The following is a 144,179-nucleotide window of genomic DNA, read 5'->3' on the forward strand; positions in this document are numbered from 1 at the left end:
AGATTCCCAAATTTGTTTTGAAAAATTTGTTTTGGGTGAAGTTTAGCTTGAAGATGAAAATGTGTTTGGACATACGTTTTCAAAACATATTTCCCAAATTTATTTTCGAAAAACATGTGTATTATTAGGGATTTGTCCCAAAATCAGCTATTGAGCTGGTTTTGGGATTTGAGATTTTGGATTTTGCCAAAATATAGGTAAAATTTATGGCCAAACATGTGTTTGCCAAATAAAACTCAAGTTTATTTTGGCAAAATCTATGGCCAAACGAGTCCTTAAAGTTTTGGAAAGTTGAAGATTTAGTGATTTGGAGCCGAAACGAGCAACCCACTACGAGATAACGCCTTAACTAGGATGTGAGACCGAGAATCTATACTTTTGTGGGACCAATGGGCTCCACTCGAGCTTTTTTCGTCAACAATGGGGGGCCACTGGTTTTGTTTTTTAAGGGGGTTTTAATGGGGAGGGGGGAGCTTCTGGTTTGGTGGGGAAGGAGACTGGACGGATTTTTATGTGGATATAACGCGTTTTATTAAGACGTTATACTGTAGCGTCTTAATAAAAAGCGTTATACCTTCCCGCTCTTTTCATGTTCAAATATAGCGCCTTTTAAAAGGGTGCTATATTTAACTGAACAAACGATCGTTAAAGTATAGCGCATTTTAAAAGGGCGTTATATATATATTATGGTTACCAGTTATTTTTTCTACATATTATGATTCTTTGAGTCTAAAAGAATGACATTTTGATTCCGGACTCCAACAATGGTCAGATACCGAAAGGAAAAAATTACATACAATGTACACTACACAGTAAATAAAGCTTAAAAAAAATTAATTTATCCAAAGTCGTTACACACATGTTTAGATACCGGGGAAAGAAAATAGACCCAATTAGATACAGCAGCAATCACAAAATCTGAAAAGAAATCTCCTTTGATAGATTCAAAGATCTAGAGTACATATACAGTGAAACTGGACTATTCCCCCATATCTGGCTAAATCTATCTCGGTCATATACTTGTGTTGACTCATTAAGTACTAGTTTTGGTTCAGATTTTTTTTTTGGGGGGGGTCGGATTTGGGTTGGCTTTATATTTTTGGGGATGTAATGGAAGAAAATAACTCAGCAGTAATTCATACAGCTATAAATGCAGTGCAAGCATTAGGAAGGGGATTTGATGTGAATTATGATACAAGATTGCTATATTGTAAGGGGGTAGGTGAGAGATCTTTGTTTATATGATAACGTAGTGCTGCCTAATATTTCTAGGGATATTAAGAATTTTCAGGAGCCTGGTGGTCGAGATGGTTCTAGTGTTTGCAATTATAATGAGGTATGTCTGCTCACCAAATGGCTGTTTTTAGTGTTTGAATGTATTAAGTTAGATAATTGTTGGTTTTACTGTTTTGTTATGTCAATCAATTAATGCTTTCTGCTAGTTTCTTTTCGTTCCATTTTATGTGACATTGTTTGATTGAAAGAAGTCTAGGGTGTATCGGAAACAACCTCTCTATCCTTGTAAGATAGGGGTGAGTGTACTGAGCATAGTGAGAGAGAATGCGAGACAGTGAGATTGAGTACTCTCAGAGTGTGAGTACATGAGTTCATCATCGAGATGCATTGCATTTGACATGCGTACTTGTGATACATGAATAGAGGTGCATTTTCTTCTGCTACCCAGTTTGGAGGCATTTATGGTTTTACCTGTATCTTGATATGTAGACATAGAAAAGTACTTTCCTCGTGCTATCTCAAATTGAAACATCTTACTACTCGTTGAAAGAGGTTTTGGGAAAAATCACAGTTTTCAAACTTACTCGTATTTTGGTATTTTCGGTAAAAGATTTGGATTTTCACTGAGATACTTGAAAAGAAATGCCTATTTTTTTTATGGAACTGTGAGCGAACTGAGCATTTTATTTCTGAGATATCTCTTTTGTTACTTGTACTATGTTGTTATGAACTGTTGTAGAATATTGGTGTTGGACCTGACCTTTGTATTAGCTCGTCACCAACATCTTACTACTTGTTGAAAGAGGTTTTGGAAAAAATCACAGTTTTCAAACTTACTCGTATTTTGGTATTTTCGGTAAAAGATTTGGATTTTCACTGAGATACTTGAAAAGAAATGCCTATTTTTTTTATGGAACTGTGAGCGAACTGAGCATTTTATTTCTGAGATATCTCTTTTGTTACTTGTACTAGGCTGTTATGAACTGTTGTAGAATATTGGTGTTGGACCTGACCTTTGTATTAGCTCGTCACCACTTTCAACCTAAGGTTAGGTTTGTTACTTATTGAGTACATGGGGTCGGTTATACTCATACTACACTTCTGCACCTTGCGTGCATATGTTGGCTGCTGATGTTGCTGTGTTCGATGGGAGCTGGATTTGAAGATGTACCTGTGTCCCGGTTGTAGCTGCCTCTTGTTCGTGGTAGCCTTAGATCTATAAAACTCTATTTATGTACTTTTCAAACAGACGATGTATTTATTTCATTTTAGTTTTGTGAATTCTATTCTTAGAAGCTCATGATTTGTACTACTAGTTCTTAGGAAATGTATACGATTCAGTAAATTACTTTCGTTTAATTGTCTTGTTAATATCATTGGAATTGGATAGTTACCAGTTGGTTTACCTAGCGGGTTGGGTTAGGTGCCATTACGACTAGCAGATTTTGGGTCGTGATAACTTTTTTTTTTCTTGATGAATTTCGTAGACTGTAGCTTGATATTAAATTAAATCTCCTCTAATTATTTTTCTAATTTTTGTTCATATTATAAGTTCAGTTGCTACTAAGAATTATGAGTATCACATCCCATAGCTTGGAATTTAACTTTGGTTCTTAAGGCGTAATTTTGTGATAATTACTTGTTGCCCAAATGTTTAAAGTAGAATAAGAAAATCATGGTGCGTGAATACTCATCAACAAAGGCTCACTATCGGAGGAAGAAATACTTCAGTTGTTGCCTTAAGACTTCAGAGTTGTTAACCTAATAAGATATTATAAACATTCAAGTCATGTTGGAAAGAAAATCATGATGAATATTTGGTACATTTGGACATGGTGGAAAAAATAAAGAGAGAAGCTAGAAAAATACAATAAGTATATTAAAAGAATCGAAACTCAATATATAAATGAATATATGGTTGTCAGTATTTTTACGAAGCAGATGACTAATATATGAGGAAGAAGTGCAGTAAATGAAAGGGGTTTAACAGGTTATTAATGGGTTTTAAAAAAAAATATTTTTTAATTTGGTGGCTTTCTGTTAGGTTAAGGGTATTTTTAAAAAGTTTGTCTAATGGTATATGTCCCGATAGTATAAATGGAGGATAGTTGTAAACAATATGCCAAAGTAGAGGGGAATATTCGACCCTTTTTCCTTTTATAAATGGTAGTGATGCCAAATTTAGGAGTGACAAATGGACCATTTGGGTCGAGTTTAGGTGGGTCAAAATGGACTAACTTAATAAATGGATCATTACCCAACCCAGTCCAAAATTTATTTGGGTTAAGATAGATTGAGTCAAGATGGTTAAACTATGGGTCATAATCCAACCCGTCTAACTTGACCCAACTTTCTTTTCTTATTTCTTAAGACATTCTCAATCAATTTTTTTCCAAATAAGTCTTCAAAGTGTAATACTTATATATATTATGCAATATGTACATGTGCTGTGTACTTCTTTGTACCAGGGGAGTATCATCAAATATTAAATATATAATAACTCTAGTTTTCTTTATGTCATTGTATGTCCAGAATTTTGTTCAATTTTTTGAATGTATAAATTTTAGTTTTAATGGCTATTAGTAAAAGGAAAGAAAAACAAAAGTTTACTGCTATTACTTAAAAGTTGTTTGAAAAATCATACTCTCTCCGTTCATTTTTACTTGTCCATTATACTAAAATTATATTTTCACTTTTACTTGTCCATTATACTAAATCAAGATAAAGACAATTTTTTCTGTTTTATCCTTATCATTAACTACTCATCCCCAAATTATTTTTCAGGACTTTTGAAAATACTATCATTATTATAGATAAAATTGTAAAATACATTTTTTTTAAAAGAAGTGTAAAGTCAAAAGTGGACAACTTAAAAGTGAACGGAAGGAGTAACACTTTACTCATCCGTTCCAGAATAAAATATTTATAACTAAAACCACGTACTCAAAAAATAAAAAAATAAAATAAAAAAAGACAAAAGGAAAAGGATGAAATGCAAATCGAGAAAAAGAAAAAGAAAGATGAATTGGGAAACAAACCTGACCAAAACTAAAAGAAAAAGTTATAGACGAGTTGTTAGACCTTTACTCAAAGTTTTGTTCTTTTACGCTTTACTATTTCATATTACTGTTGTCTTTTAGAATACTTGGATTGCTTCTTTCAACAATTATTACATTTAAAGAAAAGGTGATACAATTTACAAAGGAAAAGTTGCAGAAATTGTGAATTTGCTCGATGTTGTAGTCACGAGTTATGTTTCGGCTGTTTCGCGGGTCAACTTAGGCTAGTGGCTTAATGGTGGGTCAACTTGGGCATTGCCCATCTTAGCCCATCAATAAAATAGTTCTTGCCCAACCCATTACGGGTTGGACAGGTTGGACGGGTCAAATGAGTTTGTGCTCAAATTACCACCCCCAACAACAATAAACGTTTCCAAGAAAATTTTGAAATTCTCCAATTTCATTTTAAACAGGTAACCACCAAGAAACAAGCTTAAAACTTTTATCTTATACCTCATGCGTCACATATTGATTTTTACCTGAAAAATACTTCCTATGTCCCTTTATGTGGCGGAGCTTGAATTTCAAGAGTCGATTTCTTAATTTTGACTGTGAATTGAGACATAAAATCTTTAAGTTTTTGAAAATAAAATATATACATTTGAAAACTAGTTAAAAGTATTATAAGTCACAATAATTAACAATTCAAAATATCTAAAAGATATAAAAAAAATTACAGTCAAATATAAACTTGTTTGACTCTCGAAATTCAAACTCCGCCACATAAATTGGGACGAAGGGAGTAATATATTAAGGCATTAATGGGAAGAACTTCACATTTTCATTCAATGTATATATCTTAGATTTTGGTTATGGACAATACTATATAACTATTTACATCTATGGACAATACCTAGTCGCTAGTGAATTAAGGAAGTTACAATGTACGATTTGGAGAAATATGTATCGTAAATAGTAATTTGCCAATATTACAATCCTATATTTTAAGGGGTTGTTTGTTTGAATGGATAAGATAATCTAATGACCCGACTTGTCGCTCTAATAATTAGCATCTCGTTCAGCGACTTAAGGTCCCAAGCAACTTTGTGATGTGTATTATGACTTGCGCGTATGGTCGAGTTTGGTTTTCGGACAATTTAACAATTCTTATTTAAGAAGCTTAAAAGAAAAGAGTTGACCAGAGAGTTGACTTTTGAGCAAACGACTCTGAAATAGAATGTCGATGGTTCCAATAACTCCGTATGGTGATTTTGGACTTAGGAGTGTGTCCGGATATTTATTTGAAAGTCCGTAGTTGATTTCCCTTGAAATGGCGAAAGTTGAAATTGGAAGGTTTGGAAGTTTGACCGGGACTTGAGTTTGGTGATATCGGAGTCAGAATGTGATTCTGGAAATTGAAATTGGTATGTTATGTCATTTATCACTTGTGTGCAAATATTGAGGTCAATAGGTTTCGGCATCGATCGTAGAAGTTGGATTTTCCTTAGTTTTAATAGGCTTGAATTGGAGTGCGATTCGTATTTTTGATGTTGTTTGATGTGATTTGAGGGCCCGACTAAGTTCGTATCGTGTTGTAGGACTTGTTGGTATATTCGGACGGGGTCCCGAGTGGCTCGAATGAGTTCCGGGGTGAGTTTTGAGCGAGTCTGGGCATTTCGGCACTTTGACGATGTTACGGGACAGTTGAAGTGTAAAGGGAACATTTTAGAGTGCAGAAGTGCGGCCGCAAACTCCTAAAGTGCTGTAGCAGTAGGAATTGTACGGACCGCACTTGAAATTGTACGGTCCGCATAATTCTTCTCGCGGCCACAAAAAGGTGATTTCGGAGATTTAATGGTCCAATTTCGGAAGCTTATATCTTTTACTGTACAAGGAATTTGGAGATGATTCAAAAACGAAAGTTGTAGCCCTTTGAATCTAGTTTCCATAGAGGTATACCTTTAACCAATTGGACATTTGTAGAGAAAGTTATTATCAATTTACTGAAATAAAGTAGTGCAGAGCTGCTGAAGTGCGGCCGCACAATTTGGAGTGCGACCGCAACACCTGGGATGTGCGACCGCACAAGAAAATGTGCGGTCAGCACAATGGGGATCAGATTTTGTACTATATATCATTTTTGGACTTTGAGAGCTCAGTTTATGGTGATTTTTCGTGGGAGTTTCAAGAAAATCACCGAGGTAAGTGATTCTAACTCGAATTTGGTTAATATACATGAATATATCATTGTTTTCATCATTTAATTAGTATTTTGAGATGGAAATTTGGGAAAAATTGTAGAAATTTTATAAAACAAAAATTTAAGATTTGGAGGTCGATTCGTTATCGGAATTTGGTAAATTTGGTATGGTTGAATTCGTATCGGAATGAGTGTTCGGATTTCGTGAAAAATCTGTCGAGTTCAGAGAGGCAGGCCCCGCGTTGACTTTTTAATGTGAAATTTTAAGTTGACATTTTATTATCCGAAATTATTTTCGATGAATTTTAATGAAGTTATACAATTAATTTGGTTAGATTTGAACTGTCTGGAGGTCAATTCATTTGCCAAAACTTCAGACTAAATATGCTTAAGTTTTTTTAGTTCATTTGCTAAAATTTCAGACTAAATTATTTAGTTCATTTGCTAAAATTTCAGACTATACATGCTTAAGTGTTTTAGTTCATTTGCTAAAATTTCGGACTAAATATGCTTAAATTTTTTAGTTCATTTGCTAAAACTTCAGACTAAACATGCTTAAGCTTGTTTTGCAGTATATAATTTTCTAATGAGCTTTTGCTAATGCATGCTGAAGTTATTTAGTTCATTTGCTAAAATTTCATACCAAAACATGCTGAAGTTTTGTCCTGCAGTCTACAGTTTTGTCATGAGTTTTATCCGAAACTTAAGTCTAAACAAGCTGAAGTTATTTAGTTCATTTGTTAAAACTTCAGTCTAAACACGCTTAAGTTTTTGTCTTGCAGTATGTAATTTTCTAATGAGTTTTTTCTAATGCATACTGAAGTTATTTAGTTTATTTGCTAAAATTTCATACAACACATGCTAAAGTTTTGTCGTGCGGTCTACAGTTTTATCAATAGTCTTTTATTAAAGAAGGGCAATTTAAAACGCTTTTAACAAAAAAAATTAGTGCGGATGCAAACGGAAAAACAAAACGGGTATAAGTTAAAAAGGGGCGCAAAAATAGGGCGTCACATGCAATGTTTTCGAATTTGAGGTCCCAAGGGTATGGCCTCCTGTACAGTCCAGACTTCCAGGCTAACAACGTAAGGAACCTGTTTGCCCACATCTGCAGTCCAGCATGATGGGGCAAAAGCTCTATGTTAGCCAATAACAAGTATGCTGATTTCCGAATTTGAAAATAGTGCTTTTTGTGAATGCTAATTTATTTATATTGATTGAGGAAATTATTCGTTTCTTCCTGAAAGTTTGTCAGACTCAAACTTACCTCCAAATAAGCTATCAATCGTAAATCAAATTAGTTCCAGTTTTACAACCGGTTTGATGGCTATCCGATAAAAGCTTAGAATATTTTTGAATTCAAGGATCAGGGGCTTAATGAAAGTCATCCATTTTTAACTGTTAATGTTTCCCTCGCAATTAGAGGTGCTGTTTGAATGTTGTAGTAAAGGTGTCGGTGGGGCATAAGCCTGTGACTGGTGAGTGTCCTGAAACTTTTATAGGTGATGACCGCTCTGGTGTGTACACAGTGACAGGAGCACAGCTTGGGGTGTGGGACTTTGGGTCAAGAAATGTGTTGTATATGAAGCTTCTATATTTGCAAGGCTACCAGGATGCACTATATGAAGATCACTACAAGTTTATTCTTCATATTGACTAGTATTGGGAATGACTAAAGCTATGGAAAGCTTGTGAAAGACTTCCCCTATCGTCTCACTAACCGACCTTACCACAATTATTTTGAGGTCATATCTAGTATTCAGAGTTTGTCTCAATTTGACAGCGCTCGCGTATCCTGCACTGAAATAGTGCTCGTAGAGAACCAACTAGTTCTGGGTCGAGTGGAGGTCATGAATTGGGCTTTTAAGAATCAACAGATTTAGATAAATCGTAGAGGGACATGAGGAAAATATACATTTTTACAAAATACTACCATGTCAACTTCGGCAGAACTGTTACATATTTGCATTTTAAAAGTTAGTTGTAACTACAGTGTTGTATACGTATTTCCTAATAATCACTTTTTCATAGTAAAATGATGCTTGAGATACTTAGAGATATCCTTTTCTGGATTGTAAGAAGGATTCGCCTTTTCCTAATCAACTCTCCGATTGGAAAAGGAAGGCAGTTATAAAATTTACACAGGTCAGTTATTTGGTTTGGTCCTTAACGTCAAATGTTTCAACTTAATCCTCAACGGACAAGATTTAATCCACTTTAGCCCAACACTTTACCGGTTCCTAGCAAGTAATTAACTAGAAACATGTGCATTGCATAATATAGTTGAGGGTAAAATCAAGGAGTTGGAACCGCTGTGCATAATGTTTCAATCTGTCACTTGAAAGTTAAAAAAGAAAAACTGTTGACGACAATAGACAAAATTTGGAGAAAGGAAATACTGCTTGAATCAGAAGGGACAACAACAACAAACTCAGTATAATTTCACATGTAGGTCTGTGGAAGGTAGTGAGTACATATACATTACCCTTACAACTAATGTAGAGAGGTTGTTTTCAGTAGACCCGCGGCAGGAGGAAAGATTAAATTTTCATGAGAAAAGGAGTTGAAATTTTTAAAAAAAAACATCAAATGAAATTGTTCTTAAGCATACTTCAACACAAATTTTAGCTTGGCCGGCATGAGAGAAAAGTGCAGCAAATAGTGCACACACAATTTGTCTTTGTACCACAGTAACCTCCTGGCTGCATCCATTGAAACAATCTACAGTTAGCGCCATCAGTTCTTGTAGCACATCCCCAAATAGCATGAAGGAAATTTGGCAGAAATTGACATTGGCACACTTAATGTCAACTTGACCAAATTTGGCAGAAATTCTTCATCGAACCATGAAGGAAATCTACTCCCCAAATAGCTGTCCACTTCAAAGGTTTTCAAGTTAGGATGCGGTTGAAGACCATCCAAAACATACTCATCATTGTTTTCACATCCTTCTGGTTCACGATGAGACCATAAATATGCCAGCTCGTAGATATTTGGTTTCTCCTGTAGGTATGCTCTTCCAGCTTCTTCTCTATTACGGACCAATTGCAGACAATTGATCGTCAATTTATCTCTAAGGTTTTTCAAATGACCTAATTCTTCTATTCGGCGACCTTTCTCTAAACCCACGTTGAAATACTGTAGCGTTTGGAGACAAGTCAATTGCCCCATATTAAGTGGCATCTGAAAGTGCACCTTACTATTAGACCATATTTCCCACAAATTCGGTGGAGTCCAAGAATATGATTTGTAATATAGGTGTCTCAAACTTATCATATTTCCCATCTCATCTGGAAGATCCTCGAGTAAAGAGCAGTCATTGACTCTAAGCGTTTGCAAATTGTAGAGCTTGCAAATGGAGTTGGGCAAGGCTTTGATCTTAGTGTGGGAGAGATCGAGATATCTCAAGCAGATTAGCTTGCCGATTGAGGCTGACAACTCCTTGATGCCTGACTGGGATAAATTTAAAACTCTCAAGAACTGAAATCTCAATAGCATATCTTCAGCCATATCCCTGCTTTTCCAGAACAATGTGCATAAACGTCCAGGCTCATTGATCTTATCTATTTGATCACTTGGTGACCCCCATCCAAAATATCGAACTTGAGAAAGATTTTCTCTTCCAATCCTCTTCGAATCAAATAGTTTAGATTTCAAAATATCTCCAGCCAAATCATGCATCTTACAGCGTGTTATATCGTTGTGCTCATCTAGCTTAACATCTTGCAGCAGGGAATTTTGCAACAAAAGTTGAAAAAACCTGTTCCTGATATCTTCCATCACAGAGGTCTCTTGACATGGGTGAAGATATCCTTCTGCCATCCAGAGTTGGATTAGTTGGTCCTTTTCAAACGCAAAATCTTTTGGAAACATTGCAAAGTAAGCAAAACATTTTTTCAGATGCGGAAATGGTAGATAATCATAGCTGACTTTTAGGATTTTCTTTATCCTATTTTCCCCAGTATCATCTTCACCTGCAACAAGGGGGTTGCCATTAAGAATTGTCTGCCATTCACGTTTCTCCTTATTGCGTAATAGGCCTCCCAACACACTTGCTGCCAATGGTAGACCCTGACACATTTCAACAATCTTGTTGCCCATGCTCACTAATTCCTCTGTGACCTCCCCATCAACAAATGCTCTTTGTTTGAAAATGGACCAACAATGATCTGCTGCTAATTTTCCCAACGTATGAAGATCTACTGCTACTGAGGATGCCACTCGCTCCGAACGAGTAGTCACAAGAATGCAGTTTCCTCTGGATGTGTTTATTCCTTTCAAGGTGTCCAAGAAATCGTGCCACAATGTAGTTTCAACACGCCACAAATCATCCAGGACAACCAAAAACCTTTTTCCGCCCAATTCATCTCGGATCTTCTTGACTATTATATCCCTGCTTTGGACCACATGTTTCCTTTCTGTCAATTATTCGAGCATCAATTCAAGAAAGCTCTTAGTTTCTAACATTTCAGGTAGACACAACCAAACTCTCTTTTCAAAATGTTGCTTGATCTGTTCATCGTTGAAAATTATCTTAGCCACAGCTGTTTTCCCTGAGCCTCCAAGACCCACTATGGGAATGGTGCACAGAACAACATCCTCTCTCATGTTCAACATCTTCTCCTTTATGCCAGCAACATCCTTGTCTCTACCAACAACATCAGAAGCAATTACCACAGAATCTGTTTCTCGAATTGGTAGTATTTGCCGAGAAGGACCTTTTAAAGGTTGGAGACTAAGGGTATTGGCTAACTGATTGATAGCACTCAACTCTTCGTTGATGTTTTTGATTTTTCGAGACATTTTGCTCTTAAAAGCTGCATGAGAAAAGAAACCACTGACCTTTCTCATTGGGTTGTTTCGGATCTTCATCACTTCTGCTTTGACAGATTCATATCTGAATTTGTCAAACACATTTTCAGCATCTTCAGCAACTTTCTCAAGCATCTTGAGCCATTCTTCCACAGTTTGATCCTCAACTTGTCGTCTTTCAGCATCATGAATGAAAGCTTTGATCATGGTTACAGTTTTGTTCAGCATTATGAGATCTTTCTTGCAGTTCCTTAAACTTTTGACTTCCTCAATAGTGAGAGAAAGCAGCTTCTCAAGCAAAACTTTAACAGTAGCACCAATTACAGGGTCGGCCATTTTTGCTTTGCTCCTTCACAAAGTCTTCTTCCTCTTCACGAAAGTCTTCCCAAAGTTCTTGCCAAGTCTTCTTTTGCTGGAGTAGTTGTTTGTGGAGCATTAAGACAATAATTCAAACGGTAAAAGATTCCTTTTGCTCATTACAGCTAATCATCCTTTAAATAAATAATGCTTTAAATTAAGCTCCTCGTTCTTCACAGAAGAATAAAAATGGACAGGAGGAGTTGAATCATACTTCATATATTTTATATAATAAAGAGTAATGACTAAAGATGGATTGGATAAAATAAGTGTCACACTCTTATCCAATTTTATCATGACTTGTTCATGTTTACCAATACAAATTCAAAATTGCCCAATTTCTTTTATACCTTTTCCTTTTGAACATTCTTTAAGACGCTCCAACTGGTAAAAAGTGGAGCTATTACTCCTTAAAATGATATGAGCAACTGGAACCTAAAAACAAGCGAATGAAGTAGTAAAATTTTTGTATCTAGGCTTTGCCAAAGTCATTAATTAGCATTCAACTAAAGGCCTTAATCCTTCCTGAAAACTCTTTTTCATAAAAGGAAGAAGAAGAAAAAGCTCACTGATACAAGAAACTTAAATTCAAAATACACCTAAATCAATGGTTTGAAAATAATCAAGTTGATTATCAAATTAACCTAAATCCATTTCCTTTTCCTTTTCACATACCCCAAAAACTGCACTCATCACCGTCGCCTTTTCATCACAGGAATCAAAGATCAGCTCATCGAATCAATCAAAGAGTGAAATGTCGTTTTGCAGTGTGAGTACACTTTTATTCATCACTTAATTATGTCTTGGACACTCAGAATTCTAAAAGCACAACTGATTATCATGTGCAAAAAAACCCAATCACTCATTCGATTCGACCCATTTTGGAGCCTAAATTTTGGGGTTAACATTAGCATATGTGAATTTTAGATTAAACAAATCAACTCAAAAATTAACTTTTTCCCTTTCCTCCAATCTAGAAATGTGCAGGTTGGGAATTGGAATTACACACGTAAAGATCATGACTTGTGGATCCGGAACAGAAGCTCTAGCTAGATTTGAGCCTCGTAGTGTTTGGACTTAAATAATGCAAATGGCAGGCTTGGTTTCTTTTTGTTTAGTGTTCACAAACAAAAGCCTAAATAAATTTCAAAATGAAAAACAGAATAGTACATTAAAGAAGCTATCAATTATGCAATGATACAACACATAAGTGCTACAAGTTTAAAGTGTTTGCAGGAGACAGAAATTCTGTTTATTAAGAAGAGGCAGGTGTAGCATGTACACTGTGCAGAACTGGACTCAAATCTTAGTCCAGGATTTTCCACATACAAAGAAATAATGTCGCTGATCCAGCTTCAGCCAAGTGCAAATGAGTTTAAGAAATACAATTTCCCTTGCCAATCATGACACCAAAACACATCTAAGAGAAGTCTTTTTCAGTCTACCCTTTTGACAATGATACATTTGTGGTTGGGGCTGTGGCAACAATTGTTGTCAAAATTATTGGAAATTTTGATCCTAGCAAATTCAAGCACATTTTCAATCCCAACATCAGTGTCAATGATAAGATGGGAAACATCTCTTACATTTCTCGGGTTTCGTCTAATTTTGGCAGTAATTTTGAGGATTTCATTCGTTGCCATCATGAGTGGGCTGTTCAATGTGCTGATTACTGATGATCACTTCAATGCCTTTGATTCTTCCATGCATTTTCAAGTCACTTCACGTTCCCTTATTCACTAAGTCATGTTATGGAAATATCATTGTTGACTATAGAATATGGATTCGGCCAATTAAACGTATGCTCTATTGGTGAGTATAAGCACTTTACTTTTATAGGAATTATAAGAGATTTGCACGTCAGAAGAAAATATAAAGTATTTATTGTACTTTGTACTTTATTTTTATATTGTATAATATATATAGGCATGAGATAAGTTTATACTGATCATTCATACAAACGATTTCAAGTTGTTTTGGATTGAAGCTTAATTATCGTTGTTATTGTTGGAGTATATAAGCATCCGGTAGAATAGTTTTTGTTTGTTGGATTAATTTGATATGATTCACATATATATTGGTCTAATAAAGTTAATGGCAAATATGTCTCAACCACACACTGTAAATTTAAAGCTAAAGTCAGTAGCTTTTTATCTTATCACTAGTTTCTGGACACGTACGTTGCACATGTATCTTAATAGATCAGTATGCAATTCTTATCCCATGTCAATGAGTTCAAAATCCATTGTCAAGCTCAAAACGATGAATTATATATGAGCGTATTCGACTAACATTTTATTTAATTGGTCTATGTTATAGTTTATAGGATAATAAGATGGTTAGAAATCCTTTATTTGTTTTAACCTAATCGCTAATTGGACTTCGGAAAAAACTTTCTTTAGCAATATACTATTTGTTCTACACACACATTCCAAATCCTTCCCGATACCTCCCAAGGAAAATCTCGTATTTGGATCCCAAATTGACGGATTAGTATGGGCTTATCCATGCGAACCGAATTGTCTCACGACGTTGTGAACACAACTCATGTATCGCTTTAATGGGCGAACAACTCAACCCGTGGAACATACTACAGTCCCAGGTGGTAAAGAGCCGACATTGAGGTGACAAATCTTCCCATCGATATGAGCTCTCTCCGGAACCAAAAGTTAAAATTTTGGTAGATACAGATCCCGTAAAAACTTTGTTCGAGGAATGGGCCAGATCGGGTCATTTGAGATAAATTCGAAATTGTTCGAATTGTGTATCATCAATTATCAACATTGATAAGCAACCCAAAACAGGAACGGCGTTCCGCAGAATATATGACTCATGCTCCTTTAGGTTCTTTAAATTCCATGGGTGGTGTAGCTACCGAGACAAATGCCCTAAGTTATGTCTCTCCTAGAAGTTGGTTAGCTAAAATTCTCTCAATTCCCGGGCGATTGCATCAAAAAATTGAATTTAACCTTCTAAAAACCATTTTGGGTTTTGAATTGATCCGAAAACAGACTTTTTTGATAATTGAATATATAATGATTAGTTGTTCAACTTGCACATTCACTTAGGTATGTATATTGTAAATAAAATTAACTTTGACTTTATCATTGGTATGATTATAAAGGATGTTCTTTTGTATGTTCTATCATGACGTTTCAATTAATTTGTCATGATCAAATTTCTTGTTGTAGGCATTTATAACGCTTTTGAAAATATAACATATAATTATCAGCGTGAGAAAATACATTATACAAATACAAGTCATGAACACGGAATTCTTATTGTAAACATTGATATTGCTTTTGAAAATATAATATACAATTATCTATGTGAGAGAACATGTTATAAAATACAAGCTAACACTATGAATGCATACGATCGAAAGTTTCCGTATTTGTACACTGTATTTGTCATTTGTGTGAAGAAAAAAAAAAGGAAAAATGAATCAAATCCTCCCATCAGCTAGTGTGTGATGTTATCCATCAGTTTTTCCTACTTATGTAAGCTTTTCGCTTAAAATTTTTATTAATATTTAGGAGCAATTCAACTATTACGTAAAATATTTATCGAGTTTCAAAAAGTTAATTAACCAATTAACTTTGTAATTGTCAGTTCTCCTCTTTCTTAATCTCTTTATTTTTTTATTGTGTTATTAGCAAATCCACAATGATTTAATTCCCCTTCTAAGCAATTTATTTTGCTGATATTGCTTTATCTTTCACATGCATAGTCATCACATACTCTGTAACACTTCTCAAATCTATAAAAGTTTCAAAACACGCTAAATATAGAATTTTTTTTTTAAATCTTACCTTGAGTGCATAAAAAAATTATACTTCTATTACGGATTTAAATCCTTGTGATTGACTTTGAAGTGGTGATGTGATGCCAAAATGCTTTACTTTTAGCACATTACTCGTCCTATATTTTGTTGGTCTAATGAGTTATTGTGCGACATTTGAGTTAAATTGTATTTTTTTATGTGTAGGAACATCGGAAGGAATCATCAAATGAAAATTACACAAAAAGAGGACAAAAATACAAGAAAAGAGCACAAAAGCATCAAGTATCCAAACCGTGCTACAGACTAGGCTTTGCGAGATCTATAGCCAGGTTGACCGCGCTATAGACCAGGCTTCGCGAGGTCTATAGCACGGTAATTAAAAGTCGGGGGTTAAAAGACCCAAACCCGAAATTGGACTGAGGGATTGACATAAATAATCCTCAAATCTCAAATGAGTTATTCTAGGGTTGGACATGATTTTGGAGAAGAAATAGGCTGCCAAGCACTGTGGAGCAAGAATCAAACGATTTTTTCCTTTATTTATCTCTTTACTTTGTAATTTTATGTCTTTAAATATTATATTGATGGTTGTTGTATTTATGAGTAGCTAAACTCTTTAATCTAAGGTTTGATAGAACCTATTGGAGGATGATTTTCTACTGCATTTAATATAGATTTGCCTGTGATTTTTTTCTACTTGTTCAACTATATTTTTATTGTTGTTAATTGAAGAGCTCTCAATTAACTGCGCCTATTTAGTGTGTATATTGCTCGAGAGAGAGTGCATATTTAGGTAGTTGTTGAACAACACCACTCCTAACGTAGTTGAGAGATCAATACAGAGGGTTTAAAGGCGGGAGTAGAGATAACGAAGCCTTGGTGCGATCGTCGTGAGCGATAAATTAGTGTCAGCTAGCGTAGTTCGAGAGAATACGTCTAATAAATTGTAGTAGTTACTCGAGAGAGAGCTACAACACTTAAAGTACTCACGATCGGTAGAAAATATTTAGGCGAATTTATAGGAGATATAGCGGGGAAGATTCCGACAATAGGGGAAATCATAACCTTAGACTTTTCCAAATCTTGTCTACAATATTTGCCTTGTTAGTTATAAATTATTACATTTTTAATTACTTTAATCTTAGTTAGTAAACTCTCAAATTATTTTATAATATTTCTGAATGTTCATTACTTGAATTCGTGCAAAAGTATTAGTTGTAATTAACACGTTATTTCCCTGTGGGATTCGACTCCAGACTTGTAAATTTGATTATATTTGCAACGACCGCTAGACCTCTTAGGAGGCATAGTTTGGCGTGATCAAGTTACTTCTCTATTTATAAATAAGTGAGTATACCATTAGGGGAATATTAATAATTTTAATATTATTAATTATTAAAAGTGGGTACCATTAATTATTAGTTAAGTTAAAAAGAAAGAAAGAACAAAAAGACAAAATAACAAAAAAGGTGGGGAAGAAGCCTAAAGCCCTTGAAAAGCGAAAGGCTTAAAGCATTAAGCCTTGGACCGGGGGAGGGGGGAGGGGGGGATTCCAAAGAAACCAACGCAACAGACTTCTGCGGATATGAAACAAAAGCACGTCCCAGTGAAATATTCACGCAAGCAACGGAATATTCTAGGTTTCTTTACAAACCACTAGTTCTTGAACTCAAGTATATACAATCTCCTATTCTCAATTATGCTACAGTATAAGAATTGGATAGTTAATTCCCTTCTTCCTCTGTATCAACAGTAAGTTCAATGTTTAGGTGTGAAACTTTAAAATTAATTAAGATGCCCTGACTGTTGTAGAATCGATTGGTTGACGGGTATAAATTAGACCGGAGCCTACGTATTGGCTCGAGGAGTTTTGAGGTGAGTTGACATAAGTAAAGTAGTTTAGCTCACAAAAGCACGCATACAAGGTGTTTGATGAATTGCTTAAAAGAGCTAATATATACTTAATTGGAGCGAGTGAATACCTATTAACTTAAAATCATTCTAGCTAAAGTTTAGACGATTTATTATGATATATATGCATAAATCTTCAGACTTTTGTATTATTCTTATATGCCATTTTTATGTTAAAAATTCATGAAGAAGCAAGATCTTTAGAAATACTTTTGAATGTTTATTTAATTCTTATGCCATGCTTTACATTTAAGGATATCAATATGAGTATGTATAAGATATTCCAAAAACGATTTAGACTTGAAAAGTCACAAAACGAAGTTTTAGATAGAAATTTTTTTTGGGAGTATCCTCTATTCTAAGAAGGGGTCATCATCGAGGCCGAGGGTCCTGACCAAGGTGTTGACTTCCTGAAACTACTTGTGCCAAAGTAGAGAGCACACGAGCTGAGGGTCTCGTTGCTGAGAATTTACTTAGCCAGGCTAAGGTATGATACATGAGCGCTGAGAACCATGAAGCGAGTAACACCTCTTGGATTTGGCTTATTCGATCAGGTTGGGATCGAACATGTGCCGATCACACGGTGACTAAGACATGAATAAATCAGGATAGTTAAAACTCCCGAAGTATAAAGTAAAGTATTTTTTTTTATAAGAAATAAAAAGAAAGAATTTCTTTTTGAATATTCATAAACTGTTATTATGCAATTATTTTAGAATTGTTCTTGGAAGCTTTCTGTTTTCCATGCATCTGGAATCTTTGCTCGTAATATATATTTTATTAGAGCTTCGTCCCCTATCGTTGAGACTCACTGAGTACAATGGATGGTACTTACGTTCTCTTTTGAAAACCTACGTTGGTCTGCAGTACAATGTAGGAACCGATTTTGCAGTCAAGCAGGCTACAGGTTAGGACTTCCCTCACTTCTAGTGCTATTGGTGAGTTTCGCTTTTGTTCGTGTAATATTCTTTGGAGTCGTCATTATTTAGCTATTTCTTTGTTTACTCGGAGAACTTGCCAGGAAATCTCATGTCCTGAGCAGTGCGTCAGTTTATCAGTAGAGGCTTCATAGACACAGTCGGTGGGTTAAGATTCAAGTATTTTTGATAATAACTTTGTAGTATTTTAGTAGTTACTACGAATAAAGTTTTGGAGTTGGTTTATTTTATATATTCAAATTAATTAAAAGTATTTGGTTAAAATATTATCTTGTTGCATATAAAATTTGCGGTTATAATAGTTTTGATAAGCACAAATGGTTCGCTCGGTCAAATTTAGCAACCGGGTGTCGGTCATGGCTTATTCAGAAAATGGGTCGTGACATACTCACAACCTCTTAAAGGTTATAATACTTGCAACGACCGCTAGACCTCTTAGAATGCATAAGTGGGCATGATCAAATTTTGGCGTCATTGCCGGGGAAAGCAACAATGTTACTAATTACAGCTATAAGAATTTGTAGGATTCTTAGTTTAGTCAATTTTCTCAATTTTTATTCATTACATTGAAATTCTAGCCTTTGTGGTTTAGTGTATTATAGGTGTATGCCTAGAAACTCTTCAAGAACTGGTGAATTGTTTGAAGCATTACCAGATCCTGAGAAAACTTTCAAGGCATTAAATCGTGCAAACAAGAAAGACAAACAACATCATCACCCAAGAGAACAAATTGAACCAAACATGGGTGACGCTTTGGATAATCAAAACAATCGAAATAATGTGAATGGCCTGAATAATCAGGGTGTGGCACCTCTTGTTCCAGAAGCATCTTTGTATGATGGGGCACAACCCACTGCTGAAAATTTGGCAACTGCAATTGCAGTCCCTAAGATACAAGCGGAATCATTTCAAATCACAAACAACATGCTACATCTGCTGCAAAATAAGGGACTGTTCTCCGAGTCTTACATTGAAGATCCACAACAACATCTGAAAAATTTTCTATCAATTTATGTCACGCAAAGGCAACCAAATGTGACACCGGAAGCAATAAGACTATTGTTGTTTCCATTCTCAGTGACAGTAGAAGCTCAAACTTGGCTTAATTCGCTTCCCATAAATTCCATTACAACTTGGGAGGAATTAGTCAAGCAATTTTTGAATAAGTTTTACCCGCACAATAAGACTGCCAAGCAGGTTGATGAGATATTGTGCTTCAGGCAGAGACCAGGTGAAACATTACAAGAAATATGGAAGAAATTCAAAGGTATACTGGTTAAGTGTCCACATCATGGCATTCCAGATCAGATGTTGGGACAATAGCTTTACATGGGATTGGCGAACAGCTTGAAGGCCAATGTTGATGCTTCAGCAGGTGGAGCATTTTTAAGCAAGTCATTTAGAGAGTGTAAGGTCCTGCTAGATAAAATGGCTCAAAACTCGAGATGGATAACAAGAGATTCCACAATCACCCCTATATTTCACTCAGTAGCATTGGACCCGAACAATTCCATAGCCAAAAATATGGCCACTCTGATGACGCAAATGAGTATCCTCACCAAGAAGATTGATGAATCAGGCCAGAAGCAGGTACACATAGTTGACACGACTAATGGGGGATTATGTACACCATGCATTAACCAACCATACGTGTGTTCGTGGAGTGGTGAAAGTGATAACCAGAACTATCAAGAGAATATGAACTATGTGGGAAACTATGGAGGACAAAGACAAGGTGGTCAGAATTGGGGGCAGAAAAATCAGCAGTATAGACCAACACAACAACAGTATAATAATACCAACAATCCTGGAGCTATGCGACCACAGGGTCAAGTAGCACCTTACCAAAGGCAACAAGGATACAACCAGCAAAATTAACAGCTAACTTATCAACAATCTCAACAACAGCAGATAGTGAGGCATGATGATGTGTTATCTGAAATTAAAGGAATGCTGCAACAACTCATTGGGGCCAACAGGAAAATGGAAGAAAAGGTCCACCAAATGCAAGAAAATGTAGTACCACACGATTTGGCTATCAAGGGCATTGAGATTCAACTAGGGCAATTATCCATGTACCTTAACAATCGTCCTCAAGGGACGTTACCTGCGGACAAACATGTCAATCCAAAAGCGCAGGGTTCGAAGTCGCTTATGGTGGTGAGCTTGAGAAATGGTAGAGATCTTGATTTAGAGCAAGAAATTGCTTGTGAGAGACGGTCAACTAAAACACTTGTGTCAGTGCCAATTGAGTTAGATGAGTCAACCGGGCTAACAGAAGTAAGAGTGCAACTAGCCCACAAGGAAATAAACAAGGAAAAAGTAGTTGCGGAGGAGACTGAGAAAATGCAAGAGAAGGTTTTAGAAAAGGTGCCTAAGCAGGATCTAACTCAAGCCACAGAAAATAAGCAACCTCCTACACCCTTCCCGTAGAGGTTGGCCAAATATCAGAAGTATGAACAGTACAAAAAATTCATGGAAATGTGTAACGACCCGGCCGGTCGTTTCGAGAGTTATAGCCCTGTTTTCCCCATTTCTACTTTTTTTTGTGTTATTCAGCTATATTATGTTATATCGGGTTAGTTGGTTTGTGTCCGGGAGAAACTCGGAGTGAAATGAGACACTTAGTCTCATAATTGAAAAATTGAATTAGAAAAGTGGACCGGATATGGACCTATGTGTAAACGATCTCGGATTCAAATTCTGATAATTTCAATAGCTCCGTATGGTGATTTTGGACTTAGGAGCGTGTCCGAAATATTATTTGGAGGTCCGTAGAGGAATTAGGCTTGAAATGCCGAAAGTTTAATTTTTGAGAAGTTTGACCGGGGGTTGACTTTTTGATATCGGGATCGGAATCCGATTCAGAAAATTGGAATACCTCTGTTATGTCATTTATGACTTGTGTGCAAAATTTGAGGTCAATCGGACGTGATTTGATAGGTTCCGGAGTCTTTTGTAGAAATTAGAAATTTCAAAGTTCATTAGGCTTGAATTGCGGTGTAATTCATGGTTTTAGCGTTGTTTGAGGTGATTTGAGGGTTCGACTAAGTCTGTATGATATTTTAGGACTTGTTGGTATATTTGGTTGAGGTCCCGAGGGGCTCGGGTGAGTTTCGGATGGTCAACAGGTTGGATTTTGGACTTGCAACTCTGCTGGAATTTTTCTGATACACCATCTGGTTTCCTTCATCGCGTTCGCGAGTGGAGCCTCGCGTTCGCGAAGAGGAACTGAGAGGCTGGCAATATTTGCTCTTCGCGTTCGCGAAGAGAAGCACGCGTTCGCGAAGGGTGGGCTGGGTGTGCATCGCGAACGCGAGAGGTGTTACGTGTTCGTGAAGAAGAGAGGAAGTAGCCGAAGACCCCAGGCAATTGGTCTACGCATTCGCGAAGAGGGGTGTCACGTTCGCATAGTGAGAGGGAACGAAGCATCGCATTCGCAATGGGTTGAATGCGTTTGCATAGAAGGCATTGAGGCAGAGGCATTTTGTGCTTCACGAATGCGAGGGTGATGTCGCGTTCGCGAAAGAGGAATTTGGACGGGAGTTATTTTGTGCTTCGCGAACGCGAGACACTGACCGCGTTCGCGAAGAAGAAAAGTCTGGGAAGTGAGTTTAAGTTCTGAAAATGGGACAGTTTTTGACGATTTGGAGCTCGGATTTGAGGCGATTTTGGGTGATTTTCAGAGGAAACAATGGGGTAAGTGTTCTTAACTCAATATTGGTTAAATTATCCGAAACCGTGGTTGTTTTTATCATTTAATTGGTGAATTGAGTTGGGAAAATTTGAAAACCGTCTTGGTTTAAATTGAAGATTTGAGGGTCGAGTTGGGGTCGGATTTTGGTAAAATTGTATGGTTAGACTCGTGGTTGAATGGGCTTCCGGATTTTATAACTTTTGTCGAGTTCCGAGGCATGGGCCCCACAAGCGATTTTTGAGCTAATTTTCGGATTTTTATGGAAAATCATTATTTTCTTATGGGATTAATTCCAATGAATTTTATTGACTGAAACGAATTATTTATGACCAGATTCGAGGCATTTGGAGACCAATTCACGAGGAAAGGACATTGCAGAGTAAGAATTTTTCGGCTTGAGGTAAGTAACGATTGTTGTAAATCTAGTCCTGAGGGTATGAAACCCCGGATTTTGTATCATTCTATTATTTTTAGTGACGCACATGCTAGGTGACGGCCGTGTGGGCGTGCATTGTTGGGGATTTGTCACTTGGTCCATCCCGTAGCAACTGTAAAGTTGTATACCTTGTTGAAACCATATGATACTTATATGTTTTAGAAAGAATTTCTGTAAATTGGGCTGAATGCCATGTTTGGGCCTTGCGCCATTGCTGTTTGGACCCTTAGGCACTGTTTCTTACCATCCTCTCATTGTTTTCGATTGAAAATCTATACTCAGTCATGTTTATACTTGTTCACCACATAACTCAGTTTTGTGACTCTATTTTGATGCATATAAATGTTTTGGGCCGAATGCCCTATTTTACTGAAATGCCCGAGTGGCGTGAGATTTATGACTGAGTGAGGACGAAGGCCTGATTTGTGAGGATGGGTGTGGATCGGGGCTGCCCGCCTGCAGCATACTTTATTATTATGGCACGTGAGTTGTCCGTGCGGCACGTGAGTTGTCCGTGCAGCACGTGAGTTGTCCGTGCAGATTATAGCGCTTGGGCTAAAGGAGCCCCTCTGGAGTGTGTACACACCCCCAGTAAGCGCAGGTACCTACTTAGTGCGAGTGCTGAGTGCTGAGTAACTGGGAGGCATGAGTGATTGTGAGGTATGCCCAAGTGGCTAGAGTGATTGTGAGGTATGCCCGAGTGGCACGAGTGACTGTAAGGTTTGCCCGAGGGGCTGTATATGAGTGATGTTTTGCCCGAGGGGCTGTTTACGATTTCATCATTTTTGCTCACCTTTGCATTAAGCCTTTGTTTGAAAAACTGTTGGAAAAATATCTTTAAATGATTTTTTTACTGGAACCGGGTTTAAACGAGATGATTTGATTCAAACACTGATTTTTAAAGCATGTTGTACTTTACTGAGATTTCACGATATGGACATTATATGCTTTATTGCTCGTCACTACTGCTCAGTCTTTATTTATTGTTGTTACTTACTGAGTTGGCGAACTCACGTTACTCCCTGCACCTTGTGTGCAGATTCAGGTGTAGTTGGACACGGTAGAGGTTATTGAGTGTTCTGGTTGCAGATTTTCTTGGAGACAACAAGGTAGTTGTTTGGCGATCGCAGCCCCTGCTCTTCTCCCTCTTATCTTCCTCTAGTTGTATTCACTTACTTTCCAGGCTGAGTTAGTCTTGATATTGTTAGACAGTTTGTAGTAGATGCCCATGACTAGTGACACCCCGATGTCAGGCTTTTTTTTTCCGCACTTCTATTTTTTTTTCTTTGATTTGAACTCCTTAAATGAAGATTTTATGTTAAATAGTATTGAAATTATCTTTGAAAGGAAATATCGGTTTGTTTGGAAATGAGTCAGCTTGCCTAGTTCCACGATAGGCGTCATCACGATAGATTAGGTTTTGGGTCATGATAAAATGCTGAAGCAAATTCAGGTAAACATTTCTCTAATTGATTCTTTGAGGGAGATGCCTGGTTATACAAAAATGATGAAGGACTTGATGTCTCGCAAGTTTGACTTCCAAGACTTGGCAAATGTAACATTGACACAGACTTGTAGTGATGTTGTGTCAAGACTTATAGCTGAGAAGTTATCCGACCCTGGAAGCTTCACAATTTCATGCACCATAGGTAGCTATGCATTTGCCAAAGCATTGTGTGATTTGGGAGCAAGTATAAATCTGATGCCATTGTCTATCTATAAAAAGTTAGGCATTGGAAGAGCAAGGCCCACATCCATGTTACTGCAACTAGTTGACCGAACGGTGAAAAGGCCATCAGGTATACTTGACGATGTACTTGTGCAAGTTGAAAAATTCGTGTTTTCAGCAGATTTTGTCATTTTGGACTGCAAGGTTGATAATGAGATTCCCTTAATTTTGGGAAAGCCGTTCTTATCCACATGGAGAGCTCTGATTGATTGTGAAACGAGGGAGCTGAAAATGAGGCTCAATAATGAAGAAATAACATTTAATGTGCAAAAGTGTATACGGCAACCTAGTGAGTTTGCAAATTGCTCTTTGTTAGACACGGTGGATGTAATCATGGAGGAAGATGATGAGGCACTTAATGCAAAAGACCCTCTAACAGCCTGCCTTATGAACTTAGAAAATGTAAATGGTGAGGACTTGGTGGAATGGGTGTTGGCTCTTCAAGGGCAAGGGTACTGGAAAAGAGAGCTCAAATTCGAGCCTTTACACTCGAAAGAAAGAAAGAACTCTCTAGCCAAGCCATCGATCGAAGCACCACCACAATTGGAGCTAAAACCGCTACCAGCTCACCTCAGGTATGCTTTCTTGGGACCTAATTCGACTTTACATGTTATTATCTCATCCGGTTTATTAGATGTGCAGGTAGAACAACTTTTACAGGTGTTGAAAGAGTGCAAGAATGCAATTGGTTGGACCATTACAGACATTAAGGATATCAGCCCGGCCTTCTACATGCATAAAATTATACTGGAAGATGGGCACAAACATTCCAGAGAACATCAAAGAAAGTTGAACCCTAACATGAAGGAAGTTGTAAAGAAGGAAGTTATCAAGTGGTTAGATGCGGGAATTATTTTTCCCGTCTCAGATAGCAACTGGGTTAGCCTAGTTCAGTGTGTGCCTAAGAAAGGTGGGATGACTGTTCTGCAAAATGAGAACAATGAATTAATATCAACAAGAATAGTCATGGGATGGCGAATTTGCATGGACTACAGAAGATTGAACAAGGCCACCCGAAAAGATCATTTCCCCTTGTCGTTCATTGATCAGATGCTAGATAGACTGGCGTGGAGGTCCCATTTTTGCTTCTTGGATGGATACTCGGGGTACAACCAGATATCTATTGCCCTAGAGGATAAAGAAAAAACGTCATTCACCTATCCATATGAAATTTATGCTTTTCGGAGAATGTCGTTTGGCCTATGCAATGCACCCGCCACATTCCAAAGGTGCATGATGGCCAACTTCACAGATATGGCAGAGGATATAATGGAGGTTTTCATGGATGATTTCTCAATGGTGGGAAATTCTTTTGATTATTGCTTTAAAATCTGAAAAGAGTGTTGCGGAGATGTATGAAGACTAATCTGGTGTTGAACTGGGAAAAATGCCATTTTATGGTACATGAAGGTATAGTCTTGGGACACCTAGTGTCAAGTAAGGGCATTGAGGTGGACCGTGCCAAGATTGATGTAATAGAGAAGCTGCCACCACCCACTTCCGTCGAGGCAATAAGAAGTTTCCTTGGTCACGCCGGTTTTTATAGGCGGTTTATAAAAGATTTTTCCAAAATTGCTAACCCTTTGTGTAAATTTCTTGAAAACAATCACCTTTTTGTGTTTTCTGATGACTACAGGGTACCTTTCGAAGGATTGAAGAAGAGGCTAGTGTCTGCACCTATCATAGTTGCACCCGATTAGGAGCAACCATTTGAGCTGATGTGTGATGCAAGTGACCATGTTGTGGGAGCAGTACTTGGACAAAGAAAAGATAAAATCATGCATCCAATCTACTATACAAGTAGAACATTGAATGGCGCCCAACTGAATTACACAGTGACAGAAAATAGATGCTAACATTGGTGTTCGCATTTGACAAATTCTGGTCCTACTTGATATGCTCGAAGGTAATTGTTTATACTGACCATGCTGCTCTCAGGTAACTATATGATAAAAATGAAGCAAAGTCGCACCTAATTCGATGGGTTCTACTGCTGCAAGAGTTTGACTTGGAAATTCGTGACCGAAAAGGAACGGAAAACCAAGTTGCCGATCACTTGTCCAACTTGAAGGAGCTAAAATGAAGGTTGAGATGGAAGATATCATGGAGACTTTCCCCGATGAACAACTGTTAGCCACGAGACTTGTGGAAGAGCCATAGTATGCCGACATTGCAAACTACCTGGCAAGCGATATTGTTCCCTATGAATTGTCTTCTGTGCAGAAAAAAAAGTTCTTTCGTGATTGTCGCATGTATTTCTGGGATGAACCATATTTATTTCAGATTTGTATTGATAACATAATCCGGAGATATATTCCCGAGATAGAACAAGCTTCTGTTTTGTAGGCATGCCATGCTTTGCCTTATGGAGGTCATTTCAGAGGAGTAAGGACAACTGCTAAAGTTTTAGAGTCAGGCTTCTATTGGCCGATGTTGTTTAAAGATGCACACTTTTGGGTAAAGAGCTGTGATGAGTGTCAAAGGACAGGAAATATTTCCCGTCGACATGAGATGCCCATGAACCCAATCCAAGAAGTGGAAGTATTTGATGTATGGGGACATTATGGGACCATTTGTTAGCTCATACAACAACAAATATATACTAGTAGCAGTGGACTATGTCTTGAAATGGGTAGAAGCTGTAGCACTCCCAAAAAATGTGTGATGATCCAAAGGGTTATCTTTAAATTTAATAATTAATTATATGTTCTAGGACCTCAAAAAGCACTATTTATCATTCCTCGACTTGCATGCGCAGTCCGTATAATTTTTCGGAAAGTTTTTGTGTGAAAAATGGATTAAAATGTGAAATAGAGCTTTAAAACTCAACTGAGTTGACTTTGGTCAACATTTTGAGCAAACGGACTCGGATCAGTATTTTGACAGTTCCGGTAGGTCTGTATTGTGATTTGGAACTTGGGCGTATGCCCGGAATCGAATTCCGAGGTCTTAGCCCGAGATATGGACTTTTGATGAAAAATTAAAAGTTTGAAAGCTTAATGATTTTTAAGAATTTACTGATGTTGGATTTATTGACACCGGGTCCGTATTTTGGTTTTGGAGCCCAGTATGGGTCCACTATAATATTTATGACTTGTCTGCCAAATTTGTTGAGAAACGGAGTTGATTTGACGTGATTCAGACGTCCGGTTGTGAAAATATAAGTTTTAAAGTTTTCTTAAAAATTTCATTCGATTTGGTGTTTAATTCGTAGTTCTAGATGTTATTTTGGCGATTTGATCGCGCGAACAAGTTCGTATTATGTTTTAGGACTTGTGTGTATGTTTGGTTTGAAGTCCCGAGGGCTCGGGTGAGTTTCGGGTAGGCTACGGGATGATTTTGAACTTAGAAAATCTGGTTTTTGAGCTTCTACTGTCATCTGGTGTATTGTGCTTCGCGATCGCGAAGAGGAAATTGTGAGCCGTGAGTTTTACCCTTCACGTTTGCGAAGATAGACATGCGAACGCGGAAGGTTAGCTTCCAGTGCACTGCGAACGCGGGGACCAAGTTGTGATCGCGTAGAAGGAATGAGGCAGAAGCTGAAGCACTGAATTTGTGCTACGCGATCGCATAAGCCTGTACGCGATCGCGTAATGTTGAGAAAATGTTCTCTGCGATCGCATGGCCATTTACGCAATCGCGTAGAGTTAAACGAACCTGGGCAAAAGTTGTTCTACGCAATCACGAACGAATTTCCGCGATCGCGATGAGTAAAAATCTGGACGAACAGAACTTAAGTTCTAGAAATAGGCTTTCGTCCCATGTTCAACCATTTTTCATTTTTGAGCTCGGGTAAGGCGATTCTTGGGCGATTTTTACGGGAAAATATTGGGATAAATATTCCTTATCCTATATTGATTATATTTCATGATTCCATTCTCATTTATATCATGAATCTGTAAAATTTTGGGAGAAAAATCAGATTTTTATAAAATCTTCCAAAAACAAAAATTTAAGATTTGAAGGTTCATTTGACATCGGAATTTGATAATTTTTATATGGTTGGACTCGTCTCGAAATGGGTGTTTGGATTTCGTAATTTTTTCCAAGATTTGAGACGTGGGCCCCACTGTCAATTTTTAAAGTGAATTTCGGATTTTATCCGAAAAATTAGTAAATTCATATGGAATTAATTCCTATAATTCGTATTGGGTATCTCAAATTGTTTGTGAATAGATTTAACGCTTTTGGGGACAAATTCAAAAGGAAAAGTTGTGGTCGAGTAATTGATTAAAATTGCAAAGGGAGGTAAGTGTCGTGGTTAACCTTGAATTGAGGGAATAGAACCCTTAAATTATTTGTTATGTGAAATGCATGCGAACGACGTATAGGCGAGGTGACGAGTGTCTATACATCGTCAAATTAATTGTTTGCATAATTATTTGAAAATCATAAATTATTCTAAGACACGGATTAATTATTATAATAATTGTTTCTCCTATTCTTTGTCAAATATTAATTGTTGAATTCCTGCAATAATTGTTACATGCTTATTTGATTTATGTGTCTTAATTGTTACTTGACATTTAGCATATTAAATATTAAACTGCCTATTTTCTCCCTGATTTCCAAAATAAATTGCTACTTTTCATTATCTGTTTCATAAATAAATCATAATTATTGTATGCTTATTGTCTTATAATTTCATATTAATTGTTGTATTTATTGGGGTAATTTTTTTAATAAGAATTGGTAAATGAATATATTGGGGGATCGGGTTGCACAACGCAACAAACTTATTAAAAGTCCATATTGGGAGATCGGGTTGCACGCCACAACAGACTTGTTTAAAAGTCCATATTGGGAGATCGGGTTGTACGTTGCAACAAACTTTTTCAAAAGTCTATATAGACTTGACTAAAATGAATATATTGGAGAACTGAATATGAATATATTGTGGAAGCGTGTTGCACGCTACAACGGAAATTGATGGAAATAATAATTGGTTATGACTGCTGAATTGGCTTCAACTGTTAAAATGAGTTACCTGATTTATTTATATTATTGTTGTTATTACTATTATTGCGTACAGGTTAATGTAAGTGACCTGCCTTATCCTCGCCACTACTTCGTCGAGGTTAGGCTCGGCACTTACCAGTACATGGGGTCGGTTGTACTAATACTACACTCTGCACTTCTTGTGCAGATTTCGGAGTTGGTCCCAGCGACGTACCATAGACTTTCTCAGGTTTCAGTTATTCAGAGGACAGCGTACGCAGTTCTGAAGTCCCCGTCTACTTTACTTTAGTTGTGTGTTTGTTTTCAGACAGCTTTATTTTATTCAGACCTTTATTTGTATTATTCTAGAAGCGCGTGCACTTGTGACACCAAATTCTGGGATGGAATTTAGACATCGTTATTATTATGGATTATTCACTATATTTCAAACTTACTTCCGTATTTGTTTCTTTGTTATTAATTAATTAAAAATTATTTTAAAATGGTTAGTATTATTCTAACGTTGGCTTGCCTAGCAAGTGAAATGTTAGGCGCCATCACAGTCTCGAAGGTGGAAATTTCGGGTCGTGACAAAATGATGCAAAGGGAGTTATTGGCTTTCTAAGAAAAAATATCTTCACCCGATTTGGAACTCCAAGAGCGATCATTAGTGATGTAGGAAATCACTTCTGCAACCGAGCCTTCGCAAAGTTGCTGGAAAAATATAGCGTACGCCATAAGGTTGCCACTCCGTATCACCCACAAACAAGTGGTCAAGTTGAGGTGTCAAACAGAGAAATCAAGAATGTTTTGACCAAAACTGTAAATGCTACTCGGACTGATTAGGCAAAAAAATTGGATGATGTACTATGGGCCTACCGCACTGCATTTAAAACTCTGATTGGTATGTCACTGTACAAATTGGTGTTCGAAAAGGTGTGTCACTTACCGGTGGAGCTAGAGCAAAGAGCTTTTGGGGAATTAAGACAATTAAATCTTGACATGGAGGCCGCTGGTATGAGTAGAGTCACAGAACTTCATGAACTCGATGAGTTCTGTTACCATGCTTTTGAAAGCACCAGGCTGTACAAGGAAAGGATAAAGATCATGCATGACAAGCATATTCAAGAGAGGATTTTCAAACCCGAAGATGTCGTGTTGTTGTATAATTCAAGATTGAAAGTATTTTCGGGTAAGCTAAAATCTAGATGGTCGTGACCATTTAGAGTGGTGCAAGTACTCTTAAGTGGAGCTGTAGAAATTGAATCCGAGGATAGAACGAACAGGTTTAGAGTTAATGGGCAAAGGTTGAAACATTACCTTGGCATGAATGAGGAAAATATTGTATCGGTGATTCATTTGCAGGAGCCTCAATTGTTGAGTGAACCTTAAGTTTGATCGCATGCGTCGTACTGCGACGTTAAATCAGGCGCTCATTGAGAGGCAACCCAATTCGTAGTTTATTTTAGCTTAACTATAAATTTTCGTTTGTTTTATGCACTAACAAGTTTTTAATTAAATCTTGGTGTCTGAACAGGTAATGGAGGACGATGGAAAGTTATGGCGCTTGGAGTTGTTCATGAAATGAAATAAAAATTACATGCGTACGCTCCAAACAACGTTGCGTACCTCGCGACACCCAGTTTAATGCACAACGCACCTGGAAGCAAACCTCGCATCGGTAACATTTCACCTTGCGGCACAGCTTGTATCGCCTGCTGTTCAGCGTGATTTCCAACTCACATCGCCCAGTTTTCAGCGCATTATAGAGCTCGCCCAACGAGGGTTATAGCGAGACCAATCTCGCGGCAGCCTCGCGTCGCAAGGAAAATAGCGAGCAAATCCTGTTGTTAAGCCTCGCGTCTCCTTCTTCGCAGCTCGCTAAGGAGCTCACGTCGCCAGGTAAGTTTCTCGTGTCGCCGGGTTCTCAGTATGCGTTAGAGATAGCCTCGCATGGTCCTTTGCTCGCTGAAATCCTCGCCAGCCATGTTTCTTACTCGCTATTGGTTTCATTGGCCATTCCTCATTTTTGCTGTAAAACTCAGCTTCAAAGATCGCCATGAACCTCACATCCTATTGTCCAGTGCCCGCTTGGGAGCTTGCCCAGCAAGATATGGCGTTAGCCTCGCGTCACACGGGTAATCGAAAGGTACAGCTCGCATTAGCTTCGCGTCGCGCGGGTTATCACGATGTCCAGTTCGAGTTTGCTTTGCGTCGTACGAGTTATCGCGAGGTAAGTTTTCTTTGATTTTCAATACCTCGCATCAGACCTCACCCAGCCAGAAAATCAGCTCGCTATGGACCTCGCATAGCATGGGTTGTAGCGAGGTCTACCTCACAGCAGCCCTCGCGTCGCCAGCGTTTCCGCGCGATAAGAAGCTCGCGTCGCCTGCTTCTAAGATCGCTAAGTATTTTGCCTCGCCAGGTAACGTGCTTTAATATTTTTTAAACTTAGTTTTCTAACTTGTTTATATTAAAACATCACTTTGCTTTCTAACCTCTTTCTGTTAAAACACTATACAAACACACATACCTCACTCTACAGAATACACTGCTCGTCCCTTTTCCCTTCCCCTCACACACAAATTTCATTGAAGACCTTGCTCATTATCTCTTTCAATCACTTGGGACCTTATTTGAAGAACACTTCAATCCTCCTAAGCATCTAAGGTATGTTTCTAACTCTCTACTCTATCCAAAATTCGAATTTAGTTAAAGAAATGCAATTCCACCATTTTTGTGTATATCTTCAAAGTAACACTATGCTTGCTCGCCCTAATCCCATAAACCCCATATGATTGGTATTGTTGTTGTGTAAAAGGGTGATAATATGAAATCCCCAAGCTGATTTAGGGAGGGTGGGCAATCCCTCATATCTACAATTAATTTGACAACACTAGTGCACGCTAAGTGTTTGTCAAAATGCCTCAAAGGCATTCTTGGCCCAAATGGAGTTCTACTCTTCGGGATTGTAATGACTAATATTTTGTTGCATTTCAATACTCCAAATTGCAAGTTTAGGCGGGCTAAACAGTAGCAATATGCATAGCAATTGTGGTAAACATCATTTTGCGATTGTTTTATTCTCATGCTAAAATAAATAGGTGAAGTCTGAGTAGCCTCAAAATGGTTGAACATCATGTAGTGAACTCTTAAGTGTGGGGCCATAAGACCATGTTTTGAATTGATTCATATGTTTTATCACTGAGGAACAATCACTTATGTAGGTACGACTATGCCTCCTAAAAAAGATGATGGTAAAGGCAAGGGCAAGGCTATTGTTCCGACGAAGGCCAAGGCTTCTTCCAGACCTCCACAGAAAAAGAGAAAAGGTGGGGAGGACACTTCAAGCCAAATTGAAGGGTTGCAAGCAGTTGCAGCTATAGCAGCCACACGCTCACAACCTGAGGGACAACAAGAATTTGGACTGAAGAGCATACCTCAATTTTCCAAGGCTTGGTACAAGCTTTGTCGGCCGAGACAAATACATCCCGAGTCATCTATTCATGAGCGGCACCTACAAGCTAAGTAACACTCAATTTGGAAAGGTATTCATGACCTTGGCTTAAGCTATGTGTTCAGAAACACCGGGGATATAAATGTCAACCTTGTTCGGGAATTTTGTGCCGGTTTTGATCCTAATGATCTTGAGAAGCTGGTGCCTATTAGAGGTAGGTTGATCGATTTTTTGGCAACAGCTATATGTAAGTTTTTGGGAGCTCCGGATGTTCCACAACAACCCTTGGAGAACTTCATCACTCGTCCTACATATCCGGCATTGAGACACACTCTCTGTGGTGTCAATTCTATGGCTGCTTGGGTTCGTGACAAGAAGACCCAATGCCATAAGAAAATTTCCTAAGAAAAAAAAATGAAGCCGGAAGCTCAGGTATGGCTGAAATTGATCAACACACGACTATTACCATGCAATCATGAGACTCTTATAAGTCGTGAAAGGATATGCGTGTTGTACTTCCTCATGACTAGCCAGAAAGTGAATGTGGGCCACTTAATACGCTACCAGATGTCCGAGGTGAGAAAAAGAAAGTGCATTGACAGATTGTCCTTTGCCAACATGTTGACTCAGTACCTACGCAAAGAGGAGGTGGAGGAGGAGCGAGATTTTGATAAAGTCATTCCACCACCCCTTAGACTATTGTACATCACAAGAATACGGGTGAAAAAGGAGAATGACATAGCCACAATGATAGGTGCTGAGCACAATGCTCGAGATGACAGCTTTATGGCACATCTATATGGGATGATAGACTTACAGCTCAGGATTAGGGGAAGACCGGCCACTACTGAGGAGAGGGCCACTTTGGAGGAGCGTTATCCGCTAAAGCCTCATGTGCAACAGCTAGTTAGGCTTGGCGATGGGCAGCGACTCCTAGATGATGAGGATGTCAACACACCAATATGTTCTGAGGCAAGCCAGAGCAGTCCGACGAGGATGATGATGATGATGCCGAGGGAGAAGAGGATGAGGACTGGACATGTGAAGATGGAGCCTTCGATGATAAGGGCGAAGACGATGTCTGATTAGGGAGTTTTTCCAACCACCTTACATGTTTTATTTTGTTTATGAATTTATATATGCATTGAGGATAACACATGATCTAAGTGTGGGGTGGAAGGTATTCCCCGTCATTTGTAAATATTAGATAAACTAATTAGTTTGTGTGTTTAATGTTTATGTTATTTTCATATTTACCCTTATTTAATATTTTAAAAAAAATTAATAATAATTAAAAAGAATTAAATGACTGGACATTTCCTGAAGATGGATCTCTTAGGCAGTTTTCTTGAGGGACATAAGTCTAACATATATATATATATATATATATATATATATATATATATATATATATATATATATATATTATTGTAGATGATTGTAGATAGTAATAATCCCTCGTAGTTTTTCTTTGTGCATCGGTTCTTTTCCACGGGATGTAGTTGAACCGGGCAGTAGTTTTTATTTTCTCTTTAGATTATAATAGAATTTAGGGAATAAAAGAAAAGAAAAAAATGATAAGAAATGCTAGGCGCCTTTGACTAATTTTATAGTAGCATATTTAGGCTCTACCATATGTAGTACCTTTCCTATGGTTTGAAAATATTTATTATGCCTTGTTGAGTAATAACATGTTTATTGATACCTATATTTCATTTTCTTGGCTTGTGTCACTTTGTGTTTGATGCTTAATATTTTGTGGCTATGTGAATACTTGCAATTGTTTGAGAATAGGAATGGAGCCGTCCTTAGTGAGTCATGTGCCATGTGTGGTGAGAAATTATATAGTCACTGTCATTGCATTAGAGTCTAGAACTTACCCGGCATGTGAATTAAAGAGAAATTGTAGGTTTTGCTCGGTTTGAAAAATGACATTAGGTTTTCTTTGATTTGTTTGAACTTAATTCTTATCACAATAAAATATTATCCCTAGTCAACCCTTTTGAGCCTATAAACTTTTATTTGGCAACTACATTACAAGCCTATACCCCTTTGTTCTTAATTATCATTGTTTTGATCCTTTTACCTCTTAAAGTACTTTAATTGTAAAATGAGCAGTAAAAGAAGTAAGGATGAAACTTGGGTGGCTTTTGAGTGAAATCAATGTCACGACCCAATTTAGGATTATTGACCGACACTTAGGAGCAAGTGCCCCAAGTAAGCCTCATTGGTATTTTACAGAAAAACGGACAGAGTTTTTCCTGTTTTTGGGCTATCCAAAAAATTTTCCTTTCTCAAAATCAACAACCAACCATCCTAATATCAAACCAATAACCGACAACTTATCAATTAACCAAAACAAATCTCCACCATTACTAATCAACCCACTAACAATCAGAAATACTAATTTATCTCCAATTTCGATAAGATAGTGCAATACTCATCATAAGTCTATAATAACGAAAGGATACTCATGGCGCTAAAAGAATGACTATAGAGCGACTCTAAGAGTTCAAAGAAAAGACCATAACAATAAATAAAATCTCCACTCACGCGAACAAGTGCGAGGCTCACTAAGAACTATCAACATGTGTGCTCTAATTAACAAAATCCTCGCTCTCGTCAATTGTTGTCTCTATAAAAAAGAATTAGCGGGGAATGAGTCGCTAGCTCAGTGAGTATTAACACTTAACCACAACTGTTTTTAATGGGGACAAGTCAGAAAACATGCTAGTATATCAAACAGAAAATAACATGAGAATGCCCTTTCAAAAACAATAAATTATTTTCAGTCTCGTCATATTTTTCTTGTAGTATAATGCAATTAACAATTCAATAATAAGCTCGGTAACCACTGTATAATATCAATATTCATATTTGGGAGGTTTCAATGAACGGATTATGTAATCGGTATAACTGTGGACTTCTTCGCAAGAAGTCAAATATAACAATAGTCCTTATTCGAGGAAAATCGGTAACGGTATGCTAGTTCTACCTTCCCACTAGCGAGGGCTATAATGGTAATCGGTAATTACAAGGTGCACCAGGTCTAACGAACCCGCCGTTAGCTACGGGATCCTTCAATGTCTACTTCCATTATACTTGTCTCTGTAATCCGTATATACTTGTAAAAAATATTTTAAAACAATATAGGGCATTTCGGTTCTTATCAAATCATATAATTTTATTTCGATAACAGTAAATTCAAGTAACGGTAAAACAAATCTAGTGACAACGGCAATATTTAAAACAACGGTAATCATCTCAAATAACTATTTCGGTATCATATCGAGTAAAAAACTTGTCCCACATGCAACTCAAAATAATCGGTAACATATTTATATTAAAAATCATGTGTAAATCATGCAAGTTATGAAAACACAAATTGCAGTAAGATTACTACTTACAGTACTCGTGCTGAAATATCAAATGCTTCACCTCGAGCAATTCATACAAATTCCTCCAATCAATCTATAATTATATAATACCGATCTCATGTTAATTGCCTCATTTAGGCTAAATCCATCACTAATTTAGAATACCCAATCCTCCGAGTTTTATATTTTATCATCAATTCGCCGAATTATATTTACCCATTCTATGAGTAATTTAAATTAGTCCAAAATCTTTTAAATAAAAAGGTATTTATATGGTTTATTCCCCGTACTGTTCAATTTCCTTAACCGTGTGCATAAATTGAAACTGAAATAACATTACTGTCCATAATATTCCTTCTTAATTGGTACTTATCTTTTATGCTCAATACTAGACTTACCACATTCAAACCCAATTCGATATTGTTATTGCAATACAGTTAAACACCAAAACTCAATCCTTGTACCCTAACTTAATTTACACCTAACAAAGATCATATATAATGAGACTAGTTTAAGTACAAATACATAAATACCCTTCTTTTTCCAAGTGAATTTATCCTACCTTTGACCAACTTTCAATTGCCTAATTTGCCCAGAATAACTTTTATTGGTATTAAATTTCTTATACCTTGTGAAACCCTTTAAATATATAAACTGAGACAAAAGAATTACCAGAAGAAAAGAACCCGGATGAGAAATTCGAGTATTACCCGAAAGAACCAGTGCGTATTTAAAATTTCTCAAGGTTTGGTTCCAGCTTTTTCTTCTTCTTCTTCTTCTCCTTTTGAAATTTTTTTTTCGGCGTTTCTGAAGCTTCTGCTTCGGTGTAGCAGCTAACCCCCCTTTTGCCCTTTCTTTTCTTTTGGCAAATGGGCTTCGGCCCTTTTGCTTTACTCTTTTTTTTCTTTTTTTTGATTTGTTTTTTTATAGTTAGTTTCTTATTATTATTATTATTATTATTATTATTATTATTATTATTATTATTATTATTATTATTATTATGCTAATGACCAATACACCCTTATAAAAAAAATATGGTATTACATTCTCCCCACCTTATGAAATTCGGTCCCCGAATTTAACTAAAGTACGTACCTGTAGAGTGAAACAAATGGGGGTACTTGACTCGCATAGCATCTACTATTTCCCAAGTAGCTTCTTCAACGGTATGATTTCGCCATAAGACTTTTACGAACTCAATTTTCTTTGACCGTAATTTTCTTACTTGCCTATCAACAATAGCCATCGGCTCCTCCTCGTAAGACAACTTCTCATTAATCAGTATAGTAGGTACTTCAAGTACTTGAGATGAGTCTGATATACATTTTCTTAGCATTGAGACGTGAAACACTGGATGAATAAAAGACAACTCAGAAGGAAGTGCCAAACGATAAGCCACAACTCTCACTCGGTCTAGTATCTCATACGGTCCTATAAACCTGGGGCTCAACTTGCCTCTTTTCCCAAACCGCATCACATCTTTCATAGGGGAGACTCGTAGGAACACTTTGTCCTCAATTGTGAACGCTAAATCTCTTCTTCTCTTATCAGCATAAGAATTTTGTCTGCTTTGAGCTGCAAGCAATCTCTGTCTGATCAACTAGACCTTGTCCATAGCTTCTTGTACTAGGTCAGGTCCCAATAAGTTAGTCTCACCAGCTTCAAACCATCCGATTGGAGAACGACATTTTCTACCATATAATGCTTCGTACGGTGCTATTTGAATACTGGACTGGAAGCTATTGTTGTAAGCAAATTCAGCTAAAGGTAGATAAGCGTCCCAACTACCTCCAAACTCAAGAATGCAAGCTCTCAACATATCCTCCAAGATCTGTATAGTACGTTCAGACTACCCATCTGTTTGTGGATGAAATGCAGTACTAAGATCTACTCGTGTACCCAATGCTTCTTGAAAAGATTTCCAAAAGCGTGAGCTAAATTGTGATCCTCTATCAGAGATGATGGATATTGGAACTCTATGAAGTCGGACAATTTCGTTCATAAATATCTGTGCATATCTTACTCCACTATATGTAGTCTTCACTGGCAAAATATGTGCTGATTTCGTCAATCGATCTACAATCACCCATATAGAGTCATAACCTCTAAGGGTTCGTGGTAGCCCGGTGACAAAATCCATAGTAATTCTTTCCCATTTCCACTCTGGAATCTTAATTTGTTGTAACAGTCTTGCGGGTCGCTGATGCTCAGCCTTGACCTGCTGACAAGTCAAACAACTAGAAACAAAGTTAGCAACATCTCTCTTCATACCTTCCCACCAATAGAATTGCTTTAGGTCATGATACATTTTTGTGGATCCAGGATGTATAGTGTATATAGAGTTGTGGGCTTCTTCAAGAATAGCATGTCTCAACCCATCTATGTCTGCTACACATAGCATGTCACCCATTCGAAGCACACCATCACTTTCAACAATCATATCCTTGCTTTTACCAGCTAAGGCCTCATCTCTGTATTTGCATAATCGCTCATCCTCATATTGGGTGGCCTTAATGCGCTCAACTAATGAAGACTTAACTTGAGCACAAGCCAACAATGCCTCTGAATTTCCGATACTAAATCTGATACCTATATCTTCTACTCTCTGAATATCTTTGGTCAAAAGTCTCTTTGCAGGAGCTATATAACTAAACTCCCCATAGATTTTCTGCTCAATGCATCAGCCACCACATTAGATTTTCCAGGATGTTACAAAATAGAACATTCATAGTCTTTGAGTAGTTCCATCCACCGACGCTGCCGAAGATTCAGATCTCTCTGCTGAAAGATATACTTCAGACTTTTATGGTCAGTATAAATCTCACAAGTCCATATAGGTAATGCCTCCAAATTTTTAGAGCAAATACCACTGCAGCCATCTCCAAATCATGTGTAGGATATTTTTGCTTGTGCGTTTTAAATTGTCTCAAAGCATAAGCTATAGCGCGACATTTTGCATGAGAACACATCCTAATCTCACCCTCGAGGCGTCACAGAATACTGTAAATCCTCCAGAACCTGATGGTAAGGCTAATATTGGTGCAGTTGTCAAACATGTTTTGAGTTTTTGAAAGCTCTGTTCACATTCCTCCGTCCACTGAAACTTGCATTTTTCTGTGTTAGCTTGGTCAGCGGTGCTGCTATTCTGGAGAAATCCTATACAAAACGCATGTAATAGCCTGCCAAACCTAAAAAGCTACGAATCTCTATAGGAGAAGTAGGTCTGGGCCATTTCTGCATAACTTCTGTCTTCTTAGGATCTACCATAATTCCATCTTTGGATATAACATGCCCCAGAAATGCTACTGAGTCTAGCCAAAATTCATACTTTGAGAACTTAGCATAAAGTCGATGTTCTCGCAATGTCTGCAACACAATCCTAAGATGATTCTCGTGTTCTCCTTGGCTACGAGAATATACCAGGATATCATCAATAAATACTATTATAAATCTTTCCAAAAACGGCTTGAATACCCTATTCATTAAATCCATGAATACAGCTGGAGCATTAGTCAGTCCGAAAGGCATCACAAGAAACTCATAGTACCCGTATCGAGTTCTGAAAGCAGTCTTAGAAATATCTTCATCTTTGATTCTAAGTTGATGATAACCAGAACGGAGGTCAATCTTTGAAAAGTGGGCAGCTCCTTGTAACTGATCAAACATGTCATCTATACGAGGCAAAGGATATTTATTGCGTATTGTTATCTTGTTCAACTCCCTGTAGTCAATGCATATTCTCAGGGATCCATCTTTCTTCTTTACGAACAGTACTGGTGCACCCCATGGAGATATACTCGGTCTGATAAAAACCTTATCTAACAAATCATGCAGTTGTTGTTTTAGATCCTTCAACTCTGCTGGTGCAATCCGATATGGCGGTATTGATATGGGTTGTGTGTCAGGTGGCAAATCAATACCAAAATCTATTTCTCGTACTGGAGGCAATCCTGGTAATTCCTCAGGAAATACATCAAAAAATTCTCTTACTACTGGTACATTTTCTATACTAATTGTTTCCTTTCTTGTGTCATTTACAGTAGCTATGAGACCCTAGCAACCTTTCTAGCAGTCGTTGAGCCTTCATAAAAGATACAAATTTGCAATTCTCTTGAACCTGACCCCTTTTTAGAATAAAACTGGGTTCGTTTGGTATCTCAATGTCACGACCCAAAATCTAACCATGGTCGTGATGGCGCCTATCGTGTTACAAGGCAAGCCTATTTTCCAAAATATTACTACTAAATCTATTATAAGAATTAAATAAAACAATACTAATATTTGAATTTATCATAAACTAAATCAACTCTAAATATAATATAGAAAATACGAAAACGAGCCCCAAACATCGGGGTGTTACTAAGTCATGAGCGTCTAAAACTATGAACTAAGATAGATAAACTGTCTAACTGTCCAAAAAAAGAAATGACAAGAGGAGTAACAAGGTCCTGCGGACGCTAACAGCTACCTTGCAGTCTTCAAAGATAGCCGGCCTGAACTCAACTACCGCCGCCTTCTAACTCACCTGGATCGGCACATAAAGTGTAGGGTGTAGTATGAGTACAACCGACTCAGTAGTAACAGAAATAACTAAGGAACTGAGTAGTAGTGACGAGCTAAGTAGAACAATTCGATTATTTCTTTATCACAATTTAAAATAAACAGAAATAAACAGGTAAATTCCATCAATTCAATAAATCCTACAAAGAAATTAACGGGTAAAATGCAGCAACAATAAAAGCAATGAATCCTCACAGCAATGTCACTCTATCACTCAGCACTCGGCTCTCGGCACTCATATTCAACACTCAACACTCAATAGGTACTTGCACTCACTGGGGGTGTGTACAGACTCCGGAGGGGCTCCCAAAACCCAAGCGCTAAGCACGGACAGCTCACGTGCCATAATATCAATACCTGGATCCGCACGGTCAGCTCACGTGCTACGCGGACAATTCACGCGCTATGGTATCAATACCTGGACCTGCACTATCAGCTCACGTGCTACGCAGACAGCTCATGCGCTATGGCATTAATATCCTCACAACCAGGCCCTCGGCCTCACTCAGTCATGTACCTCTCTAGCCTCACAATGCACCACCAATAAGGAGACACAACCGACATCAAGTATCACAGCATATCAGCAAAATAATAGAGACTGAGGTAAACATGTACAATAATTTCTATGAGTGAGTACAAATAATGTGAGCATGAATAAAGCCTAAGCATGATCTCTAACATGAAGGCAGACAAGTTCAACAATAAGTAACTACATAAATAAAGATGATGGCTATGAGGCCTCACGGGACGGACCAAGTCTCAATCCCTCGCGGTGCAAACCCACACTCCCATCACCTAGCGTGGGTATTACCTCCAAACAATCACGTGATATCGAATCTCCGGGTTTATACCCTCAAAGCCAGAGTTAAAACTGTTACTTACCTTAACAGCGTAAAATCCTACTTCGAGATGCCCTCGTCTCTGGACTCAGTCTCCAAAAGCTTCAAATCTAACCATAATCAGATTAATACCATCAACATAGGCTAACGAATCGAATTCCACAATAAAAACTATAAAATATGCCAAAAATCCGAAAACCGACCAAAATCTTGCCCCCGGGCCCATGTCTCAGAACCAGTCAACAATGGCAGAATCAAAACCCTCATCCTCTCCCGAGTCTAACCATATAAAATTTATTAAAATCGGACTCTGTTTGGTCCCTCAAATCCCTACCTAAAACTCTCCAAAACTCAAGCCCCAACTCCTTCAATTTCACTTTGAAATCATCAATCAAATCCCAAAAACGAAGATGGATTCATGAAATATAACCAAAACCGAGTAGAGAACACGTACCCAATCCCTATGATGAACATTTTCTCCAAAATCGCCTCAATCCGAGCTCCCCAACTCAAAATATGACCTAATGAACAAACCCTTGTTTTATATATTTTTCTGCCAGTTATTCTGTCTCGTTTCTCATGCCAAACGATCTCGAAACTCATTTTTATGCCTTTACTGGATTCCTTGTGAAATCCTAGTCAATTTAGGCTTTTGAATATTTGTGCAGATTTTTAAATACGCCGTCAGTGGCAATTTCGTAATTAATCTAAAAAAAATCTGGCAACCTAATTCTTAGTAAAATGACCATAAAATCCTCATACGATGTCCAAATTCGACGATTCTTTTTACTACAGGTTTGTGATTATGATACGGATCTAATTTTTCAATCAAAAAGGAAATCAGAGCTCATTTGTTCAATATGATATCATTTATGCTTGAAGAAACGGCATCGAAACATAAGAAAAACGAGCGCAACACAACCCAAACCATCCGAAACTCACCCGAGGCCCTCGGGAGCTCAACCAATAATTCCAAAAAGTCATATATCACTACCCGAACTTAGTCGAACCTTCGGAACCCCCAAAACAACACCAAATCAACCTCGGATTCAAGCCTAAGAACTTCTAAGCTTCCAACTTTCGCCAATTCAAGCCTAATTCTACCACGGACCTCGAAATTACATTCCGGACACACTCCTAAGTCTAAAATCACCCAACGAATCTAATCGAATCATAAAAATCCAAATCCGAATTCGTTTACTCATAAGTCAACTTTTGGTTGACTTTTCTAACTTAGCTTTCTAACTAAGAGACTAAGTGTTTATTTCACTCCAAAACTACTCCGAACCCAAACCTACCAAATCGATACAACTCAACACAGCTGAACAACACATAAATAAGCATAGATGGGGGAAATGGGACTATAACTCTCAGAACGAACGACCGGGTCATTACACTCAAACTTGACTATCTTTGCATGACAATCGACGATAGTATAGCATAAAAATAACCAATCCATTCCCATCAGCATGTCAAAGTCAATCATATCAAGTACAATAAGGTCAGCTAGAGTATCTCTACCCTCAACCCGAATCTGACAAGCACAATACACGTATTCAGCTAATAGAGACTCTCCAACAGGAGTAGCAACTAGAAAAGGGTCATTCAATAGCTCAGGTTGTCTACTAAACCTCAAAGCAAAGTATGAGGACACATAGGAGTGAGTAGATCCCGGATCAATCAACGCAAGTGCATCAAATGAACAGACAGAAAGAATACCTGTAACCATAGCATTCGAGGCCTGAGCATCCTGTCAAGTAAATGCAAAAACTCTCGCCTGACCTCTACCAGCATTCCCTTATCCTTGATTCACAGTAGCACGATCTCTAGCACCTCGACCTCTATTTCTTGTACCTGTATCACCTGAAGTATTACGAGTAGTCTGAGTAGGTGCAGCTGACTGAATAGAAGCCTGGTTGAAATTTCTCGGAGGCTGAGGGCAATCCCTTAAGTGATGTCCCAATTGGCCATACCGAAAGCACTCTCCAGTTAGAACATGACATTGGCCCAAATGTGATCTACCACAGGTCTGGCAGACTGGAGTAGTGGCATATATCTGCCCAGAATTATGATGTCCAGAAGATTATGGTCCCCTATTACCCTGTCTGTAATGTGGTCTGTATGTGGACTGTGAAGACAAGTGTGTCCCTGTCTGAGAACCCTGTTGTTGTTGTCCTTGATTTCCTGCTCTTCGATTTTCACTAAAACCGCCACTGAAAGACCCTATTGTCTTGGCCTTCTTACGTAAATCACTAGCTGCACGCTCCTCACGTCCCTTGGTTTCAATCTTTCTAGCAAGTTCGACTGCATCAGAGTAGGATAAAGTCTTCATCTGTGGGGCTACTGCAGTGTATAGACGACCAACCAATCCATTAACAAATCTTTGAACTCGAGATTCTTCGGTAGGCACTAAGTAAGGAGCATATCTAACCAGCTTACAAAACTTGGTGCTATATGTTGACACATCCATATCTGGAGTCTGAACTAATCTCTCAAAGTCTCTAGCATATTTTTGCATCAGGCTGTCCGGAAGAAAATGATTCATGAACAATTTAGTGAATTCGTCCCATGTCAGTGGTGCTGCTCATGCTGACCTTCCTAGCAATACAGTTTCATACCATGTGTTGGCCATATCCTCTAGTTTGTATGATGCGAGCTCTACGGCTCTCTCACTAGAACATCCTAGAGCACGTAATGCCTTAAGTGTCCCATCCAAGAAACTTTGAGGATCTGCTGAATTATCAGAACCTCTGAATTTTGGTGATTTCAATTTCAAGAACTCTTGTAGGGATACTTCCTTATTCCCGAAAGTCTGAGTCTGTGCAGGTGCTTGTGTCTGTAAAGTATCTTGAGGAGCTGAACTTCCACCCTGAGTAGGCACCAATGCCTCTAACATATTCAATAACCTTTCCATTGCGTCTGCAGGTAAGGAAACAATAGGCACAACAGTTGGCACTGGTGGTGGAGCGTCCTGAACTCCCTGCCCTTGCACTTGATCTGGCATAGCAGCTTGGGGTTGACCCATGTTCCCAACTTCAGGTTGAGGGACAGCCTGTCTTCTAGTTTGATGAACGCCAACTTGACCGCCACCCCGGGTAGCACCACGTCTAGCAGATGAGGGTGTGCGTGTCCTAGACATCTGCGAAAGAAAGATTCCAAAGTCAATCTCAAGTTATCTCAACGCACGATCAAAGAATGAAAGAAGGGAAAACATTCCCAGATGTTCAGCAGCCTCAATATCATAAGTATGGGTGCCTACAAACCCATGAACAAGACTCTACTAAACATTGCTCCATGACTCGGGACTTAAAGCCTAAGCTCTGATACCAACTTTATCACGGCCCAATTTAGGATCATGACCGGCACTTAGGAGCAAGTACCCCCAAGTAAGCCTCATCGGTATTTTACAGAAAAACGGACAGAGTTTCCCCTGTTTTTGGGCTATCCAAAAAAAATTCCTGTCGCAAAATCAACAACCAACCATCTTAATATCAAACCAACAACCGACAACTTATCAATTAACCAAAACAAGTCTCCACCATTACTAATCAACCCACTAACAACCAGAAATACTAATTTATCTCCAATTTCGATAAGAAAGTGCAATACCCATCATAAGTCTATAATAACGAAAGGATACTCATGACGCTAAAAGAATAACTATGGAGCGACTCTAAGAGTTCAAAGAAAAGACCATAACAATAAATAAAATCTCCGCCCACGCGAACAAGTGCGAGGCTCACCAAGAACTATCAACATGTGCGCTCTAATTAACAAAATCCTCGCTCTCGTCAACTGCTGTTGCTGTAAAAAACAAAATTAGCGGGGAATGAGTTGCTAGCTCGGTGAGTAATAACACTTAATCACAACCATTTTTAATGGGGACAAGTCAGAAAACATGCTAGTATATCAAACAAAAAATAACATGAGAATGCCCTTTCAGAAACAATAAATAATTTTCAGTCTCATCATGTTTTTCTTGTAGTATAATGCAATTAACAATTCAATAATAAGCTCGGTAACCATTGTATAATATCAATATTCATATTTGGGAGGTTTCAATGTCTAATCTGAAACTAGTTTCAGTTGCTAAAAATATAGTTCCCTTAATCTCATCAGTTGCTATACTAGTTTCGGCGGTGTCAGTATTTTTGTGCTCATTTTTTCTTTCTTTATGATTTTCTTTATTTTTCAGTTTATAGCATTCAGAGATATTGTGACCTTTCTTATGACAATAGCGACACTCTAAATTATTGTATCTGGAATTGGAGTCAGATTTGCCCCTAACAAACAAGCCAACTCCCGCTTGAGTTCCACTAGCTTCCCCAGTAATATCACTATCTATTTGTTTTTTTGATTTTAAGATAGATTTAATATCCTTATAAGAGATATTATCCTTTGTATAAAGCATAGTATCTCTTATATGCTTAAAAGATGGGGGTAGAGAACAAAGCAGTAACACGGCTTGATCCTCATCTTTAATTTCAGCATCTATATTACTCAAATTCATAAGAATGGAATCAAATGTGTCAAGATGAGAGAGAATAGAGGTATCTTCACCCATACGAATTGTATAAAGCTTCTGCTTCAGGTAAAGTCTATTTTCCACCGTCCTCTTCATATATAAGATTTTTAATTTTTTCCACGTGCCTTTGGCTGTGGTTTCTACAGAAACTTCACGTAAAACCTCATTTGAGAGATTTAAAATGATACCTGCTTTTGCCATTTTGTCTATGACGGCAAACTCCCCATCCGTTATTTTATCCGGCTTCTTCTCCTTTCCTTGCAATTCCAACTCTAAGCCATCCTGAATTAGGATAGCTTCCATCTTTAATTGCCACATTCCGAAGTTTGCACTTCGGTCAAATTTCTCAACATAGGTCTTTGTTAGAGTCATTTTGGCTATTGAAACTAACCCGGTTAGATCCAGCTTTGATACCAATTTGTTAGGATCGGAAACCTGGGTAGTGCGGAATATAGCCAAACAACGGTATAATGGCAATAACAAAGACAATGGAAGTTGATAACAACGATAATTAAACTAGATAAAGAAGACACAAATTTAATATGGTTTGGTCAAAGTGACCTACGTCCACAAGCGGAGAGCAGCAATTTACTATAACAATAAGAGTACAAAAGAGAGTACAAATTTAGAGTAAATATTCTAATTAATCCCAAATATCCTAAGAGAATAACCTCACAAGATCACTCCAAAGAAAGGGTTCACACAAGTGCTTCCCAACACTAATTCTCATATAAAACACTCTTAATAAAGGAAGAAAGGAAGAAACAAGAATTGAAGACAAGTCTTGTTGGTGTGTCTAAAATGAACTAATTGCCTTCCCTTTTATAGACAAAAAAGTCTTGGCCTCTTAGGTGTAAAAGAAGAGATACAACTTGTGCAAATGATGTTCACCACATAATGCAATATTTTTGGGTCCCAAAGAATATTGCCAACAAAGTCTACACTTTGCAAATATGTTTATGCTTATGTGAGATGGACTCCATTAGCCAAAATATTGGTCATAATTACAATGTTAAACAATTTTACTTGTAGGTTAGAGGGTAATTTAGTCATTCCGTTTTTAAAGGATATTTTAGTGAACTAATTTCACATAAAAGTGTTATGCTTGTAATATAGTATGATATGATGATATGATATGTTCCTTAATTAATTATGATGTGTATATGAAGGTAACAACTATCCATCTGGCATCTCCAAGTGTGGTGTCATGGAAGAATGGAGAGAGTGAGTTTGTAGTAGGGACGAAAGCTTCAGTTATGGTTCTTCCTAAAGATGCATCTGGAAATAATATCTCTTCAGCAAGCTGAGTGCAATTGAAGGGCTTAACTCTTACCATTTACGTTGTCTGTTTCAATTTTCAATGGTTCCGTCACAACTCACAACTATGCTCAATTTCACCAATAACAGATGGGATATAAATGGTTATCTCGAAATAGAGTTTGTTGTAGCTATAGCTGGAAGTCTTTTACTTCATGTAAAATGAGAAAGACATGTAATAGTTTTAGAATAAAATTATTTAGGTTGCTTAATAATTAGTCACTCTTTTTGAAATTGAATTAAAAAATAATTAAATATCTATATATTTTTAAATAAACTATTGTAAAAAAAGAGGAAAAATATATTTAAAAAATTTTGGTCAGTTTTGTTCTATTTTTCGTGGAATTATCTCGATTTGAATTCTATAATATGATATACTAGATTATAATTCTATAAGATTAATATTGTACTAGTAAGAAAAGAAAAGAAAAGAGAAGGGGAAAAGGAGGAATAAAAAAGGGAAGCAAATGATAGAGAAGAATCCTTCTCCTTGTAAAGCTTTAACTTTATTTATTCAGTTTGCATTACGTGATGAAATTTGACCCCAAATTTTCTGCCTGTAAGTTACAAGCCGCCCCAAATTTTATTTATTTACCCACCCTTGTTGTAGTAGTGTTAAATTATTACTATGTTATTTTGATGAATGATGGTGTCTCGTAAATGCCCCATCAGTAAGGAGAAGTTGAAGAAACTCTTCGACACGTTCGACGCTAACAAAGATGGGTATCTCTGCCTGACGGAGCTGGTGGCGTGGATCACCGCTGTAGAACCCGAATTGAATCACAATATTAAAAGGATTCCGGACATCCTGTCGGAATACCTCCGCCATTTCCACTATGCTGTATTTGGTTCCCGAGGTTTATTCTATGTGGGCTTCAACCTAATTTATGAGCACCGAAAACGTGACCTTGTCGAGTCTCTAGCCTTTTAATTAAGACTTTACTTCCACCCCAAATTAATCTTTATATTTGGGGTAGTGTTTAAAGAGGGTCGGTCTATCACCCACTAAGACAATAGAGAAGAAGAAGAAAACGACACACCAAGTTCAGGCAAGTATTTGCGAGACTCCAATCTTAAATAATCTTTCACCCTAGCTTGAATTGTTTTTTGTTTGTTAAAAATTTTGATCTTTTTATGAAATTTTTATGGGGGAGGAAGGATCGGCATTGTTGGGCAGGTGAACAATTACAGAAGCACAGATGGGATGATGTTGCAGGACTGAATGAAGCAAGAGGCTTTTACAGGAAGCAGTGGTACTCCCACTGTGGATGCCTCAATATTTCCAGGTACTGCAGATAGTTGATTCTGAATATAAGCATACTAAAGAACGATTAGTGTGTGTTTGGTAAAACGGAAGTTATATTTCAGGAAAATATCTTTCATCATTTTCTGGTGTTCCCAAAGTGTGGAAATGGTGTCATTTTCTTTATAACTATGTTAACTTTAACTTCATATTAATCACTCCAAATAATACTTGCACATTATTATTTAATCTTACTACTTACAATTTTTTATCAAAATACTCCCACTTACACTTGTTAGGTATCTGTTTTCCGAAAAATGTTTTCGTCGGAGGAAAATGACTTCCGTCATATCAAACACACGTCATTTATTCTTTTCTTTTGCCTTGTAACAAACTGTTCATCAGAGGTAGATAGATATGCTCCTCGCACATAATTAAGAAAATAAGCTAGGAATAGTTTTTCCTGTTGAAACCTGAATTATCTCATATATTTGTCTTCAAATAACGAGGATACAATTTGATCCAATGGAAGTTGCAATTTGTTGCTGATATATAAGTTTTTGAGCTGCAGCTATGCACAGGTTGTAACTACATGGCACATTAATAAAAGAGTAATGAATACTTATTATGAAACTTCTACATAGTTCACATATTCAATGTTACTTGCAGGGTATCAGGAGACCTTGGAGAGGAGTTCTTATGTTTGGTCCTCCTGGCACAGGGAAAACACTCTTGGCCAAAGCTGTTGCTACAGAGTGTGGGACAACATTTCTGAATGTTTCTTGTTCTTCGTTGTGTGCAAAATGGTACGGTGAGAGTGAACGATTGGTACGGTGCTTGTTTGATCTTGCCCGTGCTCGTGCTCCAAGTACAATTTTCATTGATGAGATTGATTCTCTTTGCAGTGCCAGAGGGTAAGCAATCTGTTCTTTCTAAAGTGATTTCATATACATGTGACAGCTGAGGATATTTCTCATTGTCTTGCTGTCGTGTAAGGTTTGTTTTCGTCACCATATGTGATAAAACTTCTAGGCATAGATGTGTGTTTCGGGTCTACCATATGTGATAAAACTTCTCATTGTGACTTCTAGAAACTAGATTTCAATCATCTAATAGGACTTGATTGGTGATGTACCGTATAGTATTAATTTCATGACCAGTTTGATTTTTTTTTTTTACCGAGTAAATATGTGACGCGCCTCTACTTGTCCAAAGCTTTGCATAGGAACTTCAGAGAGAAGAGAAGGTTAAAACAAATTTGAAAACCTAGAAGAATACCTAGCAGGAAGGAAATTAGAGGCTGTATGTTTTATCAAAACTGAATCATACTTTAGTTTCACTGGAGCAGCTTAGTCTGCACTGAACTGATAATGCCATCCATATGCATGTATATGTTTTTCGACCACAGAGATTTTTATCAAGCTAACAATTAATGCGTCTGAGCAGTGCAATTGGAGGTCGCCGTGACTTTAAACTGATATTTTCTAGATCATATCTATAGCATGTTAGTTATTATCTTATCAGGTCACAAATTAATGTTTTATCAAAAAGATTTATGATATTTATATTATAAGTAGCTTGATTATTGTGAAATAATTTTTATAACATTGATGCATAAACTTTAAACTCTAAATATTTCATCCTGCTCCTCTTTCCTTCACCTACCTCTTGTGTTTGCATACATCTCGCACTAACATTTATGCATGTGCTCAACAATCAACATTAATTTGAGCATAATTAAGTTCTTGCCTGTGTTAAACTTATAATTTCTTAGTTCTAATTCTAGTGGTAAGACTTCATCAACTCTGAACCTATTTCTTAGGGCTTCTGGAGAGCATGAAGTATCCCGAAGAGTGAAGTCTGAACTTCTACTTCAGATAGGTGGGTTAAACAACTCCACTAATAATACTGCAGGCAAACCGGTGACAGTTTTGACAGCAACAAATTTCCCCTGGGCTCTTGATGAGGCACTAAGGTTAAATTTACTCAACTTCCTAGTCAATATTTGCTTTTGTTACTCTGATTTGCGTTCTGTTCCAGTTCTGAATCTTGTCTAATTGGTGATTTACTGTACTACTGTAGGAGGCGGCTAGAAAAAGGGATTTACATCCCGCTTCCTGATTTTAAGAGCCGTAAGGAGCTGATAAAGATAAACTTAAAATCAATCATGGTAAGCTCTTGTCTTATTACTACTGTGCTTCGTTTTCTTGTAAGAAGAAGTTCATTTGCTTTATTATCATCATATGTATCTACTCAAAGAATAGATTCGATGATCAAAGTCAATAAAAGGGAATGACTTTGATCACACTGGAAATTTTTGACTTACAAAGAAAATGTGCATATACATAATATTTGAACTAGCTAGTAAGTAAGCTATACTATGTTGCTGCATATTATAGTTCAGTGATTATTAAGATCACAGGAACAAAATATTATGAGGTATAAAAGGAAAAAAAATGTCAAAAAAGAAGAAATTAATAATAAGAGACCTTTTGGTTATATCTCAACAGAATTTTTAAGTTACTAGAAAGATAAGGAAGGGTGATGATGGAAATATATATGAAGTTTATACATAAACTTTTGTTACATCGTGACTTGAAAACAAACTCAAATATTTTCTCTGCTCATGAGATATGCCGGACAACTGCTAATCATCTAAGGCAAATCCAGGATTTAGAGTTAGTGGGTCCAATTGAGCGTGATAACATATTATGTGTAAATTTTAATTGTTTTCGCATTGCATACAAATTTTGAGCAGAAAGTAATGTGTCCAGTTGAATCATAGACCTCGCCGTAAATTTGCTTCCGGTTATTATTGCTCCTTGAGATTTTACAGAAAATTTTGTTGATACTAATAATCTGCAACATGAATGCCAGTTAGCTCCTGGCCTGGATATTGACCAAGTGGCACGAAGAACAGAAGGTTACAGTGGAGACGATCTAACAAATATCTGCAGAGATGCTTCTTTAAATGGGATGAGACGTAAGATAGCAGGAAAAAACCCAGATGAGATTAAGAACATATCCGAGGCTGAGATTTTGGAAATTCCAGTTATGATGGATGACTTCCTAGAAGCTATAGATAAAATACAACCTACAGTTTCAGCAGGGGACGTTGAACGACATGAGAAATGGTTTTCAGAATTTCGTTCAACGTAGAAAATCAGGTAACTTATAAAATGAATAACTTAAATTGTTAATGTAAATACAGTACCTCTTTTTTTGGTCTTGACATATACAATTATGTGTGACGCTGATCAGATGCCATAGTTGTTATCCTTTCTGTTTAGTTCTCTATCTATTTTGATATTGTCGATTGCCACTTTGTGTAGTGAAAGGTTCACCTTTGGCTTGGGTTATAACACTGCGCATGAATTGACACTCTCTTTTATGTGCTTCATGTTTTCATCTCAAATTTATTTATCCTGACCTAATTTTGCTCTGTTTTTGGTAGTTCAAGCCTCAAAGTGAAGCTGATTCATACAACTGTAATCCAAATGTCTATAACAACGAAATGAATCCATTTTTGGGTATATTTACCACACATATCTTAGTCCAGGATTTTCCACATGTACAAAAAATTAGATATTTGCAAATTGACTGAAGAAATTATTTTTGTTAGGGGCAAATCACTATTTTTGGCAAATTGTACAGAAGCAGTCAATTGGTCTGGACAATTGGATTGATCAGAATTGAAGATCTTTGATTCAGTCAGTATAATGCCCAACCTTGTGAGGAAGTGTCTCCCTTCTACTCTTTTTTATTGTATTTTGTTCTCATTATAATTGGATTCTTATCAGGTTACTTACTATTAAGTATTAACCAGGTCAATTGGGAAGAGCAATCTTATACTAAGTTTCTTACAAACAGTTGAACCCTTTTTGTCAATCTCAGGCTTAAAATTAAGGTTGAAAGATAAAAACAGGATAAACAGATAATAAATAATAAGCATCGAATCATCTCTAGAAAAATATTTGAATTAAATCAGGATACTTTTATTTGATAATGAATCAAAAGAATAGTTAATTATTACAGAAGCAAAGAGGGGCATTCCCCTGTACGTAAGAAGCTATATGAACCTGCTCTCATTGAACTAAACAGATTAGGGAAAAAATCAATGCTATTGAATTGAATGCAGAAAACTGGCTTAGACGAAGAGTAAATGCCTAATAACAGAAGATATGTCTCCAACTCGTGCATGAATCCTGAAATGACGCCTTGTTACTGCTGCTGATGTTTCTTCTCCAACCTTCAATTCTGGGAATACGAATCCTTTCTTGCTGAACAACGTATCCATCAGGTTCTCCAAAGCCTCAGGTGTCAATCGAAATCCATCCCAATGTAAATACGAAGCCCTATCAGAACATACAGCTACCCCTTCCTCTCCGCACTTCTTCTGCACGTCAAAGTTGAATGGAGCGTTGCCACTGCCACAACATGCCTTCATCAAATTATTCGTCTTGAATCCCAGAAACGCGTGGTTTTTAAGAACAGCGATGAATGCTTTGTAGTAATCTGCATATATGATGTGAACATCAGGATATTTCAAACGCAGCTCCAGAATTGCTTGCCATAGGTGATCATTGTGAAGCTTTGAAAACATATTAAGTCCCCTGTGGCATCTGTTTTTTCCAATTGAATCGCCCTCGGGAAACAGAGTCCTAAAACTAGGAAAGCAGCCCATGGGTAGAATTCCAGAAATCATGAGAGTTTTGGCTCCAGCTTCATTGATGAGTCTTTCTATTGAATTCTTAATTGTCTCCACCACTTCAGGCGCGAGATGGGACGCCTCTGAAATAGATTTTCCATGTAAGAAGGCATGCTTGTAGTCGTTGATGCCGGGTTGATCCATAAAGATGAGCGCCTTCGGAATAACCTTATTGTTTCTGCCGCAGTCATGAAAAGAGAAGCAATCTTCATAGAAGAACTTCATGAAGGTAGAAATCTGAGAAAGGTCATGTGACTGTGGAGGCGGTGGGATGCCATTCTTGAGGAAGAAAAAGGGTTTCATGATGGTTGCTCCGGGCGTCGCAAAACTGAGACCAGACTCGAAGAACTCGGTACCTCGTTGGGTGTATGGTTGTGGAGAAGGCAAACTGAGTGTTGCAGCAACATGATCAGCTGCTGATGAAGAAGAATCTCCGAAACTGTATATGGAATTAAAGGGACAAACGGCTTCTTTCGCAAGAGAAAAAGACGAAACAACAACCAGACAGGAAAAGAGTAATACCAAGACAACCAAATGATGGCTGATGCAAACGGAGGCCGCCATACAATCAAAGAGAAACTAATGAGAGAATTAAGCTACGTAGTAACTAGTATAATTAGGTTTGAAGGCGTGAACTCTAGTTTATGGTACATACTGTATTTATAGAGGTTGTGAGCTTGTTGTTTAAGCAAAGTTATTGGCGTTTCCTAAGTTGATTAGAATTAGAGTTTTTAGTTTCCATTTAGGAATTTATTGAATTATTGACCAAGACTATTTTCCTTTTTCTTTCTTTTATCCCAAGCTTCATAAACCAAGGGGCACTCCCCAATTTACTATTTCCATAACTTTTTAAGAAAACGGAATTCGCTTTTCCTTTTTTACAAACTAAGTTTGAGGAAATAAATGGGATATAGTTTTTCGGGAGCAAAACTTTGGGTCTTTATAAATATATATTTTTGTGAGAGAAAGAAACTTGAACAAACAAGAAAATTATGATATTTTAGATAGTTAAAACTCAATGACCCATGAGGGTTCTCTTGGTGGCTACTCCACCACGTGTCTATATATAGAGGTCACATCCCTCATTTGAGGGGAGAAGAAATCACAAGGCTGAAAGTACAACAATCAAGTAAGCGGAAGAAAAGGCTAAAGATGCTTTGAAGAATAGTATCAAGGTCTTCATCCACATCTGCAATCTTCGTATGTGGTCAAATCCCAAAGGCGAACGCAAATCATAAGCGGGCGGCTTCAAATCTTCCGTTCGTGATAACCCAACAACAAATCCTGGTTCGTGACGACCTTCAAATTGTTCGTGACGACCTTCAAATTGTTCGTGACGCACTACAAATCTGAAATCCGTCAAGTTCAAGATCAAGCTCTCAAGCTCTTGAACCATCGTTCGTGAGGAGAAGAATCAGAGGACTACATCTCTTTAGATTCGAGATATTCTAGAGATTGTAACCCCATCACTTGAAATCAAATACTACGATTGTTGCAATATTTTTCGGTCTTGATTTTGTTTTCTTGATGCAAATTTATTGTCTACAAATTCTGACGCGTCCGGTGGGACAATCTCTACTTCTCATCTCTTCTCTTCGAAGTTCAAGAACACCAAGATTGCCTCAATGAAAATCAACCCTATATCTGACTCCAAAAGCGGATTGGAAGTTACCATGGAGATTGTTAGCCAAATCAAAAGAAGTAAAGCCGAAATAATAGGACAACAAGTACTTGAAGTGCCGTCCACAACTCATATTATTGGTTCATTTCTCCAAAAGAAGTAGGATCATCTTCGTACATGCTAATTAACTTCTTTTTCCCCTTTTCATTGCCTTATCTTAGTACACCTCTTCACAATATGATTAAAAAACGATTTCACCAATATGATAAATCAGGAAAGGTTCACGTAAAAGACAATTTTGAACTAGGATTACTTTAAAAGATTCAACGCGACACGCACAACGATAGCTAAAAGAATATATTCCAATTATTGTCTATGTTTTCTCCTTAGCAGGTCATTTATATCATAAAAACAACGAATAACTTGTATGAAAAGCTTTATCCAGACTACGTCGATACTCAATACAATGGCACCTCCAAAAAGGGAAAGCTGAACTCCAAATTTTTCCACTCTTTTCCTAGAAGATGGCGAGTCCACACTCGAGCACATTAAATTTTCATAGCAGAGCGTAGAGTAGACTACTAAAATGACTGGAATAAGTTGCAATTCTTCCCTCTTTCTGCCTTTGAATGGTATTAACACTGCGAGTTCAGTAAGTTTAGAACTATCAACTATGCAATGATACAGCACATAAGTGCTACAAGTTTAAAGTGTTTGCTGGAGACAGAAATTCTGTTTATTAAGAAGAGGCAGGTGTAGCATGTACACTGTGCAGAACTGGCCTCAAATCTTAGTCCAGGATTTTCCACATACAAAGAAATAATGTCACTGATCCAGCTTCAGCCAAGTGCAAATCAAAAAAAGAAAAGGGCAGCCTGATGCACAAAGCATTCTGCATTCGGGCAGAGTCCCGGGAAGGGCCGCACCCTATAAGAAATGCAATTTCCCTTCCCAATCATGACACTGAGTCACATCTATGAGAAGTCTTTTCCAGTCTACCATTTTGACATAGTACATGCTGTTGTTTCAACCATGAATCTGCAACACAGGAAATGGTAAAAAGTCATTTTTGGAAAACGGAAAATGGAGAAGCAGCTCATTACAAGTCACCATTAAAAGGAGGAGAAATTTTAGGAGAAAGCAAAACCTGTTAAGATAAACAGATACTGCCAATGAGGTACTCTTTGCTATAAGATTCATGACATAGCAGTCTTTTGTAACTTTCTTTATTGAAATCCTTCAATCACGAAGGTTATAATGAAAGGAGCAGTTATCCTGTGCAGTGCAAATACCGAGAAGTGTGTCATACATAAAAATAAAGTCTACTGTCTAAAGCATGAAAATAAAACCAGCATTGCAGAGACATAAAAAATTATTATTTTTGAGTATAAAACTTATATAGATTCCTACAACATATGAGATTAGGATTGTTCCTTGAGAGTTTTCAATTTGCTACAAACAGTAAAAGAGATAAAGGTAAGTAGGATGATTTCTCCTTCTCTTATGCAAAAGAAACTGATTATACCAGTTGTGACAAGCCAATGTTATCCCAATCAAATACTTCTTTATAGTTGATGAGAATGAGCACTTGTCTTTATCCAAGAACCATTCCACTTAAATAACTTCCACTATACTTTGTAATGAAGAGTATAATATTCATGGATCAAGTGATAAAACTCTTTTTTGAAGGATAATCATGCAAAACAAACAAAACTTTTGAATCGTTTGGGATAGATTGCCATGGACTAACTTTATAGAGGTAAGTAAGCAACAAAAACAAAGTAAAGGAGATTAATTTAGATGGAGCTTACATGGAGATCTTGGTCCAATAAGCAGAGTAGGTGATGTTGGACATATTTTCATATATTTTGACACTAATTTACCTGCATTTTTACCGCTTTTTGATTATATTTGATATTGAATATGTCCAACTTAGTTTGATTATGGAGTTTTATACTTATTTTGGGTGTTAATAAATAATGTAGGTACATTAACTAGAGATTGTGGAACAAAAATAACGAAATTGGAGAAAATTATTTGTTGGAGCATTCAAACGAGTTCATACTAATTGGAAGGGGAGTTGTCTTATGTTAATGGGTTAAATAAAGATCAATTAGAATGCAATGAGATGAAATGCATGAAGGGAAATTAAAGAAAGAGAGACAAAGACACTACCCGGAAAGGAAAAGTTAGGCAAAAGCCACTTTGGAGGAAGAGTAAATTGGCAGCACACTAACAACGAATTGGAAATGTTCCGGGCGACGCGAGATTGTTACCTAGCGTTTGAGCTCGCGAGGCACGGCCTGTCGCGAGATGCTTCGCTCGTTTTGCGTGGCCACGCGTGGTCTGGATTTCAAGCCTATTTCGTCTCCTTTTTTGGTTTTGGATTTGATTATTTCGTCTAGACCTTTTTTCCTACACCTATAAATAGTCTTTAAACACCATTTTTAGGGAGAATTCGACGAAGGGAGAGCGCAGAGCCGCCGTGGAGGCCGGAATTCATCAGATTCCATCTTTCTTTCATCAAACTTAGTAAACTTTACATTTTTTTGGATGAATTGTTGTTTTGATACCATGTCTATGTGAAGCTAAACTTCGCATTCTAGGATTGTGGTTGTCATGAATATTGAAGTTTATTAATTACATTACCGTTAATTCGAGTTATCATCTTTGGTTATTTCTCTAATTCTGTGCATAATTGCTTAATTATTTGGCCAGCAGTTGAGTTCCATTTAGTATCTATGCTATGCTTGGGAAAGCCGTGTTTAGATTAGAGTAGAATTAAAGAGAGCTTGTTTCTGAACCGTGGCACGGGAAAAGATTTCGCGGTTAGGAGAGGAATATACCTAACAGTCTTGCTTAGTTGAATACCGTATTATATTCGTTCATGATAGATTCAAGATCATAGGAATATAGGGTTGATATATTATGGATAGACAGATAGTATTATGGGAACATGCTATTTATATAAACGATCTAGTCAACTATCAATCATAGATAATGTGGATTAACATGTGTAATTACGAACCTAATAGGATTGACAAACCAACCACAACACTGAAATCTTCATCTCATTTGATTAAAATCCAACCACAATCGCTTGCTCCTAATTAATTTAGTTAATTACGTGTTAAAATTTCGCAATAGTAGTTATAATCGGAAAACCAAACTTTTGATTATCTTGGACAGTTAATTGACTTTAGTTTTCTTAGTTAACGATTAATCTAAGTCTTTGTGGGTTTAACATCCGACTTTCGAGTCACTTTACTACTTGACGGCCACGTATACTTGTGTATACTTGGGAAATCAACAAATTTTTGGCGCCATTGTTGGGGACTTAGTTCTTGATTGTTTCTCTAAGTTAAGCTTTTAATTGATTTTTGTTCAAGTTTTTAATTTTTCTGTTTAGTTATTTTCTAGATTAGACTTTTACTTTTATCTTTACAGGTTTTGCTTATTTTTTCCTTTTGTAAATATTTTTATTTTTATTACAATTTGATTTTTCTATTAGTGTGTTCATAATTCTCTCAACATGACATTTGGAGATGAAATATCCGGAAGTAAGGTTATTGATGAAGATACTTGGTTGACGGAAGACTTTTATGGCCCGTCTTTTTGGGCTTGTCGTGACCTGAACGCTAGGATGTCTGAATTTGAATATGGGAATAAGGGTTGGTATTGGGACGGATATTCACGATTAAGAGAATATGTGGAACGACGTTATCTTCTAACAAAATTGGTGAATTATTGGTCCAAGGAGAGAGTTGATCTTGCACAAAAAATTGACAAGTTTGGCTTGGCTTTGCACAGCTTGGATGCAGATTTGAGTGCAAAGGTTGATGCGTGCAACTCCCAACAATTTAATGATGATTTGTGTGAAGCTGAAAAGAATCTTCTAGACCAAATTGAGGAGTTAAAACGAAAATACCAATCATTAGACCATATTTCCCGTGATGGTACCAATATTGAGAAGGGTGCTCTAGAGTCATGTGAGAGAGTAGATAACATAACTTTTGCAGACTCTAGTATATGTAAATATGAGAATGTAAATGGTAGTACAATTCATGAGTTAGGGCGCATTAGACACCATTCCAATCATTTTTCCAGAATATGTTTAGATAGTAAGATAATAATCGAGTCATCTGAGCCTATGAGGGAGTCAAAGGGTGAGGATGAGACTGCCTATATTCTTGAATTTGTTGTGCCAAAAAACAAAAATTACATTCTCCATCTAAAGGCAAAGAAGTGCAGAGTGAAAAATTTATTACTTGGCCCGGTTATTTTTGTAGCCCCACCACTAGAGCATAGCCGCATACTGGTTCAATGTGGAGGAAAAAGTGGTTCACATCGTGCCGCAACCTTAAATTAGGCGCTTGTTGGGAGGCAACTCAACTTTACTGCTTTCTTTTATTTTTGTTGATTTTGTTTTTATTATATTATTTTTTTAGTACTTTTTTTTTTTAGGATTATGAGCATAGGAAGTACCCGCAATGCCATTGGAATAGTGCAAAAACGAGATAGATGGTGAGAACTAAGTGTGAGGTACCCGCACAAAGTACTATCCTTTGAAAAAGTCTGAGCACCCCGTGAGTTGTTGTTGCTCCGGCCTTTGGCCTTTCAGGGAGTTTCTTGTCAACCCTTGTTATTGTTTTGCTTTATTTGTGCATTGAAGACACTGCACTCCTTTAAATATGGGGTGGAAGAATTTCTCTAGATAATTAGTAGTAGTATGTTAGTAAAAATGTTAACTTCTTATTTTGATTTTAGCTTCTTATTTTTTATTTTCATAGTTGTGTAGTATTTTAGTAGCTTAAATAAAGAAAAATCGAAAAAAATAAATTTAAAAAAATTGAACTTTTTCCGACGATGGATCTCCTAGACAGTTTTCTTGAGGGATTAAAGTCTAAACAAAAATTCAAAAATATGTCTTTTAGTTTTCTTTAGGTTGTAATAATCTATCGTGATTTTTCTTTGTGCCTCGGGTTTTTTTCATGGGATGTAGTTTGAACCGGGTAATAGTTTTTTCTTTTCTTTTATTTTTTTTAGAGTAGGTCTTAGGAAAAAATGGAGGAAAGATGAGATTCCTATGCGCCCTTGACTTGTTTGATAGTAGCATATTAGGTTTTGGTATGTGTAGTATCTTCCCTATGTTTGAAAATTGATCATGATGTCTTTATAAATTGGATAGCATGTTTTGTGACGCCTATGTCTCATTTTCTTGACTTGTGTTCACTTTGTGCTTAATGCTTAATATCTTGTGGCTCTGTGAATACTTGTATTAGTTTGAGAGTCGGAATGAGACCGTCCTTAGTGAGTCATGTGCCATGTGTGAAGTGAGATTTTTGTGTAGTCCATGTCTCTAGAACTTGCCCGGTATATGAGTCGAAGCGAAATTTTAGGCAATGCCCGGTTTAAAAAATAATTTTAGGTTGTCTTTGTTCTTTTTGAGCTTAATCCATATCACAAATAAAATCTCTCCCTAGTTAACCATTTTGAGCCTATAGACTTTTATTTGGCACCCACGTTACAAGCATATTCTCGTTTGTTCTTAATTGATATTGGTTTGATTCTTTTACCTCTTAAAGCACTTTAATTGTAAAATGAGCGCTAAAAGAAGTAAGAAGAAAATTTGGGTGGCTTTCGAGTGGAACCAATGAAAGGAAAAAATGTGCACTTGTTTTGTAAAAGAATACACCATTATCGAAAATTGTAAAGGAAAAAAATCTGGAAAAAAAAAAAGAAGAAAAAATATAGATGAATAAGTTGACATATTGTTCCTGCTAGTGGGTATGAATTAAAGTAGCGCCTAAAGAAAGAGGGAACGTTGTTAGGGATAATTTTAGTTGTGAAATTAAAATTTGGATTGAAGAATTTGTGCCTACAGTTGATTATGTGATGTGTTAAAGTTCTTAGGAGGAATAGCCATTATTCCTAAATATATCCTTCCCGTCTCTTAGCCCACATTATAATCATGAAAAAGTCCTAATTAATTTTAGACCGAGTGAGCTTATATTAGTAGAGATTTACATTAAGGGCAAACATATGGTACTAATTGCATGCATGTGACTTCTTTTGTGAGAGTGAGCGATATATATATATATATATATATATATATATATATATATATATATATATATATATATATATATATATATATATATATATATGAGTCCTTAAAATATATCTGAGAATTTGATTTGAATGTGTGGATTCAACTTACTCTTTTGTTCTTGTTGTGAAGGCACATAGTTTCATGAGGGATAAGTAACATTATTAGACTTCTCTACGACGTTGAGTGTTCAAGCCATGAGAGCATTGTGACATTAAGTCAGTTTTGGAGGTTAGGATTGTTATAAGCTAGTTGTCTTTGTAGTGAATATTTCTAAAGAATGGCATAAATAAAGAGAAGTATAAGAGATTGCATATGCTAAAGTTTAGTTGTTGCTATCAACCATGGACATAAGGATAGTGTGCTTTGAATAGTAGGAGCTTAATTTTGTTTCATCTATTATAGTTGTGGTTTGTTCGAGAACGAACAAAGGTTTAAGTGTGGGGTGGGTCCAAAATAATAAAAAAATATTATTTTTCTACTAAACTAATTAGTAGTAGTAGGCACCAACCACCCGGGTTAATTTCACTGATGGTCATTGAACTATCTTCCAATTTCACTAAAGTCATTCAACTATTTTTTGTCACTTAAAAGTAACAAAACTTTATCATTGTCACTTAAAAATCATTTTCCCTCAAACCTCTACCATAAATATGACATGGCATAAAATTTAATAAGAAAAATCCAAAAATAAATGTCACATAAGTTTAAATAGGTAATACCCACTTTAGATCCATGTCTCCCTTAATATGATTTGACCCAAAATCCTTTTCCAAAAAAAAAATAAATAAATAAAACTTCACATTAGTTTAAAATGATTATCCTATACTACAAAGTTTTTGTCTTTTCTATTTCATAATGCACATTCATAATTATTCTATACTAAAATAATCTATGCTAGAAAATTCTTATTTTGTTTGTATGCCCTATCTGGGTCATTTTATAACTCTACTGAAGCTAAAATGTTCTATATCCCAACATCTTCTGTCTGTAATTGCATGTCTATTGACAATTTTTATTATGCACTTTAATTGCATGTGTTGCTTACTAAGCATGTTATTTGTATGCTAGTGTTGCTTAATAAGAAACATTTTGAAATTAATGGAATGGTAGTTTGTGAAAATAGATTCTTATTAGCCTTATTATTCTTGTCTGCTTAAGTGACAATGATAAAGTTTAGTTATTTTTAAGTGACAAAAAATAGTTGAATGACTTTAGTGAAATTGAAAAATAGTTAAATGACCATCAGTGAAATTAACCTCCAACCACCCATATCCTTTATTATCTTCACCATAGCACCTGAACAGATAGACTAAATACTGAGATTCTTCTTTTGTACAGGTTGGGAGAGAGGAGGGTCAGACATTAATACAACAAAAGAAATGAGGAAAATAGGTGAAGTTCAAATATTGTGAGAATGCAATAAACACCCCTATCATCTATGTAATTGTATGGACTGAAGCTCGGGCAAAGAAAAATGAAAGGATCCTTAGTAAACAGGGAGGGTCATATTATCGGAAATCATCAAATGATAAACTGAAAAAGTAAATAATTTATCTGGTCCAAATGCCAATACTCATTTATAAGCTATAAAATGCTACACGAATTATCTGTGCATAAAATAACTTAAAAAACAAGCTAATTTCCTATTACAAGGAATAAAAGCAGTTGCCTAAAAGAAAAGAGAAAAGATAGAAAAGAAGACCAACTAGCCAAAAACAAAAGGAGGTTTTTATTTTGCAACAAGCAGTTGAAGTATCACATGAGGACATATTCATCAAGAGACGAGATTGTTCCTTTCATTTGAGAGATTCTGTAATATTTACCAAATAATTAGACAACTCACCACAGATTCTGTAACTTGTAGCATGATATTTGATCTAGTCACCTATGAGAAAGAACATAAATTTTCATAATTAAATTTAACCACAACTTTAAAGAAATATAAATATTCTTTGTTTGATGAAGAATTTGAAGAACAACAATTGGTTCGAACCGGTTCAACAGTTTCAAGAGGAAGAAAACTGAAGGGAAAGCACAGATCCAATTCACTGATAATTTTGCATTTTGCTTAATGTCAACTAATTACAAGAAAAATGATTGATTTCTTTTTTTTTTAAAAACATTGATAAGGAAGAAAAAGGATTGAATTAATGTAACACTGGTCTGAGAATGTAGACATTCCTGGTTTGATGAAAGAGTTAGAACAACAACAATTGGTTTCAAGTGAGAGAGCAAAATGCTGAAAGGAAAGCACAAATGCAATTCACTAATAACTTTTGCATTTTTCTTGATGTCAAATAATTGCAAGAAAAAGGATTAAACTAATATAAAAAAAATTCTGGAATTCTTCAGTAATATAGTAAACATGTAGTATCGGTTTGGGGAATGAATAGTTTGGAAAACAATAAAAGAGCGAAGGAGAATGGTGAGAGGAACAATTGAAAAAGAAGAAACAAAAAAAATTGACTCAGAAACAGAAAGAAAAACATAAACTTACGTAAGTTCTAAATGGTCCTCTAACTAAAGACAATTTTCGTGTATTAGTTTGGGGATTGAAAAGTTTGGAAAAACTAAAGGTGAATGGAGGAGAGAAGAAAACAAATTGACTCAGAAACTGAAAGTGAAATAGAGACTTACTTAAGTTCTGAATTCTTTACCCCATGTAAATTTCTGGAATATGGGAAATCTTGGACCACTGGGAGTTTGGGCCACTCCGATTGGTGCAACTTTCTTGTAATTGTGGGCATGCATAAATTTCCAGGCGCCGTAATTTGGTGAGGCGTTGCATATCATCTCCGGATGGCAGATGCTGTAGTTTTTTGCAGTCTGATAAATATAACGCTTCCAAAGAAACAAGGTTGACGAGCCGACCCGACAGAGCTTCTAACAATGGACAATTAATGATCTCCAGTCCCCGTAATTTGGGCATGACACCTGAGAAGTCGACATGTTGTAGCCGTTCGCAGCTGTGAAACGCTAAACTTTCAAGAGAAGTAAGGTTGTCAAGGTTCTGAGGAAGGGACTCGATTCCAAAATTAAATATTACCATCCTTGTTAGGGCAGAGAGTTGCATAAGCTGATAGGGCAGAGAAACCCAGTTCACACGTCCGTACACTGTCAATGTACGAAGGGACGATAGGCGCTGAATGCCGTTAAACATCAATTGGAATGCCTCGAAATCTGAGCAAGGACCAATTACCAATTTCCTTAACCTAGTGAGATGGTGAAGCCCCCCTGCGGATACACTATTCAATTTGGGACATTCTAATATATTAAAATATGAAAGTAAAGGCATTTCCCGCAAAGGCAAGGAAACTAAGTCGCCACAGTCGTTGACCCGCAAAAATTCCAGAGACCGACAATGCTCTAGCATTCCACTTGGTAAACTGGTCAATCTATCACAACTGTAAAATATAAGACTTTGGAGGGAAGTCAAATGATTCTCTCCACTGGGAACAGGAACGGAGCTGAAATTGGTGCACTCACCAATCTCTAAGCTCTTAAGAGAATGGAGATTGTACAAACTTTGTGGCAATTCACGAAACTTTTCGCAACTTGAGACAGATAGATGCTGAAGAGAAAAACTGTTGTTGTGTAACATCTCATCTGGAAGACAAGTGAGCTCTTTCACATCACCGACAGCAAGCTTTACGAGAGATGTCAAGTTGCTGCACAAGTTCAACAATGGCATTTCACTGTCAACTCCGTGAATGCTTAATTCACGTAGGATTTCAAATTGATTTGGAGTACTTTTTAACCGCTGACAGTTGCTAATGCTCAACTTCTCAAGCGCAGGAAACATTCTTACTCTAACTCCGTCTCTACCACCATCTCTTGTTGGCATCAATTCCACTCCCTTCCACTCAATGAGGCTATGCATATAATACAATACCAGTTCTTTGAGTAACGGGAACACTTGGATATTGGCGTTATTGCTGCTCGATCCATTATTGTTAACCTCAACACCATAAAATGTAGGCCCAATGCATTCCAGCTGATCGAACTCTGCCAGCTCGAGATGCCGAAGGAATTTAAGTTGGCCAAGCGATGGAATTTCTTTGCACTTTTTGCAATCACTTAATTTCAACTTGACCAAATTTGGTAGAAATTCTTCATTGAACCATGAAGGAAATCTACTTCCCAAATAGCTCCTCACTTCAAAGGTTTTCAAGTTAGGATGCGGTTGAAGACCATCCAAAACATACTCATCATTGTTTTCACATCCTTCTGGTTCACGATGAGACCATAAATATGCCAACTTGTAGATATTTGGTTTCTTCTGTAGGTATGCTCTTCCAGCTTCTTCTTTATTACGGACCAATTGCAGACCCTTGATCGTCAATTTATCTCTAAGGTTTTTCAAATGACCTAATTCTTCTATTCGACGACCTTTCTCTACACCCACGTTGAAATGCTGTAGCGTTTGAAGACAAGTCAATTTCCCCATGTTAAGTATCTGACAATGAGAGTCGTAATATATGTGTCGCAAACTTATCATGTGTTCCATCTCATCTGGAAACCCCTTGAGGCCATTGCAGTAATTGACTCTAAGTGTTTGCAAATTGTAGAGCTTGCAAATGGAGTTGGGTAAGGCGTCGATACTAGTCCTAGAGAGATCAAGATATCTCAAGTATATTAGCTTGCCGATTGAGGCTGACAACTCCTTGATGCCTGACTGGGACAAATTTAAAACTCTCAAGAACTGAAAGCTCAATAGCATATCTTCAGACATATCACTGCTTTTCCAGAACAACGTGCATAAACGTCCAGGCTCATTAATCTTCTCTATTTGATCTCTTGGTGAGTTCCATCCAAAGTATCGAACTTGAGAAAGATTATCTCCACCATCAAATAGTTTAGATTTTAAAATATCTTCAGCCAAATCATGCACAAGATCATGCATCTTACAGTGTGTTATATTGTTGTGCTCATCTAGCTTAACATCTTGCAGCAAGGAATTTTCCAACAAAAGTTCAAAAAACTTGTTACCAACGTCTTCCATCACAGTGGTCTTTTGACATGGATGAAGATATCCTTCTGCCATCCAGAATTGGATTAGTTGGTCCTTTTCAAACTCAAAATCTTTTGGAAACATTGCAAAGTAGGCAAAACACTTTTTCAGATGCGGAGATGGTAGATAAAAATAGCTGAGTTTTAGTATTTTCTTCAAGCTACTTTCCCCACTATCATCTTCACCTGCAACAAGGGGATTGCCCTCAAGAATTGCCTGCCATTCATGTTTTTCTTTGTTGCGTAAGAGGCCTCCCAACACACTTGCTGCCAATGGTAGACCTTTACACATTTCAACAATCCTGTTGCCCATGCTCACTAATTCCTCAGGAACCATCCCATCAACAAATGCTCTTTGTTTAAAAATGGACCAACAATGATCATTTGTTAAATTTTTCAACTTATGAGGATCTGCTGCTACTGAGGATGCCACCTGATCCCTACGAGTAGTCACAAGAATGCAGTTTCCTCTGAATGTATTTATTCCTCTCAGAGTGTCCTCAAACTCATGCCACAATGTAGGGTCGACATGCCACAAATCATCCAGGACAAGCAAATACTTCTTCCCTCCCAATTCATCTTGTAGCTTCTTGACTATTATATCCCTGCTTCGGACCTCAAGTTTCCTTTCTGTCAATGATTCGAGCATCAATTCAAGAAAGCTCTTAGTTTCTAACATTTCAGGTAGACACAACCAAACTCTCTTTTCAAAATGTTGCTTGATCTGTTCATCATTGAAAATTATCTTAGCGACAGTTGTTTTCCCTGAGCCTCCCATACCGACTATGGGAATGGTGCACAGAACAACATCCTCACTCATGTTCAACATCTTCTCCTTTATTTCAGCAACATCCTTGTCTCTACCAACAACTTCAGAAGCAACTACCACAGAATCTGTTTCTCGAACTGGTAATATTTGCCGGGAAGGACCTCTTGGGGTTTGGAGACCGAGGTCTTTGGCTAACTTATTGATAGCACTCAACTCTTCATTGACGTTGTTGATTTTTCGAGACATTTTAAACTTTAAAACTGTATTAGAAACGAAGTTACGGACATGTTTCATCGGTTTGTTCGGGATCTTCATAACTTCTGCTTTGAGAGATTCATATCTGAATTCGTCAAACACATTTTCAGCATCTTCAGCAACTTTCTCAAGCATCTTGAGCCATTCTTCCACAGACTGATCCTCAACTTGTCTTCTTTCAGCATCATGAATGAAAGCTTGTATCATCGTTACAGTTTTTTTCAGCATTTTGAGATCTTTCTTGCAGTTCCTTAAACTTTTGACTTCCTCAATAGTGAGAGAAAGCAGCTTCTCAAGAAAAACTTGAACAGTAGCACCAATTACAGGATCCGTCATTGTTGCTTTGGTCTTTCACAAAGTTTTCTTCCTCTACACCAAATTCTTCACAAAGTTATTCTGAAGTCTGCTTTGCTAGTTGCTTGTAAACCACTCAAATAAAGATACTCCAATATAATTCATAGACAATAATTCAAACAGTATTTTTATAAAGGGAAAAGGGGCAAATATAACTATTTAGTATATTGTTTATAGGTACCATCCCTTCTACTATCGGGACATATCTATCCTTACCGTTAACCAAACTTTTTAAAAATACTCTTCACCTAACGGAAAGCCACCAAATTAATAAAATAATTATTTAAAAAAACTTATTAACCATAACCCGTTAAACCCATCATTTAAAAATTCAAAACCTAAATTTCTGCGACGTCTCAGTACATTTTATTTATTTAGAGAGAGACCCAGAATGATGGTGAAGTAGAATTAATAAGAACTTATATTTTTGGTTATTAGTTGTTCATGTAATACGTATATATATTATGTAATATGTACATGTGCTGTGTACTTTTTTGTACCATGGAGTATCATCAAATATTAAATACTTTTTAAACTTGTGATCTTAAAAATTTAAGGGGTAAAAGTTTTGTGGGGCCATGATATTTGTGTGGTTATAAAAGTTTCTCATTAAGGATAAAATGAGTAAAATAAACAGTTTAAAGTTGAGTTATTTTCAAATTTAGAAATATATTATTTATTTTGGAATAGACTAAAAAGAAAAGCACTTCATCTAATTTGAAACTAGGGAATATATAACAACTCTAGTTTTCTTTGTCATTTTATGTTCAAAATTTTGTTCAATTTTTCGAATGTATAAATTTTATTTTTAATGGCTATTAGTAAAAGGAAAGAAAAACAAAAGTTTACTGATACTACTTAATAGTTGTTTGAAAAATCATACTCACTCCGTTCATTTTTACTTGTCCACTATATTAAAATTATATTTTCACTTTTACTTGTCCATTATACTAAATCAAGATAAAGATAATTTTTTTCCTGTTTTACCCTTATCATTAACTACTCATCCCCAAATTATTTTTCAAGACTTTTGGAAATGCTATCATTACTATAAATAAAATTGTAAAATTCATACTTCATTTATTTATTTTTAAAGGAAGTATAAAGGCAAAAGTGGACAACTTAAAGTGAACGGATGGAGTAACACTTTACTCATCCGTTCCCGAATAAAAAATTTATAACCAAAACCACCTACTCAAAACATAAAAAAAGACAAAAGGAAAAGGATGAAATGCAAATCGAGAAAAAGAAAAAGAAAGATGAATTGGGAAACAAACCTGACCAAAACTAAAAGAAAAAGTTATAGACGAGTTGTTAGACCTTTACTCAAAGTTTTGTTCTTTTACGCTTTACTATTTCATATTACTGTTGTCTTTTAGAATACTTGATTGCTTCATTCAACAATTATTACTTTTAAAGAATATGTGATACTGTTATAAATATATTATATTATGGATGTTCATTTAGTAATCCGTTGTAAATAAGCTTCCTGAAGAAGCTTATTCATATGAGACTCCGCCGTAAATATGTTTATCTATTTAATACTCTATTGGAAATAAGCCTCTTGAAGAAGCTTATCCTTTCGGTACTCCGTTATGGATAAATATTACCCATGGTAGAAGATTATCTATATCTGGTACAGTAGCAGCTTACACAGCAGCTTAGAGTAGCAGCTTACACAGCAGCTTACAAGCAGCTTACACAGTAGCTTGCAGTAGCAACTTACACAGCAGCTGAAATTCATCTTGATGCGATGGGTCTGGCACACACCATCATGGACAAAAATCAAGCATCAAACCAAGACCGTGCCAAAGCAATGATATTCCTACAACATCACCTTGATGAAGGCCTGAAAATGGAATATCTCACTATTAAAGATCCAGTCATACTGTGGAATAATTTGAAAGATAGATATGACCACCTGAAGATGGTCGTTTTTTCACAAGCACGTTATGATTGGACTCATCTAAGGCCACAAGATTTTAAATCTATCAGTGAGTATAATTCTGCTATGTTCAGAATTATTTCTCAATTGAAACTATGTGGTGAAAATATTACTGATCATGATATGTTGGAGAAAACTTTCACCACTTTTCATGCCTCGAATATGCTCCTGCAGCAGCAATATCGAGAGATGGGATTCAAAAAGTATTCTGAACTTATCTCACATCTTCTTGTAGCCGAGCAATATAATGGGCTATTAATGAAAAACCATGAAAACCGACCTACTGGTTCTTGTCCATTCCCTGAAGTGAATGAAACGAAATTTCACCAAGCTAAGCGTGGAAGAGGACGTGGCCCCAGTCATGGTCATGGCCGTGATCGGGGTAGAAACTCTAATCATGGTAATAATAATGCACCAAAGAACCCTCCTCACCACCAACAGTGGAAAAGGAAGGAACAAAAGCATAAAGCGGTGCAAGCAGCAAATCCAGAAAATGCATGCTATAGATGTGGAGAAAAAGGGCATTGGTCACGTACCTGTCGTACGCCAAAGCACCTGGTTGAGCTTTATCAAGCCTCCCTGAAGAAGACAGAGAAAAATACTGAAGCAAATTTTATTTCTGAAGATAATTTAGACTTCATGCATTTGGATGTAGCTGATTACTTTGCATTCCCGGAAGGAGAAACAAGTCATGTGATCGGTGATTAATCTGTAGAGATGTAAATATTTTAATTTTTGTTGTTTGTAGTAGATGGTATGGTTATGTAATTGTTGCACATAAATAAAAGTTATGCTTTGATAATGATGTTTACTATCATATTTATTTTGTTTATGTCATTTTGAAGAATATGGATAATCCTCAAATTATGTTTGGATCAAAGACCAATCATGAAGATATTTGTGTAATTGATAGTGGAACAACTCATGCCATATTCAAAGATCAGAAATATTTTTCTTATTTGCATAAGAAAAATCAAATGTTTCTACAATTTCTGGTAATATAAGTTTGATTGAAGGCCCCGGAAGAGCTACTGTATTTCTGTCTAAGGGAACAAAACTTATAATAGACAATGCATTATTCTCCTCCAAGTCCCGAAGAAACTTATTGAGTTTTATAGATATCCGCCGAAATGGGTATCATGTTGAGACAATAAATAAAATGAACATGGAATATCTTTGTATTACAAAGAATATTTTTGGCCAGAAATGCATTGTAGAAAAGTTACCAACTTTATCTTATAGCTTATACTATTCAAAGATTAGTACAGTTGAAGCACACTCTATCATAACCAGAAGTTTACTAATTCAAATATTTTTGTGCTTTGGCATGGCCGTTTGGGCCATCCTGGATCAATAATGATGAGACGAATTATTGAAAATTCGATTGGGCATCCATTAAAGAACTTGAAGATTCTTACAAATAATGAATTTTCTTGTGATTCTTGTTATCAAGGCAAAATGATCACTAGACCATCACCAATGAAGGTTGGCATTGAATCCCCTGCCTTTTTAGAACGTATACATGGAGATATATGTGGACCTATTCACCCACCAAGTGGGTTGTTTAGATATTTTATGGTCCTAATAGATGCATCTTCAAGATGGTCTCATGTGTGCTTACTATCATCTCGCAACCTAGCATTTGCAAAGTTATTAGCCCAAATAATTCGATTAAGGGCACAATTCCCAGATTATCCTATAAAGGCTATTTGCCTTGATAATGCTGGAGAATTCTCATCTCAAGCTTTTGATGATTATTGTCTATCAGTTGGGATAAATTTTGAATATCCTGTAGCTTATGTTCATACTCAAAATGGCCTTGCAGAGTCATTGATTAAACGCCTGCAATTGATAGCAAGACCAATACATATGAAAATAAAATTACCCACTACTGTTTGGGGCCATGCTATCTTGCATGCAGCATCATTTATCCGTCTCAGACCGACACATTATAATAAATATTCTCCGTCACAATTAGTTTTTGGTCATGAATCAAATATTGCCCATCTACGAATTTTTGGACGTGTTGTATATGTGCCAGTAGAACCACCACATCGCAGTAAGATGGGCCCGCAGAGAAGGTTAGGAATATATGTTGGGTTTGAATCACCCTCTATTATTCGCTATCTTGAATCATTGACGGGAGATTTATTTACTGCCCGATTTGCAGATTGTCGGTTTGATGAAACAAATTTCCCACAATTAGGGGGAGAAAAAAAGGAAATCAAAAGAGAAATTGTGTGAAATATTTCATCATTATCTCATTTTGATCCACGTACCCCTATATGTAATCAGGAGGTCCAGAAGATCATCCATTTACAAAATATAGCAAATCAAATGTCAGACGCGTTTATTGATTTAAAAAGATAACCAAGTCACATACCCTGCAGAGAATGTGCCTATACGAATTGATGTCCCAGCAGGACTATCTACTAGCATAAGAACTAGTGAACTTAAAGCACGCCTGAAGCGTGGTAGGCCTTTGGGTTCTAAGGATCGAAATCCTCGAAAAAGAAAATCGACAAATGATCAAAACGATACTACAAAAGGATCTCTTGAAGAGACCCAAGATCTGATTAGTTCTGAGATTCCTGAAGAAATCACTGAACCCGAGACTCAAGTGAGCGAGGAACTTTTAATAAGTTCTACTGGTGATGGAATTAATTTAAATCGATCTGAAATAGTGGTGGATAATATTTCTGCTTATAGTGTTGCACTTAACATTATGCAAATAGTGAGGATTTTGAACCCCTATCTGTCGAAGAATGTCGGCAAAGATCTAATTGGCCAAAATGGCAAGAGTCAATTCAATCGGAATTAAAGTCACTTTCTAAAAGAGAGGTCTTTGGACCAGTAGTCCAAACATCTGCTGGTATAAAGCCAGTTGGTCATAAATGGGTTTTTGTGCGAAAAAGGAATGATAAAAATGAAGTTGAAAGATACAAGGCTCGCCTTGTTGCACAAGGATTCTCACAACGACATGGAGTCGATTATGAAGAAACATATTCACCTGTTATGGATGCCATAACATTTCGATATCTCATCAGTTTAGCCTTACGTGAAAGGCTTGAAATACATCTAATGGATTTGGTTACAGTTTATCTGTACGTGTCACTTGATAATGAAATTTACATGAAAATCCCTAAAGGATTTAAAATGCCTGAAGCATATTCAAAATCTTGGGAAATGTACTCAATCAGATTACAAAGATCTTTGTACGGTTTAAAACAATCTGGGCACATGTGGTATAATCGCCTCAGTGAATATTTGCTGAAAGAGAGTTACATAAATGTTGTTATTTGTTCATGTATTTTTATAAAGAAAATGGCATCCGAATTTGTTATACGTGTTGTTTATGTGGATGACATAAATCTTGTTGGAACTCCAGAAGAGCTCCAAAAGGCAATTGAATATCTTAAGAAAGAATTTGAGATGAAAGATCTTGGAAAGACAAAACTTTATCTTGGTCTGCAAATTGAACATTTAGCAGACGGGATCTTTATCCATCAATCTGCCTATACAGAAATGGTCTTAAAACGCTTTTACATGGACAAAGCGCACCCATTGAGTACAGCAATGGTTGTTCGATCACTTGAAGTGAATAAAGATTTGTTCCGACATTCAGAAGAGGATGATGAACTCCTTGGTCCCAAAGTACCCTATCTCAGTGCAATTGGTGCACTAATGTATCTTGCTAATGCTACAAGGCCTGACATAGCATTTTCTATTAATTTACTATCAAGATATAGTTCTTCTCCTACACGGAGACATTGTAACGGGATTAAGCATACATTGCGATATTTAAAGGGAACTCTTGATATGGTTTTGTTTTATGCTAAGAAAGATAGTGCAGATCTTGTTGGTTATGCAGATGCAGGTTATTTATCTGATCCCCATAAAGCTAGATCTCAAATCGGGTAAATGTTTACATGTGGAGGTACTATCATATCATGGCGCTCCACAAAGCAATCTATTCTTGTTACTTCTTCAAATCATGCTGAAATAATAGCTATTCATGAAGCAAGTAGGAAATGCGTATGGTTGAGATCAATGATTCATTTTATTCGAGAAAAATGTGATTTGGAATGTGAGAAAAACTCACAAATTTATACGAAGACAATGCTGCATGCATAGTTCAATTGAGGAGAGGATTTATAAAAGGAGATAGAACGAAACACATTTCACCAAAATTATTTTACACACACGATCTTCAGAAAAATGGTGGCATTGATGTACAACAAATCCGTTCTAGTGACAATCTGACAGATTTATTCATAAAATCTTTACCAACTTCAACTTTTGAGAAGATGGTATACAAGATTGGAATGCGGAGACTAAAATATTTGAAACAAGGTTTTCATCAGAGGGGAGTAAAATATGCGATGTACTCTTTTTTCCTTACTAAGGTTTTTTTTTCACATGGTTTTCCTTATAAGGTTTTTAATGAGGCAGCTAGCAATGCGTATTACTAAATATGTGTACTCTTTTTCCTTCATTAGGATTTTTTTCCACAGGATATTTTTCTAGTAATATTTTAATGAGGCACATTATCTTTTAATGAATATCCAAGGGGGTGTTATAAATATATTATATTATGGATATTCATTGAGTACTCCGTTGTAAATAAGCTTCCTGAAGAAGTTTATCCATATAAGACTCCACCGTAAATATGTTTATCTATTTAGTAGTCTATTGGAAATAAGCCTCCTGAAGAAGCTTATACTTTCGGTACTCCGTTATGGATAAATATTACCCATAGTAGAAGATTATCTATATCTGGTACAGTAGCAGCTTACACAACAGCTTAGAGTAGCAGCTTACAAGCAGATTACACAACAGCTTACAAGCAGCTTACACAACAGCTTGCAGTAGCAGCTTACACAACAACTTCCTTTCTTCTATAAATAGAGGAATTTTCAGTTCATTATGTACAGAAGTTTGAAGTTTGAACAATATATTAGTTTCTCTCTATACTTGTCTTTACTTTGCAGTCTTTATTTTATAACAGATACAATTTACAAAGGAAAAGTTGCAGAAATTGTGAATTTGCTCGTTAAATAGGATGTTGTAGTCACGGGTTATGTTTCGGCTGTGTCACGGGTCAACTTGGGCTAGTGGCTTAATGGTGGGTCAACTTTGGCATTGCCCATCTTAGCTCATCAATAAAATAATTCTTGCCCAACCCATTAAATTTTGGACGGGTCGGACGGGTCGAATGAGTTTGTGCTCAAATTGCCACCCCCAACGACAATAAACGTTTACAAGAAAATTTCGAAATTCTCCAATTTCATTTTAAATAGGTAACCACCAAGAAAAAAGCTTAAAACTTTTATCTTATAGTCTTATACCTCATGCGTCACATATTGATTTTTACCTGAAAAATACTCCCTATGTCCCTTTATGTGGTGGAGCTTGAATTTCAAAATTCAATTTCTTAATTTTGACGGTGAATTGAGACATAAAATCTTTAAATTTTTTAAAACAAAATATATACATTTGAAAACTAGCTAAACGTATGATAAGTCACAATAATTAACAACTCAAAATATCTAAAAGACATAAAAAAAAATTACAGTCAAATATAAACTTGTTTGACTCTCGAAATTCAAACTCCGCCACATAAATTGGGACGGAGGGAGTAATATATTGAGGCATTAATGGGAAGAACTTCACATTTTCATTCAATGTGTATATCTTAGATTTTGGTTTTGGACAATACTATATAACTATTTACATCTATATTCATTACCTAGTCGCTAGTGAATTAAGGAAGATACAATGCACAATTTGGAGAAATATGGAGCGTAAATAGTAATTTGCCAATATTACAATCCTATATTTTAAGGGGTTGTTTGTTTGAAGGGATAAGATAATAATCCCCAGATAAAATGTGAGATTATGCTATACTATATTTTGTTGGGATTTTAAGCTTGTGTAGCTTAAAGAGGGTGAATGAGAAATGGAGGAAAAATAAAATATTTGAGTTTTCTATGGGAAAGGGACATTGTCCCATATCGGAGGAAGAAAAGGCTTTTGATGGGTATATATATAATTGCTCTTCTTCTAGCTCTTAAAGAGTTAAGAAAAAGGCAAGCCTCGCGCCGTCGTCGTCGTCGCTCGGTTCAGGTTCGGCTTCGGCTTCGGATTTGGTCAACGATTGATTGATTAATCTTTTTGGACAATATTTCTTTCAATTATTTAATTAATTAATTAAATAATTAATGAAAAATTCAATCCGGAATAACCCATGACCCGTGACCCGATTCGGTCAGGCCCGATTTCTTTCCCGAATTATTTTAAATATATTTTTCCCGCAATATTTCAAACACCCTCTTTCCAACAGCCATGGCTATTTCTGAAAGGTTACAAACCTTTTCAGAAACAATGCCAGCAATTCTATAAATAGAGTTTGAATCCCAGAATCTTTCTTTACGAAATTTTCTGAGCTTCTTCTTCTTCTTCTTCTTCTTCTTCTTATGCACAAAAATTTCAGTGTGTTTTACAGCCTTCAAGTGGCTCGCTGTTCACCGGCATTTTGGTACCAACACTCCGGTGAGTTAAATCGTTCTATTCTGAGAGGATATATTCCAACACCTCGGGTACTTGAGGGGAATAATTTCCTTAAGGACACACTGTGTATTCAGTGGGCTCTATTTATTTTTATACTATTTTTCCAGAATTTATTTCGTTAAACAAGTATTACTAACTTTCTGTTTAGTTTTTCCAGAGAGTTTAATTATTTATTACAGCAATACAGAATTATAAAATTCTTAAGGAAATTAATTTTTTTTTATATTCTGTATTTTGTTTGTGGAGATTAAAACCTGTGTGGTTTTCTACTCCTTCTGAATTTTACTATTCTGATTTGAAGATATAAAAACTTCATCAGAGTATTGAAATTCGTAAAACGATTTGAAGAACATAAAAACTTTATCGTTTTTCTGTGAAACATATATAAAAACTTCGGTTTTATTTATTATACATACTGTTTTTGTTAATAACAGTATTGTTTACTATTCTGATTTTGCCATTAATTGAACTCTTCTGTTGTTTATAGTGAGAAATGGCAATTGATAACGGAAATTCTTCTGCGACTATTGAGGCAACGATGATAGCCTCGTCAAGCCGGACTGCTGTTCCACCGGCAGAGAAACCGAGAAAATTTTCCGGAGCCAACTTCAAAGGATGGCAGCAAAGGGTGTTCTTCTGGCTTACCACACTTGGTATGCATAAATTCACTAGTGAAGAACCTCCAGTGCCTACTGCGGACATGCCGGACAACGAGAAATTCATGATTGTTGAAGCGTGGAAGCAGGCAGATTTTCTTTGCAAAGGCTATATCTTAAGCGCTTTAGAGGATGACTTGTACAATGTGTACAGTGTGATGAATACTTCGAAAGAATTATGGGACGCACTTGAGAAGAAGTACAAGACTGAAGATGCATGCTTGAAGAAGTTCGTGGTTGCCAAGTTTCTTGACTATAAAATGATAGATAGTAAAACTGTTGGAACCCAAGTTCAGGAGCTTCAACTTATTTTTCATGACCTTATTGCTGAAGGTATGATCGTGAATGAAGCATTTCAAGTGGCTGTAATGATTAAAAAATTGCCTCATTCGTGAAGAGATTTCAAGAACTATCTTAAGCACAAGCACAAAGAAATGAAGTTGGAAGATCTTGTGATTCGTCTCAAGATTGAGGAAGACAACAAAACAACCGAGAAGAATACTCGTGGAAATTCAACGATTATGGGAGCTAATATCGTTGAGGAGACTGCTCCAAAAAGTAAGAAGAGAAAGAGGTCTTCTGGACAGACTAAGAAGCAGAACAAAAAGAAATTCAAGGGCAGCTGCTACAATTGTGGAAAAATAGGTCACAAAGTCCCTGATTGTCGTCTCCCAAAAAAGTATAAGAAGAAGGGACATGCCAACATAGTGGAGAAGAATGATGACATTGATGATCTGTGTGCAATGCTTTCAGAATGCAACCTAACTGGAAATCCGAAGGAGTGGTGGATTGACTCTGGAGTCACTCGACATGTTTGTGCTATCAAGGAAGCATTTGCGACTTACTCTACTGTTGGTCCCGAAGAAGAGCTTTCCATGGAAAATACTGCAATAGCCAAGATTGAAGGTTATGGGAAGATATTCCTGAAGATGACTTCCGGCAAGGTGTTAACGCTCAACAACGTTCTTCATATTCCTACTATTAGGAAGAATTTAGTTTCTACTTCTTTGCTTGTTAATAATGGATTCAAATGTGTATTTGTTTCTGATAAAGTTGTTGTAAGCAAGAATGAAATGTATGTTGGAAAGGGCTACCTCACAGAGGGCCTCTTCAAACTAAATGTAATGGTTGTTAACAGTATGAATAAAATTGCAGCTTCTTCTTATTTATTGGAGTCAAATAATTTATGGCATATTCGTTTAGGACATGTCAATTACAAAACCTTGAGGGAGTTAATTAATTTAGAAGTGTTGCCTAAATTCGAGTGTAATAAATCAAAATGTCAAATATGTATTGAGTCTAAGTTTGTAAAACATCCTTATAAGTCTATTGAAAGGAATTCAAATCCTTCAGACTTAATTCATACTGACATTTGTGATATGAAGTCGACACCATCTCGAGGTGGGAAAAAGTATTTTATTACTTTTATTGACGACTGCACTCAATATTGTTATATTTATTTACTTAATAGTAAGGATGAAGAAATTAAAATATTTAAGCAATACAAGAATGAAGTGGAGAATCAATTGAATAAAAAGATCAAAATGATTAGAAGTGATAGGGGTGGAGAATATAAATTTTCATTTACAGAAATATGTTCGGAATATGGAATTATCCATCAAACTACTGCACCTTATATACCTCAATCCAATGGAATTGTGGAAAGGAAAAATCGGACATTAAAGGAAATGATGAATTCTTTATTAATAAGTTCCGGATTACCGCAGAGTTTGTGGGGCGAAGCTATCCTTACAGCTAACTGAATACTCAACAGAGTACCCCACAGCAAAACGCAATCTATTCCATATGAAAAATGGAAAGGAAGAAAACCCAACTTGAAATATTTCAAAGTGTGGGGGTGTCTAGCAAAGGTATAAGTTCATTTACCTAAAAGGGTTAAAATCGGACCAAAAACTGTTGATTGCGTTTTCATTGGATAGGCTACAAAAAGTAAAGCATGTCGGTTTTTGGTTCATAAATCCGATAATTCTGAAATTCACGTTAATACGGTAATGGAATCAGATAATGCTGAATTCTTTGAAAGCATCTATCCGTATAAAACTGAATGTGAGTCGTTAAGTGAAAGACCTAAACGACCTCGGGAAGAACCAAAGGAAAATACTCCAAGTATAGAAGATCCAAGGTGTAGCAAACGTCAAAGAACATCTACTTCCTTTGGACCAGATTTTGTGACATTCTTGCTTGAAAATGAGCCTCAAACTTTTAAAGCAGCTATGTCATCTTCTGATTCAGCATTTTGGAAAGAGGCAGTCAATAGTGAGATTCAATCAATTTTGGATAACCATACATGGGAATTGGTAGATCTTCCTCCAGGAAATAAGCCTTTAGGTTCGAAATGGATCTTTAAACGGAAAGTGAAAGCTGATGGCACTATTGACAAATATAAGGCAAGACTTGTTGTCAAAGGTTATAGACAAAAGGAAGGCCTTGATTACTTTGACACTTACTCGCCAGTAACGAGGATAACATCTATTAGGGTGTTAGTGGCACTAGCGGCCGTGTATGGTCTTGAAATCCATCAAATGGATATTAAAACAGCTTTCTTAAATGGAGAATTAGAGGAAGAGATTTACATGGAACAACCTGAGGGTTTTGTGGTAACTGGTAAAGAAAAGAAAGTGTGCAAACTTGTTAAGTCGCTTTATGGACTTAAACAAGCACCCAAACAATAGCATGCCAAATTTGACCAAACAATGTTGGCAAGTGGGTTTAAAATCAACGAGTGCGACAAATGTGTTTACATTAAAAACACTCCAGGTCATGAAGTCATTGTTTGTTTATATGTTGATGACATGTTAATAATGAGCAAAAATATGGCAGATATAAATGCTACTAAGCGCATGTTGGCTAGCAAATTCGATATGAAAGACTTAGGAGTTGCTGATGTGATCTTAGGAATCAGAATTCACAAGACTCCACAAGGTCTAGCATTATCACAGTCTCACTACATTGAAAAGGTACTTGACAAGTTCAAGTATTTGGATTTCAAAATTGCCAAGACTCCAATTGACGTGAGTTATGCACTTCAAAAGAATGAAGGTGAAAGTGACTCACAACTGGATTATGCAAGAGTATTGGGAAGTTTGATGTATATCATGAATTGTACACGACCAGATATAGCATGTGCTATTAGTAAACCGAGTCGGTTTACAAGTAATCCCAATCACATACATTGGATGGCAATGAAACGAGTTTTGGGGTATCTCAAACATACCCAAAATTATGCTTTGCATTATAACAAATATCCCTCCGTGATCGAGGGATATAGTGATGCAAATTGGATCACTGGATCATCTGAAGTTAAATCCACGAGTGAATATGTTTTCACAATTGGGGGTGGAGCAGTGTCTTGGAAATCATCCAAACAAACGTGCATCGCCCGTTCTACAATGGAATCTGAATTCATAGCTTTAGATAAGGCCGGTGAAGAAGCTGAATGGCTCCGGAATTTCTTGGAAGATATTCCATTTTGGCCCAAACCTTTGGCACCTATTTGTATACATTGTAATAGTCAAGCGGCAATAGGCAGGGCAGAGAGCATTATGTATAACGAAAAATCTCGTCATATACAACGGAGACACAATACTGTTAGACAATTACTCTCTAGTGGTGTTATCACAATTGACTACATAAAGTCAAGAGATAACGTGTCAGATCCACTTACAAAAGGCCTATCTAGAGAGGCAGTTGAAAGATCATCAAAGGGAATGGGGTTAAGGTCTAGGACAAGTCATCATGACGGTAACTCTACCTAGCAGACTGGAGATCCCACGAGCTAGGTTCAAAGAGATCAAACAAAGTTATGAATGACGGTTCAACATTGTCAAATAACTCAACCCATTCTCGTGATGAAGACAATGTTCAGAAATCGAGGTAAAGCATTAAGGCTTTTTGATGAGTCAACAAAGCTTAAAGAGTTTTTAATGATTTGCTAAGTCTGGCAGGATATGACCAGATAGTGTCTATAGGATTACACATTTAGAAATCACCTATGTGAATGTGAAGTGTGAGTCGCTTCAAGGGGAATGAAAGTAAAGGCCTATTCTCTAAGCACTCATGAAACCAGGCAGTGTTCATGGCTGAAACGAACACAACCGTGAGAACCATAGATGGTTAAGGATTGATTGTGTGACTTATGTTGTCTAGGTATACAACAAAGCTCGACGGTTCAAAGATATCAAATCTACCGATTGACCGAGTATATCCGATATAAGTTCATTACGGAAAGTTCAAAGGGAAACCTACTTATCCAGATGCAATTAATTCTTGCATGTAAAACACACACGCGTCCGTGCATTCCTTTATTTTATAGCCATTCCCCATTCATATGGGGGATTGTTGGGATTTTAAGCTTGTGTAGCTTAAAGAGGGTGAATGAGAAATGGAGAAAAAATAAAATATTTGAGTTTCCCTTGGGAAAGGGACATTGTCCCATATCGGAGGAAGAAAAAGCTTTTGATGGGTATATATATAATTGCTCTTCTTCTAGCTCTTAAAGAGTTAAGAAAAAGGCAAGCCTCGCGCCGTCGTCGTCGTCGCTTGCTCGGTTCGGCTTCGGCATTCAGCATTCGGATTCAGATTCGGATTCGGTCAAAGATCGATTGATTGATTAATCTTTTTGGACAAAATTTCTTTCAATTATTTAATTAATTAACGAAAAATTCAATCCGGAATAACCCATAACCCGCGACCCGGTTCGGTCAGGCCCGTTTTCTTTCCCGGATTATTTTAAATATATTTTTTCCGTAATATTTCAAACACCCCTTTTCCAACAGCCATGGCTATTTCTGAAAGATTGCAAACCTTTTCAGAAACAATACCAGCAATTTTATAAATAGAGTTTGAATCCCAGAATCTTTCTTTACGAAATTTTCTGAGCTGCTTCTTCTTCTTCTTCTGCACAAAAATTTCAGTGTGTTTTACAGCCTTCGAGTGGCTCGCTGTTTACCGGCATTTTGGTACCAATACTCCGGTGAGTTAAATCGTTCTATCCTGGGAGGATATATTCCAGCACCTCGGGTACTTGAGGGGAATAATTTCCTTAAGGACACACTGTGTATTCAGTGGGCTCGATTTATTCCTATACTGTTTTTCCTGAATTTATTTCGTTAAACAAGTATTACTAACTTTCTGTTTTGTTTTTTCAGAGAGTTTAATTGTTTATTACAGCAATACAGAATTATAACATATTTGACGGTATAAGTACCCGAGATTATTTATACTATATATATATTAACTATTTACATTAATCCCTTTATTACGACCAAATGAAACGTTGAAGTAATCATACGGCTATAAATGGAAAGAGGATAGACTACTTGACTTAGGAGATAGGTCAATTTACCAAATTTCCAGTTTATAAAACTTAATTTAGAAGTTTAGAGGACGTTTGATTTGAAGTATAGAAAGAAATAATCATCGTATAAAAGTTGTATTAGTTATCTAATGTTTGGTTTATGTTTTCTATTCATGTATAGCTATTACTTATATACAGTTATATATCAATTTGGACAACAATGGTTAGATACCGAAAGCAAAAAATTACATACAATGTACACTACACAGTAAATAAAGGGCAAAAAAGAAAAAAGAATGTTTAGGTACAGCCGTACAGGGGAAAGAAAATAGACACAGTTAGATACAGCAACACTCACAAAATCTGAAAAACAAATCTCCTTTGATAGATTCAAAGATCTAGAGTATATATATATACAGTGCAACTGGACTTTTCCCCCATATCTGGCTAAATCCATCTCGGTCATATACTTGTGTTGACTCATTAAGCACTAGTTTTGGTTCATTTTTTTTTGGGGGGGGGGGGGGGGGGGCGGTTTTGGGTTGAGTTTATATTTTTGGGGATGTAATGGAAGAAAATAACTCAGCAGCAATTCATACAGCTATAAATGCAGTGCAAGCATTAGGAAGGGGATTTGATGTGAATTATGATACAAGATTGCTATATTGTAAGGGGGTGGGTGGGTCTAGCGTTGTAGAGATTGATGAAGAGCAGCAGCATACAAGGGATCTTTGTTTATATGATAACGTAGTGCTGCCTAATATTTCAAGGGATATTAAGAATTTTCAGGAGCCTGGTGGTCGAGATGGTTCTAGTGTTTGTAATTATAATGAGGTACGTCTGCTCACCAAATGGCTGTTTTTAGGTGCTCTCTGTTTGAATTTATTAAGTTAGAGAATTGTTGGTTTTACTGTTTTGTTATGTCAATCTAGTGATGCTTTCTACTAGTTTCTTTTCCTTCCATTTTATGTGACATTGTTTGATTGGATACGTTATTTAAGAAAGAAAAGACTTTCGAAACATAAATAATCTCATTAAGGGTGAAACGCGAATTTTAAAGTTATAGTATTGTTTTTAAATGTAGAATAGTATCATTTTTTTGGACAAACTAAAAAGGAAATCGTGCAACATAATTTGGGATAAATGGAGTAATTAATTGGGTATCTATAAGCGCGAGGAAGAAGAAAAGAAGGATCAAGATGGTAAGAGTTACAATGACTCTAGCTACAAACCTAAAACTTTTTGTTTTGAAGCAATAGCCCGAGAAACCTTGTACTGCGGTCGGCTTGTGCTTGTTGCCGCATAGGATGAGCATGGTTAAAGTTGATCTCTGTTTGCATTTAGGAAAAAATACCAAATAAAGATTCAGGTGGTGATTCAATTGCAGGAAGATGCTGAATTGTGTGGATTGCCACGCAATCCTCAACATATTGTTAGTACTCTGGTGCTGGGATTTGGGAGGATTGGGTACCAAAGCACAAGTATCAAAGGAAAGGAATACCTACAAGTTTTACAGTTTATATGAGCAAGGGGAATATGATGGGGGTTATTGGGCGGAGGGGGGCTGTCTGTGAAAGGACCCGAGAACAGTTGACGGGCTTTTGACGATTGTTGTGCCTATTGTGGCTCTTTCTTCAGTTTTGTTGTTTGAACTTTTAACCTCTGAGTATGCCGTCTTTACTCTAAGCTAGACCAGACCATTCCCTCTTAAAGTCTAAACCATTTTTAGCATGAAGAGACTGCATATCGGGGATTGAGATATGAAGGGATGGAGGTGAATTGTAATATGCGTAGCGTAGTACAGAGTTTAAAGATCTATATTTGCTGGAGGGTAAGATTAGAGTTGACACGAAATTTTTGTGATAAGAATAACCCTTGTGTTATAAAATTGTGCTTGGCTTGAATGTATGAAGGAATTTATATAATATATCCAAAATTTATATAAAAATATAAAAAAATTAGATCACATGAGAAAATAATAGAAAAGCAAAACGAAAAGTTGAGATGGGGATGAGAAACAAGATGAGTGAAGAGATGGAATGCAAATCCGTTAGTAAAAGCTTAAGTTAGGAGTATAAAAAAGAGAAATGCTGGGTTTCCTCACCTATCAATTTGGATTCCCAAATCATTTAGGAAGGTATATCTGTTCATGTGGGCTTTGGCTGGTAGCAAAAGGGGCGGCCCTAACAACTGAAATTCTAAGGAAAAGGATGCATAGGTCTTGCTTCATGTACAAGCATGGATCATTAGTTAGTGCGTTGCCGAGTTGCAAGCTAGTTGTGGTGGGCGGTACTGAATCTATTTGTAATACAACAGTCAATGTTGACTACAGATAAGGATGTGATGTTTAACATGACTTCTATAGAGAGAGAAGGAAACGTAAGATATAGCTCCTTTGGCTCTTTTGTGGGTGCCTTGGAGGAAGAGGGATAGGAAAGTTTTTGAAGGGGCAGAGACCAAAATTTTCTTGTCGAGGGAACGTTTTTCTTTTCTGTTAAGTTTTGGTGCAAAAGAGAAGAAAAGAAACTCAAGTAGTATGCTTGGTTCATGAGGTTCTATCATTGCAGGGACCAAATTCCATTCTCCCGTTATGCTAGTCATCATTTCAGGTTTGGTAGTGGGGGGATAAGGTCGGTTTCAATCGAAATAAAGATGTGTTGTTGACCTTCTTTTTCTCTTGTCAGCTGGATTAGCCAATCTCCTCGTTTGTAAGGCCCTTCTTGTTAGTATAGATGATTGGACGTCTTTCGTAGAGAAACATATTTTTGTGTAGGTTTTCAACTTTCCGTAAACAAATTGTATACTAGGTTTTTTCCATAACAAAAATATTATTACTTCATTAAAGAAGTTGCAGACAAATGTGCCCATCTTGTAGAGTGTTGACCAGCACAATAAGTTCTCTCTTTTTCTTCTATTTTCACCATATGCATGTACTTGCCAAGTCTTCTCCATCAACTGGTTTCCAAATGTAGCTCCTGTTTTTAAAAATGGTTCTCCCTTCTGAACCCTGCCAAACATCACCATCCATTTTTTTTCTTTTGAAACAACCATTAAATTTTAATGCAACAAATCTTGCAAATATTTGTTGGATTATAGTGTTTGGACGCCTTTTTGTACATTTGCATTATTTTACTTGGTAGTTTTCAAATGTATAATTAGTATTTAGTTCACACTTCACAGTGATATCTTCCAAGTCTTTGTTCATCTGTTTTTTTTGTAAAGGGTCTTTGTTGGTCTGTGTGTTCTAATGCTGGTGCAAGTTTCTGTACTTTTGGTTAACCTTTTGCTTTTCCTAATTTTATTTAAAAAATAGTTTTATCATTTCTCTAATAACTTATTCTAGTGCTTTTGTCTGCAGATGGTGGAATTTTTTAACAGAAAGGCTGATATTTCAAGCCATTCTCCTCTTGGTAGCTTCAATGTAGCATTCAGTTTCACTGGTGCAAAGCATTTAGATGCTATCACTACAAAGACACTTTGTATGGATGGATATTTCATACCACTTGCTAGGCTTCAACTCATGAACTCACCGCTAGTATTACAGGAAAGTGTTAGAAGAGCTGTCCCAGCATCATGGGACCCACCCGCACTAGCAAGGTTAGAATCTCTCATTGCTTTTCTTTCGACAAGTGATTTTTTTTTATATAGTTGACATGCAAAAATTTTTTGGTAGAACCTCTATCATTCGCTAAAAAGGGACTACCTCTGTCTGTTACAGCTTCATTGAAACTTTTGGGACTCACATAATTACATCCGTAACTATTGGTGGTAAAGATGTAATTTACGTTAAACAGCACCTTTCATCACCTCTGTCCACAATGGAAATAAAAAGTTATGTTCATGATATTGGAAATCAGAGGTTCTCCAGCACAGAAAGCCTTACAAGTTCAGGTCTATTGAAATACAAGGATAAGGCTAGTTCCATTATTTCCTTTGTTTTCAAACTTCAAGTACCATTTTTGATGGTTTGTTGTTTTTACTTATTTAAAAAATGGTTATTCTAGACTGTTTCCTTTCAAATAAACTGTCTTCTGACGCCTTCGTTATCCACAAATTTCCCATCCCTTCCTCAATTTAATTTTGCAGTCTAGCGATCCATCGATATTCAATAGCCAAGGAATATATCCCCAACCCACTAATGCTCCATATATTGCTGGAAATGGAAAAGAGGTTTGTGACATGCCTTTTCTTTCCTTCTGATTTTTATTGCTTTCGAATAGGAGCAAAAGTTATGTGTGATCTTTTCCGCTACAAAGGGGTGATTCGCGAGAGAAACGTCATAGAAGTAATGCTCATCTGAATATCAAGAAGGAAGATTCTTCTTTCTCTTAAGGCTTAATACATAGTTTAACCCCCCCCCCCCCCCCCCCCCCCCCCCCCCGCGACACACACACACAAGCATGGAGCCAAATCCCGTTTACACACCCCTGTTTCACGGGAACGTTTTACACACCAAACGTTTCCCAAAGTGGTGTGTATTAGACACACTTTGTGAAATGTTTGGTGTAAAAAAGGTTGCCCGTGAAGTAGGGGTATGTAAAAGGGATTTGGCTACAAGCTCAGGGGGTAAACTATGTATTAAGCCTTAACTTAATAATTGATTTGTCATGTTTTTATTTTTTGTCATGTTATAGTACCCACAAAGACTATTAGATATTGCCTCCATTCCCATTTATGTGATGGTCTTCCCGTTTTGGGACCAACTCCCAAGATGCTTCGAGAGTTCTGAAACAATAATGTTCCATACAACTTCCAAAGTTTTAACAGTTCAAAGTCATTTACAAGTGTTTTTTCAGTCAAACCTACTTGCCCGAAACAATTTTAGTTTTTCTTCATCTTACTGTCACAAAAAAATAATAAAGTCAAATTAGTTCTTAATCTGTGCTCCCAGTAAATTTTATCAAATTAAATCGGACAAAGGGATTAGTACTATGTACTTCTATATGATTTCTTGTCATAATTGTAATTTTTGTCAGTTGACTGTTTTGCAAAATCATCATTTGCTGGTTATTCCTAAAACATTGGTTTTGTTCAACGTATCTGATGCAGGATGTCACAGTCATTTTCAGAAGAAGGGGAGGGGATGATCTGGAACAAAGCCACACCCAATGGGCAAAAACTGTCAGATCATCTCCAGATGTCATTGAGATGTCATTCTTCCCTATCACTCTTCTGCTTGAAGGGATCAAAGGGAAAGATCATTTGGCGCGTGCTATAAGTCTCTATCTTGAATGTAAGATATCTCGTTTAACAAAAAAAGTTAATCCTATATTCTGTATCTATGTTCTCTCTCATTTCTATGATTCATGATAGTGACAAATGACTCTAGTTGTATGAATGCTTGCAGACAAGCCTCAAATCGAAGAGCTGAGATATTTTCTGGAGTTTCAGGTCCCAAGGGTATGGGCCCCTGTACAGTCCAGACTTCTAGGCCAACAGCGAAAGGAACCTGTTTGCCCACATCTGCAGTTCAGCATGATGGGACAAAAGCTCTATGTTAGCCAGGAACAAGTATGCTGATTTCCGAATTCAAAAATAGTGTTTTTTGTCAATGCTGGTTTATTATACTGATTGAGGAAAGGATACGTTTCTTCCTAAAAGTTTGTCAGACTCAAACTTGCCTCCAAATAAGCTATCAATCATAAATCAAATTAGTTCCAGTTTTACAACCTGAGGATCCGTTAGGTTTGATGGCTATCCGATAAAAGCTTAGAATATTTTTGAATTCAAGGATCAGGGACTTAATGGAAGTCATCCATTTTTAACTGCTAATGTTTCCCTCACATTTAGACCGATTTTGCTAGTGCACACCTAAATGGTATCTTCATATGACAGTTATTTTGATCCATCCAAGCCTACTTTTTCCCATTTAATAAAGTATCAGTGTCCTGAGCTGCTGTTTGAATGTTGTACTACAGGTGTCGGTGGGGCGTAAGCCTGTGACTGGCATGCGGCTAGCTTTTGAAGGTTCCAAGTCGAATAGATTATGTGTCTATATTCAACATTTGACTTCCCTTCCTAGAATCCTTCTGCCATGTTGGGACACTCATGTAGCAATTGGCGCTCCAAAGTGGCAGGGCCCTGAAGAGCAAGATAGTAGGTGGTTTGAGCCAGTAAAATGGAAGAACTTCTCCCACGTGAGTACTGCACCAATTGAGTGTCCTGAAGCTTTTATAGGTGATGACCAGTCTGGCGTGTACACAGTGACAGGAGCACAGCTTGGGGTGTGGGACTTTGGGTCAAGAAATGTGTTGTATATGAAGCTTCTATATTCAAGGCTACCAGGATGCACTATTCGAAGATCACTGTGGGACCACGCCCCAAATGACAAGTCGAATAAACAGGTCAATTTTGGGAATAAAAATAGCGATGCAAGTTCTCCTACAGGGGAGAATATTATAGGCAGTAAGTTGGCAAAGTTTGTTGACATGACCGAAATGAGTAAGGGGCCTCAAGATCCTCCTGGTCACTGGTTAGTGACAGGTGGAAAACTTGGTGTTGAAAAAAGGAGAATTGTTTTGAGAATGAAGTATTCATTGTTAAATTATTAGTTGATACTGGTTCTGAACTTGCTGCATAAATTGGAAGTGATGGTGTTTTGGTGTATATGGTTCGGTTTTGTTTTTTGGTTGGTTGGTAGGAGGGAGCATGTTTACCATCTCTGGTTGATGGTAGATTGCCCTTCGGAGAAGGGTGTATACCTAGGTAGTTCAGATGTGTAAATTTCTTCAAATTTTGACACAATTATTTTTATTTATTCTCTTAAGTAATATGTAGGAAATGCCACTTCAGTATAATAAGAGAACAATTCAAGAATAACTGCAGTTACGTAAAATCACCTCCGGAAACACTTAATAGACTAGCCAATTCGCATACCACAAGATTTTTGTTCATTCCATGATACCACTGTTAGTTTTAAGAATTGCAAAGAATAAAATTCTGCTGAAACTTTGCCTTCATTCATTCACATTTCAACTAAAAAAATACATCTCATATTACTAACACTCCTCCTTGATCCCATCAGACAAAAGATTTCCTAATCGACTTACCAAAGTATTGGTTGATAAGCTCAGTGCTTGATTCTCCTGTCGCAAACTTTCATTTTCTTTTTGTACTCTCACATTCTCCTGTTGCAAACTTTCATTTTCTTCTTGTAGTTTAACGTTCTGCTCTTTAAACTTTAGGCTTGAGGAGAGTTGGTATTTCAGAATTTCATTCTCTCTCATCAGATCACCGTTTTTGTTCTTTAGTTGAAGTATTTGCTTTTCCAGAGTCTGGTTTTTCTTCTTCAGATCATCCTCCAAATCGTCCTGTATAAACAGATACCAAACTCCTCTGCATTAAGTGATATTCTAGCAAAATAAACATATAAACAAGAAACAAAAAGAATATCAGCTCACATCACTGCTGATTACTATAGCCATATCTGCTCCTGAAGACTGTGAAAGCTCTGTACGTTCTTTTTCTTTCCCCCCATAGTGGCATGCAGAAGATCTTGATACAGTTTCATGCAAACTAAATTTATCGGATGGACCAGAAGAAAGACTTTGAATTCCATATGCCACTCTGCTACTTTCACTCTCTGATTCAGTTTCCAGGTCAACAACCAAATGAACCATTGGTTGATATCCATTTTTCACAGTATGGTCCTGTTAACTGAAATAAGTTAATCTACAATCTTTTTTCCAATTAATATGGAAAATAATGGATCTCTATCATAAATTATTTGGATAAAAGAGTTTGAAGTACAAAAACATATGTCAAAAGAGGAAGGACTTACAGTACGAGAGCAAGTAGCTAGTGAAGATTGTAGGTTCATGTCAGGCCATGTTTTTCTCTGTTCTGCCTCTATCAACTCTTTGATTATGTCAGTATTGGACTCATCAGAAGTCCGTTCAAGGCTCCAAATTATCTGGAGATTGAGTGAGTCGCTAGAAGTTAATTTTCCAAAGCATAATAAAACTCGTAATGTTTCCAAAATTGCTGTTTGGCATTGATGAGACCACAAACTTGGATTTCAGAAGCTATGAATGGAAGATAAGGGAGACAACAACAGAAGGAAAGGGAAAGAAAGTAAAACAATGTATTCAAGAAGAAATATCAGAAAACATCTCCTTCATATTCCTAACTTTCCTTCCATTTACTACTGTCTGTGAAATAGGTTAGTACTAACTCTAACTCTTATTGTACACCAGAGTCCTCTTCAATTTATATCTGAACTAAAATAGCCAATAGAATGATTGTTTTTGCTTTTATATCTGAGCCAAAATAGCCAAGGAAAGTTATGTTGTTCTTCAAGAGCACAATTTCTCACGACCCTAAAAAGATGGAAATTGAATCTGGATCAGACAAAGTGGAACGCAACTGCTGGATCAGACAAAGTGGAACGCAACTGCTGTTAACCTTATTACCTGATTAGCCTCTAGTTCTTTGAATTTGCTAGTGAACCAGTGTCTCTGATGAGATTTAGTATTTCCCCAGTTGCAGACACGTGGGAACTTAGAGCAGTAATCCATTAAACTTGGACGAGCAATGTCAATGTGTTCAAGACACCATACCTATTCAAATTACAGTGAGGACTTGAGTTTTCAGTTTGGAGTTAATAAAGTGGATACAATGTATATTTGTCATAAATACTTCTTGTGAAATATTCATCAAATGAAACAGTCAAACAGAGCTGTTCCATAGGTAACACACAAATTAGTTGAGTTTACTAAAGTAAATATTAGAGATTGTTAAACTTACTTGAAGAAAAATAAGACAACCTCCAACATATTGCACTTTTTCCTTCTTTCTCCTATACAACCAGTGAAATACATCTGCAAGAACAGCTGCTCCCCATGCAAATTTACTCACTTTATCAAGGTTTTCGAGAAGATAAAGGTACCGGGAATCAACTTTACCACTCGTACTTGGGAAAAGAAAAGTTCCAAACATGAATAATAAGAATGTCCTCACAAAATCATCATTGTTGGTCTCAGCAAGAGAATCAAGTCTTTGTTCTAATGATGCAACAGTGATTTTTCTATTCCACAGGGCAACACCATATCCTCTTTCTAGATCCAAGAAAGGTGTATCTGCTAGTAGAACTACTGGATTTCCTGTGACTCGTAATCCCAAGATCAATGCAACATCCAAGAGAGAAATGGTTATTTCACCCGGAGAAAGTACAAAAGCACGCTTCTCATAATCCCATCTTTCCATCAGTTCAACTAATAGGTTTTTAGAAAGCATCTGATCTGGAATGAGGAGCAAACTGCCAAATCCAGTCCTACTTATAGCATCCTTCTGACTACCGGTCAACTTGTTAACGCGCTTTATAAAGGATGGCAAAGAGAACCTAGTGCTGAAGTTTCTGACCTGAAAAGGATACAACTTTCATTAAATTTGTAGAAATGTGCTCAATTGTCTTTCACATTGATGTATACAAACTTATTGAACATCTGAAAGCCACTGGTATGAAGCATAAGAAAAGTAGGACGCTGCTAGAGTTGCATTAGGAATATTTAGTATTTGGATACCTGATAGGCCTATTATTATTAAAGCACATAATAGGCCTAAAATCCATGGACATTCTAAAGAAATGAAGAGATAATAAGTTAAAGAAGCTCCAATTAATTCTCTACAATTGGAAAGTCCTTGTTAAGATGGTTATTACTGATGATCGGATATTCTTGAATACATATCCCATACGAAAAATGTTACTATATAGTTTGTAATAATGGAGTGAAATATTTATAAAAGACTTCAAGTTCAACTGATAATAGGCTCGTTGTATTCCAAAGGAGCGTTATCCGCTAACCTCATAGACAGGCAATTGCAATCGTATCACGCCTCAAGCCTTTCCTTCCTTCTTTCGTCATCTATTCTCTAGGGAAAAAAAACACCAGAGCAACATGGCAACTACAAATAGGGAGCTCGAAATAACAATTGTTAAGTCAACCGAATATAATCCGATGAATGAGGTCGTGTGTTTGGTATCGCAGAAGATGCTTTTTTCAGATTGAGAAAAACAATTTCCTCTGTGTGGTTACATCAAAATGTGGAAAATCTTTTCTCTAAGGAAAATCATTTGCTACCAAAGGAAAAAATGACTCCTTTCACCTATAAGTACTGAGTAGAAATCATTTTTTTAACGAATATCCATACTTTAATTCCATATTACTTGCTTCAATAGATATTTAGATATCATTGCAACCTGTAGTATTCAAAAATGTGTCAACTATCTCCATATCTTATTTTATAGGTGCAGTTGGTACTGCGAAAGCCATTTTTCAATATAATGTTTTCAATGAGAAAGTTATGTAGGACGGAAGCCATTTTCCAAGTAAAATATTTTCGAAACATGACTTTCCTCACTTATGGGCGAATAGTTTTCTTACAATTATCTTAACTTTTTAACAAGCACTTACATATTTTTGTTTTCAACAATTTCATCAAAGCACTCTCCAATTTGCTAATAATATTATTAATCTCTATAATTTTTCTGGAAAATATTTTCCACTCACCAACCAAATACTCTTTGATAATATTTGATTAGAGAATAAATACAAATACACTCTAGGTCTTGTACGATTATTCACCAAATTTTACACTAAACCAGACTCCTAAAAATGATTTTCCCAAAGTAAAACATTTTTTCGCCAATACCAAAACACATAAAAAGTGAACTGAAATTCTGATGCAGGAAAATAGGAATAAATTGATGGTGGATAAGATGACATACCCCTGGTTTCTGAACCAATGAATGCCTCATATTTCTCTTCGGATCATGTCACAAATCACAATGAAGAAGAACGAGCAGAATTACAGGTAGCCTGGGAATTTTTTCACTCTAAGAGAAACAGAGAAAGGGTTTAGACTTTCCAGAAGGAGAAGCTTGCTGAAGAAGCTGTCAAAAGGCGCCAAAAACAAAAGAAGTAGAAAGCGGGCTCATTTAGGACCGTTTGGAAATGGATTCCCAAATATTTTTTGAAAAGATTGATTTGGATAAAGTTTGATTTGAAATTGAAAATGTGTTAGACATGAATTTTGGGGTGAGTTTTGATATGTTAAAATTTTTTCCTTTTTCTTTTTTTCAGCTAGAAAGTTTCAAATGGTCATGATTTGATCAAAAAGAGGTCTTAAGCATTTGAAGTTTTGGTTTTAAATCTTCCAAAAATTAGGTTAATTCTATAAAAATGCGTATTTGAATTTTTTCCCTCAAAACTTATGGCCAAACGCCTACTTAGTTAGCGGCCCAAAAGCTCACGTGAGATGGAAATGCGGGCGTGATTAGACAGTTATCGGTCCGTTGGTCGTGGACTTGCGGGACTTTATTACACTTCCCTTTGTACTTGAGCGAAGTATACCAATTGCCCGTTGTTTAAAATATACCAATAGTTTATAATATATTTAAAGATTAATCAAATTTATTTAAATTTTAGGACTAAGTATCCTGAATTTTGAGTTGTTATTTAAAATTCAGGACTAAAAATCCTAAATTTCTGAACTGTTAATTTAAAATTCAAAACATAAAATTCAAATTTTTTGATATAATTTTTGAACTTTAGGACAAGATATCGTGAAGCCTTGAGGTTTAAACTTAGGGATGTCATGTCCTAAAATTTAAACGAGTTAGCTAATCTTTAAATGCATTGTAAAATATGAATATATTTTAAGCAACATGTTTAAAATAGCTACTAATGTCATTTTCACTTTGTACTCCCTCTGGCCATTTTATTTTTTTGGGCTTATGTCCATTTTAAATATATTTTTTTAAGTTTTAAATTTGGTATATAATATATGTCATCTTAAAAAGGTCAAGAAGGTATTAATTATTTAATTTCAAATTTACGATTGTTCTAATAATTCATCTATCAAAATTTTTATTTACATCTTTGAAGTGAGAAACGACAATTGAGGATCCCTCTTTCATACACAATACAATAGTATCCATAATATAATTATTAAAAATTTTGTTTATGGGGGATATTATTCTCCCGATAATTTTTTTTTTATTATATTAGTTTTGTCATATGTGGGTCAATTGACCTAACCATATTAAATATTGCATATTTTTTAGTATATTTTTTTTGTTGTCTAATTTGTCATCATTCAAAATTTACTTTATTAGCTTCCGCATAACGCCTTATTTCACTCCCAAGAGAAATAGCTATAAGCCCCATTTTCTTGAAATGAGATTCACATTAATATTCCATTTGAGGCCGTTTTGTGATTCACCAGCTTCACTATAGGTTAATTTGAATCTTGTTTATTAGTATTGTATTAGACTATCCGATAATATTTCATACTTCATCTCTAATTAAGAAATTAAAGAAAACTTTTAAACTTTAATGTCTGATATACATAATGTTTCAAAATTATCTTTTAATTCAGTGGAGGTAATTTTATATCGGGGAAAAAACATAACTAGACAATATCTAAGAAAACTTTACAAAATCCTAGCAACAATAAGTAATTAACAAACACGGCAACTAATTATCTACATTTCTGGCCGAAACATTTAAAGCTACACCAATTCAATTCCTAAATTATCGCCCATAATATCATATCATCTCCCATAACGGCTAAGTATAATGTGGCAAGACATATCATATAAAAATCAAGAATCATTTTACCGAGAATCTATAATGCATTATCAAAATTGACATCCCATTCATTCCTTTGATATGTCTTTCTTCTACAATGCAAACACAGACTACAATCATCTATTTATACTTCAATTATCATATTATTGTTGTTTCATAACCTAATAAATAATTAATTTTAATAATAAATATTCGTGGTTTAAAGCAAGTATATCTATATATACACACAGACTCTATTATTTACATATTACTATTATATGCTATGTATATTTATACATATATAATATATTACTATTAACTACATCATTATAAGTGGTATATCCATATTATACAATAATTTGAACATAAGTTTTTAATCATACATTGATTGACTAGATGAATATATATACGATATATATTCGACATATACTAAATTTCATAATTTGCTTTGACGTATATTTAGTAAATACATGATGAATAATATTGTTATATGAGCATATTAAAAAAATATACAACTTATTTTTGGAGTATATTAAATTATCGGACAACAATTCTTTAATACGAGTACAAATGATTTTGTTTGTTACAAAACACATATATACAATGGTACACAATTAAAAAACAGAAGATATTTTCAAAAATTACATTTTGGTAAACAGTAATAATACATAAGATTATAATTCAACCACATCAAATATACATAGTAAAATTTATACAATCGAAGCAAAATTCTTGAACAAAATCTTCAAAGGAATTGAAAAATGATTGGGGTCGTTTTGGTGCTCGCATGCATCCTTCTATTTGTTCGAACTTTTGAGAACCAAGACTTCTTTTTCTTTTAGTTTTCTTCTCTCTCTAGTCTCGATCTATATCTATCTTTTTGTTTTGTGCGAGGTCTGTTACTGAAATGAAATGCAGCCATGGTTTCCTTGTTTCTTTTTTCTCTTGCGAACCTGCTGAAATTTAGAATAGAAAATAAAAGGAAAGAGAGTGTGAAAAGATAAATATGGATCCTATGATTTGTGCATTCTGTTACTCATTAATTGTGTGCATAATTTTTGTAATATGCTAATATTGTAAAAAAATATGCTATTTATGGAATAAACAAGAAAATGATATCATTTTCTTAAATAGTTTTTAAAAGATGCTTATCCGTGTATTTTTGTGTTTTATATTCTACTCTTTTCATTTTCTCTCTAATTATAAAATAAATTACCATTAAGTGGGATTCAAAAGACATGTCATTAAAGATAAAATGAGATTGCTAAACTTAAATAACTTTCAATAAGAGAAAGATGTATTCCGAAATTAAATTCTTCCCCTGTCTTAAACTTTTTTTTCTTAATGGATCAAGGGAGAAAAAAAAGAAGCTTTTTTAGTATTGTAGTTGAATGTGGAGGGGGGTTCATTTTTCATTTTTCTCCTTCGTATTGAATTATTCCATCAATTGAATTACGCATTATATTTCAAATAAGTTAAACTTTTCAAACCGAAAAAGATGCACTTAAAAAAGACAAAACATAGAGGAAAGAAATTGTCCGGTTAGAATTTTTTTTTCCTTTCTCGTGTAAGAAACACTTTTCTGGTAACGTGGATATCAAATATTATTGAGCAAAATTCATTTATAGCTCATCGGTCCAAACATATATTATCCGATAGTCCAAAATTGCAATATACATTTTATAGCCCAAAAGTAATTCTAATGGCTAGCCACAACGTCAACAAGCTGAGAAGAAAGAGAGTTGAGTTCATCGGTAGATTTGGATTTGAGAAAAATGAGCAACTGGTCACGGGTCGGACCATTTGAACCCGCTGCTATTAGACCCAACACTACGTGGATCAACAAAGGAAAAAGACCATGTTGTTGTCCCCTTTAGTTAACATTGAAATTTTGCTGGAGGTGTACTGTGATTCTTCATTATTAGTCGAAGATCATTCTCCAATCCCACTTTACCCAAAAGAAAAAAGAGGATTTGAGTCTTGTAAGGAAGAACCCAAACAGATGATTTCTTGGGCTCAGTTGCTGGTTTTGGTTCCATGTTAAGGGAGATGTGGTCCTTTGAATCTTGGTGCAGAGAGTTTGAAGAAACTGGAAAAGAAAAGTAAGTAATTATAAGGGGCTTCTTTTTCTTTTTCCTCTTTGTTATTTTACTCAGATTTTACATCTCTAGATTCGCTCCATTTTCTTTTACTGTGTGCTGCTGACTGTTTGTCTGAAAATATGGTACTATTTGTTTGGTAGTTTAGTGGATGCAACGTTTACACTGATCTCTCCTTTTTCATTTATCTTCAGTTTTGATTTTCTTTTTTTGTTTCTCACTAAGGGCCTGTTTGGTCATTAAAACAAATTCACTTTTTTTTTTCCGGAAAATTTTCACATTCTTTCAGAATTAGTCTTTGGCCATATATACAAAATAGACTGTCACTATACAAAAAATATAGCTAGTGAACCAGTGTCTCTGATGAGATTTAGCATTTCCCCAGTTGCAGACACGTGGGAACTTAGAGCAGTAATCCATTAAACTTGGACGAGCAATGTCAATGTGTTCAAGACACCATACCTATTCAAATTACAGTGAGGACTTGAGTTTTCAGTTTGGAGTTAATAAAGTGGATACAATGTATATTTGTCATAAATGTTGAAATTGTCAAAAGTCCCACATCGGGGGATGACAATTTTGAATGGGAATTTCACTCTATAAAAGGAGCCCTAATGTTTAGGATTTAAGTACACCTCTCATTTGCCTTTTATCTTCTTAAGGCATTTGTATCTTCTCTCTTTAGTATTATTTCACTTGTAATTTTGGAGTGGAATAAAATATTGATTGTGTCCGAGGAAGTAGGCAAAATTGGCCGAACCTTCGTAAATTCTGGTGTTCTTTTATTGTTGTCTTATTGTCTTGTTTATTATTTAGTGGTTGTCATAATTTTTGGTATAGTAGTTGTGACTCATTCACACTATATACATTTGGCTTCCGCAACAATTGGTATCAGAGCCAAGGTACTGTCTAAGTATGCTCTGTGGTTGCAGCATAGTCTGATCTTCCACATCAGAAAAGATCTATCTTGGTAACTGAGTCAAGGTTCTGTCTGAGTATGCTCTGTGGTTGCAGCTTAGTCTGATCTTCCACACCAGAAAGGAAATAATCTTGATTTGTGTCGTCAGCTAGCTACTAAATAATATTTGTGTCAAAATGGGAGACAGTAAACAAGAAGAATCTACATCAAGTGTCAATAATACGTCATCGTTGGCATCTTCGCTTATGACAAGAATTGTGTCAAATGCAAAATTTGCGGTAGAAATTTTTGACGGGTCAGGACATTTTGGGATGTGGCAGGGCGAGGTTCTAGATGTTCTTTTTCAACAAGGGCTAGATCTTGCCATTGAAGAAAAGAAGCCAGATGTTATTGGAGAAGAAGATTGGAAAATTATCAATCGTGTTGCTTGCGGTACCATTCGATCCTACCTTGCTAGAGAGCAGAAATATCCATACACAAAGGAAACTTCTGCAAGTAAATTATGGAAAGCACTGGAGGATAAATTTTTGAAGAAAAACAGTCAAAATAAATTGTACATGAAGAAGAGACTGTTTCGCTTTACCTATGTTCCCGGTACCACAATGAATGAACATATCACCAGTTTCAATAAGTTGGTCACAGATTTGCAAAATATGGATGCAACTTTTGATGATGGTGACTTGGCCTTGATGTTGTTGGGGTCACTTCCTAATGAGTACGAGCACCTTGAAACTACTCTACTCCATGGAAATGACGAAATTTCTCTCAGAGAAGTTTGTTCGGCTTTGTACAGCTATGAACAAAGAAAGGGAGAAAAACAGAAGGGCGGAGAAGGAGAAGCACTAATTGTGAGGGGTCGTCCTCAAAATCAAACGAGGGCTAAGAAGGGAAGATCCAAGTCGAGATCTAGACCCAGCAAAGATGAATGTGCCTTTTGTCGAGAAAAGGGGCACTGGAAGAAAGACTGTCCGAAGTTGAAGAATAAGGCCAGACATAACAATGGAAAGGCCATTATGGATTCAAATGTAGCTGATTGTGATGATTCAGACTTCTCATTAGTTACAACAGAGTTATCAACATCATCAGACATATGGTTGATGGACTCGGCTTGTAGCTATCATATGTGTCCCAACAAGGACTGGTTCGTGAATTTTCAAGAAGGAGAATATGGAGTCATCCACACAGCGGATAACAGCCCTCTTACCTCATATGGCATTGGTTCAATAAGATTAAGGAGCCATGATGGAATGATCAGAACATTAACAGATGTTCGATATGTACCGGGTTTGAAGAAGAATCTCATCTCTGTGGGAGCTCTAGAATCAAAAGGGTTCAAAATCATTGCAGAAAATGGAGTGATGAGAATATGCTCCGGTGCACTAGTGGTAATGAAGGCCAATCGGAAGAACAATAACATGTACTGCTATCGTGGTAGCACAGTTATTGGGACAGCAACAGTGACATCCAGTGATGACAAAGAGGCAGAAGCAACCAGGCTATGGCACATGCGCTTGGGACATGCTGGAGGGAAATCCTTGAAAGCTAATCAAGGATTGTTAAAAGGTGTAAAGACTTGCAACTTGGAGTTTTGCGAGCATTGTGTCAAAGGGAAACAGACAAGGGTTAAATTTGGTATAGCGATCCATAATACTAAAGGCATTTTGGATTATGTACACTCTGATGTTTGGGGTGCTTCCAAAACACCTTCATTGGGTGGGAAGCACTATTTTGTAACCTTTGTTGATGATTTTTCCCGAAGAGTGTGGGTGTATACAATGAAGAGGAAAGATGAAGTGTTGGGAACTTTTCTCAAATGGAAAACGATGGTGGAGAATCAAACAGGCAGGAGGATTAAGTGTATTCGCACAGACAATGGAGGTGAATACAAAAATGATCATTTCAATAAGGTCTGTGAAAATGATGGCATCGTCCGACACTTCACTGTCAGACATACACCACAACAGTATGGAGTGGCAGAACGTATGAACCGGACTTTACTGGAGAAGGTACGGTGTATGTTGTCCAATGCTGGCTTGGGCAAAGAATTTTGGGCTGAGGCAATTACATATGCATGCCACCTCATTAATCGTCTACCATCTGCAGAGACAAGGAATATTATATTCAGCATAGATGTTACCTTTGATGAATCTGCCATAACAGATAAGGTGACAGTTGAATATGTCAAACAAACTGGTGGTGCATCAAAGCAGGTGGAGTTTGAGGGAAAATTTATTTTTCCTACACAAGAAGCAGAGGAGGAAACTCATGAAGATTACCCTCTGGAAAAAGAGCCAGTAGAGAGGGAGATTCCAACTCAGGAACCTCGACAACAACTTGAATCAATAGCAACCAGCAGGCCAAAAAGGACAATAACGAAACCTGTTCGTCTCATAGAGACGGTTGCTTGTGCAACCTCAATTGTAGCTGATGGTGTTCCTACCACTTATAAAGACGCAATCCAAAGTTCAGAAGAAGATAAGTGGAGGATTGCCATGAATGAAGAAATGCAGTCCCTTCATCAGAATCATACATGGAAATTGGCCAATCTCCCGAAGGGAAAGAAAGCAATTGGGTGCAAATGGGTATTTGCAAAGAAAGAAGGATTTCCTAACCAAGAAGATGTTCGCTACAAAGCAAGATTGGTGGCCAAAGGATATGCTCAAAAGGAGGGAATTGATTACAATGAAGTATTTTCTCCAGTTGTAAAACATTCCTCCATTAGAATTATGTTGGCTTTGGTAGCACAGTTGGATTTGGAACTAGTTCAGATGGATGTAAAAACTGCGTTTTTACATGGAAACTTGGAGGAGGAAATTTACATGACTCAGCCAGAAGGATTCAAAGTTGCTGGAAAAGAAAATATGGTATGCAAACTTGAAAAATCGTTGTACGGATTGAAACAATCTTCTAGACAATGGTACAAGCGATTTGACAAGTTTATGTTGCGGCAAGGGTACAAGAGAAGCAAATACGATCATTGTGTGTATTTGCGCAAACTTAATGATGGTTCCTTTGTATATCTTCTCCTATATGTTGATGATATGTTGATAACTTCCAAGAATTCGGAAGAAATTGATAAGTTGAAGATTCAACTGAAGGAGGAGTTCGAGATGAAGGATCTGGGTGAGGCAAAGAAAATTCTTGGCATGGAGATAATAAGAGATAAACGTTCAAAGAAACTCTGTTTATCTCAGAAAGAATATTTGAAGAGAGTACTAAAGCGTTTTGGCATAGATAAGAAGACTAAGCCAATTAGTACGCCACTTGCTCCCCATTTTAAGCTAAGTACTACTATGTCGCCAAAGGATGAAACTGAACAGGAGTATATGTCAAGGGTACCATACGCAAATGTTGTTGGTAGCTTGATGTATGCAATGGTTTGTACGAGACCTGACATTTCACAAGCCGTTGGAGTTATTAGCAGATATATGCATAATCCAGGAAAGGAGCATTGGCAAGCTGTGAAGTGGATTCTACGGTATATTCATAGTACTGTAGATGTTGGGTTAGTTTTTGAGCAGGAAGGCAATCGGTCTGTAGTTGGATATTGTGACTCAGATTTTGCGGGTGATCTGGACAAACGAAGGTCAACTACTGGTTATGTGTTTACTTTTGCAAAGGCACCAGTTAGTTGGAAGTCTACTTTGCAGTCAACAGTTGCTTTGTCTACAACAGAGGCAGAGTACATGGCTATTACAGAGGCTGTGAAGGAGGCAATTTGGCTTCAAGGATTGCTAAAGGAGCTTGGTATTGAACACAAAAATATTACAATTTTTTGTGATAGTCAAAGTGCTATTCAATTAGCGAAGAACCAAGTTTATCATGCAAGGACGAAGCACATTGATGTTCGGTATCATTTCGTACGAGAAATCATAGAAGAAGGTGGAGTCACGGTGAAGAAAATTCATACTACGGAGAACCCTGCTGATATGCTGACAAAGGTGGTGACTGCGGTCAAGTTTCAACATTGTTTGGATTTGATCAACATTGTTGAACACTAAAGATTGAAGATGAAGACACAACCAAAATTTGTTTTTGAGAGAAAATTGAAGATGTGGAATTTTGCCAAGGTGGAGATTTGTTGAAATTGTCAAAAGTCCCACATCGGGGGATGACAATTTTGAATGGGAATTTCACTCTATAAAAGGAGCCCTAATGTTTAGGATTTAAGTACACCTCTCATTTGCCTTTTATCTTCTTAAGGCATTTGTATCTTCTCTCTTTAGTATTATTTCACTTGTAATTTTGGAGTGGAATAAAATATTGATTGTGTCCGAGGAAGTAGGCAAAATTGGCCGAACCTTGTAAATTCTGGTGTTCTTTTATTGTTGTCTTATTGTCTTGTTTATTATTTAGTGGTTGTCATAATTTTTGGTATAGTAGTTGTGACTCATTCACACTATATACATTTGGCTTCCGCAACAATAAATACTTCTTGTGAAATATTCATCAAATGAAACAGTCAAACAGAGCTGTTCCATAGGTAACACACAAATTAGTTGAGTTTACTAAAGTAAATATTAGAGATTGTTAAACTTACTTGAAGAAAAATAAGACAACCTCCAACATATTGCACTTTTTCCTTCTTTCTCCTATACAACCAGTGAAATACATCTGCAAGAACAGCTGCTCCCCATGCAAATTTACTCACTTTATCAAGGTTTTCGAGAAGATAAAGGTACCGGGAATCAACTTTACCACTCGTACTTGGGAAAAGAAAAGTTCCAAACATGAATAATAAGAATGTCCTCACAAAATCATCATTGTTGGTCTCAGCAAGAGAATCAAGTCTTTGTTCTAATGATGCAACAGTGATTTTTCTATTCCACAGGGCAACACCATATCCTCTTTCTAGATCCAAGAAAGGTGTATCTGCTAGTAGAACTACTGGATTTCCTGTGACTCGTAATCCCAAGATCAATGCAACATCCAAGAGAGAAATGGTTATTTCACCCGGAGAAAGTACAAAAGCACGCTTCTCATAATCCCATCTTTCCATCAGTTCAACTAATAGGTTTTTAGAAAGCATCTGATCTGGAATGAGGAGCAAACTGCCAAATCCAGTCCTACTTATAGCATCCTTCTGACTACCGGTCAACTTGTTAACGCGCTTTATAAAGGATGGCAAAGAGAACCTAGTGCTGAAGTTTCTGACCTGAAAAGGATACAACTTTCATTAAATTTGTAGAAATGTGCTCAATTGTCTTTCACATTGATGTATACAAACTTATTGAACATCTGAAAGCCACTGGTATGAAGCATAAGAAAAGTAGGACGCTGTTAGAGTTGCATTAGGAATATTTAGTATTTGGATACCTGATAGGCCTATTATTATTAAAGCACATAATAGGCCTAAAATCCATGGACATTCTAAAGAAATGAAGAGATAATAAGTTAAAGAAGCTCCAATTAATTCTCTACAATTGGAAAGTCCTTGTTAAGATGGTTATTACTGATGATCGGATATTCTTGACTACATATCCCATACGAAAAATGTTACTATATAGATTGTAATAATGGAGTGAAATATTTATAAAAGACTTCAAGTTCAACTGATAATAGGCTCGTTGTATTCCAAAGGAGCGTTATCCGCTAACCTCATAGACAGGCAATTGCAATCGTATCACGCCTCAAGCCTTTCCTTCCTTCTTTCGTCATCTATTCTCTAGGGAAAAAAAACACCAGAGCAACATGGCAACTACAAATAGGGAGCTCGAAATAACAATTGTTAAGTCAACCGAATGAGAAAGTTATGTAGGACGGAAGCCATTTTCCAAGTAAAATATTTTCCATCAAAAAGGAAACATGACTCCTCACTTATGGGCGAATAGTTTTCTTACAATTATCTTAACTTTTTAACAAGCACTTACATATTTTTGTTTTCAACAATTTCATCAAAGCACTCTCCAATTTGCTAATAATATTATTAATCTCTATAATTTTTCTGGAAAATATTTTCCACTCACCAACCAAATACTCTTTGATAATATTTGATTGGAGAATAAATACAAATACACTCTAGGTCTTGTACGATTATTCACCAAATTTTACACTAAACCAGACTCCTAAAAATGATTTTCCCAAAGTAAAACATTTTTTCGCCAATACCAAAACACATAAAAAGTGAACTGAAATTCTGATGCGGGAAAATAGGAATAAATTGATGGTGGATAAGATGACATACCCCTGGTTTCTGAACCAATGAATGTCTCATATTTCTCTTCGGATCATGTCACAAATCACAATGAAGAAGAACAAGCAGAATTACAGGTAGCCTGGGAATTTTTTCACTCTAAGAGAAACAGAGAAAGGGTTTAGACTTTCCAGAAGGAGAAGCTTGCTGAAGAAGCTGTCAAAAGGCGCCAAAAACAAAAGAAGTAGAAAGCGGGCTCATTTAGGACCGTTTGGAAATGGATTCCCAAATATTTTTTGAAAAGATTGATTTGGATAAAGTTTGATTTGAAATTGAAAATGTGTTAGACATGAATTTTGGGGTGAGTTTTGATATGTTAAAATTTTTTCCTTTTTCTTTTTTTCAGCTAGAAAGTTTCAAATGGTCATGATTTGATCAAAAAGAGGTCTTAAGCATTTGAAGTTTTGGTTTTAAATCTTCCAAAAATTAGGTTAATTCTATAAAAATGCGTATTTGAATTTTTTCCCTCAAAACTTATGGCCAAACGCCTACTTAGTTAGCGGCCCAAAAGCTCACGTGAGATGGAAATGCGGGCGTGATTAGAAAGTTATCGGTCCGTTGGTCGTGGACTTGCGGGACTTTATTACACTTCCCTTTGTACTTGAGCGAAGTATACCAATTGCCCGTTGTTTAAAATATACCAATAGTTTATAATATATTTAAAGATTAATCAAATTTATTTAAATTTTAGGACTAAGTATCCTGAATTTTGAGTTGTTATTTAAAATTCAGGACTAAAAATCCTAAATTTCTGAACTGTTAATTTAAAATTCAAAACATAAAATTCAAATTTTTTGATATAATTTTTGAACTTTAGGACAAGATATCGTGAAGCCTTGAGGTTTAAACTTAGGGATGTCATGTCCTAAAATTTAAACGAGTTAGCTAATCTTTAAATGCATTGTAAAATATGAATATATTTTAAGCAACATGTTTAAAATAGCTACTAATGTCATTTTCACTTTGTACTCCCTCTGGCCATTTTATTTTTTTGGGCTTATGTCCATTTTAAATATATTTTTTTAAGTTTTAAATTTGGTATATAATATATGTCATCTTAAAAAGGTCAAGAAGGTATTAATTATTTAATTTCAAATTTACGATTGTTCTAATAATTCATCTATCAAAATTTTTATTTACATCTTTGAAGTGAGAAACGACAATTGAGGATCCCTCTTTCATACACAATACAATAGTATCCATAATATAATTATTAAAAATTTTGTTTATGGGGGATATTATTCTCCCGATAATTTTTTTTTTATTATATTAGTTTTGTCATATGTGGGTCAATTGACCTAACCATATTAAATATTGCATATTTTTTAGTATATTTTTTTTGTTGTCTAATTTGTCATCATTCAAAATTTACTTTATTAGCTTCCGCATAACGCCTTATTTCACTCCCAAGAGAAATAGCTATAAGCCCCATTTTCTTGAAATGAGATTCACATTAATATTCCATTTGAGGCCGTTTTGTGATTCACCAGCTTCACTATAGGTTAATTTGAATCTTGTTTATTAGTATTGTATTAGACTATCCGATAATATTTCATACTTCATCTCTAATTAAGAAATTAAAGAAAACTTTTAAACTTTAATGTCTGATATACATAATGTTTCAAAATTATCTTTTAATTCAGTGGAGGTAATTTTATATCGGGGAAAAAACATAACTAGACAATATCTAAGAAAACTTTACAAAATCCTAGCAACAATAAGTAATTAACAAACACGGCAACTAATTATCTACATTTCTGGCCGAAACATTTAAAGCTACACCAATTCAATTCCTAAATTATCGCCCATAATATCATATCATCTCCCATAACGGCTAAGTATAATGTGGCAAGACATATCATATAAAAATCAAGAATCATTTTACCGAGAATCTATAATGCATTATCAAAATTGACATCCCATTCATTCCTTTGATATGTCTTTCTTCTACAATGCAAACACAGACTACAATCATCTATTTATACTTCAATTATCATATTATTGTTGTTTCATAACCTAATAAATAATTAATTTTAATAATAAATATTCGTGGTTTAAAGCAAGTATATCTATATATACACACAGACTCTATTATTTACATATTACTATTATATGCTATGTATATTTATACATATATAATATATTACTATTAACTACATCATTATAAGTGGTATATCCATATTATACAATAATTTGAACATAAGTTTTTAATCATACATTGATTGACTAGATGAATATATATACGATATATATTCGACATATACTAAATTTCATAATTTGCTTTGACGTATATTTAGTAAATACATGATGAATAATATTGTTATATGAGCATATTAAAAAAATATACAACTTATTTTTGGAGTATATTAAATTATCGGACAACAATTCTTTAATACGAGTACAAATGATTTTGTTTGTTACAAAACACATATATACAATGGTACACAATTAAAAAACAGAAGATATTTTCAAAAATTACATTTTGGTAAACAGTAATAATACATAAGATTATAATTCAACCACATCAAATATACATAGTAAAATTTATACAATCGAAGCAAAATTCTTGAACAAAATCTTCAAAGGAATTGAAAAATGATTGGGGTCGTTTTGGTGCTCGCATGCATCCTTCTATTTGTTCGAACTTTTGAGAACCAAGACTTCTTTTTCTTTTAGTTTTCTTCTCTCTCTAGTCTCGATCTATATCTATCTTTTTGTTTTGTGCGAGGTCTGTTACTGAAATGAAATGCAGCCATGGTTTCCTTGTTTCTTTTTTCTCTTGCGAACCTGCTGAAATTTAGAATAGAAAATAAAAGGAAAGAGAGTGTGAAAAGATAAATATGGATCCTATGATTTGTGCATTCTGTTACTCATTAATTGTGTGCATAATTTTTGTAATATGCTAATATTGTAAAAAAATATGCTATTTATGGAATAAACAAGAAAATGATATCATTTTCTTAAATAGTTTTTAAAAGATGCTTATCCGTGTATTTTTGTGTTTTATATTCTACTCTTTTCATTTTCTCTCTAATTATAAAATAAATTACCATTAAGTGGGATTCAAAAGACATGTCATTAAAGATAAAATGAGATTGCTAAACTTAAATAACTTTCAATAAGAGAAAGATGTATTCCGAAATTAAATTCTTCCCCTGTCTTAAACTTTTTTTTCTTAATGGATCAAGGGAGAAAAAAAAGAAGCTTTTTTAGTATTGTAGTTGAATGTGGAGGGGGGTTCATTTTTCATTTTTCTCCTTCGTATTGAATTATTCCATCAATTGAATTACGCATTATATTTCAAATAAGTTAAACTTTTCAAACCGAAAAAGATGCACTTAAAAAAGACAAAACATAGAGGAAAGAAATTGTCCGGTTAGAATTTTTTTTTCCTTTCTCGTGTAAGAAACACTTTTCTGGTAACGTGGATATCAAATATTATTGAGCAAAATTCATTTATAGCTCATCGGTCCAAACATATATTATCCGATAGTCCAAAATTGCAATATACATTTTATAGCCCAAAAGTAATTCTAATGGCTAGCCACAACGTCAACAAGCTGAGAAGAAAGAGAGTTGAGTTCATCGGTAGATTTGGATTTGAGAAAAATGAGCAACTGGTCACGGGTCGGACCATTTGAACCCGCTGCTATTAGACCCAACACTACGTGGATCAACAAAGGAAAAAGACCATGTTGTTGTCCCCTTTAGTTAACATTGAAATTTTGCTGGAGGTGTACTGTGATTCTTCATTATTAGTCGAAGATCATTCTCCAATCCCACTTTACCCAAAAGAAAAAAGAGGATTTGAGTCTTGTAAGGAAGAACCCAAACAGATGATTTCTTGGGCTCAGTTGCTGGTTTTGGTTCCATGTTAAGGGAGATGTGGTCCTTTGAATCTTGGTGCAGAGAGTTTGAAGAAACTGGAAAAGAAAAGTAAGTAATTATAAGGGGCTTCTTTTTCTTTTTCCTCTTTGTTATTTTACTCAGATTTTACATCTCTAGATTCGCTCCATTTTCTTTTACTGTGTGCTGCTGACTGTTTGTCTGAAAATATGGTACTATTTGTTTGGTAGTTTAGTGGATGCAACGTTTACACTGATCTCTCCTTTTTCATTTATCTTCAGTTTTGATTTTCTTTTTTTGTTTCTCACTAAGGGCCTGTTTGGTCATTAAAACAAATTCACTTTTTTTTTTCCGGAAAATTTTCACATTCTTTCAGAATTAGTCTTTGGCCATATATACAAAATAGACTGTCACTATACAAAAAATATAGCTAGTGAACCAGTGTCTCTGATGAGATTTAGCATTTCCCCAGTTGCAGACACGTGGGAACTTAGAGCAGTAATCCATTAAACTTGGACGAGCAATGTCAATGTGTTCAAGACACCATACCTATTCAAATTACAGTGAGGACTTGAGTTTTCAGTTTGGAGTTAATAAAGTGGATACAATGTATATTTGTCATAAATGTTGAAATTGTCAAAAGTCCCACATCGGGGGATGACAATTTTGAATGGGAATTTCACTCTATAAAAGGAGCCCTAATGTTTAGGATTTAAGTACACCTCTCATTTGCCTTTTATCTTCTTAAGGCATTTGTATCTTCTCTCTTTAGTATTATTTCACTTGTAATTTTGGAGTGGAATAAAATATTGATTGTGTCCGAGGAAGTAGGCAAAATTGGCCGAACCTTCGTAAATTCTGGTGTTCTTTTATTGTTGTCTTATTGTCTTGTTTATTATTTAGTGGTTGTCATAATTTTTGGTATAGTAGTTGTGACTCATTCACACTATATACATTTGGCTTCCGCAACAATTGGTATCAGAGCCAAGGTACTGTCTAAGTATGCTCTGTGGTTGCAGCATAGTCTGATCTTCCACATCAGAAAAGATCTATCTTGGTAACTGAGTCAAGGTTCTGTCTGAGTATGCTCTGTGGTTGCAGCTTAGTCTGATCTTCCACACCAGAAAGGAAATAATCTTGATTTGTGTCGTCAGCTAGCTACTAAATAATATTTGTGTCAAAATGGGAGACAGTAAACAAGAAGAATCTACATCAAGTGTCAATAATACGTCATCGTTGGCATCTTCGCTTATGACAAGAATTGTGTCAAATGCAAAATTTGCGGTAGAAATTTTTGACGGGTCAGGACATTTTGGGATGTGGCAGGGCGAGGTTCTAGATGTTCTTTTTCAACAAGGGCTAGATCTTGCCATTGAAGAAAAGAAGCCAGATGTTATTGGAGAAGAAGATTGGAAAATTATCAATCGTGTTGCTTGCGGTACCATTCGATCCTACCTTGCTAGAGAGCAGAAATATCCATACACAAAGGAAACTTCTGCAAGTAAATTATGGAAAGCACTGGAGGATAAATTTTTGAAGAAAAACAGTCAAAATAAATTGTACATGAAGAAGAGACTGTTTCGCTTTACCTATGTTCCCGGTACCACAATGAATGAACATATCACCAGTTTCAATAAGTTGGTCACAGATTTGCAAAATATGGATGCAACTTTTGATGATGGTGACTTGGCCTTGATGTTGTTGGGGTCACTTCCTAATGAGTACGAGCACCTTGAAACTACTCTACTCCATGGAAATGACGAAATTTCTCTCAGAGAAGTTTGTTCGGCTTTGTACAGCTATGAACAAAGAAAGGGAGAAAAACAGAAGGGCGGAGAAGGAGAAGCACTAATTGTGAGGGGTCGTCCTCAAAATCAAACGAGGGCTAAGAAGGGAAGATCCAAGTCGAGATCTAGACCCAGCAAAGATGAATGTGCCTTTTGTCGAGAAAAGGGGCACTGGAAGAAAGACTGTCCGAAGTTGAAGAATAAGGCCAGACATAACAATGGAAAGGCCATTATGGATTCAAATGTAGCTGATTGTGATGATTCAGACTTCTCATTAGTTACAACAGAGTTATCAACATCATCAGACATATGGTTGATGGACTCGGCTTGTAGCTATCATATGTGTCCCAACAAGGACTGGTTCGTGAATTTTCAAGAAGGAGAATATGGAGTCATCCACACAGCGGATAACAGCCCTCTTACCTCATATGGCATTGGTTCAATAAGATTAAGGAGCCATGATGGAATGATCAGAACATTAACAGATGTTCGATATGTACCGGGTTTGAAGAAGAATCTCATCTCTGTGGGAGCTCTAGAATCAAAAGGGTTCAAAATCATTGCAGAAAATGGAGTGATGAGAATATGCTCCGGTGCACTAGTGGTAATGAAGGCCAATCGGAAGAACAATAACATGTACTGCTATCGTGGTAGCACAGTTATTGGGACAGCAACAGTGACATCCAGTGATGACAAAGAGGCAGAAGCAACCAGGCTATGGCACATGCGCTTGGGACATGCTGGAGGAAAATCCTTGAAAGCTTTATCTAATCAAGGATTGTTAAAAGGCGTAAAGACTTGCAACTTGGAGTTTTGCGAGCATTGTGTCAAAGGAAAACAGACAAGGGTTAAATTTGGTACAGCGATCCATAATACTAAAGGCATTTTGGATTATGTACACTCTGATGTTTGGGGTGCTTCCAAAACACCTTCATTGGGTGGGAAGCACTATTTTGTAACCTTTGTTGATGATTTTTCCCGAAGAGTGTGGGTGTATACAATGAAGAGGAAAGATGAAGTGTTGGGAACTTTTCTCAAATGGAAAACGATGGTGGAGAATCAAACAGGCAGGAGGATTAAGTGTATTCGCACAGACAATGGAGGTGAATACAAAAATGATCATTTCAATAAGGTCTGTGAAAATGATGGCATCGTCCGACACTTCACTGTCAGACATACACCACAACAGTATGGAGTGGCAGAACGTATGAACCGGACTTTACTGGAGAAGGTACGGTGTATGTTGTCCAATGCTGGCTTGGGCAAAGAATTTTGGGCTGAGGCAATTACATATGCATGCCACCTCATTAATCGTCTACCATCTGCAGAGACAAGGAATATTATATTCAGCATAGATGTTACCTTTGATGAATCTGCCATAACAGATAAGGTGACAGTTGAATATGTCAAACAAACTGGTGGTGCATCAAAGCAGGTGGAGTTTGAGGGAAAATTTATTTTTCCTACACAAGAAGCAGAGGAGGAAACTCATGAAGATTACCCTCTGGAAAAAGAGCCAGTAGAAAGGGAGATTCCAACTCAGGAACCTCGACAACAACTTGAATCAATAGCAACCAGCAGGCCAAAAAGGACAATAACGAAACCTGTTCGTCTCATAGAGACGGTTGCTTGTGCAACCTCAATTGTAGCTGATGGTGTTCCTACCACTTATAAAGACGCAATCCAAAGTTCAGAAGAAGATAAGTGGAGGATTGCCATGAATGAAGAAATGCAGTCCCTTCATCAGAATCATACATGGAAATTGGCCAATCTCCCGAAGGGAAAGAAAGCAATTGGGTGCAAATGGGTATTTGCAAAGAAAGAAGGATTTCCTAACCAAGAAGATGTTCGCTACAAAGCAAGATTGGTGGCCAAAGGATATGCTCAAAAGGAGGGAATTGATTACAATGAAGTATTTTCTCCAGTTGTAAAACATTCCTCCATTAGAATTATGTTGGCTTTGGTAGCACAGTTGGATTTGGAACTAGTTCAGATGGATGTAAAAACTGCGTTTTTACATGGAAACTTGGAGGAGGAAATTTACATGACTCAGCCAGAAGGATTCAAAGTTGCTGGAAAAGAAAATATGGTATGCAAACTTGAAAAATCGTTGTACGGATTGAAACAATCTTCTAGACAATGGTACAAGCGATTTGACAAGTTTATGTTGCGGCAAGGGTACAAGAGAAGCAAATACGATCATTGTGTGTATTTGCGCAAACTTAATGATGGTTCCTTTGTATATCTTCTCCTATATGTTGATGATATGTTGATAACTTCCAAGAATTCGGAAGAAATTGATAAGTTGAAGATTCAACTGAAGGAGGAGTTCGAGATGAAGGATCTGGGTGAGGCAAAGAAAATTCTTGGCATGGAGATAATAAGAGATAAACGTTCAAAGAAACTCTGTTTATCTCAGAAAGAATATTTGAAGAGAGTACTAAAGCGTTTTGGCATAGATAAGAAGACTAAGCCAATTAGTACGCCACTTGCTCCCCATTTTAAGCTAAGTACTACTATGTCGCCAAAGGATGAAACTGAACAGGAGTATATGTCAAGGGTACCATACGCAAATGTTGTTGGTAGCTTGATGTATGCAATGGTTTGTACGAGACCTGACATTTCACAAGCCGTTGGAGTTATTAGCAGATATATGCATAATCCAGGAAAGGAGCATTGGCAAGCTGTGAAGTGGATTCTACGGTATATTCATAGTACTGTAGATGTTGGGTTAGTTTTTGAGCAGGAAGGCAATCGGTCTGTAGTTGGATATTGTGACTCAGATTTTGCGGGTGATCTGGACAAACGAAGGTCAACTACTGGTTATGTGTTTACTTTTGCAAAGGCACCAGTTAGTTGGAAGTCTACTTTGCAGTCAACAGTTGCTTTGTCTACAACAGAGGCAGAGTACATGGCTATTACAGAGGCTGTGAAGGAGGCAATTTGGCTTCAAGGATTGCTAAAGGAGCTTGGTATTGAACACAAAAATATTACAATTTTTTGTGATAGTCAAAGTGCTATTCAATTAGCGAAGAACCAAGTTTATCATGCAAGGACGAAGCACATTGATGTTCGGTATCATTTCGTACGAGAAATCATAGAAGAAGGTGGAGTCACGGTGAAGAAAATTCATACTACGGAGAACCCTGCTGATATGCTGACAAAGGTGGTGACTGCGGTCAAGTTTCAACATTGTTTGGATTTGATCAACATTGTTGAACACTAAAGATTGAAGATGAAGACACAACCAAAATTTGTTTTTGAGAGAAAATTGAAGATGTGGAATTTTGCCAAGGTGGAGATTTGTTGAAATTGTCAAAAGTCCCACATCGGGGGATGACAATTTTGAATGGGAATTTCACTCTATAAAAGGAGCCCTAATGTTTAGGATTTAAGTACACCTCTCATTTGCCTTTTATCTTCTTAAGGCATTTGTATCTTCTCTCTTTAGTATTATTTCACTTGTAATTTTGGAGTGGAATAAAATATTGATTGTGTCCGAGGAAGTAGGCAAAATTGGCCGAACCTTGTAAATTCTGGTGTTCTTTTATTGTTGTCTTATTGTCTTGTTTATTATTTAGTGGTTGTCATAATTTTTGGTATAGTAGTTGTGACTCATTCACACTATATACATTTGGCTTCCGCAACAATAAATACTTCTTGTGAAATATTCATCAAATGAAACAGTCAAACAGAGCTGTTCCATAGGTAACACACAAATTAGTTGAGTTTACTAAAGTAAATATTAGAGATTGTTAAACTTACTTGAAGAAAAATAAGACAACCTCCAACATATTGCACTTTTTCCTTCTTTCTCCTATACAACCAGTGAAATACATCTGCAAGAACAGCTGCTCCCCATGCAAATTTACTCACTTTATCAAGGTTTTCGAGAAGATAAAGGTACCGGGAATCAACTTTACCACTCGTACTTGGGAAAAGAAAAGTTCCAAACATGAATAATAAGAATGTCCTCACAAAATCATCATTGTTGGTCTCAGCAAGAGAATCAAGTCTTTGTTCTAATGATGCAACAGTGATTTTTCTATTCCACAGGGCAACACCATATCCTCTTTCTAGATCCAAGAAAGGTGTGTCTGCTAGTAGAACTACTGGATTTCCTGTGACTCGTAATCCCAAGATCAATGCAACATCCAAGAGAGATATGGTTATTTCACCCGGAGAAAGTACAAAAGCACGCTTCTCATAATCCCATCTTTCCATCAGTTCAACTAATAGGTTTTTAGAAAGCATCTGATCTGGAATGAGGAGCAAACTGCCAAATCCAGTCCTACTTATAGCATCCTTCTGACTACCGGTCAACTTGTTAACGCGCTTTATAAAGGATGGCAAAGAGAACCTAGTGCTGAAGTTTCTGACCTGAAAAGGATACAACTTTCATTAAATTTGTAGAAATGTGCTCAATTGTCTTTCACATTGATGTATACAAACTTATTGAACATCTGAAAGCCACTGGTATGAAGCATAAGAAAAGTAGGACGCTGTTAGAGTTGCATTAGGAATATTTAGTATTTGGATACCTGATAGGCCTATTATTATTAAAGCACATAATAGGCCTAAAATCCATGGACATTCTAAAGAAATGAAGAGATAATAAGTTAAAGAAGCTCCAATTAATTCTCTACAATTGGAAAGTCCTTGTTAAGATGGTTATTACTGATGATCGGATATTCTTGACTACATATCCCATACGAAAAATGTTACTATATAGATTGTAATAATGGAGTGAAATATTTATAAAAGACTTCAAGTTCAACTGATAATAGGCTCGTTGTATTCCAAAGGAGCGTTATCCGCTAACCTCATAGACAGGCAATTGCAATCGTATCACGCCTCAAGCCTTTCCTTCCTTCTTTCGTCATCTATTCTCTAGGGAAAAAAAACACCAGAGCAACATGGCAACTACAAATAGGGAGCTCGAAATAACAATTGTTAAGTCAACCGAATGAGAAAGTTATGTAGGACGGAAGCCATTTTCCAAGTAAAATATTTTCCATCAAAAAGGAAACATGACTCCTCACTTATGGGCGAATAGTTTTCTTACAATTATCTTAACTTTTTAACAAGCACTTACATATTTTTGTTTTCAACAATTTCATCAAAGCACTCTCCAATTTGCTAATAATATTATTAATCTCTATAATTTTTCTGGAAAATATTTTCCACTCACCAACCAAATACTCTTTGATAATATTTGATTGGAGAATAAATACAAATACACTCTAGGTCTTGTACGATTATTCACCAAATTTTACACTAAACCAGACTCCTAAAAATGATTTTCCCAAAGTAAAACATTTTTTCGCCAATACCAAAACACATAAAAAGTGAACTGAAATTCTGATGCGGGAAAATAGGAATAAATTGATGGTGGATAAGATGACATACCCCTGGTTTCTGAACCAATGAATGTCTCATATTTCTCTTCGGATCATGTCACAAATCACAATGAAGAAGAACAAGCAGAATTACAGGTAGCCTGGGAATTTTTTCACTCTAAGAGAAACAGAGAAAGGGTTTAGACTTTCCAGAAGGAGAAGCTTGCTGAAGAAGCTGTCAAAAGGCGCCAAAAACAAAAGAAGTAGAAAGCGGGCTCATTTAGGACCGTTTGGAAATGGATTCCCAAATATTTTTTGAAAAGATTGATTTGGATAAAGTTTGATTTGAAATTGAAAATGTGTTAGACATGAATTTTGGGGTGAGTTTTGATATGTTAAAATTTTTTCCTTTTTCTTTTTTTCAGCTAGAAAGTTTCAAATGGTCATGATTTGATCAAAAAGAGGTCTTAAGCATTTGAAGTTTTGGTTTTAAATCTTCCAAAAATTAGGTTAATTCTATAAAAATGCGTATTTGAATTTTTTCCCTCAAAACTTATGGCCAAACGCCTACTTAGTTAGCGGCCCAAAAGCTCACGTGAGATGGAAATGCGGGCGTGATTAGACAGTTATCGGTCCGTTGGTCGTGGACTTGCGGGACTTTATTACACTTCCCTTTGTACTTGAGCGAAGTATACCAATTGCCCGTTGTTTAAAATATACCAATAGTTTATAATATATTTAAAGATTAATCAAATTTATTTAAATTTTAGGACTAAGTATCCTGAATTTTGAGTTGTTATTTAAAATTCAGGACTAAAAATCCTAAATTTCTGAACTGTTAATTTAAAATTCAAAACATAAAATTCAAATTTTTTGATATAATTTTTGAACTTTAGGACAAGATATCGTGAAGCCTTGAGGTTTAAACTTAGGGATGTCATGTCCTAAAATTTAAACGAGTTAGCTAATCTTTAAATGCATTGTAAAATATGAATATATTTTAAGCAACATGTTTAAAATAGCTACTAATGTCATTTTCACTTTGTACTCCCTCTGGCCATTTTATTTTTTTGGGCTTATGTCCATTTTAAATATATTTTTTTAAGTTTTAAATTTGGTATATAATATATGTCATCTTAAAAAGGTCAAGAAGGTATTAATTATTTAATTTCAAATTTACGATTGTTCTAATAATTCATCTATCAAAATTTTTATTTACATCTTTGAAGTGAGAAACGACAATTGAGGATCCCTCTTTCATACACAATACAATAGTATCCATAATATAATTATTAAAAATTTTGTTTATGGGGGATATTATTCTCCCGATAATTTTTTTTTTATTATATTAGTTTTGTCATATGTGGGTCAATTGACCTAACCATATTAAATATTGCATATTTTTTAGTATATTTTTTTTGTTGTCTAATTTGTCATCATTCAAAATTTACTTTATTAGCTTCCGCATAACGCCTTATTTCACTCCCAAGAGAAATAGCTATAAGCCCCATTTTCTTGAAATGAGATTCACATTAATATTCCATTTGAGGCCGTTTTGTGATTCACCAGCTTCACTATAGGTTAATTTGAATCTTGTTTATTAGTATTGTATTAGACTATCCGATAATATTTCATACTTCATCTCTAATTAAGAAATTAAAGAAAACTTTTAAACTTTAATGTCTGATATACATAATGTTTCAAAATTATCTTTTAATTCAGTGGAGGTAATTTTATATCGGGGAAAAAACATAACTAGACAATATCTAAGAAAACTTTACAAAATCCTAGCAACAATAAGTAATTAACAAACACGGCAACTAATTATCTACATTTCTGGCCGAAACATTTAAAGCTACACCAATTCAATTCCTAAATTATCGCCCATAATATCATATCATCTCCCATAACGGCTAAGTATAATGTGGCAAGACATATCATATAAAAATCAAGAATCATTTTACCGAGAATCTATAATGCATTATCAAAATTGACATCCCATTCATTCCTTTGATATGTCTTTCTTCTACAATGCAAACACAGACTACAATCATCTATTTATACTTCAATTATCATATTATTGTTGTTTCATAACCTAATAAATAATTAATTTTAATAATAAATATTCGTGGTTTAAAGCAAGTATATCTATATATACACACAGACTCTATTATTTACATATTACTATTATATGCTATGTATATTTATACATATATAATATATTACTATTAACTACATCATTATAAGTGGTATATCCATATTATACAATAATTTGAACATAAGTTTTTAATCATACATTGATTGACTAGATGAATATATATACGATATATATTCGACATATACTAAATTTCATAATTTGCTTTGACGTATATTTAGTAAATACATGATGAATAATATTGTTATATGAGCATATTAAAAAAATATACAACTTATTTTTGGAGTATATTAAATTATCGGACAACAATTCTTTAATACGAGTACAAATGATTTTGTTTGTTACAAAACACATATATACAATGGTACACAATTAAAAAACAGAAGATATTTTCAAAAATTACATTTTGGTAAACAGTAATAATACATAAGATTATAATTCAACCACATCAAATATACATAGTAAAATTTATACAATCGAAGCAAAATTCTTGAACAAAATCTTCAAAGGAATTGAAAAATGATTGGGGTCGTTTTGGTGCTCGCATGCATCCTTCTATTTGTTCGAACTTTTGAGAACCAAGACTTCTTTTTCTTTTAGTTTTCTTCTCTCTCTAGTCTCGATCTATATCTATCTTTTTGTTTTGTGCGAGGTCTGTTACTGAAATGAAATGCAGCCATGGTTTCCTTGTTTCTTTTTTCTCTTGCGAACCTGCTGAAATTTAGAATAGAAAATAAAAGGAAAGAGAGTGTGAAAAGATAAATATGGATCCTATGATTTGTGCATTCTGTTACTCATTAATTGTGTGCATAATTTTTGTAATATGCTAATATTGTAAAAAAATATGCTATTTATGGAATAAACAAGAAAATGATATCATTTTCTTAAATAGTTTTTAAAAGATGCTTATCCGTGTATTTTTGTGTTTTATATTCTACTCTTTTCATTTTCTCTCTAATTATAAAATAAATTACCATTAAGTGGGATTCAAAAGACATGTCATTAAAGATAAAATGAGATTGCTAAACTTAAATAACTTTCAATAAGAGAAAGATGTATTCCGAAATTAAATTCTTCCCCTGTCTTAAACTTTTTTTTTTTAATGGATCAAGGGAGAAAAAAAAGAAGCTTTTTTAGTATTGTAGTTGAATGTGGAGGGGGGTTCATTTTTCATTTTTCTCCTTCGTATTGAATTATTCCATCAATTGAATTACGCATTATATTTCAAATAAGTTAAACTTTTCAAACCGAAAAAGATGCACTTAAAAAAGACAAAACATAGAGGAAAGAAATTGTCCGGTTAGAATTTTTTTTTCCTTTCTCGTGTAAGAAACACTTTTCTGGTAACGTGGATATCAAATATTATTGAGCAAAATTCATTTATAGCTCATCGGTCCAAACATATATTATCCGATAGTCCAAAATTGCAATATACATTTTATAGCCCAAAAGTAATTCTAATGGCTAGCCACAACGTCAACAAGCTGAGAAGAAAGAGAGTTGAGTTCATCGATAGATTTGGATTTGAGGAAAATGAGCAACTGGTCACGGGTCGGACCATTTGAACCCGCTGCTATTAGACCCAACACTACGTGGATCAACAAAGGAAAAAGACCATGTTGTTGTCCCCTTTAGTTAACATTGAAATTTTGCTGGAGGTATACTGTGATTCTTCATTATTAGTCGAAGATCATTCTCCAATCCCACTTTACCCAAAAGAAAAAAGAGGATTTGAATCTTGTAAGGAAGAACCCAAACAGATGATTTCTTGGGCTCAGTTGCTGGTTTTGGTTCCATGTTAAGGGAGATGTGGTCCTTTGAATCTTGATGCAGAGAGTTTGAAGAAACTGGAAAAGAAAAGTTAGTAATTATAAGGGGCTTCTTTTTCTTTTTCCTCTTTGTTATTTTACTCAGATTTTACATCTCTAGATTCGCTCCATTTTGTTTTACTGTGTGCTGCTGACTGTTTGTCTGAAAATATGGTACTATTTATTTGGTAGTTTGGTGGATCCCAACGTTTACACTGATCTCTCCTTTTTCATTTATCTTCAGTTTTGATTTTCTTTTTTTTGTTTCTCTCTAAGGGCCTGTTTGGTGATTAAAACAAATTCACTTTTTTTTTCCGGAAAATTTTCACATTCTTTCAGAATTAGTCTTTGGACATATATACAACATATATACAAAATAGACTGTTACTATACAAAAAATATACAAAATAGACTGTCACTATACAAAAAATATACAAAATAGACTGTTACTATACAAAATATATACTAAATAGACCGTCACTATACAAAATATATACTACATAGACTGTCACTATACAACATATATACAAAATAGACTGTCACTATACAAAAAATATACAAAATAGACTGTTACTATATAAAAGATATACAAAATAGACATTTCGGGCTATTAGATGTAATATATTTGGGCCGAAGGGCCATTTCGTATAAGTAGGAAAAAATATGGGCTATTAAAATTTTGAGGGGATATAGAGGGTAGTTTTCTCAATATTATTCATCTTGTATTAGTTGACCCACATATCAGCTATCCATATTGTCACGGCCCAAAATCCCACTACAGGCGTCGTGATGACACTTAGTCTCTAAGACTAAGTAAGCCAATTTTTAATAACAATTCAAGCCCTTTTTTTTGATAATCGAAACCAACAACGGAAATAATTATAACAACCTCCCAAGACTGGTAATACTGAACCACAAACTCTAACTGAATACATGAAATGATCTCAAGGATCAAATATACAATACTGTTCGAATAATAGTTAACAGTACAATAAAATGGGAAGACTCCAAGGGACTGCGACGACCAAGCAGTTCTATCTTGAATCCCTGTGATCAACACACTAACTCTGCCCGAATCGGATATCTCCAATACCTGGCTCTGCACAAAAATGTGCAGAAGTATAATATGAGTACACCATAGACGGTACCCAATAAGTATCAAGACTAACCTCGGTGGAATAGTGACAAGGTACAGTCAAGACACTTACTAGTCAAATAACCTGTGCAATATAGCATACAAAATAATAGAAAATAACTACCAGTGATGGCAACAATAATCAACTTGTGACATAAACATCAAGGCAACAGGAACACCATAAATATTGCTCAAACGAATAATAAACACAAGTACAACTAATTAATCAAGTCCTTCAAAATATACATCTTTTATCTATAAGTTTTTCAAATAAAAACCTTTAGAATGTAATCCGTACAATTAAATATATCCCGAATATACTTCCTTCAAATAAATATCTTTCAAATATAATTCTTTCAAGTAAATATCTTTCGAATATAATTTTTTCAAATAAATATCTTACGAATATAATTCTTTCAAATAAATATCTTTCAAATATAATTCTTTCAAGTAAATATCTTTCGAATATAATTCTTTCAAGTAAATATCTTTCGAATATAATTCCTTCAAGTAAATACCTTTCGAATGTAATTCTTTCAAGTAAATATCTTTCGAATATAATTCTTTCAAGTAAATACCTTTCGAATATAATTCTCTCAAGTAAAAGTCACCATGTGACACCTCATTTAACTTTCCTGGTGTGAGAAATATATTCAAGATATCACATCAAATGGCACGGTAACACTTTCGTGCATTTATCTCATTAAATTCATAACTTTCCTGGTGTGAATAATATATTCAACATATCACATCGAATGACACTGTAGTACCTTCGTGCACTTGTCTCATTCTCATCCAATATATATATATATATATATATATATATATATATATATATAGAGAGAGAGAGAGAGAGAGAGAGAGAGAGAGAGAGAGAGATCAAATTAATTAGCACGACAACACCCTTCGTGCATTTATCTCTTTCTCATAGAGCATACATATAACAATACCAACTAGGTGGGAGAATGACAATAACAATAAAAAGAAATAAAGTGGGAGACACACATGAAGCAACAACGACTACAAGTCATATAGAAAACATAGGTGCACAATAACAGCTCAAGATAATGGCATGAATGTATACACAACGAAAAGATATCACAATATAATGTATGTCTCTTGTCCTCACCTGCACGGAAACACCCTTCGTGCCATGAACATATGATAATATAGAAACAATGGCACGACATCACCCTTCGTGCTTTTACTCTCATCCTCACTTGATAATATAAATAAAATTGCACGGCATTATTCTTCGTGCATATTAAGAATGGCACGGCATCACCCTTCGTGCTTTACCCTCTCAAATGACACGGCATCACCCTTCGTGCTTTACACTCTCAAATGGCACGACATCACCCTTCGTGCTTTACACTCTTCCTTACCAAGTACATGTATATCATTAACAATCAAGGTAGGAAGCATAAATAACATCAATGAGAGTATTTAAACAACACAATACAACAATTCATATCACAATTTGCCCATCTGCCACAACCAACTCCAAAGATACAACAAAAATTAATTAATTTTATAGCAAATAGCCCAAGGTTCCACACAACTTATATAAAACCTCAAAAATAACAACAGAGATGGAAAAGTAACTCAGCATAGGATAACACCTTCTTAAATCCAAATTCTTGATAAATATATTAACGCCTCTTTTTAATCTTATTTAATTAATTATTTACAGATGAAAAATCCATAATGAAATTAATTTCAAGATATATCGAATCAACAAACACACAGAATTCACATAAAATCCAAGTGGTAATCACCCAAAATTATCATTTAAAATTCAAACTTGACAAACAAGAAATGAGGAATGACAAATAAAGGATTTAATAAGAGCCAACAATTTCCAATTTAATACATAAAGGCGTCTATGAATTTTAACCGATATAATTTGCACATATAAACTAAGTACGTACTCGTAACCTCGCGTACATGGTTTTCACTTACACAATTTTCACATAAGACTCAATGCTTAAGGGGTAATTTTCCCACTCCAGGTTAGGCAAGATACTTACCTCGACGAAACTAAGTCAATGCTTTAAATGATCTTCGCGAGTGAAGCCACCTCCGGACGGCTCAAATCTGAAATTCGCCCCTTAATAATATTACGATGGTCCACCACACTAAACAAATTTCAATCTACAATAATGCAACACAATTGCACCAATATTAGTAACAAATTTTCAGATTTTTGGTCATTTAGGCATTTTATCAAACACCTAGAGTACATAGCATTTTACTACCTCTAGTAATGGTGTTCCCACCAACAAGAGATACTAAGCCATCCTTTGTATACAAATAACCTTCTTTAGCACCATTAAAATCATCAATGAACTCACATCCACCCAATTGTTGCTAATTAATTCATTACAAAATCTCTACAACATCCAATAATCTAGTTTTTTAAGTATTTATGGCTTTCAAGCACCATCCAATAAGTATTAATACTTATTTCTTGTTCACATACTCATAATAAATCCATACATGTAAGTCTAAGGGTGAAGGATTACCTTTTTGGAAGAAATCTTGCAAAAATCCTCTATTGAGTTCTTGAAGAAATTCCTTAAAAATCTAAGTATTTCATGTATAGATTTCATCAATACTAGTGTAGAAATGATGGAATTTTATACCAAGATAATGGGGATTGCTTACCTTGAAGAATAGAGGAGTTGGTGGTCTTGAGTGAGTGGAGAAGAGCTCCAAAATTTGTCCAAATGAACCCCGAAATTGTATCTATAGGCCTAGATTTCTGGGTTTCGGATGTTGCCCCGGATGCTATGGCAGCACTTCACTGCCAGCCCTTCTTTCGGATGCGGCCCCGGATACTTCGCATCCGTAGTCTCCTCTGCCAGGCTTTGGTAATTTGGTCATAACGTCTCGTAGAAATATCCAAATAACGAACAGTTTGAAGCGTTAGAAACTAGACTCGATGATCTTTAATTTGATAGGTTGTTCATCACATAACTTCATATATATATATATATATATATATGTAGATACTCCTGTCCTAAGTTAGGTCTTGTACCGAAACATAACAAATCGATCCGGAATGACCTCAATTTTTGCACACAAGTCGTAAATGACATAACGAAGCTATTGACACCATAAAAATCCCATTCCGGAGTTGTTTGCTCAAAAGTCAAACTCCGGCCAAATTTTTTCATTTAAGCTTCAAAAATAAGAATTGTTCTTTCAATTCAATTCTGAATCTTTCGGAACCAAACTCGACCGCACATGCTAGTCATAATACATATTACGAAGTTGCTTGGGACCTTAAGTCGCTGAACGAAACGTTAATTCTCAAAATGACAAGTTGGGTCGTTACATTCTCCCCCTCTTAAACATATGTTCGTTCTCGAACGTGCCAAGAATTATTCTGAGGAGATTGAATTACTGAGTGTATTCTTACACATATACTCGCGGGTGATTCTACGTCACCGCAAATTTAACATGGTCCGACAACACCATCTCAGTTGAGATTATTACTTTTATACACATTTATACATTTTAAAACTAATTTCTTACACTCCAAACATTTTCAAAAGACCTGATTTTCATATCAAAACACGATATTAGTCTCAACTGGCTGTAGAAACTCGTGCCTACGCACACGTCATACGTATTCCCATAATCACACCTCTAGTCATAATAGTTATTCATAATTAATTCCAGCATCGTCAATTAACCTCACATTATCCAAAACCCAGTTTTAAATTTTTTACAACACTGACAACAACACGCGGGGTATGAAGTCCTCATAATTATTACCCGGATTAACGAGTCACATTTAATGCCACCCAGACACTCATCTCATAAGCTAAAACTCAATAATAACAGCACGAATATGGCTAAATATGCACAGAAACACATAAAGGAATTATCAAATAAGCCTAACAGTCATGACTCCCTATTAGTACTATAGTACAAATTAAATTTCACAAAGAGAGAATTTAAAACACAAGAATTTAACCACAAGGATCTTACCCTGATATAACTTCTACTGCGGCACGTAGCCCAGGTTAAACATATCAAATCATATTAAACCATGAGGATCCCATCCTCAACTCTGAATCATAAGTACTTTGCACATTGTGCCAACTGAAATTTTCTTTTTTTTTTTTGATAAATTCAGTGAAATAATTTCACTACACATAATGAACCCCCATACCGGTAGGGCATATAATTCATAAAATTATAATTAATTATCCCGAAATTACATCAAAACTCACTGTAGTGAGTAACAGAAAGTCACTTTTGGACTCATAGCCCCCAATAGTGTGCAAAACAACATGATAGACACGGGCTAACGCCATCAAATCTCCCAACAAGTATAAACATGTGAGTGGTGTACAAATCACAAATTCGCCCTATATGGAGCACGATATGAGGTCTCACATCGATAATCAAAATTGAATCAAAATAAGAATAATGCTCTTTTTATTATAAATTAAATCATGCATGTAACGAGACCATCGGGTGTATTGGCCTCATCCAAGTCATAGCAATTATATCAACAGGTCGGGCCTCCCCTTCTTGGGCGCCCTCTACCCGCCTGTCCTCCACCCCTAACTGGCTGTGCACGTGGAGTATTAACTGGAATAAAGCCTGTAGCCTGGGTGTTCTGATGAAATCCACCCCTCCCAAGTCTGGGACAATTTCTCATGATGTGCCTAGTATCACCACACTCATAATAACCCCTCTGCGGGTGCGGGGTACTCATACTAAGTCTGTGCCTGATAAATGGAATAACCACTGTAAGAACCCCATTCTGGTGGTGCACTAAAATTATTAACTGGACACTACGAGTATTCTGAATTGCAGACTGTGCTGATCGACTGCCCGAGCCTCTGTCATGATGAGTCATAGTTGCAGAGTAAAATCCACTAAATCCTCCAGAGTTCTGAGACCTTTTGGCCTCCTTAGACTTCTTCTCCTCACTTCGAACACATTCTAACATCTTGACAATCTCTACTACTTGCTGAAATGGAATGTCAGTGTGCAACTCTCAAGCCATACATATTTTAAAATCATAATCGAGCCCTTCAATGAATCTGCGGACTCGCTCTCTAACTGTAGAAGCTAAGAAAGGTGCATGGCAGGCTAACTCACTGAACCTGATAGCATATTCTGACACCGTCATGATGCCCTGACGCAAGCGTTCAAATCCTGGAGAGTTTAGGGAACAAACTCTTTCAAACACATCTCCGAACATTGAACCCAAGTTGGTGGTATTGCATCGCCTGGTATACCTTCTTCATAAACTTGCTACCACTTATACGCTGCTCCTGACAGCTGAAATGCAGTAAAGGCAACTCCGCTCACTTCCACAATGCCCATGGTACAGAGAATAAAGTGACATTTATTTCTCTAGAAATCCCTGGGCATCTTCGGTAGCCATGCCACTGAAGGTAGGTGGACTATACCTCTTAAATCTCTCAAGTCTCTTTTGTTCTTATTCTGATGCCTCTGGCATGACCTCAAGATGAACAGAAATAACAAGTTGTATCGGTACTATACCTGGAACCTGACCAATGTGAACATAATGCTCTGGAGTACGGGTGGTAGGAGTCTGAACTCCTCCCCCGATTTGTGAAATATTTGGTGAAATGGAGATCAATCCCGCCTGAGTCAATGTACCAAACATGTTCAAGAACTGTGCTAAAGTCTAATGAAGTCCGGGGGTAACAACAGGTGTCTTTGGTACTTGTCTCCCAACCGGAGCTAATGGCGGTTCCTCAACTGCTGCTCTGATAGGTGCTCTAGCTGCATCACGCGCCCTTTCTTGGACTCTACCGTGGCCTCTACTTTGTCCCCGGCCTCTTGCGGCACTAGCAGAATGCGCGAGTGTCTGCTCAGCTAACCCGATAGCGCGTGTAACGACCCGATCGGTCGTTTTGAGCCCTAGCACATCGTTTAGTTATTTGAGGCCATGCGTAGCTTCACTTCAGGTATTATGACTTGCACGTATGGTCAGAATTGAATTTCGGGAAGTTCAGGGCTGACTTAGATGGAAAATTCTCATTTCGGAAGCTTTAGGTTGGAAGAATTGACTAAGGATGGACTTTTGAGTAAATGACCCCGAAATTGGGATTTGAAGGTTCCAACAAGTTCGTATGATGATTTCATACTTAGTCGTATGTTCGGGTTAAGTATCGGATCGCCCGGGAGCATTTCAGCGCTTATTTTGGAAGATTGTAATTTTGAAAGTTTAAGAATTTCCTAAATTTGGGGTTGAAGGGTATTTTAATATTATTGATGTTCGTTTGGGATTCCAATCCTAGGAATAGCTCCGTACGGTGATTCTGGTCTTAGGAGCGCGTCCGGATGTGGATTTGGAGGTCCGTGGGTCATTTTGGGGTCATTTTGCGAAAGTTGGAATTTGACGATTTTTGGGAAGTTTGACCGGGAGTGGACATTTTGATATCGAGGTCGGATTCCAATTTTCGGAAGTTAGAGTAGGTCTGCAATGTCGAATGTGACTTGTGTGCAAAATTTGAGGTCAATCGGATGTGATTTGATAAGTTTCGGCATCGAATGTAGAAATTTGAATTTTTAAAGTTCATTAAGCTCGAATTGAGGTGCGATTCATGATTTTAGCATTATTTGATGTTATTTGAAGGCTCGACTAGGTTCGAATTGTGTTTTGGGATGTGTTGGTATAATTAGTTGAGGTCCCGAGGGCCTCGGGTGGATTCCGGATGGTAAACAGATCGAGTTTAGGCTTGGAGGAATGCTGAAGCTGCTGTCATCTGGTGTAACCGCACCTGCGAGATTTTGGCCATAGGTGCGGAGATGCAAAAGAGGCCAGGAGGGTCACAGAAGCGGTTCTGGGCGAGTTGGGTAGGAGAGCAGGTGTGAGGGAATGTTCGAACCTGCGAAGTCGCAGATGCAGAGGGAAGATCGCAGAAGCGGAAGCACATAAGCGCTATTTGGGCCGCAAAAGCGGAGGCTGCTGGGTTGTGTTAGAGCCGCACCTGTGATGGATTTTCCGCAGGTACGGAGCCGTAGGAACGGCTATTGGACCGCAGGTGCGAAGGTCGGCCTAGGCAGTGTGCTTCTTTAAAATGAGGGTTTGGCTCAACTTCACTTCATTTCGTCCATGGGAGTCGATTTTGCAGCACTTTGGAGTGCCATCTTCATCAACCATGACGGGGTAAGTGCTTTATTCACATTGTGAGTTAAATACATGATTTATATATAGATTTAAGCATTTAAATTTGTAGAAATTAGGATTTTGGTAGAAAACCTAGAAAATTGGTATTTTTGGATTTTGACCACAAATTAGGCATGCAATTTGAGAATAAATTATATATTTGAGTTCGTGATGCTATGGGTAATGTTTACTTTAGAAATTTTTTGGAATCCAGGCATGTGGGCCTCAAGGGTGATTTTTATCGATTTTTCGAGTGAAGTTGGAAATTGTTGTAAATTGGATTATAATGAGTATTAGAGTATATATTTACGAATTTGCACATTTATTGGCTAGTTTTGGAGCGTTGGTTATCGGTTTGAGTTGTTGGAAAGGCTTGGGAGCCAGTTATAGAATTTCGGAGCGAGGTAATCTCTTTTCTAACTTTGTAAGAGGGAAATTATCCCATAGTTGAATTGAAATCATATGTGCTCTTATTTGCAGGGGGCTACGTACGCACGAGGTGACGAGAGTCCGTACGTAACTACTAATTATTCTTATGTCCGGGTAGTTTTAGGTCTACACCATGCCTTGTTGATACCGTTATGTGATTGTACTTATTAATTGCCTTGAAAAGAGTTGAGATTGAGGATTTTGAGATTTAAAAGTTTTCATTTGAATTTTGTATTTTGAAAAGAATTGAGGAATATTGTAATAACTCGAGAAATCTATGTTCAACCGCGTCGCAAATATATTCCACGAGCGGGGTAAATTTCTACTACTCTCATGGGAGCGGGCCGATCGCCTCGGCAGGTTAATAGATGCATCTATGGTTCGAGCCGTTTGACCCTCGGCAGTGCACAATTTAAATATTTTATGTTGGATCGGGCCGTACGACCTCGACATGGTTTGTGCATGATAAATCTTTGGAACTAATAATAATTGATATTGCTTCATTGGCTTGAGATATAAATTGTTAAATGACGAGAATAAAATTGGAAATTTCCTAGTAATAAAAGAATTTTATACTTACTTCTTGTCATTGAGTTTTCAGCTTCCTATTACAATCCACGCTTAATTATAATATCGGTATTTTATTGTTAGCCCATAGTAAGTGTCAGAGTCGACCCCTCGTCACTACTTCTTCGAGGTTAGAATAGATACTTACTGAGTGCGCGTTGATTTACGTACTCATACTACACTTTCTGTACATTTTGTGTAGACACATATATGTCCAGTGGCCTTGTGGGCGTAGAGGTGCGGTTATTGTGGGGACTTGGGTGAGCTGCATCCTGTGTTACGAGTCCGCAGCACTCGGAGTCTCCCTCTGAGTTATCTACATTTTTTCTGTCTAATTTGTATTCTAGATAGATGTTGTATTTTTATCATATTTCCTAGTAAATGCTCATGCACTTGTGACACCGGGTTTTGGGGGTTTCTACAGGTTGTCGACATTGTAGTTCGTGTAAGTATGATCATTCATTCTGTAAACTCCAGTCTTATACTATATAATTAATGAAAATCATGATTTTAAATTATTAAAATGAGTAAGTAAGTTGACAGATCACCGTTGGCTTACCTGACGACGGTGTTAGGTGCCGTCATGATCTTTAGCAGATTTCGGGATGTGACAGTGCGTATCCTCACCATCCATGAGAGAATAGAGGTAAAAAGGCTCAAACTCTAAAATCAATAAATTCCGTACGATAGGAATGAAAGAAGTGGAAATTTTCTAATAGTTCTGTAGCCTCTCGAAGATAAGTACAAATGTCTCCGTACCGATCCGCAGGACTCTACTAACCTCGTACGTGACTCGTAGAACCTATGAACCTAGAGCTCTAATACCAACTTATCACGATCCAAAATCTTACCACATGCGTCGTGATGACACTTAGTCTCTAAGACTAAGTAAGCCGATTTTTAATAACAATTCAACCCTTTTTTTTATAATCGAAACCAACATCGAAAATAATTATAACAACCTCCCAAGACTGGTAATACTGAGTCACGAACTTTAACTGAATACATGAAATGATCTTAAGGATCTAGGGATGGCACGCAATGCGGGTGCGGGGCGGGTTCTCTCTTAACCTTCAAAATTTCAACCCGCCCTGCCCCACATAGCTCTTTTAACCCGCATCCACCCGCCCCGTACCACACCACACCCGCGTCCACCCGCCCCACAACGTTTTTTTCCTTTTCAATGTGTCTTATTTTATTTTTGAGATCAATGAACGCGAGATCAACATGTACACACGCATAGTCAGAATAAATATTTTACTATCTTAATTTATTTCAATCATAAGTAGCGAGTAAGTTTCTCATTTTCTGTTATTGTTTAAGTTTTTAGTCTCTATTTTCATATAGTTACTGTAGAGATTTTTATTATACTTATTCGTCAAGTGACCTCATTATTTTTGTCATAATGGAAGAACATTAATTTATAGTGTATGAGATTGGATTTGTTAAAATTAAATATTTTCTACTCCTTTTCAGTTGTGTGAAAAATGAGTATTTAAACTCACACCCGCAAAAAAATATTTTTTTTAGTTTAACCCGCCCTGCCCCGCCTCGCACCCGCATATGTATAAACCCGCCCCGCCCCGCATATGTCTAAACCCGTACCGCACCATTGCCATCCCTACAAGGATCGAATTTACAATACTATTTGAATAATAGTTAACCGTACAATAAAATGGGAAGACTCCAAGGGAGTGCGACGACCAAGCAGTTCTACCTTGAATCCTTGTGATCAACATACTAACTCTGCCCGAGTCAGATATCTCCAATACCTGGCTCTGCACAAGAATGTGCAGAAGTGTAGTACGAGTACACCACCGTCGGTACCCAGTAAGTATTAAGACTAACCTCGGTGAAGTAGTGATGAGGTTCATTCAAGACACTCACTAGTCAAATCACTTGTGCAATATAGCATACAAAATAATAGAAAACAACTAGCAGTGATGGCAACAATAATTAACTTGTGACATAAACAACAAGGCAACATGAACACCATAAATATTGCTCAAACGAATAATAAACACAAGTACAATCAATTAATCAAGTCCTTCAAAATATACATCTTTTATCTATAAGTTTTTCAAAAAACAAACCTTTAGAATGTAATCTGTACAATTAAATATATCCCGAATATACTTCCTTCTAATAAATATCTTTCAAATATAATTCTTTCAAGTAAATATCTTTCGAATATAATTCTTTCAAATAAATATCTTACGTATATAATTCTTTCAAGTAAATATCTTTCGAATATAATTCTTTCAAGTAAATATTTTTCGAATATAATTCCTTCAAGTAAATACCTTTTGAATATAATTCTTTCAGGTAAATATATTTCGAATATAAGTCTTTCAAGTAAATACCTTTCGAATATATTTCTTTCAAGTAAAATTCACCATGTGACACCTCATTTAACTTTTCTGGTGTGAGAAATATATTCAAGATATCACATCAAATGGCACGGTAACCCCTTGGTGCATTTATCTCATTAAATTCATAACTTTCCTGGTGTGAATAATATATTCAACATTTCATATCGAATGGCACGGTAATACCATCGCGCACTTGTTTCATTCTCACCCAACATATATATATGTAGATCAAATCAATTGGCACGGCAACACCCTTCGTGCATTTATCTCTTTCTCACAGAGCATACACATAACAGTACCAACTAAGTGGGAGAATGACAATAATAATAAAAGAAATAAAGTGGGAGGCACACAGGAAGCAACAATGACTAAAAGTCACATAGAAAACATAGGTGCACAATAACAGTTCAAGATAATAGCATGAATGTATACACAATGAAAAGATATCACAATATAATGTATGTCTCTTGTCCTCATGTAACGACTCGGCTGGTCGTTTTGAGTATTATAATCTCGTTTTCCCATTTACTGCTCAAATTATACTTTACATCTATTATGTGATTTGCCTGGGTAATTGGTTCGGGTCAGGTAAAGTTTTGAAATGAATTGGAACACTTAGTTCCAAGGCCTAAAGCTTAAGTTGAAATAGTGACCAGATATCGACCTATGTGTAAACGAACCTGAAATAAAGTTTTGATGATTCCAATAGCTATCTATGGTTATTTTGGACTTAGGAGCGTGTCCTAAAAATTATTTGGAGGTCCGTAGTGGAATTAGGCTTGAAATGGCGAAAGTTAAATTTTTGGAAAGTTTGACCAGGGGGTTGACTTTTTGATATCGGGGTCGGAATCCGATTCTATAAATTTGAATAGGTTTCTTTTATGCCATTTATGACTTGTGTGTAAAATTTGATGTCAATCGGACGTATTTGATAGGTTCCGACGTCGTTTGTAGAAATTTAAATTTTCAAAGTTCACTAGGCTTAAATTGGGGTATGATTCGTGGTTTTAGCATTGTTTGACGTGATTTGAAGGCTCGACTAAGTTCGTATGATGTTTTAGGACTTGTTGGTGTATTTGGTTGAAGGCCCCGAGTCCTCGGGGTGAGTTTCGGATAGTTAACGTATCGAATTCGGACATAGAAGAAATTCTTAAAGTTTCAGCCATCTGATGCCATCGCACCTGCGGAAATTGGATCGCATGTGCGAGCATGGAAAGTGCAGAAGCGGGCGAGGGGATGGTGAGGCAGTGGTCGTAGGTGCGGACGGGTGGTCCGTAGAAGCGGCATCGCACCTGCGAAGGTTTGATCACAGAAATGGAAATGAGGAGGCAAGGCGGCTTCGTAGAAGCGGACTTCTTGTCCGCAAAAGCGATAAAGCCGCAGAAGCGAAGGAATTCTCTCATCTGCAAGACCGCATATGCGGCTAAAAAATCTTGCAGAAGCGGAAACCCCTAGACAGTACAAAAACAGAGGGGTTCCGAGTTTTTTATATTTTTGGGCATTTCAAGCTCGGGTTGGGTGATTTTGAGCGAGGTTTTCACGGGAATTATTAAGGTAAGTCACTTGTGATCATTCCTACTCCATAATATTGAATTGTCATCGACTAATCCGACTAGATTACGTGTTTTTGAGGTGTAAATGAGAGATTTGGGCCTAGGGATTTGGAAATAAGATTTGATGGTTTGGAGGTCGAGTTGATATTGGATTTGGATAATTTTGGTATGGTTGGACTCGTAGTTGAATGGAAGTCCATATTTTGTAACTTTTGTCTAGTTCCGAGACATGGGCCCCACAGACGATTTTTGAGTTAATTTTTGGATTTTTGTTGGAAACTTTGTATTTTCATATGGAATTTATTCCTATAATTTGTATTGACTGAATCAAATTAATTATGACTAGATTCGAGCCGATCGGAGTTAGAAAATCGAGGGAAAGGCATTTTACTTGACTGATTGAGCGTGATTCGAGGTAAGTGGCTTATTTGTTGACTGAAAATTTGTTGTTCCTCCGATTACCTGCTGCATATTTATTTTGGGACTACGAGGCGGTTCCTTGGGTGATCCCCATGTACTGCATATTTATTTTGGGACTACGAGGAGGTTACTCGGGAGATCCACCTGTATTGCATATTTATTTTAGGACTACGAGGCGGTTCCTCGGGAGATCCCCCTGTACTGCATATTTATTTTGGGACTATGAGGCGGTTCCTCGGGAGATCCTCATGTACTATATATTTACTTTTGGGACTACGAGGCGGTATCTCGGGAGATCCCCTCTTGAGCATTTACTTTTGGGACTACGAGATGATATCTTGGGAGCGCCCCCTGTAGTTTACCTCTATTTGCTGTGTTGTTCACTCCTCATTTATTTTATTATATTATTATATCCTCTGTCTTAATTTTTCTATTATTTTCAGTAGGGCCTGACCTGACCTCGTCACTACTCTATTGAGGTTAGGCTTGGAACTTACTGGGTACCGTTATGGTGTACTCATGCTACTCTTCTGCACATCTTTTTGTGCAGATCCAGGTACCGCTTACCAGCCTAGATATCAGTGAGCTAGCTGTATACAGAGATTTCAAGGTACATCTGCCAGCGTCCGCAGACCTTGGAGTCCCCCCTCTATCCTTATCATGTTGTTTCCTTGTTTTAGTAGACTCTGATGTATAGAGACATTTAGTATTTCTATTAGAATCTTTTGATTTTGTTTCTACCGGGTTTTCATCTATTACAACTATTGAGGTTTGAGTTTCAAACTCTTATTATGTTATTCCGCAATTGGTTAGTCTTACCTAGTCTTAGAGACTAGGTGCCATCACGACATCCTACAGATGGTGAATTGGGGTCGTGACAAGTTGGTATCCGTAGACCTCGGAGTCCCCCTATATCCTTATTATGTTGTTTTCCTTATTCTCCTTAGACTATGATGTATAGAAATACTTAGTATTTCTCTTAGATTCCGTTATTCCGTATAATTGATAAGCTTACCTAGTCTTAGAGACTAGGTGCCATCACGACATCCTACGGAAGGAATTTGGGGTCATGACAAGTTGGTTTCAGAGCTCTAAGTTCATATGTTTTATGAGTCACAAGTAGGTTTAGTAGAGTCTCGCGGATCGGTCCAGAGACGTCTGTACTTATCTTCAGGAGGCTATGGAACTGTTAGGAAAATGTTCACTTCTTTGATTCCTTATCGTGTGCATTTGTTGACTTCGAAGTTCTAAACCATTGTCTTTCTATTCTCTCACAGATGGTGAGGACACACATAACTGGATCTGATGATCAAACACTCGTGCCCCCTGTTGGAGCTGCAAGAGGCCGAGGTCGGGGCAGAGGCCATGCCAGGCCGAGGAAGACCACGTGGTGTAGCCAGAGCACCTGCACGAGCTGCTGCAGCAGAACCACCAGTAGCTCCAGCTGGAGAATAGGCACTTGAGATGCCTGTTACTACACCTGCACTTCAGGAGACTCTTGCCCAGTTCTTGAGCATGTTTGGCACTCTAGCTCAGGTAGGGTTGATTCCACTTACTCCTGCCACATCTCAGGCTGGGGGAGGAGCACAGACTCCCGCCGCCCGTACCCCAGAGCCATAAGCCCAAGTTGATCATGCCCCAGAGGTTATACCAGCACAGCCAGTTGTCCTATTTCAGCCCGAGGTTAGGGCAGTAGTTTCAGAGGGGGAGTGGTTCAGGCTTAAGAGGTACAAGAAGTACCACCCTCCCACTTTCAGCGGTTTGGCTTCAGAAGATGCTAAGGATTTTCTTGAGGAATATCACAGTATCTTCCGTACTATGGGTATTGTGGATTCCAGTGGGGTTTTTTTCACAGCATTCCAGCTTAGAGGAGCGGCCTACCAGTGGTGGCGAGCATATGAGTTGGATAGTCCGGCTGTGGCAGCTTCACTCACTTGGACTCAGTTTTCAGATATGTTCTTGAGGGAGTATGTTCCTCAGAGTCTTAGAGATGCATGGCACGCAGAGTTTGAGCAGCTGCGCCAGGGTTCTATAACAGTGTTAGAGTATGCGGTCCGATTTAGTGATTTGGCTAGGCATACACCAGCCTTGTTTGCTACTGTTCGAGAGCGGGTTCGTCGATTTATTGAGGGTCTCCACTCTAGTATCAGATTGGAGATGGGCATTAAATACCAGCAGGTGGTGTCTATTGCTAGGATATTGGAGGGTATGGAGATCCGGGAGAGAGAAGAGAGGGAAGCTAAGAGACCCCGAGATTCTGGCACATATAACTGTTCTCGGGCACCAGCTCGTCAGGGTAGGGGTTATAGGAGTTGTCCTATTTATTCAGCACTTCCAGCCGCCAGCAGTACTCCGGCCATTCCTAGGCCCCAGGATCCCTATTATACACCGCCAGTGTCTAGTGTACCTCCTGTATGGAGTGCTTCCAGCGGCCAGTCCAGTAGATCAGGCTCGAGCCAGTCATAACAGCCACGTCCTTCGAGATCTACTTTTGAGTGTGGTGACACTCGTCATATGGTTATGGATTTGCCCCAGATTCAGGAGGGGTGCACCTCCACATATTTCACAGGCCCCACCTATTCCGCAGGGCCCTCAGGCTTCTCAGGCCATGATTACTGCTCCAATTGCCACTCTACCTGCACAACTAGTTAGAGGTGGAGGTCGAACAAGTAGAGGTCGCCCTAGAGGAGGAGGCCAGATATTATGCACTTCCTGCTAGGACGGAGGCAGTTGAATCCGATTCTATTATCACAGGTATTATTCTGGTCTGTCATAGAGATGCATCAGTCTTATTTGATCCAGGCTCCACTTATTCTATGTGTCATCTTATTTTTCCCCGTATTTGGGTGTATTCCGTGATTCTTTGAGTTCTTCTATTTATGTATCTACACCCGTGGGTGAATATTATTGCTCAGTATGGTGGATTTCGATATTATTTTAGGCATGGACTGGTTGTTGCCCTATCACACTATCTTGATTGTTATGCCAAGACGGTGACATTGGCTATGCCAAGTCTATCACGGCTAGAGTGGAGAGGTACCTTGGATCATGTTCCTAACAGGGTTATTTCATTTCTTAAGGTTCAACAAATGGTTGAGAAGGGATGTGATACATATCTAGCCTATGTGAGAGGTGTTAGTGTTGATACTCCTACCGTGGAGTCAGTTCCTATAGTAAGGGGTTTTCCTCATGTGTTTCCAGTGGATCTTCTGTGTATGCCACCCGACAGGGATATTGACTTTGGCATTGATTTGTTACCGGGCACTCAGCCCATTTCTAATCCACCATATCGTATGGCCCCGACAGAATTGAAGGAATTAAATGAGCGGTTACAGGAGCTACTTGATAAGGGTTTTGTTCGGCCCAGTGTATCGCCTTGGGGTTCTCCTGTCTTATTTGTGAAGAAGAAGGATAGTTCAATGTGGATGTGTATTGATTACCGCTAGTTGAACAAGGTTACAGTGAAGAAAAAGTATCCATTGCCACGTATTGATGACCTATTTGATCAGCTTCAGGGTGCCAGAGTGTTCGCTAAGATCGACTTACATTCAGGCTATCATCAGTTGAAGATTCGGGAGACAAATATCCCGAATAGTGCTTTCAGGATTCGGTATGGTCATTACGAGTTCCTTGTAATGTCTTTTGGGATAACCAATGCCCCAACATCATTTATGCACTTAATGAGTAGTGTATTTCAGCCTTATCTTGATTCTTTCATCATTGCGTTTATTGACGACATTCTGGTGTATTCCCGGAGCCGTGAAGATCATGAGTAACACCTAAGGACTGTGCTTCAGACTTTGAGAGAAAAGAAGTTATATGTAAAATTTTCAAAGTGTGAATTCTGGCTTGATTCAGTGGGAATTTTGGGTCATATAGTTTTGTGCGAAGGGATCAAGGTAGATTCGAAGAAAATTAAAACAGTGTAGAGTTGGCTCAGACCGTCATCAGCTACTGAGATCGGGAGTTTCCTTGGTTTGGCAAGGTATTATCGCCGATTTGTAGAGGGGTTTTCTTCTATTGCTACACCCATGACTAAATTGACCTAGAAGGGTGCTCCGTTCAGATGGATCGAGGAATGTGATGAGAGCTTTCATAAGCTCAAGACAGCCTTGACTATAGCCTCAGTATTGGCATTGCCTACAGGTTCAGGGTCTTATACTATGTATTGTGATGCGTCACATATTGGTCTCGACGCAGTGTTGATGCAAGATGGTAGGGTGATTCCTAATATGTCCAAACAGTTAAAGGTACATGAGAAGAATTATCCGGTCCATGATCTTGAATTAGCAGCTATGGTTCATGCCTTAAAGACTTGGCGACATTATTTGTACGGTGTCCATTGCGAGGTTTATACCGATCACCGAAGTCTACAACATCTGTTTAAATAGAAGGATCTTAATTTGCGGTAACTGACATGGTTGGAGTTGCTTAAAGATTATGATATCACTATTCTCTATCATCCCGAGAAAGCCAATGTGGTGGCCGATGCCTTGAGTTGTAAGGCAGAGAGTTTGGGCAGCTTAGCATACTTACCGGTAGCAGAAAGGCCTTTAGCCTTGGATGTTCAGGCCTTGGCCAACCAGTTTGTTAGATTGGATATTTTCGAGCCGAGTTGAGTTTTGGCTTATGTGGTTTCTCAGTCTTCTCTTTATGATCGTATCAGGGAGCGTCAGTATGATGACCCCCATCTTCTTGTCCTTAAGGACACAGTTCAGCACGGTGACGCCAAGGAATTCACTATTGGAGATGACGGTGTATTACGAATCCAGGGCAGGCTATGTGTGCCTAATGGAGATGGTTTGTGTGAGTTGATTCTCTAGGAAGCTCACATTTCACGGTACTCTATTCATCCGGGTACTGCAAAGATGTATCGGGACTTGAGACAACACTATTGGTGGAGGCGAATGAAGAAAGACATAGTGGAATATGTAGCTCGGTGCCTAAATTTTTAGCAGGTGAAGTATGAATATCAACGACCGGGTGGATTACTTTAGAAGTTAGAGATCCCAGAATAGAAATGGGAGCGGATCACTATGGATTTTGTTATTGGGCTACCACGGACTCAGAGGAAGTTCGATGCAGTTTGGGTGATTGTGGATAGATTGACCAAGTCAGCTCTTTTCATTCTTGTAGTTACTACTTACTCTTCGGAGCAGTTGGCTTAGGTTTACGTTCGCGAGATTGTTAGGCTTCATGGAATAATGGTATCTATCATCTCTGACCGGGGTACGAAGTTTACATCATGGTTCTAGAGATCCATATAATGAGAGTTGGGTAGTCGGGTAGAGTTGAGTACAACATTTCACCCTCAGACGGACGGGCAGTCCGAGCACACTATTTAGATATTGGAGGATATGTTACGCATTTGTGCTATAGAATTTGGGGGTTCTTGGGATCATTTTCTGCCACTTGCAGAGTTTGCTTATAATAACAGCTTCTAATTGAGCATTTAAATGGCTCCGTATGAGGCTTTATGGGAGATGGTATCGATCTCCGGTGGGTTGGTTTGAGCTGGGTGAGGCTAGGATATTGGGTACTAATTTAGTCCAGCCTTGGAAAAGGTTAAATTGATTCAGGAATGACTTCGCATGGCGCAGTCTAGACAAAAGAGTTATGCCGACCGGAAGGTTCGCGATGTTGCTTACATGGTATGAGAGAAGGTACTACTCCGAGTTTCGCCTATGAAGGGTGTTATGATATTTGGGAAGAAGGGCAAGTTGAGCCCTAGGTATATTGGACCTTTTGAAATACGAAAGAAGATTGGAGATGTGGCTTATAAACTTGCATTGCCGCCTAATCTATCCGGTGTTCATCAGTGTTTCGTGTATCTATGCTCCGGAAGTATGTCGGGGATCCGTCTCATTTTTTGGATTCAGCACAGTGCAATTGTATGGTAATTTGACTTATGATGTGGAGCAGGTGGCCATTTTAGATCGGCAGATTCGAAAGTTAAGATCAAAGAACATAGCTTCAGTGAAAGTATAGTGGAGAGGCCAGCCAATAAGAGAAGATAATTGGGAAATCGAGTGGGAGATGCGGAGCAAATATCCACACCTATTTGAGGCCCTAGGTATGATTCTAAACTCGTTCGAGGACGAACGATTATTTAAGAGGGGGAGAATGTAATGACTCGGCCAGACGTTTTGAGTATTACAACCCCGTTTCCCCATTTACTGCTCAAATTATGCTTTACATCTATTATGTAACTTGCCGGGGTAATTGGTTCTGGTCCGGTGAAGTTTTGGAATGAATTGGATTAATTCCAAGGTTTAAAGCTTAAGTTGAAATAGTGACCGGTTGTCAACCTATGTATAAACGACCCTGGAATAAAGTTTTGATGATTCCAATAGCCCCGTATGGTGATTTTGGACTTAGGAGTGTGTCTGAAAAATTATTTGGAGGTCCGTAGTGGAATTAGGCTTGAAATGGCGAAAGTTGAATTTTTGGGAAGTTTGACCGGGGGTTGACTTTTTGATATCGGGGTCGGAATCCGATTCTAGAAATTTGAATAGGTTTCTTTTATGTCATTTATGACTTGTGTGCAAAATTTGATGTCAATCGGACGTGATTTGATAGGTTCCGGTGTCGTTTGTAGAAATTTAAAATTTCAGAGTTCACTAGGCTTGAATTGGGGTATGATTCGTGGTTTTAGCGTTGTTTGACGTGATTTGAAGGCTCTACTAAGTTCGTATGATGTTTTAGGACTTGGTGGTGTATTTGGTTGAATTCCCGGGGGCCTCGAGTGAGTTTCAGATGGTTAACAGATCGAATTCGGACTTAGAAGACAATCTTAAAGATTGTGCCATCTGATGCAATCGCACCTGCAGAAATTGGCTCGCAGATGCAAGCTCGCAGAAGCGAGCATAGAAAGTGTAGAAGCATACAAGGGGATGGTGAGGCAGTGGTCGCAGGTGCAGGCGGGTGGTCCGCAGAAGCAACGTCGCACCTACGAAGGTTCGATCGTAGAAGCGGAAATGAGGGGGCCAGGCGGCTTCGCAGAAGCGGACAACTTCTCGCAGAAGCAGACTTCTTGTCCGCAGAAGCGATAAAGCCGCAGAAGCGAAGGAATTCTCGCATCTGCGAGACCGCAGATGTGACTAAAAAATCTCGCAGAAGCGGAAACCCCTGGACAGTACAAAAACAGAGGGGTTCTGAGTTTTTGCCATTTTTGGGCATTTCAAACTCGGGCTGGCGATTTTGAGCGAGGTTTTCATGGGAATTCTTAAGGTAACTCACTTGTGATCATTCCTACTCAATAATATTGAATTATCATCTAATAATCCGACTAGATTACGTGTTTTTGAGGTGTAAATGAGAGATTTGGGCCTAGGGATTTGGAAATAAGATTTGATGATTTGGAGGTCGAGTTGATATCGAATTTGGATAATTTTGGTATGGTTGGACTCGTAGTTGAATGGGCGTTCATATTTTGTAACTTTTGTCGAGTTCTGAAATGTGGGCCCCACATCGTTTTTTGAGTTAAATTTTAGATTTTTGTTGGAAAATTTGTATTTCCATATGGAATTTATTTCTATAATTTGTATTGACTGAATCGAATTAATTATGACTAGAATCGAGCCGATCGGAGTCAAAAAATCGAGGGAAAGGCATTCTACTTGACGGATTGAGCGTGATTCGGGGTAAGTGGCTTGTCTTACCCTGTGTGGGGGAAATTCCCCTAGGATTTGATACTGTTGTAACATTTGAGAAACGTGAGCGCCGTGTACGCGAGGTGACAAGTGTGTACACCAGCTAAATTTGGAAATATCAGTTCTAGCTGAGTAATCTTCTTTTAAATTCTTTAACTGAGTTGCCTTAGTATATGTAGTGATCATGATTAGCCTAGTATCACTTGTCTACGTGCCATAACTCTTACTGGCAATATGTGCAACATGCTTAGCTGAATTACCTGTTTTTCTCGATTTGATTTAAATCTTTAACTGTAAGATTTCTGGTTGAAATATGTTGTTCCTTCGATTACCTGCTGCATATTTATTTTGAGACTACGAGGCGGTTCCTCGGGAGATCCCCCAGTACTGCATATTTATTTTGGGACTACGAGGCAGTTCCTTGGGAGATCCCTATGTACTGCATATTTATTTTGGGACTACGAAACGGTTCATCGGGAGATCCCCCTGTACTGCATATTTATTTTGGGACTACGAGGCAGTTTCTCGGGAGATCCTCCTGTACTGCATATTTACTTTTGGGACTATGAGGCGGTATCTCGGGAGATTCCCTGTTGAGCATTTACTTTTAGGACTACGAGACGGTATCTCGGGAGCGCCCATTGTTGTTTACCTCTATTTGTTGTGTTGTTCACTCCTCAGTTATTTCATTATATTATTATATCCTCTGTCTTAATTTTTCTATTCTTTCTAGTAGGGCCTGACCTGACCTCGTCACTACTCTATCGAGGTTAGGCTTGGCACTTACTGGATACCATTGTGGTGTACTCATGCTACTCTTCTGCACATCTTTTTGTGCAGATTTAGGTACCGCTTACCAACCTAGATATCAATGAACTAACTGTATACGGAGACTTCAAAGTACATCTGCCAGCGTTCGCAGACCTCGGAGTCCCCCCTTTATCCTTATCATGTTGTTTCCTTGTTTTAGTAGATTCTGATGTATAAAGACATTTAGTATTTCTCTTAGAATCTTGTGACTTGTTTGTACCGAGTTTTGGGAGATTGTAGTTCTTCGACTTGCAGTTTTCATCTATTACAACTACTGAGGTTTGAGTTTCAGACTCTTATTATGTTATTCTGCAATTTTTTAGAGTTACCTAGTCTTAGAGACTAGGTGCCATCACGACATCCTACGGAGGGTGAATTTGGTTCGCGATACCTCACCTGCACGGAAACCCCCTTCGTGCCACGAACATATGATAATATAGAAACAATGGCACGACATCACCCTTCGTGCTTTTACTCTCATCCTCACATGATAATATAAATAAAATTGCACGGCATTATTCTTCGTGCATATTAAGAATAGCACGGCATCACCCTTCGTGCTTTACACTCTCAAATGACAAGACATCACCCTTCGTGCTTTACACTCTCAAATGGCACGACATCACCCTTCGTGCTTTACACTCTTCCTTACCGAGCACATGTATATCATTAACAATCAAGGTAGGAAGCATAAATAACATCAAGGATAATATTTAAACGACAACACAATACAATAATTCATATCACAATTTGCCCACCTGCCACAACCAACTCCAAAGATACAACAAAAATCAATTAATTTCATAGCAAATAGCCCAAGGTTCCACACAACGTATATAAAACCTCAAAAATAACAACAGAGATGGAAAAGTAACTCAGCATAGGATAACACCTTCTTAAATCCAAATTCTTGATAAATATATTAACGCCTCTTTTTAACCTTATTTAATTAATTATTTACAGATGAAAAATTCATAATGAAATTAATTTCAAGATATATCGAATCAACAAACACACAGAATTCACATAAAATCCAAGTGGTAATCACCCAAAATTATCATTTAAAATTCAAACTCGACAAACAAGAAACGAGGAATGACAAATAAAGGATTTAATAAGAGCCAATAATTTCCAATTTAAAACATAAAGGCGTATACGAATTTTAACCGATATAATTTACATGTATAAACCAAGTATGTACTCGTCACCTCGCGTACATGGTTTTCACTTACACAATTTTCACATAAGACTCAATGCCTAAGGGATAAATTTATATACGATATACACTAGGATTCATACTGTTCTATGAAGTTATATGCGATTCACACTCGGAATCATAATCTTCTGCATAGTTGTTTAGTATTAGGATTCAATTATTCATATGATTATAAAACGTGTTTAGCGTCATAGTCAAAGAAATTTGTATTAGATTATTTTTGAGGTTAAGGAGTTGTTCAAGCTTTGGTAATATTTTCACTTTCTGACTTTATGCAATGTTACGATGCTTCCTTCTCTAAAAAAAAGTGGCGGCTGAATTTAAGGGATAAAAAAAAGGAGTACAAAGGAATTGTTCAAGCTTTGGTAATATTTTCACTTTTATGTAACTTTACAATGCTTCCTTATCTAGCAGTTGTGTTTAGTTGAGTCATGAGTGGTTTTGCTTCTATTTATTTATTTTAATTATTTATATAGAATGTATGGGAATATAAGCATGTGCGGCTACATATTATATGTTGGCAAGGCTCTCGTGCTTCCCTTCTCTATTGAAGGTGGATTGGGTTGATTTATCTAAATTTAATTGTACATAAAAATATGTATTGGGTTTATGTGAACACAAACATGTATGTAAATATATTATTTTTTGTAAGTTTTATGTGTAAAATTTTGAAAGAGACTATTATTTGTAATTTGTTAAAAGACAACACACGGAGAAATTAATATGACAAAATATTATTTTTTGTCTATGAATATGTAAGTTTTGCGTTTAATTTCTTCTTTTTTGTGTCTTTGGTTCTAGCAAAAACTTTGTAGCTAATACCGAAGTGCACCTGATCACGATTTTTAATTGCCAAAATCTTTTACTCTACTCTTTTTTATGAGTTTATATTTTTTTAAGGCAAAGTACGACTTCGCCGCTAATTAAAGAATTTTTTACTGTAAAATATAATTTTCAAAATTCATATCACTTGTGAGAAAAGGACTTATCGTCACTTTAATATGAGAATATGATTTTGTCACCTTAAAGTTTATAAGCTTTATGTATTGTTTAATAGGTATAAGAAATTCTACCAGTTTTGTCCCCTCTCAAATGGCTATATCCATCTCTTAATTTTTTAGAATTTCATCGCATGGCCAGGGGCGACTCCAAGAAAGCATGCTTCACTATGGCTCTTTAAAATATTAAGTTAAACAAAATTAGATTTTTAGAAATAATTGTCACAACCCAAAATCTCACCACAGGCGCCGTGATGACACTTAATCTCTAAGACTAGGTAAGCCGATTACAATTACATTTCGAGCTTTTTAAAAAAATAATAATTTAATACAAGTGTCGAAATCAACATCGAAAATAATTATAACAACCTCCCAAGACTGGTAATACTGAGTCACGAACTCTAACTGAATGCATGCAATGATCTCAAGGATCGAATATAAAATACTGTTCGAATAAGAGAGGACAGTACAATAAAAATGGAAAGACTCCAAGGGACTGCGACAGTCAAGCATCTCTACCTTGAATCTTTGCGATCAACACACTAACTCTGTCCGAGTCCGATATCTCCAATACCTGGCTCTACACAAAAATATGCAGAAGTATAGTATGAGTACAACACGGTCGGTACCAAAAATTATCAAGACTAACCTCGGTGGAGTAGTGACGAGGTACAGTCAAGACACTCACTAGTCAAATAACCTATGCAGTATAGCAGTATACAATAGTACTGGAAAACAAGTAGCAATGATAGCAACAAAAATCAACCAGTGGCATAAACAACAAGGCAACAAGAACACCATAATTATTGCTCAAACGATTAGGGAACACAAGTACAACCAATTAATCAAGACTTTCAAATATAAATCTTTCACATATAATTCTTTCAAATAAATATCTTTCGAATACACTTCTTTCAAATAAATATCTTTCGAATATACTTTTTTCAAATAAATATCTTTTGAATATAATTCTTTCAAAAATATATATTTCGAATATACTTCTTTCAAATAAATATCTTTCGAATTTAATTCTTTCAAATAAAAGTCACTCTATGACACCTCATTTCATAATCATAAAATACGGGTCTCAGCCCATTTTCATATTTTTGTAATACGGATCACAACCCACTTTTATATTTTCACGGTGCATCGTGCTCATATTTCAATCATAACCGCACAGACAACTCACGTGCCAATAATAAAAACTCATTATATTTTCTCTGGCACCTCGTGCCCACATTTTATATCACATCTACACGGACAATTCACGTGCCAATAACATAATCATTATATTTCTCTGGCACCTCCTGCTCACATTTCATATCACATCTGCATGAACAGTCCACGTGCCAATAACCTAATCCGCCCGGCACTCACAATTTCAATATAGATCAGACTATTATCTAGTTTACCAAAACAACAAGATAAATTGCACAAGATATAAAAATAAACACAAGAAAAATCACAACATT

General features: G+C 36.6%; 7 protein-coding genes, 1 long non-coding RNA gene, 1 other non-coding gene and 1 pseudogene across 11 annotated transcripts; 2 read left to right on the forward strand and 8 right to left on the reverse strand.

Moving 5' to 3' along the window:
* Nucleotides 1–9,171: 9,171 nt before the first annotated feature.
* Nucleotides 9,172–11,583, reverse strand: LOC104102134 (putative disease resistance protein RGA3). The gene is made up of 2 exons (XM_070193010.1): nucleotides 10,919–11,583; nucleotides 9,172–10,828 (listed from the first exon to the last, which is right to left on the reverse strand). Exons 1-2 carry the CDS (start codon nucleotides 11,581–11,583, stop codon nucleotides 9,172–9,174), a joined length of 2,322 nt encoding a protein of 773 aa, XP_070049111.1.
* A 7,845-nt stretch (nucleotides 11,584–19,428) lies between these two features.
* Nucleotides 19,429–19,535, reverse strand: LOC117278210 (small nucleolar RNA R71). The gene has a single exon (XR_004508530.1). It is a non-coding gene; the product is annotated as a small nucleolar RNA R71 (small nucleolar RNA).
* Nucleotides 19,536–47,584: 28,049 nt separating this feature from the next.
* Nucleotides 47,585–52,001, forward strand: LOC104102136 (katanin p60 ATPase-containing subunit A1-like; annotated as a pseudogene).
* A 327-nt stretch (nucleotides 52,002–52,328) lies between these two features.
* LOC104102137 (GDSL esterase/lipase At5g03980-like) lies at nucleotides 52,329–53,795 on the reverse strand. The gene has a single exon (XM_070195095.1). It carries the CDS (start codon nucleotides 53,625–53,627, stop codon nucleotides 52,503–52,505), a length of 1,125 nt encoding a protein of 374 aa, XP_070051196.1. The 5' UTR covers nucleotides 53,628–53,795; the 3' UTR covers nucleotides 52,329–52,502.
* Nucleotides 53,796–54,953: 1,158 nt separating this feature from the next.
* Nucleotides 54,954–57,064, reverse strand: LOC117278209 (uncharacterized). Its single transcript, XR_004508529.2, has 3 exons — nucleotides 56,860–57,064; nucleotides 55,832–55,959; nucleotides 54,954–55,722 (listed from the first exon to the last, which is right to left on the reverse strand). It is a non-coding gene; the product is annotated as an uncharacterized lncRNA (long non-coding RNA).
* A 6,385-nt stretch (nucleotides 57,065–63,449) lies between these two features.
* Nucleotides 63,450–67,309, reverse strand: LOC104102140 (putative disease resistance protein RGA4). The gene has a single exon (XM_033657652.2). The coding sequence runs from the start codon at nucleotides 67,164–67,166 to the stop codon at nucleotides 63,450–63,452; it is 3,717 nt and encodes a 1,238-aa protein (XP_033513543.1). The 5' UTR covers nucleotides 67,167–67,309.
* A 14,612-nt stretch (nucleotides 67,310–81,921) lies between these two features.
* On the forward strand, nucleotides 81,922–88,507 carry LOC104097502 (MACPF domain-containing protein CAD1-like). Its single transcript, XM_009604070.3, has 7 exons — nucleotides 81,922–82,506; nucleotides 85,031–85,269; nucleotides 85,391–85,586; nucleotides 85,759–85,842; nucleotides 86,722–86,905; nucleotides 87,020–87,183; nucleotides 87,591–88,507. The coding sequence occupies exons 1-7, from the start codon at nucleotides 82,240–82,242 to the stop codon at nucleotides 88,221–88,223; spliced, it is 1,767 nt and encodes a 588-aa protein (XP_009602365.2). The 5' UTR covers nucleotides 81,922–82,239; the 3' UTR covers nucleotides 88,224–88,507.
* An 11-nt stretch (nucleotides 88,508–88,518) lies between these two features.
* Nucleotides 88,519–92,786, reverse strand: LOC104097501 (uncharacterized). 3 transcript variants are annotated; one of them, XM_070195097.1, is made up of 7 exons: nucleotides 92,399–92,786; nucleotides 90,585–91,032; nucleotides 90,418–90,503; nucleotides 90,084–90,230; nucleotides 89,453–89,584; nucleotides 89,073–89,321; nucleotides 88,519–88,982 (listed from the first exon to the last, which is right to left on the reverse strand). In XM_070195097.1, exons 1-7 carry the CDS (start codon nucleotides 92,426–92,428, stop codon nucleotides 88,671–88,673), a joined length of 1,404 nt encoding a protein of 467 aa, XP_070051198.1. In that variant the 5' UTR covers nucleotides 92,429–92,786; the 3' UTR covers nucleotides 88,519–88,670. The 3 variants fall into 3 exon arrangements, with proteins under 3 accessions (XP_070051198.1, XP_070051197.1, XP_070051199.1); XM_070195096.1 differs by having other exon boundaries at nucleotides 90,418–91,032; nucleotides 92,399–92,784; XM_070195098.1 differs by lacking the exon at nucleotides 92,399–92,786 and adding an exon at nucleotides 91,475–92,315 and having other exon boundaries at nucleotides 90,418–91,032.
* An 8,867-nt stretch (nucleotides 92,787–101,653) lies between these two features.
* On the reverse strand, nucleotides 101,654–103,847 carry LOC138904509 (protein MAIN-LIKE 1-like). The gene is made up of 3 exons (XM_070193012.1): nucleotides 103,444–103,847; nucleotides 101,800–102,414; nucleotides 101,654–101,731 (listed from the first exon to the last, which is right to left on the reverse strand). Exons 1-3 carry the CDS (start codon nucleotides 103,471–103,473, stop codon nucleotides 101,654–101,656), a joined length of 723 nt encoding a protein of 240 aa, XP_070049113.1. The 5' UTR covers nucleotides 103,474–103,847.
* An 8,857-nt stretch (nucleotides 103,848–112,704) lies between these two features.
* On the reverse strand, nucleotides 112,705–114,908 carry LOC138904510 (protein MAIN-LIKE 1-like). The gene is made up of 4 exons (XM_070193013.1): nucleotides 114,495–114,908; nucleotides 113,018–113,465; nucleotides 112,851–112,936; nucleotides 112,705–112,782 (listed from the first exon to the last, which is right to left on the reverse strand). Exons 1-4 carry the CDS (start codon nucleotides 114,522–114,524, stop codon nucleotides 112,705–112,707), a joined length of 642 nt encoding a protein of 213 aa, XP_070049114.1. The 5' UTR covers nucleotides 114,525–114,908.
* Between the last annotated feature and the right edge of the window lie 29,271 nt (nucleotides 114,909–144,179).

This window comes from Nicotiana tomentosiformis, chromosome 2 (genome assembly GCF_000390325.3).
Source record: "Nicotiana tomentosiformis chromosome 2, ASM39032v3, whole genome shotgun sequence".
NCBI lineage: Eukaryota > Viridiplantae > Streptophyta > Magnoliopsida > Solanales > Solanaceae > Nicotiana > Nicotiana tomentosiformis.

Excerpts from the sequence above, each read along its gene's own strand:
- LOC138904509 (XM_070193012.1), bottom strand. The coding sequence starts at position 103,473 with ATGAGACATTCATTGGTTCAGAAACCAGGG. Across the intron at positions 102,415-103,443 it reads CATTGGTTCAGAAACCAGGG|GTCAGAAACTTCAGCACTAG; the intron begins GTATGTCATCTT and ends TATCCTTTTCAG. Across the intron at positions 101,732-101,799 it reads GTTGTCTTATTTTTCTTCAA|CTCTGTTTGACTGTTTCATT; the intron begins GTAAGTTTAACA and ends CCTATGGAACAG.
- LOC104097501 (XM_070195096.1), bottom strand. The coding sequence starts at position 92,428 with ATGAGGCATTCATTGGTTCAGAAACCAGGG. Across the intron at positions 91,033-92,398 it reads CATTGGTTCAGAAACCAGGG|GTCAGAAACTTCAGCACTAG; the intron begins GTATGTCATCTT and ends TATCCTTTTCAG. Across the intron at positions 88,983-89,072 it reads CTATAGTAATCAGCAGTGAT|GACGATTTGGAGGATGATCT; the intron begins GTGAGCTGATAT and ends CTGTTTATACAG.
- LOC104102134 (XM_070193010.1), bottom strand. The coding sequence starts at position 11,583 with ATGGCCGACCCTGTAATTGGTGCTACTGTTAAAGTTTTGCTTGAGAAG. Across the intron at positions 10,829-10,918 it reads CATTTTGAAAAGAGAGTTTG|GGATATAATAGTCAAGAAGA; the intron begins GTTGTGTCTACC and ends GGTCCAAAGCAG.
- LOC138904510 (XM_070193013.1), bottom strand. The coding sequence starts at position 114,524 with ATGAGACATTCATTGGTTCAGAAACCAGGG. Across the intron at positions 113,466-114,494 it reads CATTGGTTCAGAAACCAGGG|GTCAGAAACTTCAGCACTAG; the intron begins GTATGTCATCTT and ends TATCCTTTTCAG. Across the intron at positions 112,937-113,017 it reads TGGAACTTTTCTTTTCCCAA|CTGTTCTTGCAGATGTATTT; the intron begins GTACGAGTGGTA and ends CATGGGGAGCAG.
- LOC104102137 (XM_070195095.1), bottom strand. The coding sequence starts at position 53,627 with ATGGCGGCCTCCGTTTGCATCAGCCATCATTTGGTTGTCTTGGTATTA.
- LOC104097502 (XM_009604070.3), top strand. The coding sequence starts at position 82,240 with ATGGAAGAAAATAACTCAGCAGCAATTCATACAGCTATAAATGCAGTG. Across the intron at positions 85,843-86,721 it reads TTGCTGGAAATGGAAAAGAG|GATGTCACAGTCATTTTCAG; the intron begins GTTTGTGACATG and ends TATCTGATGCAG. Across the intron at positions 87,184-87,590 it reads TCTATGTTAGCCAGGAACAA|GTGTCGGTGGGGCGTAAGCC; the intron begins GTATGCTGATTT and ends GTTGTACTACAG.
- LOC104102140 (XM_033657652.2), bottom strand. The coding sequence starts at position 67,166 with ATGACGGATCCTGTAATTGGTGCTACTGTTCAAGTTTTTCTTGAGAAG.